This window comes from Oryza glaberrima, chromosome 6 (genome assembly GCF_000147395.1).
Source record: "Oryza glaberrima chromosome 6, OglaRS2, whole genome shotgun sequence".
In the NCBI taxonomy this organism is placed as follows: Eukaryota; Viridiplantae; Streptophyta; class Magnoliopsida; order Poales; family Poaceae; genus Oryza; species Oryza glaberrima.
This window is the reverse complement of record NC_068331.1, coordinates 24,339,112-24,461,007: the sequence shown is the minus strand read 5'-3', so window position 1 is coordinate 24,461,007 and position 121,896 is coordinate 24,339,112. Positions and strand designations below refer to the sequence as shown.

General features: G+C 42.8%; 14 protein-coding genes across 22 annotated transcripts; 9 read left to right on the top strand and 5 right to left on the bottom strand.

Annotated features, from left to right (window-relative positions):
• Nucleotides 1–271: 271 nt before the first annotated feature.
• On the bottom strand, nt 272–4,961 carry LOC127777035 (flocculation protein FLO11-like). The gene is given in 3 exon segments (XM_052303545.1): nt 272–872; nt 1,975–2,670; nt 3,139–4,961. Coding segments are annotated over 3 exon segments (3,120 nt in total).
• Nucleotides 4,962–10,611: 5,650 nt separating this feature from the next.
• On the top strand, nt 10,612–12,738 carry LOC127777789 (glutathione S-transferase T3-like). Its single transcript, XM_052304403.1, has 3 exons — nt 10,612–10,807; nt 11,413–11,813; nt 11,892–12,738. Exons 1-3 carry the CDS (start codon nt 10,612–10,614, stop codon nt 12,486–12,488), a joined length of 1,194 nt encoding a protein of 397 aa, XP_052160363.1. The 3' UTR covers nt 12,489–12,738.
• A 6,499-nt stretch (nt 12,739–19,237) lies between these two features.
• LOC127776072 (triacylglycerol lipase 2-like) lies at nt 19,238–21,928 on the top strand. 2 transcript variants are annotated; one of them, XM_052302393.1, is made up of 9 exons: nt 19,238–19,666; nt 19,748–19,864; nt 19,940–20,080; nt 20,156–20,266; nt 20,362–20,505; nt 20,590–20,630; nt 20,954–21,033; nt 21,142–21,231; nt 21,330–21,928. In XM_052302393.1, exons 1-9 carry the CDS (start codon nt 19,478–19,480, stop codon nt 21,650–21,652), a joined length of 1,236 nt encoding a protein of 411 aa, XP_052158353.1. In that variant the 5' UTR covers nt 19,238–19,477; the 3' UTR covers nt 21,653–21,928. The 2 variants fall into 2 exon arrangements, with proteins under 2 accessions (XP_052158353.1, XP_052158351.1); XM_052302391.1 differs by having other exon boundaries at nt 19,239–19,666; nt 21,136–21,231.
• Nucleotides 21,929–26,749: 4,821 nt separating this feature from the next.
• On the top strand, nt 26,750–29,453 carry LOC127777921 (uncharacterized). The gene is made up of 3 exons (XM_052304544.1): nt 26,750–27,859; nt 28,198–28,501; nt 29,073–29,453. The coding sequence occupies exons 1-3, from the start codon at nt 26,942–26,944 to the stop codon at nt 29,207–29,209; spliced, it is 1,359 nt and encodes a 452-aa protein (XP_052160504.1). The 5' UTR covers nt 26,750–26,941; the 3' UTR covers nt 29,210–29,453.
• A 5,919-nt stretch (nt 29,454–35,372) lies between these two features.
• On the top strand, nt 35,373–39,456 carry LOC127778108 (plant UBX domain-containing protein 4-like). The gene is made up of 4 exons (XM_052304765.1): nt 35,373–35,991; nt 37,568–37,850; nt 38,633–38,728; nt 38,817–39,456. Exons 1-4 carry the CDS (start codon nt 35,405–35,407, stop codon nt 39,204–39,206), a joined length of 1,356 nt encoding a protein of 451 aa, XP_052160725.1. The 5' UTR covers nt 35,373–35,404; the 3' UTR covers nt 39,207–39,456.
• Nucleotides 39,457–43,597: 4,141 nt separating this feature from the next.
• Nucleotides 43,598–49,444, top strand: LOC127777221 (protein STRUBBELIG-RECEPTOR FAMILY 8-like). The gene is made up of 16 exons (XM_052303779.1): nt 43,598–44,062; nt 44,170–44,302; nt 45,080–45,151; nt 45,230–45,295; nt 45,372–45,443; nt 45,539–45,610; nt 45,709–45,780; nt 45,867–45,932; nt 46,026–46,091; nt 46,184–46,503; nt 47,151–47,410; nt 47,556–47,827; nt 47,924–48,059; nt 48,163–48,302; nt 48,411–48,567; nt 48,803–49,444. Exons 1-16 carry the CDS (start codon nt 43,984–43,986, stop codon nt 48,956–48,958), a joined length of 2,139 nt encoding a protein of 712 aa, XP_052159739.1. The 5' UTR covers nt 43,598–43,983; the 3' UTR covers nt 48,959–49,444.
• Nucleotides 49,445–54,371: 4,927 nt separating this feature from the next.
• On the top strand, nt 54,372–58,417 carry LOC127777924 (nudix hydrolase 2). The gene is made up of 9 exons (XM_052304547.1): nt 54,372–54,620; nt 55,314–55,540; nt 56,198–56,263; nt 56,576–56,713; nt 56,909–56,986; nt 57,084–57,134; nt 57,226–57,260; nt 57,743–57,851; nt 57,978–58,417. Exons 1-9 carry the CDS (start codon nt 54,425–54,427, stop codon nt 58,224–58,226), a joined length of 1,149 nt encoding a protein of 382 aa, XP_052160507.1. The 5' UTR covers nt 54,372–54,424; the 3' UTR covers nt 58,227–58,417.
• Nucleotides 58,418–61,650: 3,233 nt separating this feature from the next.
• On the top strand, nt 61,651–69,648 carry LOC127777210 (nuclear intron maturase 4, mitochondrial). 7 transcript variants are annotated; one of them, XM_052303761.1, is made up of 6 exons: nt 61,651–62,059; nt 62,162–65,522; nt 67,993–68,204; nt 68,307–68,395; nt 68,490–68,742; nt 68,889–69,648. In XM_052303761.1, the coding sequence occupies exons 1-2, from the start codon at nt 61,981–61,983 to the stop codon at nt 64,549–64,551; spliced, it is 2,469 nt and encodes an 822-aa protein (XP_052159721.1). In that variant the 5' UTR covers nt 61,651–61,980; the 3' UTR covers nt 64,552–65,522; nt 67,993–68,204; nt 68,307–68,395; nt 68,490–68,742; nt 68,889–69,648. The 7 variants fall into 7 exon arrangements, with proteins under 7 accessions (XP_052159721.1, XP_052159718.1, XP_052159724.1 ...); XM_052303758.1 differs by having other exon boundaries at nt 62,162–64,812; nt 65,420–65,522; nt 67,993–68,395; nt 68,889–69,542; XM_052303764.1 differs by having other exon boundaries at nt 62,168–65,522; nt 67,993–68,395.
• LOC127777211 (uncharacterized) lies at nt 65,834–68,001 on the bottom strand. Its single transcript, XM_052303765.1, has 5 exons — nt 67,609–68,001; nt 67,465–67,511; nt 67,229–67,358; nt 66,624–66,673; nt 65,834–66,153 (listed from the first exon to the last, which is right to left on the bottom strand). Exons 1-5 carry the CDS (start codon nt 67,733–67,735, stop codon nt 65,845–65,847), a joined length of 663 nt encoding a protein of 220 aa, XP_052159725.1. The 5' UTR covers nt 67,736–68,001; the 3' UTR covers nt 65,834–65,844.
• Nucleotides 69,649–73,866: 4,218 nt separating the features above from the next.
• LOC127777881 (uncharacterized) lies at nt 73,867–77,840 on the bottom strand. The gene is made up of 6 exons (XM_052304500.1): nt 77,325–77,840; nt 75,445–75,481; nt 75,080–75,316; nt 74,963–75,010; nt 74,179–74,612; nt 73,867–74,081 (listed from the first exon to the last, which is right to left on the bottom strand). The coding sequence occupies exons 1-6, from the start codon at nt 77,651–77,653 to the stop codon at nt 73,997–73,999; spliced, it is 1,170 nt and encodes a 389-aa protein (XP_052160460.1). The 5' UTR covers nt 77,654–77,840; the 3' UTR covers nt 73,867–73,996.
• Nucleotides 77,841–82,605: 4,765 nt separating this feature from the next.
• Nucleotides 82,606–86,047, bottom strand: LOC127776524 (amino acid transporter AVT6A-like). Of its 2 annotated transcripts, none has more exons than XM_052302930.1 (6): nt 85,806–86,047; nt 84,700–85,136; nt 84,090–84,212; nt 83,776–83,979; nt 83,226–83,691; nt 82,606–83,133 (listed from the first exon to the last, which is right to left on the bottom strand). In XM_052302930.1, the coding sequence occupies exons 2-6, from the start codon at nt 85,118–85,120 to the stop codon at nt 83,001–83,003; spliced, it is 1,347 nt and encodes a 448-aa protein (XP_052158890.1). In that variant the 5' UTR covers nt 85,121–85,136; nt 85,806–86,047; the 3' UTR covers nt 82,606–83,000. The 2 variants fall into 2 exon arrangements, with proteins under 2 accessions (XP_052158890.1, XP_052158889.1); XM_052302929.1 differs by having other exon boundaries at nt 84,090–84,242; nt 85,806–86,040.
• An 8,155-nt stretch (nt 86,048–94,202) lies between these two features.
• On the top strand, nt 94,203–95,529 carry LOC127775520 (uncharacterized). Its single transcript, XM_052301770.1, has one exon. It carries the CDS (start codon nt 94,274–94,276, stop codon nt 95,288–95,290), a length of 1,017 nt encoding a protein of 338 aa, XP_052157730.1. The 5' UTR covers nt 94,203–94,273; the 3' UTR covers nt 95,291–95,529.
• Nucleotides 95,530–104,548: 9,019 nt separating this feature from the next.
• Nucleotides 104,549–106,424, top strand: LOC127777823 (phytosulfokines 1). Its single transcript, XM_052304443.1, has 2 exons — nt 104,549–104,797; nt 105,947–106,424. Exons 1-2 carry the CDS (start codon nt 104,654–104,656, stop codon nt 106,070–106,072), a joined length of 270 nt encoding a protein of 89 aa, XP_052160403.1. The 5' UTR covers nt 104,549–104,653; the 3' UTR covers nt 106,073–106,424.
• Nucleotides 106,425–120,250: 13,826 nt separating this feature from the next.
• Nucleotides 120,251–120,946, bottom strand: LOC127777399 (protein GLUTAMINE DUMPER 6-like). Its single transcript, XM_052303983.1, has one exon. It carries the CDS (start codon nt 120,905–120,907, stop codon nt 120,515–120,517), a length of 393 nt encoding a protein of 130 aa, XP_052159943.1. The 5' UTR covers nt 120,908–120,946; the 3' UTR covers nt 120,251–120,514.
• Between the last annotated feature and the right edge of the window lie 950 nt (nt 120,947–121,896).

Below are 121,896 nucleotides of genomic sequence, written 5' to 3'. Positions count from 1 at the left end.
ATGATTGGGGAGTTCTAAACAAGACCAAAGTATGGGTAACACATTTTAAATTCATGGTAAACAATTAACACGGAAAAGTGTCTAATTGACCAGAATAGGTTTCAATAGTTTTTGTTCAATCATAAGAAACTAGATAAACATGTTTGCTAAATTACATAATAGCACAGGTAAATTAAACCAGCGTCATTACAAGATGAATACAAACAACTTAGTAAATTGACTTATACATAGCACGTCAACTGAAGCTGGTGCTTTCTCTGAATCATCGTCTTCATTCGTAATTGGATGATGGTTCGTTGAGGTCAAAGTCAAACACTATCGGCCTCTCATTCCCAGCAGCACCTTGGGTCAACGAGGATGCGACATCGGTGGCAGCCTGAGCCGACGAGGAGGGAACGTCGATGGCAGCCTGAGCCGATGAGGAGGGGACGTTGATGACAGCCTGAACCGACGAGGAACAGACGTCGACAGCGGCTTGAGCTGACAACGATGCGACGTCAACGGCTGCCTGAGCCGATGAGGATGCATCATCAGCAGCTACAGACGACGAGGTGTCAACGTCGAGAAGCGTTGACATCGAGCTCAGCAGCACGGGCTCGCCCTGCTCACCGTCGGGCACATCAGCGAAGAAGATGTTTGGATCAAAGTCCAGAGCCTCGTGGACGGCGTAGTTTGTCGGCACACCGCCAGGAGGGATCACCACCTGGAAGAAGGAATCGCTAGCCGGCGGCGGCGGCGGCGGCGCATGCGATGGCCCTGCAGTGTAGGAGAAGATACCGTTGGGGAAGAGAGTTGCAATGACAACTTCATGGGCTGTCAGAATCCGCTTTTCTGGTAAACGCGTAGCTGCTGCGGTTGCAAGTTCAGGCGTCATCGGAGCCGGTGGCCGTGCAACTACAGTAGAGGTGGTGAGTGTTGATGACACCGAGGAAATCACAGCATTTGGTTCCAGTGACTGTGAAGGTCATGATACTAGATAAAAAGGGCACCATTTTTATACAACTTTAAGCTCTCAGGTGATTATTCTTGATGATAAAAAAACTCACACACAACAATAAATAACACATTAGTTCATCTCAACAAAATTAATGTGTGAAACACACAACATGATTGGGGTGTTCTAAACAAGAAAAAAGTATGGGTAAAACACATTATAAGTTCATAGTAAACAATTAACATAGAAAAGTGTCTAATTGACCAGAATAGGTTTAATATTTTTTGTTCGATCATAAGAAACTAGATAAACATGTTTGCTAAATTACATGATAACACAGGTAAATTAAACCAACGTCATTACAAGATGGATACAAATGACTTAGTAAATTGATGGATACATAGAAGATCAAACAAAGCTGGTGCTTTCTCTGAATCATCGTCTTCATTCGTAAGTGGATGCTGGTTCGTTGAGGTCGAAGTCAAACACTATCGGCCTCTCATTCCCAGCAGCGCCTTGGGTCGACGAGGATGCGACATCGGCGGCAGCCTGAGCCGACGAGGAGGGAACATCGATGGCAGCCTGAGCCGATAAGGAGGGGACGTCGATGACAGCCTGAACCGACGAGGAAGGGACGTCGACAGCAGCCTGAGCTGACGATGGTGCAATGTCAACGGCTGCCTAAGCCGACGAGGGTGCATCATCGGCAGCTAGAGACGACGAGGTGTGAACGTCGAGGAGCGTCGACGTCGAGCTCAGTAGCACGGGCTCGTCCTGCTCACCGTCGGGCACATCGGCAAAGAAGATGTTCGGATCAAAGTCCGGAGCCTCGTGGACGGCATAGTTTGTCGGCACACCGCTAGGAGGGATCACCACCTGGAAGAAGGAATCGCTAGCCGCCGGCGGTGGCGGTGGCGCATGCGATGGCGATGTAGGAGAAGACACCGTTGGGGAAGAGAGTTGCCATGACAACTTCATGGGCTGTCAGAACCAGCTTTTCCAGTAAAGTCGTAGCTGCTGCGGTTGCGAGCTCAAGTGTCGCCGGAACCGGTGGCGGTGCAGCTGCGCCAGAGGCAGCGAGTGTAGAAGGCACCGGCGAAATCACAACATTTGGCTGCATTAACGGTGTAGTTGCTGGTGCTGATGCAGATGCAGGCACCGATGCCGGATCTGCAGCAGGTGTGGGTGCCGACGGCGATGGAGTACCCACGGTCACCGCAGTCGGAATGCGTCCGCGTCCACTCCCGCGCCCATTCTAAACTCCACGGCCACGACTAGCAAAGGTTGCCTCAGCAACACGCCCGCGTCCGCGTTCCGGTCCACCGCTTCCGGAGAGGGTTGAGGCTGTTTGGAGCTTCCTCTACTTAGGTACAGGTGCAGCAGCTGCGGCTGCAGCTGCAGGCGGCGGCATCGGGACCAGGATCGCTTCAGGTGCCGCCGTCAGCGGTGCAACCGCCGGTGCAGCAGCAGAGGCGCCTGGCGAGAGTGTGGATGACCCCGGCAAAATAGTGGCATTCGGCTCCATTGTTGGTGCTGATGCAGGCACCGGCACTAGAGCTGCAGAAGGTGGCGGTGGAGCACCCGCGGTCACCACCGCCCGAGTAAGTCCGCATCCGCGCCCACGCCCACGGTTTCCACCCGCAACGGTGGTCGTGCAGCTACGGTAGAGGTGGTGAGTGTTGATGATACCAGGGAAATCACAGCATTTGGTTCCAGTGACTGTGAAGGTGATGATACTAGATAAAAAGGGAACCATTTTGTACAACTTTGAGCTCTCAGGTGATTATTCTTGATGATAAACAAACTCACACACAACAATAAATAATTTGGTCGTTAACAATAACACATTAGTTCATCTCAACATAATTAATGTGTGAAACACACAACATGATTGGGGTATTCTAAACAAGACCAAAAGTATGGGTATAACACATTATAAATTCATGCTAAACAATTAACACAGAAAAGTGTCTAATTGACCAGAATAGGTTTCAATAGTTTTTGTTTGATCATAAGAAACTAGATAAACATGTTTGCTAAATTACATGATAACACAGGTAAATTAAACCAACATCATTACAAGATGGATACAATTGACTTAGTAAATTATCGGATACATTGCAGATCACCCGAAGCTGGTGCTTTCTTTGAATCATCGTCTTCATTCGAAATTGGATGCTGGTTCGTTGAGGTCGAAGACGAACACTATTGGCCTCTCATTCCCAGCAGCACATTGGGTCGACAAGGATGCAACATCGGTGGCAGCCTGAGCCGACGAGGCGGGAACGTCAATGGCAGCCTGAGCCGATGAGGAGGGGACGTCGACGACAGCCAGAACCGATGAGGAAGGGACGTCGATGGCAGCCTGAGCTGACGATGATGCGACGTCAACGGCTGCTTGAGCCGACGAGGCTGCATCGTCGGCAACCAGAGTCAATGAGTTGTCAACGTCAAGGAGCGTCGATGTCGAGCTCAGCAACACGGGCTCGTCCTGCTCACCGTCGGGCACATCGGCGAAGAAGACGTTTGGGTCAAAGTCCGGAGCCTCATGTATGGCGTAGTTTGTCGGCACACCGCCGGGAGGGATCACCTCCTGGAAGAAGGAACCGCTAGCCACCGGCGGTGGCGGTGGTGGCGGTGGCGGCGCATGTGATGACCCGGCGGTGTAGGAGAAGACACCGTTGGGGAAGAGTGTTGCCATGACAACGTCATGGGCTGTCAGCACCGGCTTTTCCGGTAAAGGCGCCGCTGCTACGGTTGTGAGCTCAGGTATCGCCGGCACCGGTGGCCATGCAGCTATGCCAGAGGCAGCAAGTGTGGGCGGCACCGGTGAAATCACAACATTTGACTGTATTAACGGTGCAGTTGCTGATGCTGGTGCAGGTGTGGGCGCCGACGGCGATGGAGTACCCACGGTCACCTCAGTCGGAATGCGTCCGCGTCCGCGCCTGCGCCCACTCCAAACTCCACGGCCGCGACCGGCAAAGGTTGCCTCGGCAACACGCCTACGTCCTCGTCTCGGTCCACCGCTTCCGGAGAGGGTTGAGGCTGTCAGGAGCTTCCTCTTCTTGGGTACAGGTGCAGCAGCTGCGGCTGTGGCTGCAGGCGGCGGCACGGGCACCTGCACCGGCACCGGAGATGCATCAGATAACGTCGGCGCTGGCACCGGAGCTGCATCAGATGACGGCGGCACGGGCACCTGCACAATCACCGGAGATGCATCAGATAACAGCGTCGCTGGCACAGGAGCTGCATCAGATGACGACGGAGGCGCTGCCACCTGCACCGTCACCGGAGACACATCAGACGAAGGCGGCGGCGCAGGCAGCAACAGGAGAGGAGCAGGAGCAGGAGCCTCGCTCGCCTCCGCCTCTGCCGCCGCCGCCCCACGTTCCTCCACCACACGCTCGCGGCGAGCTCGAGCTCGGTCGAAGAACGCTAGCATGGACCGCATCTCCGCCGAAAGCGGCGACGGCGCCTGCGCGGGATCGCCGAAGTTGGTCGCCGCCGCCTCCCCGCGCAGCACCCGCGCCGCCGCGTCGTACGCCCACGCCCCCTGCTCCGCCGTGTCGAACGTCCCCAGCCACAGCCGCCCGGCCCCCGTCGGGTTGTGGATCTCGGCGACATACCTCGTCCCAAACCTCACCCTCACCCCACGATACTTCGTCTCCGGGTCAATCTCCTCCCACTCCTCCGCCGCTGCCTGACGACGCCAGCGCCGCCGCTCCACGGCGGGGACGACGCGAACCTCGCCCTCCACCAACGGCGAAACCAAAACCTCCGCCGACGCCGACGACGACACCACCTGATCCCCCTCCATGACGGGCACAATCACGAGCTCCAACCCGGAACCGGCCCTCAACCTCTCCCTCTCCCCGGGCGACAGCAGAAACCCGCCGCCGCCGCCCGCGGCGGCGGCGCGGCGGTACTCGTTCCCCCGTACCTGCACGGCGAGGCGCGCCGACTGCTGGGAGTACTCCACCAGCAAGCCTTTCATCGCCTCCGCTACTCTCTCCTCCGGATCCATTCCTGCGACCTACTCGATCGAGACTCGTGAGAGATTGTGTGGAGAGAGAGGAAGAAGAGATCGATGGCGATGGAGATCGATGGATGGCGAAATGGGGGTGGCGGCGTGTGGGATTTAAGGAGGAGGAGAAGGAGGAGGGGGGGGGGGGGGAGCGTGTCCGGGCGTCGTCGCGGCGTCTTCAAGCCGAGAGCTAGGTCACGCTGGGGTTGCCTTTGCTGCCGTCGTCGCGGCGTCTTCAAGCCGTTGTGACGCACGCGGGCGGATGCGGACAGCTAGCGTGGGCTGTGCTTGCATGGCTGCATGCGTCAACCAGTGGGCTCGATCCTCTGGTTTAGGGAAGGAACTTGAGGGGATGCGGTTGGTTCGATCTGGACCGTTGATCGTGAAAGGGACGATGAGCGGTGGTTAGCGGTGATGTTTTGGGTTGCCGTTTTAGCTTTTTTTTTTTCTTTTTCTTTTTCTTTTTCTTTTTCTTTTTTGTGCGGGGAATATGTGCTTAGCCGGAAGCGTGAGGGTTTGCGGGGAATATCTCCTATCTTAATCTTCCTATCTAGCCAGCAGAAGGTTGTCAGGGCAGGTAATTAATGTGGTGGGGTTGTTAATGTGTTGCTAAACATGGACGTGCTGCAGTAATTAGCTGCCTAGATCAGCAAGGTTTGAAGGTTTGGCTTTGATGGATCAGGGCAGTACCGTTGATCGGATTGAGAACATAGTTTTCTTGTTTCCTTTTCTTTATGACTTATCGATATGCTTCCTCCTTATAAAGGATAATCAATTTCTAGCTATGAACATGGACAAGCATTTGTCCAAAGTTCATATATAGCTGGGAATTGATTTTTTTTCAAATGGAGGGTGTAGGCTGATGACTTGTATGTTTCTTTTTTTTTTCTTTGTCCGAATTGCAATAGTGTTGAGAAAATTTGGGCAATGTGAACTAGGTGATGTATAAGTTGATTAATTCATGATCAAATAACGTCATAGTCGTGTTATAATGTTGTGTGTGTTCCATATAATCGATGTCGATTTATGCGTGTGGCACTATTAAATTATGTCCGTATACGACATCGATTCCTCATGCGTTTACTAGGTTTAAACACAATATTCTATGCCATCATCCTCTTCTCTTGCCACCTCCGGTGTTCCCCTTTCGTCCTACATTTATCCCCCTTTATAAATTTATTTCTAACCTATAAGAATCATCCTAGAAAAAGTTCATTTGGGGCCCCTTTGAAACGCAGGATAGGAAAAACATAGGAATAGGAAAAACGTAGGAATTGGAGTGGCATATTTTCCTAATCCTACAGGAATGGAAAACACAAGAAATATGAAGAGGGTCCCTTTGATAGCACCATAGGAAACAAACAAAGTAAAGTATAGTTTCCAAGAGGTTGAACCTCTTGCTTATTTTTCTATGAAATTGAGCTATAGGAATGCAATCCTAAGGAAAATTTCCTATACTTTCCTATGAATCAAAGGGTTTCATAGGAAAAAATCCTTAGGAAATTAAATCCTCCAAAATTCCTATGACAATCCTCCAATTTAAAGGGGCCCTTATATCTCATTACACCTACCGTCGGCTGCAAACCGAGGAATTTTGCTTTGATACCCCTTACCTATCTATACACCAACACTACTTTTATATTAATTATGGTATAGAGAGGGTTGAATTGGCTATTCTTTGGTTTTGATTTTGTGCCTATTCATAAATTAAAATCATTCAAAATCATCTTCCATATCGGGATATGTATTTTTGTCCATAAAAATTTTATTGCTGGATTCTATGAAATCAAACACCACATGCATATCTCTGTCTATGTTGTGTATAACAATAATAAATTTGTTATGAAAGCCAACAAAATAAGCGTATATATCTATTTGCCATGGTACTATTGTAGGTCTATCTGCATATCTCTTCTAGAATTAAATAAGCATATCTCCTGTCTTATCTTCTAGTGTGTGATTTGGTTTGAATTTATTCTATAATTTTCAATACAGTTCTATTGCTACATATCGCAGTTAAATGATGATTAGGATGACAACCAACCATGTCATAAATAAGAGCTAGTAGTGCTAAAACCAAACGACCAATAATACATAGCTTTTGTCACGAACGAGCATTGTCCTACCAATTTTACTTCTTGATTCTAAATAAACTAGCTCACATAACAAAACTTGAAATTATATACACCAAACTGAAGAGGTGCCAAGAACAATGTATATGTGTATCTGCTCTTTTTTTTTTATCAAGAGCAAGCTTTATATTGTTTGTTTGTATATATCCCCTCCTTATTGTTGTCTCACTCCTAACTTTTACTATAGTCTTTTTGTTAATGGAGCTAGCATTGCTGTATATATGTTGATTGCCGCTTTTTTCCTCCTCTTTTAGCGCATGTGTACTTCGCCGGAAGGGTGAGGCTTGCATGCGAGGAACATCCCGTCTAATAGTAGCCAGGAGATTGTGAGGGCAAGTAATTAATTAATGGAGATGCTCTGCAGTAACTACCTTCCTAGATCACCACCAAGGGTTGAACTATGGATGCTGCACAGCACGATGGGCAGATTTTGATCGATCGGAGAAACTGGTATATGTACGTTCTTATCAAGATGTTACTTAGCGCATATGGGTCTCTCTATGTTCTTATCCTTAAAAAAATCAATGATAGTTTCTAGATATGAACGTGGATAACCATACTTGTCTGATTTATAGTTAGGAATTGACTTTTTTTTAAGAATGTGTAGGTTGATACTTGATAACTTGTATCTTTCCTCTCTCTTTTTTACTTTGTGATAAACACTAGTTTTGTGTGCGAATTGCAATTAATAGTGTTGAGAAATATGGACAATGTGAACTGGGTCATGGATAAATTTGATTCAAGATCACAGGATTAATGTCATCATAGTGTTAGAATGTGGTGTGTGGTCCAGTACTTAAAAATGGGCGTAATTTCCCGCTATCGGCTTGGCTTATGGGTGTGGCACTATTAAATTATGTCGTTATACGGTGGCAATTAATCCCTATATAAGCGCCTATATACTAGGCTCTAAACGCATCATCCTACGCCCTCACCTCTTCCTCTTGCTGCCTCACCGGCATTCTCCTCTCCTGCAAGATCCCTCGTTCCTCTCCTTTCATCCTCCTCACTTTTTGTACATTGTTCATTCAAATCAATACCATATGAATCATCTTTTGTTGTTAAAAGGGTGCTACCGGTGGGTGGTTTATTTTATCCCAGTGTGCACTCATCGGGTGCTCAAATTAAATTTAACATGTGACAAGATGCAAAGAGGACATGCAAGCTTAGCTCCCCATCATCCATCAACAAATGCAAGTGCATGGTATGGATCTCAACATAACTGATGAAAACACAATTTATTCGATTTTGACTTGCTTGTTTTCACATAGAGGGATTTATAAAAATTTACTACCTCCATTCTAAAATAGGTTCACTCTTATTCTCTACCATTTATCCCCAAATAAGTAATTTATATCGCCTACGTACCCTCGACCATAAATCTAGGAGTTCTATCATTACCTCTTATCTATCTACCAACCAACAGTATTCTATTAATGAGGGTCACCTTGTTTTTTTTTCTCTTCATACTAATTTTGAATCATAATGATTAGAAATTAATTTATTTTGGATCAGGGGTGGTAGTATTGACTATTGTTTGGTTTCAATTTCGTTCCTACTCATGAAATAAACTTTCAAGATCATCTTCTATGTTTTTTTTACGGGACTTGTTCCTATATCTAATTGTCCATAAAAATTACATCTTCAATTTTATGAAATCAAACTCCATATGTACAATAACACGATCTATCTATTCTGCGTATAACCACAAATTTGTTCAACAACTATCAAAATAATAATATAGCAAAATGATAGTTGCAATGGTACTATTGTAGGTTTATCTGCATATCTCTTACATTAAATAAGTACATATCTTATCTTATCTTCTAAGTTGTGATTTGGTTTGAATTTATTCTACAGTTAATTTTCAATATACATCTATTGCTATGTATCGCAGTTAAATGATACTAGGATGACAACCAACCATGTCATAAATAAGAGTAACTGAAGTTGCTAATGTCTACTGGCTAGAATAAACGAATATATATATCTTTTTGAATTTAACCTTAATAGCAGTAGACACCTAAAAACAAACGATAAATTAATACAAACTTTTTGTCACATACATGCATTGTCCTACCAATTTTACTTTGATTCTAAAAACTTCGCGCAACATGACCAACTTAATTACACCAAACTGTAGAGGTGCGGGCCAAGAACAATGTATATGCAGTATTCTTTTTCTCAAGAATTAACAAAGCTTTATATTGTTTTGTTTTGTACCCCTCTTTATTGTCTCACTCCTAGCTTTTACTAGTCCCTTTTTTTTGTGGAGTTAGCATATTTCTTTCTTGCTTAAATTAAGTACAAACGACCAAACCACTTTGATGTTTTGTGGTGTGGGGGTTTTCTCGGCAAGACCCAGCGTAGCATGCTTGAATGAAGTCATATGGTGTTTGGTACAGTAGATGGTGATATGGTGTATTTTTCTGTTTAAGTGTATTAAAAATTATGTGTATAATATTTTGTTTTAAATTTGATAGTAGTATGTAATGTGCATGTTAATTGAGTTGAATTCTATGCAAACCTTCTGTTTTTTTTTATTCTGTGTTTCATTTGTTTATAGATCTTTAATAGTTTGGGCTGGCAAGTTGCATCCAGCAGAAACTTCTGTTCCTTCGGTGTTTCCTGCCATCACCTCTTCCATCTTCATTGCCACCCCATGTTATATATGTTTGCACCTTGGCCCCCCTTCCTTAGCGTCAATGTCCCTGCTTTGTTTTAGATCCTTGAGTATTGCCTGACAAAGGTTACCAACCTTCACTCTCTTATTTTTCGTGCGCACGCTTGCCAAACTACTAAACAATATATTTTTATTAAAAAATTTTAAAAAAAGTTACTGTAGAAAATTACACTAATCTATTTTTAAGTTTTTTAACTAATACTTAATTAATCATGTGTTAATCCATCCTTTCATTTTACATGCGGAAGGTGCTCTGTTAAAGAAGTGTTGCCAATGTACTTATCAGCTCCATTTCCTAGTACTCACTTAGTCATGGAGGCAGCTGTACTATGAAAGGGATGAAGTGAAAGTGGATGAAAGCTTGCCCTAGTGACAGGGGAGGGGGGAGCTAGCGGGTGCGGGTGTTGATGGGGAAGACGGAAAAGGGATGGCTGGAAGGCAAAAGATTTGAAGCACCATGCTGTCTTAGAGCAACTCCAACAATCTAGCTATCTGGTTTGGATCGGTAAAAAAAAACAAAACGAGTCAAAACCGGGGTCCAACACACTCGGTATCTCGCTCCGCTCGCGATCCTGTTCGGCATCCGTCGCCCCTCGTCCTGCATATTTGCAGTGGCCATCCCGCTCGCAATCGCCTCTCTCCCGCGCACGCGCTCGTTTCCCGCCCGCGTGCTCCCGCCCAATCGGTCCCGCTGCCTCGCCCTCCCGCCGTGCTACGCCGTCGCACCTGTCCCGCCGTCCCGCGCCCTCGCCGTCCCGCGCCGTCGTCGGTCCCGCCGTCTAGCGCCCCCGCCCTTCCGCCGTCGCGCCGCTCCGGCCCCGGCCTTCGTCTCGCCATGTGGAGGCCGCCGCGTCCTGCTTCAACGGCGGCTAGGGACTTGGATCAGGATGCTCATCGCCCGGAAGGGGACTTGGATCAGTCGGGTATTGGATCGATGCGCCATCGGGTGGTTCCTCCAATAGGCGTCGATGGTTGGAAGGCACAAGGTCTGTTCATCGGTGAGCAAGTCACCGATGAGGAGGTCTGCACAGGTGAGACTCACTATCTACGTCTGTCAAACCCTTTGCTGTTAGTTGGATGACTAGATCACAGGAAGTTTAGCTCGTTCTGTATTCTACCTGAGGATTTTGGGATTGCATTCATGTTGGTTGTAGGTTTCTGGAAATAAAATTGCTGTCTTTCTTCGCACCTGACCAGAGTAGCTACTTGTTAGTACAGTACATTTGAATGAAAGATTCATCCAGATCAAATTGCTTCTTCTTTGCAAGTAAATAAACAGGACCTACCCTGAGTCTCGTTTTGCTATAAATCTTCCATCCTGCATTCACATCACAATAATTTCCACAAAATAAGATAGTTTACTATTGCAAGAGAGTAGGTAAATTAAAAGGATAATACTCTGTTATTTACATTGCTGCAAATGTCCACATTGCATATAATTTTATTCAGCTCGATAGTAGTTACATTACTACAATTGTCTGGTTTGCATATCATGTTATTCAGCCAGAGTTCCCATGCAAATCTTGAGCTTCCCATGCCCTGAGATGCTGAATGGAACCAGTGGTGTAGTTGCTTTCCCTATTGCCGGCTTACAGTCCTACATGATGTTTATTCTCCATTTATTTTCCTGTGACAGATGGTACGCAATCAGGTTATTTCACTGACCTCCTAGTAAATGATGTTGATGAATCTCAATTTGCCGCACCTACTAGTGATCCAATCTCCAATGAAGCTCCAACAGCTGCCAAGAGTTCTCAGGGTAGGACCAAAAATTTCACTACTCAGGAGGACATCCTTCTTGTGTCAGCTTGGCTGAATGTGGGCATGGATCCTATTCAAGGAGTAGATCAATCACAAGGCACATATTGGGCAAGAATACATGAATATTTCCATGCCAACAAAGAGTTTGAGTCAACGCGTTCTGAATCCTCTTTATTGAATCGTTGGTCCGCAATACAACATGATGTGAATATTTTCTGTGGATGTATGTCCAGAATAGAGGCTAGGAACCAGAGTGGTTCCAGAGTTGATGACAAGGTAAACACATTATTTCTGTGGTATGATTATTTGTCGCAGTTTTTAGTTCTCATGTTTATTTTGGTTTCAAATGTGCAGATCGCAAATGCATGTGAATTGTTTAAGGAGGAAGACAAGAAGCATAGGAAGTTTAACTTGATGCATTGCTGGAATATCCTGAAGGACAAGCCCAAGTGGATGGACAATCGGAAGAAAGTTGGATGTGCCAAAAAACCAAGCAATAAGAAACAGAAGACAGTGGCAAATTCAAGTCCTACATCAGTTGAACCTGCTGATCTTGATGTCTATTGTTCTGATGCTCAACCATCTGTAAGACCAGATGGAAAGAAGGCGGCAAAACAGAAGCTACGACAGGGTAGAACCATAGAAGCAGTGGACTATCTGATGGAAAAGAAGAAAGAAGCTGATGTTGTGAGAGAGTTGAAGAAAGAAGAGATGTGCAAGAAAGCCTTTGCTCTGCAGGAAGAGAGGTGCAAGAGAGCCTTTGCTCTGCAGGAAGAACGGAACAAATTGGAGAGAGAAAAGTTTGAGTTCCAGAAGAAAGAAGCTGAGAAGGCTGAGAAGGTGGAAGAGGAGAGAATTCTCGGTTTGGATTTGAGCACAATGAACTACAATCAGCAGAAATATTATGAATGGCGTCAGAACAAGATTCTCGCTCGACGTTGCAATATCTAGAAGTTCAGCTCGTAGCGTAGTTCAGTTTCTGAATGTTCAGCGTCCAGTGTCTGTGTGTTCAGTTCTGTTCTAAATGTTCAGACTTCAGAGTCTGTGTTCAGTTCTGTTCTAAATGTTTAGACTTCAGAGTCTAGAGTCTGTGTCGAAGTTCAATGTCTATGTGTGTGGCAGTATGTGTGATATAGTATGGTCCTAATTTCAGACGGACAACATTATGTGTGCGGCAGTTTATGTTTGAACTTCAGTTTCAGGGTCATGCTATTATCCCTGCTTCATTATCCTGCACCCTTTCATTTCCTTGGTCTGCCATCGATAAATACAGGTTATAAAAAATAACATTGTACAAGCCAATATGTCCAAAGCTGCCAAAAAATTTTCATAGAATTGCACAGCCTTTATGCATATGATACGTCCTCTTTTTCTAAATGTCCAAACTGGGACTTACAAAATGCAAAGCATATTTCAAATAAAAAGTTTTCAGATGTTTTATGTTCTGCGTCTAGAGAATGATAAGAATCAATAGGGATAAATCTCTTTTGGACAACAATCTCATAAATGGGACGCATTAATCTATATGATATAAATCTCCATGGTTTTGCCACAAGCGCTCGATGAGGTCTGCCTGAAGCTGAGTGTGGGTTTCCTTGTTCTTGATTTTTTTTGTCATTCTGAATGAAAGCTTCTAGTTCAGGTGTGTCACGCCCCGAACTAGCCCCGAACGGAACCAGCCTGTGACGCTCCAAATTAACCTGTTAACCGATACCAGTCCTAGGAAATTGTCACGCCCCGAACTAGCCCCGAACGGAACTAGCCCGTGACGCTCCAAATTAACCTGTTAATCGATACCAGTCCCAGGAAACAGTGCTGGTATGACAGGAAGACAGAATATTACAGCAACAGAGGTCTCTTTATTATAGAGTAGGAGTACAGTTATGTTGGGCTGCGGACAGATCCCGAGCTCACAACTGCATTACAAAAGGGAAACGGAAGCCGTGACTTGGACCAAACATCACAGGCGCGACTTGGGAACTAGGCCGAAACCCTAAAACACATCGTAGCCGACTTGCTCCTGGAAGATCTCCTCGTCAGCGGGGTCCATCTCATCTTCTTCAACCACTGGGGGGAGGATTATTTATATAGAGCAAGGGTGAGTAAAGGAGTACTCAGCAAGTCATGGGAATTATGTGTTTAATGAAGGCTTCAAAGGAAAGGCTGTTGTTTTTACAATTGATTTTTAGTAAACTCCTTTTTAAAACAACTAAGTGAGTGTTTCTCAAACGACACGGATAAGACAGTGCATCTCGTCCGGTCGGAGCATGTGCAATGTATCAGTCTTTGATTGATTCAAGATTGGCACCCGGCCACAACTTTCAAACGGCCAGCCGGGCCTAGCTGATCCCGTCGGCTACAAATGTTCCAAACATCGAACCCAAATTCCCAACAGCAATTTCACCAAGCAGTAGTCGAACAAAACTACGCTAAGGAATCACCTTACATCCGCCCATGACCGTGGGCACGGCTGTACGAACAGTTTAATAACCTCTGTAGAGGGGGCACACTTTACCCACGCGACATTACTAACCCGGATCACCCAGCCCATGGAGAACAGCCACGTCTGGTGACCTTAAGGCTTTCATGACAAGGCATTTCGAGAGCCGACACAGGTTTACCATATGCCGATGAGAGGGGTCCCAGACCAACAACAGGTTAGGTCCCAGACCATACTGTGCCAGGAAGCCCAGGGGTCCTCCCCGACACCACCCTGGCGAATCCACTTGTCTCCCGGCATCAAGGCTCCCCTGATTAGCTAATTACTCAGCCAGGGGTGTCCCATTCCATCCATGTGGTCGCACTAGCCTTATGTTCGGATGAAATTCCAAAGGAATCGGTCCTTAAGTGCAAGAGCGGGAAACCGTGCTCCCGGCACGTCCCCCGGTCTGTGATTTTTGGAAATTCATTTAGTTCGCAAGCACCGACCCAGGCATCGGGTTTTTCCAAGTCTTTTGTAAAACCCAAGTTTTACCCATCGTTGGATATTTTAAATTTGAGGGGAGGACTCCAACGTGCGTGCCCGAAGGCCCATCGAAGTACAACAGTCGACAAAGGAGGTTTAAGTGTTCAATAATTCAAGGAGGGTAATTGCAACAATTAGGATTGGGACCGGTAGGCTATCTCGCAAGCCGCGGCCAAATTTCTTGTGTTAATCCTATCCATGCATTATTTGCGGAAAAGAAATACTTAGATTTAAATTTTAGGTGCAAGATGATCAAAGGTGACTTGCCTTGCTCGAGATCTTGAGCTTGATCTTCGAAATCTGCGCACTCCGGGTCTTCGGGCTCCGAAGCTACACGCGAACGAGACGACTCAACAAACGGCGAAATTAAAGCCCTATTATTGACCTCTAAGCGTGCCATTGGGTAGATCTCGAGATTTGAGGATTTTTGGAAGTTGAACGGAGTCAGACGGATGTACGGTTGAGAAGACATTGAATTTCTAAGATTATTGGATTTTTGGTCTAAAGGAAAAAGGATTTAATTAAACCCTTTGAAAAAGAAAAGAAAGAGGGAGGAGGAACAGACTTCCCTCGGGCGGCTAGGGTGTGGCCCGAGAGAAGGGGCGCGGCTCAGCCGAGCTAATGGGCCGGCCGGCCCAGAAGGCAGCCCAAAGGCACGCGCGGGGAGAGAGGGAGGGGAACCGGTGGGCCGGGTCCACCTCGCGTGGTCCCGAGTAGGACCCGCTTGTCGGTGGCTCGGCTCACCGTGAGCGAGGTGCATGCGGCGCGGCGCTAGGGTTGGGGTGGGTGCGGTGCACGTGTGTGGCTTGCGGTGGACGCGGCGCGCAAGTGGCCCACGCGCAGCCTCTCGGCTCTCCGTGGGCCGCGCGCACGCGAGCGGGGACGGAGGGAGCAGCTGACCGGGGTCAGCTTGACCCGGTCCGGCCGAGCTAGCGCCGACGTGGCGCCTTTGTGGCTGCCACGCGAGCCGGCGGGAGGAAGACGAAGGCGCCGGCTGCGAATGGACGGCGGGCGGCGGCGGTTTCTCCGAGACGCCGTGCGACGACGAGGGTGACGGGGTGTACACCGGAATGACAAGGGAAAAAGAGAGGGAGCGAGCCAACGGCTCGGATTCGCCGGAGGGGGCTCGACGGCGGCGGATTGCTGCGGCGGCAACCGGCGGCGAGAAAGGGGGAAATCGGCAACGGCGTGACGGGAGATCGATTCGGGCGAGCTAGAGCATCTACGCGACTTCGGGAATCCGTTTCTAGCGTCGGATTGGACGGAACATCGCCGAGGAAGGCCGGCGACGGGCGGCTACTACCGAGCGCGGCGGTGACGGCGGCGAGCCTACTGCGAGCGGCGGCAGTGGTCGGGGCGGCGCAGGCTAGCTACAGGGAGGCTACACAAGCTACTGCTCGAGTCTAAGGGGAGGAGGAAGAGCGAGGAGGGAGAACGGGGGGGGGGGTTGTTCTACCGAGACAAGACGGGGCGCTGTGACGAGAGGCCGACGGCACGGGAGTGATCTCTCCGGCCTCGGGCCGGGGAAGAGGAAGAAGACAAGCGCCCGGAGTCCCCTTCCGATCCTAGCGCACACCGACTCCTCCGGCGCACGCGACGGCGAAGGGCGACGGCGAACAGGGCACGGGGCGAGGCGACAATGGCGGAAGGTGAAAGCGAGGGAGATGGGTTTGGGGGAGGGGATCGGGTTTATAGGGCGGCTATGTCGGTTCGGAAACCGACCTTGGGCGGTCAAGCCAGCGAGCTGGCGCCCCAGCTAGCGGCCAAAATGGCGACAGGGAGGATGACGCCGGCGGTGGAAGAGAAAAGGGAAAAAGGAAGAAAGAAAGGGGGCTTGCCCCTTGCTTCTTTGGGAAAAGAAGGAGGGAGAGAGGGCGACGAGGCAGGAGGAGGAGGAGCTCTGCCTCCATCCCTTGGAAGCTAGCGCGCGGAGTGGCGGGGCCGGGTCGATGACGACGGTGATGACGGTGGGACGGTTTGGAAGGGCGCGGCTACAGGGCGGCAGACGCGGGCTCAGGCGCGGTAGGCGCTGACGGCGGCGGCGGCGACTTGCCGGTCGGCCACCTCAGCGCGCGCGCACGGGAAGCAATGGGTGGCGCGGCGATTTGAGCAGCGTCAGCGGGAAGCGGCAACGAGAGCAGAGAGGGAGGGAGAAGTGAAAGAGAGAGAGCTCTCTCTCTCTCTCTCTCTCTCTCTCTCTCTCTCTCTCTCTCGCTCAGCGCCCGAGCGGCGCACGTGCCTCACACGTGCGGGCAAGGATGGAGGGGAGAGGAGAGTTGGGCTGAGGAGGAAATGGGCCGGGGAGAAGAGATCGGCCCACGAACTCGAGGAAGGCAAAATAGACTTTTCGAGAGGATTTGATTTGGGATGGATTTGAGATTAGGGTTTGGATTTCGACGATGGATTGGGGAATTGAGATCTGGAATGGCACAGACACTGGACAACAAACAAGGAGACAATTTTCGCATTTAGGATTTTTTAGAGATAGTTTTCCCACTAGGCGCCACGACGGAACGGGCGCTACAAGGTGCATCATCATGGGACACTGACACCCTTTCTCCCATGTCGTCGTAGTTGCAAACATATTGGCCTTTATTGTTGAAGTTGTATTCGTAGTCATCTCGCTCATCTTCAACAATCATGTTATGCATAATGATGCAAGCCATCATTATATCATGGAGCGTGTCTTCATCCCACATACGAGCCGCCCCACGAACAATTGCAAAGCAAGATTGTAGAACCCCAAATGCCCTTTCAACATCCTTTCAACAAGCTTCTCGTGCCTTTGCAAAGTATTTTTTCTTATTACCTTGTGGCTCCGGAATGGTCTTCACAAAAGTTGCCCACGATGGATATATCCCATCTGCAAGATAATAACCCATCGAATATTCATGACCATTGATGTCAAAATTAACTTGTGGACCTTCTCCCTCAGCGAGCCTTGCAAATATATCTGATCGTTGAAGCACATTAATGTCATTGTGTGAACCTGGCATGCCAAAGAATGCATGCCATATCCATAGATCTTTAGATGCAACTGCTTCCAGTATAATTGTAGGCTCCTTTTTATAGCCCCTATACATCCCATGCCATGCAGTAGGACAATTCTTCCAGCTCCAATGCATACAATCTATGGAACCTAGCATACCAGGAAATCCTCTGCTCGCTCCAATTGTAAGTAACCTAGCAGTATCCTGTTCATTAGGCTTCCTCATGTACTCTAGCCCAAAAACCTCAACAACTGTTGCAACAAACTTTCTCAAAGCTTCTAGAGCGGTGCTCTCACCAATACGAATGTACTCGTCCAAAGCATCAGCTGGTACTCCATAAGCCAACATACGGAAAGCCGCTACTACCTTCTGCAGACAAGATAATCCGAGCACACCGGCTGCATTCCTCTTCTGCTTAAAATAATCGTCATATTCCTCAACAGCTTTCATTATGCGAAGAAATACATGTAGCCTCATCCAAAACCTATATCATGATGCAATTAAATTAAATTAGCAATACTATAAAACACGGCACATAAAAATTATATAAACATTATAGAGAACATGCGAACCTGCGTCTAAAGATGTTTGGTCCAAACGTTGGATTATCTGAGAAATAGTCTTTGTAAAGAAGATTGTGCCACAATAGTCTATCCCGATGCACTACCTCATGTCCCTGAACAGATCCAATTCGACCCAGATTATTTACTGATTCCTCAATGATCATTTACGCAGCACCAAAAAATAGATCATGCTCCTCATCCGACGAAGAGGGATCAATCAATTCGTTCATTACGAACTCATTAAATTCATCATCGGACTCCATACCCTGCACGCAAGAGTGATCAATTTCTACTGATGTTAATTGAATTCACGCAAGATTGCAGTACCAATCTTACTCTACATGGCGATAGTGCACGCACCTGTTGGATGAGTGGCCGGCGGCGGCGTGATGACGCAACAAGGAGGCACGCGGCGTGCATAAACGATCTGCCGCCGGCGACGCGGTGCAACGAGAGGCAGCGACGTGCAGAAGGAAGCTGCCGGCTGTGAACGACGTCCAAGCGATGGCCGGAAACCAGCGGCGGCGGCGGAGAAACAAGAAGTCGCGGAGTCAACCGGTCCGGAAGAACGGGAGCCGTGACGTGGACCCTTTTGAATATGGAGAGTCAATATTTAGCTAGGCTGTTGGTTTTACCCCTCTGTTTGGGATCTTTTTTCCTTTTTACAGACCTCTTTACTCTCTAAACTTAGCTAATCATATACATAATCTCTTGGAGTTGCAAATAGGTTGTAAGAAGAATGCCCCCACGATGACCTTGGTCCACACAGAGTTATTTTTCCCTTTGACAGAAGCTGAATATCATGGCATAGCATCCTACTATTTCCAGGATGAACTGACAAATGCCGGTGTATTCGAAGGGCGTACTTGCGCAACTGATGCAGGCCAGTAGTTTGGCAGCTTCTAAAATTTTGTTCATTCTGCTAGTGCATCAAAGGAGGTTGCGTTTTCTTCTCAAACATTGTTAGTGATCTGCAACAGACTTTGGGTTCACACGATAGGGCTGAAGTGTTCGTACAGGGGTGTCATTTCTGATCATCAATATGGCATGAGTCATTTTACACATGTTCTTTCTTCTGTTTTATTCGATAGCTTACACTCATACAATTTAGTTTTGGAAAGAATTAATATATAACCTGTTGCATGCTCATGATTCTCTCATAAAAAATATGTGCCCATAAGTAGCGAAAGAACTCCTCTACACATTATCTTCCTAACTTGTTCACATGTAAATGCCATCCTACAAGTTGGCCAAAATGGACAATGTCGGTCATGGGCCTCACCTTTTTAAGTACTTCATGACAAGAAACAAGATACCCAATATAGCACCGTGCACTTTGTTTCTGTGCTCCTCAGATAGCTATTCGATTCTTGGAAATCCTTAGGCTACCCACCACAGTAACATAAAATCCTACATAATTTCATGGCTAGGATTCTTTATCTAATCAATTTGGTGGTTCTTTTCCTTGGCTTTAATCTGCACAGAGCTCTCTCATGGAGGAACCAAAGTTACATGAATGATATCGCTGATCGATGTGCCCCTTCACCCCATCCTTTAAGTATGTGCCAGTCACGAGCAGCAGCTTTTGGCTATCCATGTGAAGAATACAAGGTACGACTACATCTTAGTCCTGTATGGTTCGCTTCTGTAAGAAAAAACTCATTTTTATAAAGTATATGGCATGACTTGCAGGTCACAACAGAAGATGGCTACATTCTTAGTTTAAAGAGGATTCCCCATGGTCCTCATGACTCTAACACCTCGACTGAGATGAGGCCACCGGTACTGCTTTTCCATGGACTTATGGTGGTAAGGACATTGTTGTACCAATCTTGTGCCATCTGTGCTCTCATCATACCTGAATCAAGTGTGTTGTTTGGACAGGATGGTGCTACTTGGGTAATGAGTACTCCAAAACAATCACTTGGATTTATTTTGGCAGACAATGGATTTGATGTTTGGATTGCCAATAGTCGTGGAACAAATTCCAGCCGGAACCATACCTCACTCTCCACAAAAGATCCGGTTCTCATCTCAAGCTTTATCAAGATTTAATTTGCCATAGAATTATACTAAAAGCATGTTGGGTACTCTTTTCAGGCTTACTGGGAATGGTCGTGGGACGAACTTGCTTCCTACGATCTTCCTGCAGTGCTGCAGTTTGCCTATGATCACACAGGCGAGAAAATCCACTATATCGGTCACTCCCTGGTGAGCTCATATGTGCCACTTGAAAATGTCAATTACTAGACACTTCTGCCTTTTCAGTGATGCTGTAAAAAAAATTGCTACTTGCATTTTTCTAGGGAACCTTGATGATTCTTGCAGCCTTCTCTGAGCACAAGTTACTAGATGTAGTGCGATCAGCTGTTTTGCTCTGCCCAATAGCTTATCTGAGCAGGACGAAATCCAAACTCCTTAAGCTTGCTGCTCACATCTTCCTTGCAGAAGTAAAATGCTGTAAACTTTCTTGTTCTTATTGTTACTGGCAGATCATGGTTGATGCTATTTATCTCTTTGTTTGTCTTGTGCAGACAGTTCACTGGCTAGGCTTTCACGAGTTCAATCCTGTTGGGTAGGCACTTCCACAAAACTTCTAATGTACTTGAAAAAAAAAATCAGTAAATGTACTTCAATGCCAAGTTCTTGCTTGTAGTTTTTGCATATCACAGCAACTCTATTAATTACCAGTAGAGATGCCCATACTTGTAAGTCATAACGTGACTATCGTATGACTATCGTATCATGGAACGATGTGTCACTGTCACCAAATTTGCTATTGCTATATAGGGATAGTCTACAGTTTATACTGGTATTTTGGATAACTAGGCCCAAATGTGATTGTGCTTACTTAAAGCCGTAAGCATTGACTACTATGGGTGTCCTGCTGCATGACAGGCCAGTTGCACATGAAGTTCTAAGCCAAATATGCGGCGATCCTGAAATTAATTGCTATGATCTATTTTCGGCTGTAGCAGGTATTTTTTTTCTTTCCTCCAATTTACCACGCCCTAAACAATATGTGATATTAAGCTCATCCTAGTAACACCAATTGCATGGATTTGATTTTGTGACTGAAGGACCAGATTGCTGCCTCAATACTTCAACCTTTTGTGCCTTTCTAGAGCATGCTCCACAGTCTACCTCCGTCAGAAACCTCGTTCACTTGTCGCAGCGTAAGAACCTCTTATCAGAAATATTTTTAAGGATGTTATTCTTCAAACCTCTGTCACATCACTCACTCTTCTATTTCCTGATCTACCTTCCAAAACAGTGGTAAGAAATGGAGGTGTCAGCAGGTTCGACTACGGCAACGCCAAGAATAACATGAAGCATTACAACCAGCCACGCCCACCGCCGTACAACCTCTCCTCCATTCCGAATCATGTCCCCATCTTCCTCACCCATGGTGGCGAGGACTACCTCGGCGATGTCCCCGACACAAGGCACCTCCTGAGGACGCTGGTCAAGAAGCACAACAGCGACAGCATCGAGGTGATCTACGTGCCAGACTACGCGCATGCCGACTTTATCATGGCCTACAATGCTCCAGAACTCATATACGGACCGATGGTCGACTTCTTTAAGCGCCACTGAAACCAGATCCACCAGATTTCACCATTGGCTGTATGCATTGCCAAAGTAGCAGCCGTATGACAAGTTTCAGCATTGAAGATTTCAGTCTCACTGAGCTTGCATCCATCAGTACATCTTTGTCATGTCAAAGTATATATGTCAGTTCCACCATGCTAGATAACACGAAAATAAAGGATTTGATAAATTGTTACTCGATCTCGTTGTAATCACAATGTTCTTGATTCACTGGTCTCTTGCAAAAAATGAATATGGCCAACCTAATTTGTTTTTGTACCATTAATTCTTATTTTCTATTGTCTATCAGATCTATTGCTTCTAGCAACAAATCCAATCAGATGTGTTGTGATGTTGATAGTTGAGATGCTGCCATCAAAAAGAGACGGAGAGTATCTGAATTGGGCGCTACAGCCGCCAGAATTGCTAGGAGGTCCCAGGTGTCCCAACTCCCAATTGTCCGGATTTTCCTTTTCCCTTCCAACTATTTTGGTAGAAAATCACATGAATGATGAATCGTCATTGGTTTTTTTCCCCCTTGATTTCTAGCGGCAACCGTCACTGCCGCTGAGCTGAATGGTGGTAATTTGCTTGACTTAGCTTTGATGGGATGTGATGAGATATTTGACAGCTTTGAGGTCATGGAGATGCACGCGATTCAACTTGGCTACCTGCCATTTCATACCTTTGTGAGGTTTATAATAGGTTACTGGCATACTCGCTCCGTCCCAAAATAATTCGACCTAGAATGGGTCACAGGTTAATTTATTTTAGGATGGAGGAAGATATTGTTGAGCTGAAATGTAGAATTACTTATATAGATAGATGATTTTTATTTCTTGCATATCCAGTGCCACCAAAGAAAAGAAGAGGTTGGTAGCTTTATGTGGAAACAAGACAACAAAGTAAAATTGTATACTAGTATGTTTTTCCTCTTTAGATGTATGACAGAGAGCCAGAGCTTTCTTGCAAATAAAAAAGAAAAGGAAAAAGGAGTTTTTACCCCAAAAAAAAAGGTCAGAGGGAGACCCAAATTAACTGAACTTATTTTATTTCCAGATTTTTTCCTTTTTATTCATGTCCTCCTTTGTGCTGCCAAGGGTTGCCAAGAACTTGGCAGCAAACTGAGCCAGATGTTCATGTGGCACTCCCTATTTGCCTCCAGGGAATTATGTGTGATATCTGGCTGCAAATAAGGGACAGGAAAAAGGCTTTGACAAGTGCTTGGCGTTGACATTGTTATCTTTTTCGGCAGTAATGCTCTAGTCAAATAATTCTAGACAGGTTAATTTGTATATAAAATATCAAATTATTGAGAAGAGTCCAAGTCTCTTGCTCCTGTTGAGTTTCTCTTTAGTCTCTTCCCTTCAATGAAAAGAGCCTGACGTTTTCTCCTCAATTAGTACAGTACTTTGATAACACAGAGTAGCTGTGATAAAAAGGCCAATGTATTAATTGACAGGTTCTTATCAGATAAGCAAACACATGAGTACATGACCTATAGGAGAACCAAGAGTCCAAACAAAAAAAGGCCAAGTGATCAAGGTGACTTGGCTTCCATGTTTCATCAATCAAACAGCACAAAAGGGAATGAAAAGAACTTGCCAATTCTTTACTTTTAGACCATGTGTGACTCAGCATCTGTTCTTGTCCCTTCAGGAGCCAAAGAACTACAGTACTACTACCATCACTTGGAAGCGTAGCGACAGCTTTCCGAGTTCAATTAGGATTAACTAATCACTTGATTAAGGAATCTTTTTTTAAGTAAACCTGATTAATTAAAGAATCTGGAGTCACACTACCACCTGGAGATATCAACCGCGGTTTCTGACGACACGTCGTGCCGGATCCAGAACCTTGTACCTGCAATGATGAATGCAGTCATCAGATGCAGCAAAAGACCAACCGTTTCGCTCATAGCTGATTATAAATCATACTATTTATTAGCATCAGATAATAATAATTTATATAATTAGAATTTTCATGCGTTCTTAGCGATTGAAAAGCTAATATTAAAAAAGAAACTATGATATAAAAATGTGAAAATCAACTTGAAAATTAAGTTTTGAAATTTATATTATGGATAAGTTTTTTCTGAATTGTCATCCGGTCGCTTTCTGATCATCTGGTTAGATTAGATCACAGGCAGGAGGATATGGCTTGCTGATGGCCAGCTAGCCCAGCAGATGAGCAGGGTGCGTGGTTATGTGTGAGGAATCAGGCTGGATCACATGGATGATTGGTCGTGATCCCGGTGGTTTACTGCTAATCATCTCACTTGGCTAGTCGGCCCGCGTTCTTCGCCGCACCGTCTGCTGCTCCTTGATTTTCCTTGCAAATCATTGCATCTGGCGATTATAAATTTGTAATAATTCGTTAGCTCGTGAAGCTTCTTGTCAGAACTTGTTGGAAGAATACTGTACTGTACTGGCCTAACACAACTGTAACAACTGGTTTCTGAGATATCTTCCCTTCTCTTGATCTGGAAGATATATCTTCTCTGAATCACGATATGTGCCTGGTGGTGGATGATTACCGCGCATACATGCAGCTTGGAAATAATCTGCAATCACGCGCGTTTCTGATTCAGTTAGTGGCATATGAATCCCCCTCGGATCTTGACAGATTCCTGAACAATACCGAAAACGAAAGGAACTGCATAATTGCTCCAAGTTATCACCCCCCCCCCCCCCCCCCCCTCCTGTGAAATCGTGATCACGACATGCATATATACAACCTATAGCTATCGTATTTTGTGACATAAATTATGAAACAAACCGAAGAGAAAAATGCAGAGAAAACGAAGAACACAAGAAAATGTAAACGTCATATGTGTTGGCTGTTCTGCAGAGTTGCAGGCATATGCTGCTGTTGTTGGCGAGACGCCGACGAGAACTTAACGCGGCCGCTGTCGCGGTAGGTCCGGCGATCGATCAGCTGGATTTTCTTTTTTTTTCTTTGTTGCAGTTGCCCTCCGCCCTCTCCGGGATGCCGTTGATCAGGTGACGCTTGTCGATTACCGCTTGTGTTGGGCACAATAATTTCTCTGGGTGAGAGCGAGTTCTCGTGCTTGATTTGGCCATAAGTTTCCCCCTCTTTCTGAGATTGTTGTTTTTCCCCCTCTTTTGTGATGCATTGTAAATTTTACCTTTTTCAGATTTTTATTACTTTCTTTTTTTCACTTACATGCCTATTTTTTCTCGATTACACGAAAAACACGCATGTAAACAGTATATGCGTGCACTCCATTTCTAGCACGCATACGCTTTTCATGAACATATTTCTAACTGTTAGGTAATGAAATAAACATTTTGGCCTTTGCTTAATGAGCTGTAGCCAATTATTATAAAATCTACACATAGAAACACTCAACACGTACTGACATAACATAAAGTAAACACAAACTAAAAAACACCAACACAAGATAAAAAAAAACCCATAATTACTTAATTCTATTTGTAAATCTCCATCCGAAGTTAGAAAAAGATGCATAATCATTGATTTTAAGTTTATGATATGCATCATTTGTTAGCTTATTGTCGTCATTATGCCTTTGTAAGAACATATTTCTAATGAGGCCACGGAGTAATCTCTGGCCTCGTCTATTAAACATATGTTATAATATTTTATAGTAAAATAATGTTAAAAACATGCACTGCCCCAGCACCAAAACGCACGCGTGATAATGCTATATTAGGGGATCCTCCTAAGCTACGTTCCAAACTACGGCTTAACTAGGTACTAGTATTGGTAGTATAAAAACCTTCACCCTCTGGTCACGTAAGCTTCCATTCATCGGCGGAAACAGGGTAATGGAAAAACCAATTGCGGCTCTACAAGGTAACGTACGTCAAATAAAATCAAAGCCTGTCATTTTCGCGCCATCCTAAAATTTACTGATAAGAAATTGCAATTTGTGTCCTCTCCCTGCTGGTGAAGTAGTAAGCATCCGAATCTTGATTTTTTTTTATTTTTTTATTTTTTGTACTTTTAAAATTTTAAATTCTAAAAGTTCCGAAACTTATTTTCCATTTGAACTTTTTAGGAATGTTAGTCATACTAGAGTGACGAAACAACACTATCACGTTGATCTACATGACGTGACAACGTTATTTTGTCATGCTGGTCTAACTAGCGTGATGGTGTATTTGGCCACACCATCCTAATTGGCGTGACTAAGGCCCTATTTGTTTTAGCTTAGAATTAGTATAATCTGGATTATTAGCAATAATTTGGAACAAATAGGTAGATTATTATAATTTATAAACTAGGTTAGTATAATCTGGTAATCTCCTCTAAACGTACTTTTTTTTCATATTATTGGCTGGTTAAAGACCCACTACCTTTAAAAACATTATAGAAATTATCCATTGCCATTGAACCTAACAGACTGAGCACATCTGCTTCCTCTCTCCTCCAGCCGCGCGCCGCATCCGCTTCCTCTCTCCCCAGTCGCGCGTAAATCCTTCCCCAAACCCTTAACCCTACGTGCGAATCATTCCCCAAGCCCCCACCCTACGCCCCAGCTCATTTCCCAAGCCGTGTCGCCGCCGCCTTCTCATCCTCCTCCCCCAAGCCCCCACCCTACGCCCTAGCTCCTCTCCCAAGCCTTGTCGCCATCGCCTTCTCATCCTGCTCCCACTCGTCGTCTCATCCTTCTCCCACTTTGCAATAGCTGAGGGCATCCAAAATAACTTGGGACATTATAGGCATTAGCCTTTCAAACCTAATAATTCATGCCTCCAATAATGTTATTCTACTGTAGCTTATTACGGAGTATAATCTAGCTTATTGTAATATGCCTTTGCCTCAATAATCCAGATTAATCAATCTTAAGTTAAAACAAGCAGGACCAAAAAGATCAAGGTTTTTAAAAAATAAGTTTTACAAAGGTTTATTTTTAAAATATAAAATTTAAAAAGTTCAAAAAAATTATAAAAGTTCCCGAATCTTTCGCTCGCCTCCCTTGCCGGCTCGCCTCGCCGCCCTGCGCCTCCCCCACCACACACCTGCACGCCACGCCACCAGGCCCACCACCACCAGATACCCAGATCCCAGGCAGACGCAATCCCATTCCCATCTCTCCACCCCCGATTCCCATTCCCATTCCCACCTCTTTACATAACCAAAAGCCCAAGCGGCCAATCCCCTCGTCTTTCTCTCTCCTCCACCTGGACGCCATTGGACTCCACCACCACCCAAGGGAGGCAGAGCGCGCGCGCGGCGCGACGCGGCGCGGCGCGGCGAGGGCGAGAGCGAGATCAAGCTAGTTCAGTGGTTCGGCCGACCGATTCGATGGGGAGGCGGTCGAGCGCGTCGTCTGCGGCGGCGGGGGAGCCGCTGCTGCCGGCGGCGGCGTCGGCGAAGGGGGGTGGGGGAGGGGGAGGTCGGGCGTCGATGCTGCAGCGGTGCGTGTCGCGGGCGGACGACGAGCTGCAGTGGTTCCGGTCGTGCCTCCGGTGGGTGTGCATGGACCACTCGGGCCCCTGGGGCGCCGCGCTGTCGTGGCTGCTCTTCCTCCTCCTCGCCGTCGCCGTCCCCGCCGCGGCGCACTTCCTCCTCGCGTTCCGGGCGTCCCGCAGGCCGTTCTCCGCCGTCGTGCAGGTCTCGCTATCGGCGGCGTCCGCGGCGGGGTTCCTCTGCCTCTCCTCCTCCTTCCGCCGCATCGGCCTCCGCCGCCTCCTCTACCTCGACAAGCTCCGCACCAAGAGCGACCGCGTCAGGCTCAACTACACCGCGCGCCTCTCCTTCTCCTTCCGCCTCCTCGCCTCCCTCGTCGCGCCGTGCTTCGCCGCGGAGGCCGCCTACAAGGTGTGGTGGTACGCCACCTCCGGCGACCGCGTCCCCTTCTTCGGCAACGACGTGCTCAGCAACGCGGTCGCCTGCTCCGTCGAGATGGCGGCGTGGATGTACCGCAGCGCCATCTACCTCCTCACCTGCGTCCTCTTCCGCCTCATCTGCCACCTTCAGGGGCTCCGCCTCGAGGAATTCGCCGGGACGCTGCTCGTCGAGGTGGAGGAAGGGAGGGCCGGCGTCGAGCGCGTGCTCCGGGAGCACCTCGACATCCGCAAGCAGCTCAAGGTCATCAGCCACCGCTTCCGCAAGTTCATCGTCGCCTCCCTCCTCATCGCCACCGCCAGCCAGTTCGCCTCCCTCCTCCTCACCACCCGCCACGACTCCGTCGACGATCTCCTCAACACCAGCGAGCTCGCGGTGAGTCCCCGATCACGGCCAAATTCTTTGATCAGCAACACTCGATTTGGTTCCCAAAGTTCGATTTCATCCCATGTATAGCAATCAATCATCCCCAATCATGGACGAAACGAAACTTCCAGACAATCTTGTCTTAATTTACACGGAACCAACATTTCTTGATGCTTAAATTAAGCACAAATTGACCTGTAAAGTTACAACTATTAAACAATTTGGGTGGACACCTTGCTAATTCAGTGCTACTACTTGTACTACGAAATGGAAAATCTCCCTGCATTCTGCGAATTAAATCCTTGCTCCTAACAAGTAACAACGTTTTCTGGTTCGATTTTGTGCAGCTGTGTTCAGTGGTGCTCATGTCAGGGCTGATCATAATCCTGAGCAGCGCGGCGAAGATCACGCACCAGGCGCAGGCGCTGACCGGGCAGACGACGAAATGGCACGCCTGCTGCACCATCGAGCCGGTGCCGGACGAGGAGGCGGAGCCCGGGTCGAACCACAGCTCGATGCTCGAGGTGGAGCCCGTCAGCGACAGCGACGGCGAGTCCAGCGAGGAGACCGGCGACGAGGACCTGCTCGAGAACACCAAGATCATGCTGCCCCAAGCACACGTCATCTCCTTCCAGAAAAGACAGGCTCTAGGTAAATACCGTTACAGCAGTAACAATTTCATGATCCATCCAGTTACTTCGATAATAATCGTTGATATGATAGTTAAGGTGGTGTTCGAACATGAGAAATGCATATAAAACGAGGAAACCATTAACACATAATTAATTAAATTTTCATTATTATGAACATAAAAATAAATTTATTTGTTGTATTTTGGAGTAACTCCTATAGAGAAAGTTTTCATATGAAACATATTGTTTAGCAGTTTGAAAAACATAATAATGGAAACCAAGGTAAAATTTACATTTTAATTAGAAAAGAATTGGACCTAAGTGAATTGGGAAACTATTTTCATCCCTCGAGGGGATATCTCATCGTTGTTTGCATGTCACTCAAATAGTTATGAAAAAATTTAAAAAAAAATTGAGGAGACGTGTTAACATGTGATATATCACTCCACAAACATGTAAGTTCAAATTCAACTTCCAACGTAAAAAGTGAATTGTACATTGTTGCATCAGCCTAAACTTTTTTGGATGAATTGATCGGTGTATGCAACTTGACAATAATGAAATAAAATGTTCATTCATGTTTGGTGCAGTGACCTATCTGGAGAACAACAGAGCGGGGATCACGGTGTTCGGGTTCACGCTGGACAGGTCCTACCTGCACACGATATTCATGCTCGAGTGGACGCTCTTCCTGTGGCTGCTGGGCAAGACGATCGGTTTCTCGTGAAAGCGAGGTAAAAAAAAAAAAGTTTTCCTGCATACAACAAGTTCAGGTTGTTCTGGAACACATGTATGTTTGGTTGGTTGGTGGGTTGCAATTTTGCGGATGCGTGGCTGTGCAGTTGGATCCTCGTGAGTGGAGTCATTTTTGGGTGCGCACGATAGTAGCGTGCGCATGTATGTGTATACGCATGTATGTGTATACGTACGTATGTATTGATGTTTGTATAAAAACTGGTGTTAGCGGTGTACAGATTTTGAGTCCATTGCTTCGTTCGCGCTAACACCACCTTAGTAAATGAGCGATATATGTAGAGCGTTAGGACTTGTATGTACTTTTGCTGCTTTAGTTTGCGGTTGTGCACGCGTGCGGCTTCCTGTTGCTAACGTGCAGGCTTTATCATCCGGTTTTGTAATTTGTATAGCCGATGAAAGTTGCAGAGCAAATTTTATTTACAGTTCAGTTTCAAATTTCCCATGTTTTGGAGAAGAATTTATCGTTCTGTATTTCTTTTTCTTTTTGTTGAATTGAGATGCGTCATACATGAATGTAGCAGATTTTTTTTTATGAAAGGAAATGTACCTTTTTATTTTATTGTGATGTGAGTGAACTCAGATTAAACCCACTTAAGGCCTTGTTTGGACGGACCAGTTTAAGGAAAAAGTACACCGAAGGTCCCTGAACTTGTCATCGAGTTACAAAAACGTCCTCAAACTGTATCCGACGTCCTTTAACTAATCAAAATCGGTTACAATAGATCCCTAGGCGGTTTTGATCTAGGTTTTATCCTACGTGGCAGCTGAATCAGCGTGGGACCCACGTAGACCCCACATGTCAGCATGCCACGTCAGCCTCTTCTCTATTTCCTCTCTTCTCTCACTTCCTCCTCTCTCTCTCTCACTCCTCTGTCTCTCACTCCTCTGTGGGGCTCTGGACGGCCGGCGGTGGGGAGGAGGTCGCCGGGGCATGGAGGTCCGACGGCCGGCCGGCGATGAGGGGGCGGCGACCCAGAAGGGAAGGGCGGCGGGCGGCGGGAGCACGGAGGAGCAACACCAGCGTCTTGTGCCGCGTCCACAACGGCGTGCCAGCGCCGGCGGCCGGCAAGCAACACCAGCGTCTTGTGCCGCGTCCACGGCGGCAGCCGCGACCGCGGCGTGCCAGCGCCGGCGGCCGGCGAGGTCGCGTTGGCGGTGCCGGACATTGCTGCTGCTGCTGCTGCCTCCCGGAACTCGATCGAGACACATCAAGGGATCCACCAGCTGGGATTTATCTACAGCCATCGCAGCCATTAAATCGGGAATCAAAGCTTGCAAATTTGGCATCCAGCAGAAACAGGCAAGAAATTAATTTCGTGCTACAAATGCCATCTCGTCATACTCATCTCTTCTTATCTCATCCAACTAAGAGGCCATAGAAAATCAGTGTCATTCTACTGGCAAATCACAATTAGGCAAAAAAAATGCAAGAAGTTAATCTAGTACAGCTACCGCAGCTCGCAGAAGGGCACCGGCGAGGAGCTCGCCGGAGCGCCACTGCCGCCGCTTTGCCTCAGGGCCCTTATCAAGGGCTTGGTCGCCGACCACGGCGAGGCCGCGCCGGCCGTGTACGCACACGCGGCCAAGCTCGGCCTCGACCACCGCCTCGCCGTCCGCGATGGGCTCGTCGAGCTCTACCTCGCGCGCGTCGAGCTCGCCTCCGCGTGGGCGCTCTTCGACGGATTCCCCGCTGGCTGGCCGGGACGTCGTTTCTTGTACGGCCATGGCGGATGATAGCGGCGTGTGCATCGACACCGTCGCCGCCGCCGCGGCGTTCTCGGCGTGCGCGCAAATCGGGGACCTTGCGCTGGGTCGGGAGCTTTAGGAGGATGCCCGTGAAGAAGAACGTCCTCGTCCCGGCCGCCGCCGCCACGTCGCGGCCGGCCGTCGGACCTCCTCGCCCCGGCAACGACCTCCCCACCGCCGGCCGGCCTGCCCAATCCAGAGAGAAGAGTGGGAGAGAGAGAAGGGAGGAAAGGAGAGGAAGGGAGAGGCTGGTCGCTGACGTGGCATCTGACGTATGGGGCCCACGTGGGTCCTACGCTGACTCAGCCGTCACGTCAGACAAACCGGGGTCAAATCTGCTGAGGGACCTAGTTTACACTGGTTTTATAAGTTAGGGGATACGTTGTATCTGGTTTTACGGTTGGGGGATGATTTTGTAACTCGAGGACAAGTTGAGGGACCTTCGGTGTACTTTTTCCCCAGTTTAAACACATCAAAGTAGATGGACCGGAAAATTTGACCTAAAACTAAAAGGCTTAAAACCACATCCAAGCCATATGTTAAAAGGGGGACTGTTACTGAAGAGCAATTCTACGGTTCTTGATGAGGTACCATGAGATAACAAAAATTTAGTGTAAAATTTGATACTTAATGGTATCTCATAATACCTAGGTACCAAGAGGTATCAAATTTACAATATGAAAAATGGTACCTTATGTATTTTCTCAAAGACTGTAAAATAGCTCGTTAATGAATGGTGTCCCGTTCGAATAGTACAATACCATATGGATATCACATCTTATGTCACACTGGCACAGACTAATACCCAACGGTACTAGATTTGGTATCTCATCGATACCCGATGATACCCTACGGAATCAGACATGATACCTAAGCACCAACCTAGCTAATACTTGTATATGCCGATAGTCCATCAGACATCGGTACTAGAGAGAAAACGAGGCCAGAAGTGAAAGTTGAAAAATAATGATGTGCTCTAAGTCTAAAGAGCATAGAAGAACACATAAGAAGCTCATTTTAAATTTTTTAAAAAACTATCATAGACGAACGTGTTGGTTAATTACAAAACTATCGTGAAGATGGGGCTCATCCGTCCAACCGTATCCAGTGTTACGGACAAGAATGCGGCGCATCGTCTGCGAGTGGATCCAAGTGAGCGAGGGGAGGAGTGACTGAGGGATGAGGATGTTTCATGTTAGGCCTCTAAAATAGAAAAAGTTTTACTGTTTTAGAGCACTTTTTGTTAAAATAAATCTAAACACTAGTAGTAAAAGTTGGCAATTTGACATTTGTTATTTGGGAGTCTTATAGAGTAGCAAATTTTGCAAAAAAGTGCGTTGGAACTTGAAAGCCATGCTTTCTCTGTCTTTACTAGTAAAATGGTAAAGCTTTACCATGCATCTAAATACCATCTAGCAAAACTTTAATGCCAAATCTTTTACCACCAAAACTTTTAAAAAAAATTACCACAGCAAATTGATCTAAACGGCTCTTAGTGATGATATGAGCTCGTCGGCTCCAATTAGGATCAGGTCCACCTCCATAGAGCACGACCTCGTCGACTGCAAAATGAACAAGATAGATGGAGTTGTGTTTAGACTGCTCCACAACTTCACTCAAATCCCAACTCTTGAAACTAAATTTAGAAGGAATAAGTTTATTTTAGATCCCTTAACTTGACAACGAGTTCAATTTTTATCCTGAACCGAAATACCAGAAACAGTGGATCATTCAATCATCTAAACCAGTGCAAATAAGGTCCCAAGGTGGTTTGGATGGTAGTTCCGACTGACGTAACGCCTACGTGCTGGTTTGACTTGGTCCTTATTCTACGTGGTGGTGACGTGGCATTGGAAACAAAATAAAAAATAAAACTAAAATAAAAATATGGGACCCATGTGTCAGTCAGACAAAATATAAAAAAGAAATAGTGGGCTATCTCCAAGGACGTCGCTGTGTCAGTGGCTCAGCGCCGCCTTCTCCCCTCTCTCTCCCAGCCATCCTCCTCCCTCCGCAAGTTTCCTCGCCGATCGGCTACCGCCGCTGCCACCTTCCTGCAGCCGCCGCAATCGACAACCATGGAGACCAACAGAAGAGAGGACTTTTAGAGCTCTACTAAACGGGTCCTATATGGGCTAAATCACCAGCTATTACCAAGACATGGGCTGAAATGTGGCCCATGTAAAATGCGGCTCATAGAGTGCGGACCCACAAACCTCTGGGCTTCTGCAGAGTAAAGACCGAAATTTCTCAAGGCAGGCCTAACCGTTTCGGCACAAACCTTCTTCTCCATGAATCCCTCCCAGTCCACCAGGAGCCCAAAATAAAATCCCCAATAAATAGGAATAAGTTCATCTAAGGTCCCTTAACTTGTCAACGAATCCGATTTTCGTCCTTCAACCGCAAAACCAGATACAACGGGTCCCTTAACTATCAAAACAGGTGCAGACTAGGTCCCTTGGCGGTTTCGATGGCAGTTTTGGCTCACGTGGCGCATACGTGGCTAATTTGACTTAGTCTCGATCTGACGTGGCGCTTACGTGGCAATTTGATCCGAAAAATAATAAAATTCGGGGACTCACATGTCAGTTTCACAGAAAAAAATAAAAAAATGGTGGGACCCACGTGGGCCCCACATGTCAATCTCACCCCTCCCTTCTTCCTCCTCTCTCTCCTCGTCTCCTTCTCTTCATCTCTATCCCCTTTCCTCTCTCTTCTCTGTCCAGCAACACCACCACCAACTCCGCCGCCGCTCCCGCCACCGCCACATCCCTCGCGACCGCTTCGCCTCCTAGCTCCCCTCTTGCCTCTCAGCGGTCGTCTCCGCCGTGGGAGGCCGTGGCGGGTGGCAGCGGGAGCGGGAGGCCGTCTCCGCCGTAGCCACCTCGACACCGAGGATCTCCGGGTGGCACGCCGGGGCTGCACGGCCTGCCTATGGAGATGACGACGGGGGAGATGGAGGCCGCCATCGTCGCCCTCCCTGCGAAGAAGGAGGCGCTGCGGGAGGCCCCTTCCTCTTCCCCTCGCCGGTTGCCGCTGCAGGCGCGTGCCGCTGTTGAGCCGACTCGATTAATTATACTTCCATTCCAATATTCTATGGAAGCAAGCTTAATTTGCAAAAGTGAAGTGAAGCTGAGCATAGCAGAGCAGAGCATCCAGCTCGCTCAAATGGCCTTGAGGAGGTCGGCGGCGGCGGCGATGTCCTGGCCGTCAGCGAGGGTGACGATGTTGGGGGACTCTATGGCCACGACATCCTCCGTGGTAAACCCGTCCTCGTCGCAGAGGAGCTCTTCGCTGCCGGCGGCGACCATCCCCGGCAGGATCACCGTCCTGTGCAGCCCCGGGAGGAGGCGCTCCCTGTCGGTATCGCCTTTCTCGCCGACGAGCACCGCCACCTTGGATAGGTCGATGCCCCACTGTATCGACAGGTACCTGAAAGATTAATGCGTCGAACGGTTAGAGACGACGAGATGGTGATGAGGTGGTGGTGGTGGTGGACTGGTGGTGATGGTGGCGTCGTTGGCGGCGGCGTCTCACCTGATCGCGCACGGCCAGGAGAGAGGGATGATGTTGAGGCACATGCACGCGCGCGTGTAGACGAGGTTTCATTGGAAGCCGCGCATCCGCAGCACCTGCTTGATCCAATCGATTTCTTCAAGAAGTGTTGTCATCAAATGGTGTTCGTGGCAACGGTGGTGCTCTGCTTAACTTGGATGCGTCCTTGGCGACGTAGGCGTGGCAGTGCACGGAGCAGGCGGCGGCGTCGACGGCGAGGTCCGCCTCCTGTGCGCCATCGGCCTTCCCGAGCCTCGGCACGGCGGACCTCATGTGGTCCTCTCCCACCGGAGAGACAGAGAGAGGATAGAGATGAGAGGGGAGAAAGAGGATGACATATGGGGCCCACGTGGGTCCCACCATTTTTATTATTATTTTGTGTGTGAAACTGACATGTGGGTCCCACTGGTTTTATTATTTTTCTGGATCAAATTGCCACGTAAGCGCCACGTCAGTGCCACGTCAGATCGAGACCGAGTCAACTTAGCCACATAGGCGCCACGTCAGCCAAAACCGCCATAAAAACCGCCGAGAGACGTAATCTGCACCGGTTTTGATAGTTGAGGGACCCGTTGTATCTGGATTTGCGGTTGAAGGACGGAAATTGGATTCGTTGACAAGTTAAGGGACCATAGATGAACTTATTCCCAATAAATATCAACGCGCCTTTCGGCCCAAATCTTCTTCTCCAAGACACAGCGCGAGCCATTATCTTACGTCACGGCCCAAACGCCGAGGCGGTGGTGGTCAAGTCGCAAGGGGGCCGAAGGGGAGAGGAGGATCCAAACCCCAAACCCCCCCCCCCCCCCCCCCCCCCCCCCCCGCCCCCCCGATCCCCACGACGCGCCGCCGCCCCGCAGCCGAGATGGCCGCCGGGGACGCCGCCAGGGCGCCGCCGGCCGCGGAGGCGCAGTCGCTGGTGGAGTCCTTCTGCGGCGTCACCTCCGCGACGCCCCAGGAGGCCGCCTTCTTCCTCGAGAGCCACAACTGGGCCCTCGAGTCCGCCGTCCGCTCCTTCTACGACTCCGCCGACGGCGACGCCTCCGCCGCCGCCGCCGACGCGGCCGATCCGCCCCCCCGCCAGCCCCCGCCTCCCCCGCCCGCCAGCGATGGCGCCGACTCCGACGACGAGGACTACGTCGTCGGCGGCGGCGACGAGGATCAGGACGACGAGGACTACGTCGGGGATGGGGATGGGGACGGGGAGGGGGACGATGATGACGACGAGGACGCCGCCCTCGCCGCGGAGGAGGCTGCGGCGTCGGACGAGCGGAGGAGGCCGCTGAAGAGGCTGAAGAGGGGCCAAAACGCGCGTGGCGGGAGCGGCAGCGGGAAGGGGAATGCGCGGACGCTCTCCGATCTCGGCGGTGGCAAGGACAGCGCGGGGTCCGAGGACTCGGAGGACGACGAGTATAAGCCGCCGCAGGAATTATACACCGGAGGCGAAAAGAGGTGAGCTCTACTCGCCTTGTATCTTAGGGTTCTTCGATTTCATTTCTAGCTAGATTGTTTTTTGGATGAACGCATTTGTAGGGTTTTAGGTTGTTTTGCTTAGGGTTTGGCTAGAATTTGTAAGATACTTGTTGGTTTGCATTGAACGAGGTCAGGGGTGCTGGATTGGATGCAACAATTGTCAAATGTGTTCAAAATGATGGGAGCTATCATGCTTCCTGAGTATGAACCGTGCTAAGTCTGCATTATATGCCTAGATGTTGGCCCTTTAGAGTACCTGATTTTTCCCTATTAATAATAATAGCCACAGATTGTTGATCCATGTAATCCTTGTGATAATAATAGTCTTTGTGTAGACTAGGATTTATGATGTTGTGTTGCAACTTATGCTTGGCAGCTCTGCACTTTTAGAGACACATGAGTTGGTTGTGAGTTTAGCCACGTGTAAGGTTCTGTGATGTTCATTTCATTTCTAGCTAGATTATTTTGGGTGAACAAATTTGTAGGGTTTTAGGTTGCTTTACTTAGGCCTTTGCTAAATTTTGTAAGATTGGCTTGCCCGCTGAAGGAGGACAGGGGTGCTGGATTGGATGCAACAATTATCAAATGTGTTTTAAATGATTGAACCTTTCAATATGGAGAGTGCTAAGTCTGCATTATATGCCCAGATGTTGGCCCTTGTAGTCCCTGATTTTCCCCTTTGCATTATTAGCCACAAATTGTTGATCTATGTTGCAGTCCTTGTGATAATGATATGGTGTCCTTGTGTAGACCAGGATTTATATGTTATGTTACAATTTATGCTTTGCAAGTTGGCATTTCTGGAGCACATGAGTTGATTGTGAACTGTGAGAGAAGTGGTTCATTAATGACCTGTATCTTGAGTTTGTAGTTTGTACTCACATGTGTTGAAAATTTTGAGACTATAGCTCATTCAATGCAGCATCAAAATGCAGTGCTTCACCTTAGCTACTAGTATAGGATATTCACATGGCAAAGGATTAGTTAAATCTGATGGCATCCAACTTAAATGTGACAATTGCAGTTTTCTGGTTTCTAGTTGTAGTTCCAAATCAAATCACGCCTTCTCTTGTTACTCTGTCCATTTAAAATGTTTGTCTGTTTTATTGAGTATATTGTTTTAAAAAAATTGTATATCGAGGAAGACAATTGTAGTAATTGTAATGCTTTCACATGTACTCAGTAACTTCTTAGGCTTGGTTCCTCATCTTGGTCTATGTGCATGTCTTAGGCTAACATATACCACAAAATAGATGGAGAATTGTAGAAAACCAATGCCATAGAATTTTCATGTGAAACACAGATACAAGGAACTATGTTTATAGTAAGGAAAGTATATTCTGGAGAGTTTGAAATCCTTGCGTTGTTAATGCCATGATCATAATCAGATCTCTTGACATTGTTAGGGTGGCTAATACCTGCTAATTACTGTTGTTATAAAGCAAAACACATGATCCCCTGTTTGTTAAATTCGTGATAAGCTAGCTGTTTGTTTGAGTTATGAGTGAATTAACATTTCCAACCTACATTTATAACTTGTTATTACCTCGTGCAGTGGAATGGTCGTTAGAGATCGATCTAAGCGTAAAAACCGTGCGGATGAGATCTTTAAGGAAGCTAAGAGGAAGGGAGCAAAGAAAGGTTCATTTGAGGCTCGCCGGAAATCAAAGAGCTTTGCTGGGACAGGCAGACTTCTAACAGGTGAATCTGCAGAGCCTGTTGCGCCTCAGTCACCAGAAAGTATTGTCCACAACATCTATTTTTGGACCAATGGGTTCACAGTAAATGATGGTCCACTTAGAAGTTTTGATGATCCAGCAAATGCTTCCTTTTTAAAGGTAAATACTTTGACCTGTGCAAAATGTGTACCTGTTTTATCTGCTTATTATGTTTGTCTCATGTGCCATTATGTACTTATACCATTTATTTGTTTTGGAATATCTTAATTCACCTTGTTTCCGACCTAGAGTGGTAGCTGTTGCAATATTTTGTCATCATGATGCACCCTGTTGTGCTTAACGTAATGGCTAGTTAAAATAAATTCCTCATGATGAAAACAGATCACTGGAATGGTCTTCTTTCATTGAGTGTATCCATTGATGTTCTTCAGCTGGCTTCCATCATAGTGTCTCACAACCTTTATCTCATTTTTGGGCTGGTCCTCATCAATTGATGTAGGGCAAGATGTGTTTTGGTAGGAAGGGTACTGGCCAATCCCCCCTCCCCCCCCCCCCCCCCCCCCCAATTTTGCCATTGCAAAACAGAAATCTTTCTGAAAATTTCTGGACCAAGTAAAAATAGTTGGATTTCACATTTCACAGGCAGCTTGTTCAGTAAAACTACCCAAACTAATCTCAACATTAAAAAAATGCACTGAGGCTTTTTTTTGTTGGTAAAATTCGGTTTAGTGTTACCATTTTTCTTTTATGGTTATTCTGTTGCTTGATCTATTGTTTATTTTGATCTTATTCTTAGCACTTTATGTTCAGGTCCTCTGTAACTTGCTATGCATGCCATTTCTTTTGTTTTGTTACATGTTTATGAATTTGGGTTATGTCTTCTCTTGCTAAATGGAATGTGAATTAATCAATCTATTATTTTTCCTTTTTCAATTGCACAGAGCATCAAGAATTCTGAATGCCCATCTGAGCTTGAGCCAGCTGATAAGAAGTCTCAGGTGAATGTGAATCTTATTCGGAAAGAGGAAAAGTGTCCTGTAAGTTTTGTCAGCCTTTGCTTTACTGTTTCAATTGTTCTAGACGACGATCCTGGCCTTGACAATGTCCATTGCTCGAATGATGTAGGAACCTGTCAAGCGCGCAGCTCCATTCCATGGAGCGGCAAAAACTCTGGGGACGCCTTCTGATAATAACTCCACACCTCCGGAGGCTACTTCTGCAGCAGCCGCTGCTTCCAGCACAGAGACCGCCTCCAAGACCGTGACGATCACAGTGGATGATTCTTTGCCATCGACCTCTCTGCAGATCAGGTTCGTGGACGGCAGCCGCATGGTCGTGCGTTTCAACACGAGCCACACGATCGCGGATGTGCGGGCGTTCATCGACACAACAAGGCCAGGAGAAGCCGGTGATTACACGCTCCAGGCCGGGTTCCCCCCAAAGCCGCTCGATGACATGAGCAAGACTATCGAGGAAGCTGGCGTCGCCAACTCGGTAATCATTCAGACAGCGTAGCTTCGACAGAAAACAGTTTGTTGACCCCCCCCCCCCCCCCCCCTCTCTTCAACAAAGCACACTCTATCCCATCTGAAGCGTGCAAATTTCCTCCCCTATCTTTTCATGCCAAGTTTTCTTTTTCTCTTGAATCTACCCTTTTCTGCCTTCCATGGCTTCGACCAATAGCTGCTCCAGGTATGAAGAGTGTAAAACAGTGAGATCTGGGTATCTCGTCCTTATTCATCTATAGTGCTATACTTTTGCTCTACATGTCTGTTTCTTGCCCAGTCCACATCACGTTTGGTGCGTTTAACTGTGCTCCTTTGTTCTTAATCTAACGCCCTCTTTGGTACTAGAATGTTGGTAGTGCTTATGGACAAAGTTAGTTGCAACGGGTGCTCCTTAATTCCTGTTTTTCCAATGTTCTTACGCTAATTAGAATCTGAGCCCAACCGACGTGAATTGAATTGTTTATTACTAGAACAGTTCTTGTTTAGCCAAAGCCTCACTTTTTTCTAGTACAATCTTTTCCAGCTTTTCGTCGGATTTCCAGTGTTAAAAAGCCTAAAGTTATGCTAGCAGATCAGCCACATACGTCAAGAATGTCTTTAGTTGGTAGAAGAAAACAAAAACTTTATGTACCGGAATTGGATTTCTTCTGTCCTTGGGTTGATGTCCCACTGTCACAGGTTCGTGGCCGGAGAGATGTACTGTATGCAGTGACAGATCCTAACCTGGTGTCAGAAAAATGACAGAGAGTACGAGGACACCTTTCCAGTTATACGTGTTGCTTTCCAAGATGAATGGAGAGTACATCGTCTGGTTGGAAATGTTTCGTCCTCTTCATCATCACCACGGCCTCATTCCTCGCTTCCTTGTCTCTGTCTCACCTCTCTCTCTTTTTTCAGAGATTAGCTGTTGCGACATGGTTTTCTTTGCTGTGGCCTAAACAAATGGATCTCGTCTCCTCTTCCTCATTTAATTGTTCTACTACGAGCTCATCAGCTACTTGTGTTTTTTTTCTTAACAGATGTGAATAAAAGGGAGCAAGTGATTGCAAGACGATAGAGTACAATGTAAAATCACCTGTCGGTTTGGCTAATTGGATTGGTCGATCCAGCCAACAACTGACGACAAGTAGGTGAGCCCTGATCAGAAAAACCCCCAATGATTTCGTCCTTTTCTCCTTCCTCCTCCTCACCACCTGTGTGCTCTGGGACCGTGGTGGGCTCACTCACCATCGGGGGTCCATCGCGGCGACATGACGGGAACGAGACGCCGACAAAATACCGGACGCGCGGTTTCGAGCTGTAAAAGTGCGTGAGAACTGAAGAAACGCCAACAATTCCCCGGCTCTATCCGGTGGCGCGACGCCGACGCGGATGCGGTGAGCGATTGCTGTCCTCCCGCCGCTGTAGGGAAGCACGTGGGTCAACCCGCGAACTCACTTATAAATCAAATAAATAAGTAGTTCTAGAGTTCTCGTGTCGTAATCCGACTTACCGTATCTCTGGCAAGGTTTAAAATTGCAGAAAGAAATTTTCGAAATTTTGGTCCTATCGGCCGAATTTTTTTTTGAATTTGGTAGTATTTTGTTCAAATTTGATCAAATTTTATTTAAAATTTTGGACCGAAATTTCTGAAATTTCAAAAATTTTGGTATATCGGCACTCTCCGATACAAACGCCAAAAACGAAATACCGAAATATGATCTAGGGATACAAGTGGGACGACCCGTGAACCCATTTATAGATTAAATTAGTAGGTAATCTGTGGGTTACTAATTTTGTTTATAAATGGATTCGCGGGTTGATTCACTTACTTTCCTACCCGCTGGTGCATCGGTGATCTGATGATCATGGGGGTTGTGGCCTGTGTGGCCTACTGGCCACGAGCGCTGCCTCTCACAGGTTACGATTTGTCACGGGTGTTGCCTATTGGGTGAGATGCTGTGATCTGATGGGGTTGATTAATACGGGGAGAAACCGGATTGGTGGCGAGCATGAGACTGGGAGCTTCCAACTTGGTTAAACTAAGAAAGCTTGGGGAGTGTCCAAGATTGATTCGAATTCAACCTTTATTCCGCAATTCAGCTTCTACTATTGGCTTAATCACGTGCTCGTTGGAAACTTATTGAGGTACTGACGTACTGATTGGAGAGGGGGAGGGGGAGTTTTTTTTTGGCCGTCGCAGCTGCTCCAAAAATCTACAGCTATTCTTTAGTAGCTGCGAAATTAAAGGTTTGTTTGGAGGAACTTAAGGCAATCACAATAAAAATATAACCTTAAGACAACAATTACACTTATAAAATAAGTCATATACATTGTGGTTATCCTTGAGATCTACCACAACACAAGCAAATAGAAAGTAATTTTTTTCACTCTCATTCACTTCATGAACGAGAGCTGAAACATTTTTTTTTTCATTTGATGCAAGCTCATTTTGTGGCTAATTCTAATGATGGTATTGTGGGAATTACTTTAACGATGATCTACTATTTATGTGTCTCACCTTAAAGTTACATTACACCATAAACATTGAGGTTGCCGTAAGATTCTGAGAAGCAATTGGTTGGTATACAACTTTTGTGAATTTCTTAGCTTCTAGCTTTTAGTTTATTTTTTCTAAATTCTATAACTATAACTTTTCAGAATCTAGATAAAAAATAGACAGTTTGAAGGAGTTTCTGATTTTTGAAGAAACTACGGCGGCTAGAAGCCTAAGATACTCTTAAAAAATCCCCGCAATAAAAAAAAGATACTCTTAAAAATTTACTACATTCATCCTAAAATGTAGCAATTTTTAGGTTGTCCAGATTCATAGCTAAAAATAATTATATTATAGGATAGAGGGAGTACTTTTGTATTATTGAACGCAGAAAGCTCTCCCAAACAGGTCCCATAAGCTCTCTCAAACGGTTCAAGTTACTTGCATCATTTATTTCACATGAAAAGTCTAATTTGGTTAAGAATAAAAGGTAATTCACATGTACTTCGACAAATAAGGTTAGACTAACTATTGGTAATTCACATGTACTTCACATAATGGATTATTTACGTCGAAGGTTAGAATGGGACCTCGTATGTCTATTGGTTTCGACCTAAGGAGAAGCATTATGTCTCTTGGTTTCGACTTAATTGTGTGATGTTTATTCCGTTGCCATAAGTATCTGTACTAGTTCTAAGAAGAACCTTTGGCTCTGGCCTAATTCAATAAATGTTGTAGGACAATGAAATACAATATGTACTGATTTCTTTCCCTTTATATTTCCAAATGGTTGGATTAGCTTCTCCTGCCAACATTCTGATTAGCAAGGCTCTCAGCCTGTCAAACACATGTAGCCATCCACCAAACAGTTTCCTGTCCTCTCAGCTGTTTAATTAGCTAACAACACTGTACTCAGTTTGGTCGAACGTCGCACAGATTTCGGGTGGTGGTAATCTGGTATGTTTGACGAATGGTTCCCTAATGACTAATGCTCCTAACTAATCAATTCACTACCGACATTTTGCAGTAAATCTATTAAATCAACAACTAACATGATGTGAAAACTACAATATATTCTTTGCTTACAAACCTTCGGTTCACACTACCGAATTTTGATTTCTCCTCTTTTTTTTTATTAGACCCTCGTTTGTCAATAGCAAAACATCATGCCAACTAATGAGTGATAATAAGTGTAGACAATTTGTACATACTGGCCACCTTAAACAATGTTTAGTAGGGACGAAAACATGGAGTGTGTGTAACTCAATTGGTTAGTCCACTTGCGGTGGAAACAGTCTATCCATATGAGTTATAGACTTAACATGGGTGTTCGTATTTACGATTAATTATTCTTTTAGTGGTAGGTGATGCCCCTGTCGACAACAATGTGTTTATAGTGACTTCTTCAATCTCAAGATATACCAGCTTAGTTTTATGAAGGTGTCATAGGGGAAGGGTGTAAGTATGCGCATTTATAACGGTGAGTGTGCACGCATTGTGAGCTCTTGGATTTATACCGTGTTCTCAAAGAAAAAGATAGGGATAAAAAGGGTGATAGTAATTTCCGACCAACTGAGCATAGTTTTTTTGTAAAAACTGATACCAACCGTTTTTATTCTAACCCCATATATTTGTTTTTTTGTTTCTTTTATCATCACATTGTAATCATCACTGGTTTTCGTGAAGATGCTACCGTTTTCGAACATTTTTCATACCTACTTGTAACCGTTAAAAAGGTCCCTCTTCATCTGTAGCAAAGGTGCATTCCTGTTACAACTTACAACTTGACACTGCCAGTGATTAATTAAAGCTCACAGTGAAGTGTTGGGTAGTGCAGAGAGTGAGTGAGAGAGTAGAAGCACGTCAATAATCGGGTGGAAGAGGGTCACAATCGGTGTTGATCAATGAAGCCATCAGCGTCTTCTTCCAACAGTTGCTCCGCTCCCACATTTATCATCTCAACCCCAAAAGCTCACTCACTCACTGCAGCTGTACTGCCACACCCCCACCTCACTGCGGACCAGCAGCAGCAGCAAGAGAGAGAGAGAGTGGGAGAGTGGGGAGAAGCTAAGAAGAAATCAAGAATTTCAATCTTTGCCGACACCACACTGGATCTCCTTCCTCAAGCAACCATGGCAGCAGCAGCAGCAGCATCAGCATCCATCGAGAGCATATATTAGCTGTCCGTGGTGATCATGTGATGCCAAGATTGCTACTATAAGCAAGGAGACAGCGAGGGAGATATTCTTCTCTTTCTTTTTCAGGTGGGGGAGAAGGTGAAGGTAGGAAGGAGGGAGAGAGGCCAAGAATGGCGGCCGCCGCTTTGGCCGGCGTTCTCCTCCTCGCCCTCGCGGCGGTGGCGGGAGCCGACACCGACGGCGGCGACGGTAATATCAATTGCCGCATTCACCCCAAGTTCTTGGTTTCTTGGAATGCGTGCGTACTGTTTGATGATATGTCTGCACGGATGACCAGTTGCTTTTGGTTCTTGCAGCCGCGGCGCTGGGGAATCTGTACTCCTCCTGGAATAGCCCGGCTCAGCTCACCGGCTGGTCGGCCGGCGGCGGCGACCCTTGCGGCGCCGCGTGGATGGGCGTCTCCTGCGTTGGCTCCGCCGTCACCTCGATGTAAATAAAAGATCCTCTGATTAAACTCCCCCCAAAATGTTTTTGAGTGATGAAAAGATTTCGCGTTTGATGCCTTTCATGTTCGTGGAAAGCAGGAGTCATTTTGCTGGTTTTCTTTTCACTGCATTTCGTAAAAAAAGATTGCCGTGGCTTTGTCTTGACGTGTGGGCATTGAAAGCCGCTGATGAAATCCTGAAGTGTGTTGGTTTTTCACATTCTCTATCTTTCAGTAAATTTCTGATAGATAATTGGAAATTCTCATCCTTTGCAGTAGTTGATTGATTCTACTATCATGAGATAAAACGTTGTCCAAAAAATTTTCATTGGATGCCTATGATATTAAGAGATAGAAAGTTTTTTTTTCCTCCCTGCATGATGTCAAGTGGTGTTAATATAATTCTACTCTACTCTCTGCATCGATTAATTTGCCAGCTCAGAGTTTGGGAGACTGGATCCAGCCATCCAGGCAAATAATGGTGCTCTGCTGGTTTTCAGTGTCTTTTTCAGTTGTAGGAAAAAGGGCTTTTTCGTATGCATAAAAAAATATTTGATATTTTTTCTCGTTCAAAATCTGATGTCTGGGTAACATGCAACAAGCAGAATATATCTATTCTGGCTAAAATATAGATTATACAAAAGAGGCTGGAGAGTGTATCTTATCTTTAAGACCATACCTTAATTTTGCTATTTTCCTCTCTTTTTTTTTTTTGTATATGAAATCGCCTCAAATGGAGATGCTCGATGCTGAACCATTCTGTTTGTTCCCTTGTTCTGCAGCAAGCTTTCTGGTATGGGGCTGAATGGCACTCTTGGCTACCAACTATCCAATCTGCTAGCATTGAAGACAATGTATGAGCTACTACTTGAGCACAAGTATTTATTGTCTTGTTTTCCCCTAATTTATGTCCTTCATTTCTTAACTTACAGGGACTTGAGTAGCAACAACTTGCATGATTCAATTCCTTATCAGCTGCCACCAAATCTCGCCTATCTGTAATGCTTCCTGGCTTGCACAAGTTTATTCAAGTAGTTTTTGATGCCTGCATCTTCAATAACAGTTGCGATGCAGGAATTTGGCAGGAAATAACTTTTCCGGTAACCTTCCATACTCGATATCCAACATGGTTTCACTCAACTATCTGTAAGTGCTGGCCATTGCAAATGTGCAATTCATTAGGTGGAGATTGTTATTTTGGTTGACATAGTCTAACTGTAAAAAAACACATCTACATGCAGCAATCTCAGCCACAACTTACTATTTCAGGAAATTGGTGAAATGTTTGGAAACCTCACTGCACTTTCTGAACTGTAAGTCCTACAGGACCTTTCTTTGCAAGGCTTGTTATCTCGATTGTTGAAACTCTTGGTTTCATGACATGATCTTGTACAATTTGAAATCTTTACAGAGATGTATCTTTCAATAACCTGAATGGCAACTTGCCTATTTCTTTACGCTCTCTGTCAAATATTTCTGGCATGTAAGTTCTTACTAATCCTCAGTTCAAACTTCCAAATTTCGTATTTCATTTCATGGTTCTGATAGTTCTTTTGACCCATTGTGTAGTTATCTGCAAAATAACCAACTATCGGGCACAGTCAATGTACTCAGCAACCTAAGCCTTACTACACTGTGAGTGATTTTGTACAGGCTGACACGATTTCTATCCTAATCTTCCTCTCATGCTTTTCGCCTAATTATGTGAGCTATTGTGCCTTTGAACAGAAACATAGCAAATAACAATTTCAGCGGTTCAATACCACAAGAATTCAGTTCAATTTCACATTTGATGTACGCACCAACAACCAACATGTTTTAATGTTCTTTTCTATGAAAACCATCAAATTTTGCATGCTGATGGGATAATGCATTTTCAAAAATAGACTTGGAGGAAACTCATTTCTCAATGTACCTTCATCTCCGCCATCTACTATCACTTCACCACCTCAGGGTCAACCAGACTTTCCTCAAGGACCAACAACCGCTCCAAATATCCCTGAGATTCCTATTGATCAAGGTAGTGACAAGAAGCAACGTCTGCGAACTGGTCTGGTTATAGGGATAGTTATTGGCTCAATGGCTGCTGCTTGTGGTGTACTTTTCGCGTTGGTACTGTGCCTTCACAATGTCCGGAAAAGTAAAGATGGTGGGATCAGTGAATCAAAAGACGTCGCAAGCACTTTTGCAGTAAACATAGATAGAGGTATGCTCCTATATATTTGTGCACAATATTTTCATTTTATCATACTATTAATATTTGTTATTTGTGGCTCAGATTTTTTTTCCCCATATAAGAATAGTAATAGTTCTTGTGGCTGGTGATAATCGTGAAATTTAGGCCACTGTCTGACATCTGACTAAGACCAGATGGCATGAGCAGGCATTACGAAAAAATATGTGAGTGAGATACTAATATCATTTTTTCTCCAAATCTGATAAAATATAAATAGAAAAGAAACAAAGACTTGTTTGAGATAAACATTTTATTCTGCCAGATATCTCAAACATGGTGTTTGCTTTGTTGATGACTAGCTTTTTGGCATTCTTCTTCCTTTATTGATGTGCTCTTTGCACCTGCATTATAGCTATTAGGTGCTTGGTATGCTTGGGAGATGGGAATAATAAACTTTGTACCTTACTTTGTGGCTGTTTCTGCTTATTTTATTGGCAGTGCTCCTGCCATTTTGAGAAAAAGGCAAAGTGTAACATTACTTTGTGGTTTGCTGTTACCAATATATAATAAAAAATGAAACTTAAAGAACTGCAGAAGGCCCTGATGTTCAATTGTTCATTCCCCAAAGTTGAAAATAAATCAATATTACCTACATCTTTGGTGCTTTTCTTTTGCAGCTTCTAACAGGGAAATATGGGATCACACCCAGCAAGACGCACCTGTTTCAAGTTCCGTGCTCCCGCCTATGGGAAAAATGACTCCTGAAAGGGTATATAGTACAAACAGCTCTATGTCAAAGAAGATGAAGGTCTCTGTCACAGTGAATCCATATACAGTTGCTTCTCTCCAAGTTGCTACAAACAGCTTCTGCCAAGATTCGCTCCTAGGTGAGGGTTCACTTGGTCGTGTTTACAAGGCCGACTTCCCCAATGGAAAGGTAAAACATCACTTGCAGTAATCTATTGTTGGTCAATACAGAAATATTACTTTGAACTTAGCATGGTATTGCCTTATATATGTTCAACAAGTGTTTATTTGCATAGCTATGACGCAGTGGAACTGAATTCTGTGCTTGATCGCAGGTACTTGCAGTGAAGAAGATAGACAGTGCGTCACTTTCCTTGTATGAAGAAGATAACTTTCTTGAGGTTGTGTCGAGCATTTCACGACTTAGGCACCCAAACATTGTGCCGCTTGCAGGCTATTGTGTTGAACATGGACAAAGGCTTCTTGTGTATGAGCACATTGGAAATGGGACACTGCATGATATATTGCATTTTTTCGATGATACAAGCAAGATCCTTACATGGAACCACCGCATGAGGATAGCACTAGGCACCGCGCGAGCTTTAGAGTATGTTATTATTTGAGCACTCTAGTGTTTTTCACTCTATGAAAAGGTTATGTTAATCAAGTATAATGCTACAATGCAATGCCAACCTTTCTTCAGATACCTGCATGAGGTGTGCTTGCCCCCTGTTGTACATAGAAACTTAAAGTCAGCGAATATCCTGCTTGATAAAGAATACAGTCCCCATCTGTCTGACTGTGGGCTTGCTGCCCTGACACCAAATCCTGAGAGAGAGGTAAGTAATGTAGTACCACATCTCTATCAATGTAGTTATTTCCAACATTTCATCTTTAGGTCCTACAGTAGTTCTTTGGGCTAAACCATGTGTTATGATGCAGGTTTCAACTGAAGTGTTTGGATCTTTTGGATATAGCGCCCCAGAGTTTGCCATGTCAGGAATATATACTGTAAAAAGTGACGTGTACAGTTTTGGAGTAGTGATGTTAGAACTATTGACAGCACGTAAACCGTTAGACAGGTACATTACCTTATTATTTCAGAGCTAGTAAGTAGTAAGAAAATGAGTAATGTATTTCTTTATTAGTAACTTCAAGGCCGTCATTCATTCTTGTGTTGCAATGTGCAGCTCTAGAGAGAGGTCCGAACAGTCTCTTGTCACATGGGCTACTCCACAGCTTCATGACATCGATGCGCTTGCCAAGATGGTTGATCCAGCAATGGATGGGATGTACCCTGCAAAATCACTCTCCCGTTTCGCTGACATAATTGCATTGTGTGTCCAGGTAATATTCGTTATCTTTCGCACATTTCTTTGTCCTGCATATGACTACCCATTTCTTGTTCGCCCAAAATTGTTCTTACAGCTTCTAATATGAACAACTCACTGAGCAGACGGTTCAGTTCTATCAATCTTAAAGTTGGTTTTGGATAACATATGAACTAGAAATACTCTTCAGAAGCACGCTAAGATCGATCATCATTTTCAGTTTGTACCATAATGCTGTCAATGCTTTGTAGCCCGAACCGGAGTTCCGTCCACCGATGTCCGAGGTTGTCCAGCAACTGGTGCGCCTGGTGCAGAGGGCAAGCATGGTGAGGCGTCAATCAGGAGAGGATGTGGGGCTTTCATACAGGGGCCCTGACCGCGAGGGAGGCACAGCCGACGCCATCTGAGACCAAAATCTTCTCAGTCTCTCAGCTATGCAGGGTTACAAAAGTTTCAGAGAAAGCAAGCTGGGACTGTGGCAACATCCCAGTATCTCCAAAGCTATGGATCAGATCACTTGTTCCTGCACAAAATGAAAAGAGAAGAGAAGAAAAGAAAGAATGATCTGATCACCTGTTGAGTTTGGCATGAGCTGTTCAGTGTTCAGTTTTTTCACTCTGTTCTCTCTGTGGTATCTGTCCAGATTGTATACTACAGTATGTGGATTTTGGGCCGCTACTGGGACTTTGTGAATGGCATGTATAGTGTTCAGGTGGCTGGTATTTTGGTAGTTGTTAATTAATTTATAGTAGATAAGAAAAGAAGGTAGATAAATGTACATTTATGGACTTGTGCACTGCTACTGTCAACAGCTGAACATTCCACCTTCTACGGCGAGCTGTACACTATAGTTTTAAGAGATCTCTAGTTTTAACGGTATTTACATTCTTCGAGCACTTCCTCTTTTTTTTTTTTGAAATATAAGTATTTATACGTTGTTTAGCAGAGATTATCTTTGGGAAGAAAAGACTTTGGTGTCCCATATTAAGTGATAGATGGTTGGGAGGTAAGATGTGAATAAATTTCAGTAGGAGGTGACTGATGGGATAATAAGTGGAGTAATACTCTGAACAATGCTAGAAGTGTTTATATTTTGCTACAAATTTCAAATGTTAGAAATGCTTTTATATTTTAGAATAGAGGGAGTAGTTTGTTGTTCTTCTAATTTAATGGTATTGTACTCTTGTCCTGCCATAAGATACCACCGTACTCTACGACTATGTGCATCCATGATCATCATGTTCATCCTCTGTCTTAAAAGATAAAACTGCTGAAAATTTCTCAGGATAGTGACATGTGCCTGGTTGGTAAGTCAAGCCTGAGTACTACAGCATGTCGATGACAGCAAATTGCGATGCAATCATGCAAAGTCTGCAAACACATGGCAATTAAATTCAGTAACAGGAGGCTGACAACTCCATCATTTAGTATTAGGTACAACTAAAATTTAAATTTTAAAATCATTTTAATATATATTTTTTCATCTAACTTATTTTTTAATCTTACCAGTTGAATCGTTAAAAAACACAAATATAAGATTTTATTCACAAATAATTTTAAAGCATTACAATTTATAATCAGTCGTATACGAAAACGAAGAGAGAGTAGGAGGCTCTACTCCAGACCTCCAGTGGTGTCCTCTTGCGTGCTAATGTCAAACCGTGAGATGGCGATGCGGTTTGACGTTGAAGGCATCTTGATCTCTTCCCTGATTCTGGCTCTGTTATAGGAGTATGTTTGAGTGATCAGCTGGTGTGCATTGAATTTGAGCCGGAAATTGCTATGGTCGAGTTTAGTTTCAAATTTTTTCTTCAAACTTTCAACTTTTTCATCATATTAAAACCTTTCTACACACATAAACTTTCAACTTTTTTAATTTTAACCAAATTTTTAATTTTAACGTCATGTTCGAAAAGTTGGTGCTTCTACTAATTAAAATGGAATATAATTTCTTCTTCTAAAGTTAAATCAGTTGTGCCACGTGAACCATTTGGTTTGGGGATAAGCAGAGAACCTTCAGATGGTCACGTCGACGGGACAGGTTTAGTTGCCCGTCTAATCACCATGCGATCACACGCCATTACGAGACTAGGGAATATCCATTTGTAGAGCATTTGTAGAGCAGCAGCATTAATGCAGCTGGAGAAATGCAGGATTTAGGAATAGATTTTTCTTTTAAACATCATTAAACCAGCATGTAGGGATCATATGCTCAAGTAAGGAACAGATGATAAATGGCATACTACTTCTTAATTTTTATGTACATAGCTTATGTTCATAAGCTTGTATAGAACTTTATTTATTTTAAGATGGAGAGGGTAACATTACTGTCAAATTATTATAAAAAAGATAGCACTAGCAATATGGTGGCATATTTTACCCATATAAGAATCGTTCCGGTGACTATTTATATTACCCATATGGCCACATGTAAATGCACTTTCAGTGAGGCTAGTAATTTCTCACTAGTCTCCATCTTTCTGTGTGTTAACGAACGTATTTGTATGTGGGTACGTGTCTCCTCTGTATAATTGAGAAAAAAAAACTATGAAATTTGACGTTCTTTCTAGCTGCGTCATCTTCACCTAAACGAAAGAAAGAAATGCCTCCATGATATATCGACAAGGAAAATAACCACATCTTCTTTTGAAAAAAGAAAAAAACATGAATAAGAAAGGAAGACAATCACTATCTACTCTAATTTAATAATTTTCGTTCAGAAAAAAACTTTAATTTAATAATGTGAAATCTCTCTATACAACAATACGGTGCAAGAATTTTCTCTATATGAAATGATTCGCCCATATGTTACCGCCACCAATTGACGACGACGGAACAAATTAATCCTCTGACTTTTGGAACCAAAAAGCCAGATACAGAACAGTTATTCAAGTACTGGTGCCATAATGATGTGTGCAGTATGAACCGTGCAGGTACTGTACCAAACGGGCTGTAAGACACTGTTACCGGAAATTAATCCATCCATGTTAAAATAAGAGAACTTTTACGGTACAATATACTACCAATATATATTGGCAGTATATAAAAGGGTATATTAGGAATTTGATAGAAAATAAAACAACACTTTAGTAACTTTTTGTTTAAATTAAATTTAATTGAGAGTACCTGGTCCTGGATCTTATCGTGCACTAAGAAAGGAGCATCCTGAGCGCCATTTGATGACAAAGCACGTGACGATAGCACGATTTGATGATAGAATAACGAAGAAAAGACAAAATTACCCTTTCAAACTTTATAATGCAATTTAATTAAATAAAAAATTAAATCAATCTACACCGTTAGATCATATATACTTGCAGTATATACAAGCAGTATATTGTACCGTAAAAATCCTCTAATAAACCAGTTCGAAAAGCTTAAAGTTTATCCCAATACAAATCAATTCTTACCTTCATGTATATCTTCGGTCCACAAATCGAGAAGTTATATCTATTGAATACCTTTGTCTATATGTAATTTCTTATTAACTTTCTTATTGACGAAGAGTAGTTTAATGTTTTATCATCACTACTAAATACTTTGTACTAAATGTATCTTTGTAATGCAAGAGACTGATTTATTTAGGAAAGAAGAAGTATACAACTGAGCAATTGTATTGTTTACGTGAGCAAGTTTAATAGTAGATTATAAACTAACTATAAACTTATGTAGATTTTAGAGAACTAGAAAAATAAATAGTATTGGCTCTTATAAAAGAGCTAACTCTTCATATACTATTTTAAGATGAATGGATTAAATTCATAGGTAAGAGAAAAATGGAGAGAAAAATAGAGATAACGTTATAGCTCATCCACTATAAAATGTTAAACTCTAATATAAACATAATAGTTAGCTCTACTATTAAACTTGATATGATACTATAGCAAGTTGACCTCATCCATCAGCTACCTAAATCAAATGACTCCAAATTCCAAACCCATGAAGTTATATCGATGTTCCCCTTGACTTTAACCCACTCAAATTCAGAGGACCATTTCCACGACAACGGCCACTCTAGAAGATCACAGAAAGGCTGAGTGCCCTGGTTGAGCGGCTGAGCCCGAGAGCAAGTCAACAAGTACTATAGACATTCAAGCTCTTGCTTAAGGTGACATGATGAGATGAATGAGAGAAGAGAAGAGAGATGATGAGTCACTGCTTATGCAATGGGTAATATCTACACACTCCTAGATAGATGAAAGAAAGAGACCAATAGATTAAGTGGAAATAAATAAAGTAATATATTGGGACAAGTGCTTTAGAGGCCATGTATTGTATAGATTACCTCGTAATTAGTGAGTAAATGATTTCAACAAAATTAAATATGACCATCACCTCTACTATAGAACTGTATTCGTTAGTTCAGGTTGAGAACTTGTCCCACCAAAAAAAAGAACATGATTAGTATTAGTAAAAAAAAATTGAAAAATAGATTTATATGATTTTTTTTCAAGCGACTTCCCTATAAAAAATTTTCTAAAAAAACACACCATTTAATAGTTCGAAAAATATGTGCGTATAAAATAAGGAAGTAGAAGTTGGGAAAGAGAAGAAATGAAAACAGCCTAAAATTTGCTATGAGCAAACACCGTGTAAACTATACTCCCTCGGTAAAAAAAAAGATACAGTAACGTTTAGGGATGAATCTTCACTGTTCTAACAAAAAGATAATTTTTAGGGGGTTTTAAGAAAAATATGAAGTGAAACCCTGAAAATTACCGTTGGATCGAAAAATAAACGTTTGAGATTCGTCCATCTCACCGTAAGTAAATATTTTACTTGGGAATCTCAAAAGTCTGTTTCTAATCAAAAATAGTTTCCACTACATATTTTTCCCTTTTTCTTAAGGGACACAGGGGTTTTTCCTCCCCCTCCCTCTACTCTGTTTAGATAGCTACGGATCCGTCAACCCCCTCCACCCATCTCCATGCGGCGAAAAACGCACAAAAACCCTTTTTGGGAGCTTCCAACTCCTCCAAACAGTCAGAATTCTTATCCAAATTCTGCAAAAATGTAGCTATAGAATCCTGAAAATAACCTAGAAGTTTTCAAAGACTAACTACCAACCAATTACTCAACCAAAATCCCCAAACAGAGCTGAAATCCCCCGTGCCACGGCTTCCCCAGCGGATCCAACAGTATCCACCCGTTACTTGGTTCCCCATGCGGTGAGAGCCGGTGAGGTGAGACACTGACTGGATTTTTCACATTTTTGTCCTTTTAAAAAACTTATTCTACAAATAAACTCCTAAAAAATTTATTATAGAAATGATCCTTTTTGCGGCGCCAAATCATTGGTGCCATGGTCTAATATGACGGTGCCAATGACGTTGGCGTTGTCCCATTCACCCCCGGTGAAAGCTAAGTTAGTAATGTGAAAGGGGACGGTGTCAGCGTCATTGCACCAAGGACCTATTTGTAAATATTTTTATTTACACGTGGGTTCATTTTAATTACAAATAGATTCTTTCCAAAAAAAAATACAAATTGGTACTCGGCGCCAATCACGTTGGCACCGGCCTCCTTCGCATTTATAACTTAGCTTCCACTGGGAGGCTAGAGGGACGGCACCAATATCATTAGCGCTGTTACGGTGTACTATGTGCCAATAATATTGGCGCAGTAAAAAGGACTATTTTTAAAATAAGATTTTTTTTCGACATTATTTATCGAATAAGTTTTGGATGAAAAAGTGAAAAATCCGGGAGACACCGAGATCCGGAGGCCGAAGAATGTTGCCGCCCACGCGCAAACGCTCACCACACCTCCTGCCTGCGTAAAATAATATATACTACATTGGCGTGGCGGCGCGCCGCGCGTTGCGCTGGTGGTGGTGGAGTAAATAAAACGCGGGCGGTGATGCGCTGAGCCAGATGGCCGCCTCCGCCTCCGCCTCCGCCTCCGCCGCCGCAACGCTCCCCACCACTCTCCTGCTCCGCCGCCTCCTCCTCCTCTCCCCGCGCCGCCACCCTACCACCCCCGCCCCCCGCCGATTCCGCTCCTGCTGCTGCTCCTCCTCCTCCTCCTCCCCCGCCGCCGCGCCGGCTCACCCCCACCCGCCCGCCGGAGGTGCGTGCTCCGCTCGACTCCATTCCATCCAGCTAGCTTTAGCTTAGCTACCAACCATCCACGATCCCATCTCGCGTCAGTTGCCGACTGCTTCAGAAACCGAGAGAGACCCTGCTCGAACTCGTTCGTGTGCTTCCACCCGCCGCGATTTTTTTTTTTTTGAGGAGGATGATCTCGGTCGCGCCCACCGACGTTCTCCCCCTGGATTTACAATGCTTTCTTTCTTCATTCTGCTTCTGCTTCTGCGCTGCCATGTAAACGCGAACTGAAATCGCTCGGACTATCCGTACAACTCCGCCAGAAAAAAAAAAGAAAAAAAGTTTGAGGTGGGGAATGGATAAACGTGGAGAGGCTGGGTTCCCAGATGCTGGGGCTACAGGATGTAGACCGGGAAAAAGAAACAAAGATGGATGCAAGGATGAAAAAGATGGTCACCATGGTAAAGAAAAGAAAAGAGAGGAGATAATCACGATGGAGACAATTCAGCGGTGGCCACTGGGCCGCCTTCGCCATATGCCGTTCCCATTTGCATCTTGACTATCTCTTATCTGTCCATGGGAATCGAAAAAATTTTCAATACTGTGTTTCAATCATTTTTAGTGCACGTTTGCTTATGCTGAAGTTCTATATATAACAAACATGTGCTTCAGGTAATGGCAGTCCATGTGTGTTTGATTTGCTCAAGTGTGGTAGGTGCAGGGAGAAGACTGAGAGGCGAGCTGCGCAGCAGAGCCATGTCAAGTTCCACGAATTCGACGGTTTTGGCGGAATCGGTAGCGACTGGGAGCTCAGGGGATGTTGAGCTTCTACCCTTTGTGAATGACAAACATGGTGGTGTGATCGTTGAGATGACGGCCCCGATGGATCCCCAATTGTTTTCAGCTTCCTTGAAAGCATCATTGTCAAAATGGAGGGAACAGGTAATTTCCGGAACCGTGGGGTATACACTTATAGGCATATGATTTTCTTTGGGTGTTAGCATATGTTCTGGATGATTGGTTAGTAATGTAAATATCCTTTAATATTCATATTTATATATGCAACTTATTAAATTACAAACAGTTCAAGTTTGAATAGTGTCCAGTTTTTCAAGATTCATAATGGCACCTATGCACTATACGTATTTAAGTTAATATTCAATACACTTAAGATTTACACAGAAGTCAATGGTGTGCAAAAAAAAGACCTGAATATTGATTGATATTTGGTATGTATCATTTAAATGCATCCCATGCAATGTTCTATGTACACATGTGGCTGCAATGACCACTAGAAGGTTTCAGTGCTATGCGGAATGGCACCCTGAGAGATTTAAATATTTCAGCAAGGAGAATGGAGTCTAATTTAAATAATGTTTATGAGGGTTGGGGATCCATCATGATACCCAATGAATGCCATAGATCAGCAAAACCTATTAATGTTCATACCTAAGTGCACTTTTCATGGCGACCTGAAGGAGATAATGTTATAACGCATAGCCTTCATACAGTTTGTTAATTAAATATAATTTCCTGTATGATATTCCCGTTGGTATCTCTGTAATTGTTTATCATTTTCTTTGCCTGCCCTTGTTGCAGGGAATAAGAGGTGTCTGGATAAAATTGTCCATCAGCCTTGCCAACCTTATTCAATATGCAGTGGAGGTAGCTAAACTCACATATTTACATCTCTTTAGTAGCAAAACTAGTTTCATCCTCCCATTCTCAATTTAATTTGCCACGGTACTATTATTTTCCAAATTGAGATACTTTAGTAGAATTATGCATTTTTAAGTTGGAAATAGCAATTATTCTAGTTTTTTATAGTAGTTAATATGCACATTACCATATAAATCTGTTTGGACATTTTTATGGACGAGACAGTAAGAGATTATCGTACTGTATGAATGAAATGCGACATTGTACAGGAAGCTGTTTGATTGATCTCCGAATCACTTTTACTTCATCTTCATGTAGGAAGGGTTCTGGTACCACCATGCAGAGGAAACTTACTTAATGCTTGCATACTGGCTTCCAGCTACAACACATACATTACCTGTAAATGCTACTCACCGTGTGGGTGTTGGAGCATTTGTAATGAATGACAAAAGAGAGGTACTGAATTTGAATACAAAAGCACTATTTCAGGGATTCAGAATTTCAGATAGTCATGGTTCTGTTATATCTTCCCAGCATCCTTAAAATCAATGTTAAAAGCTTATATAGTGATATTACAATTAGGTACCCTGTTACATAGCATCTTTCTAAGTATACTGCTTGCTTTTTATTACTTAACTCCTAATTATGCAGGTATTGGCTGTCCAAGAAAAGAGTGGTGTACTTCGAGGCCTAGGTGTATGGAAATTTCCAACTGGAGTTGTTGAACCAGTAAGCATTTCTGCTCTGGACATGTAGAGATGTTATCCATGAATTTTTTTCCTCACCACCTCAGCACTTAATGACTACAAGATCTTGATTCTTTCAGGGAGAAGATATAAACTTAGGAGCTGTAAGAGAAGTAAAAGAAGAGACTGGGGTAACTATTAGCATATTGAGAAGAATTCCTTTCAAAATACTGCTTTAGTTACTTATACTCTTTTTTATTTTTCTTCCTGGTCATGTTTCAGATTGATACAGAATTTGTTGAAGTTCTTGCCTTCAGGTAACCGCTGGACCACCTTTCTTATTTTTATTTAATTTTATCCATGTCCAAAGATCTAAAGAAACTAGTAAAAGTTATAGTTATGCCAACTTACCTATTAGTATGTTTTTATGTGGCACCTAGCTGGCTAGCTTTGTTGTCTCATTTGCCCATACCAGCTACTTTCCAGATAACAGGAAGACCTGTTAATTAACTCCATAACGTACTGTTAGAGAGATTACTTAAGGAAACAACTGGATATGTTATGAATTAGTAATATCCATCGACACCCATCTTGCCTGTTTTGGTCTCCTCACCTTTGATGGTGTTTCACTTAGTATGGTTTCAACTTCCAACTGCCAGTCCATTATTTTGCATTTCCATTAACTATGCAGTTTTACACCATTCCTTCATTCTTCTAATTTATTGTAATTATTTCAATTGTTTTTACCTGTACAGTTTGAGTTAAATCTCTCTCATATGGATCAATTACCAATGTGCAGGCAGAGCCACAAAGCTTTTTTTGATAAATCGGATCTGTTTTTTGTTTGCATATTACGGCCACTTTCCTTTGATATTACCAAGCAAGATTCAGAAATCGAGGCAGCTCAGGTATTTGGAACCTCTATTCTAGCACCAAACTGACCTATCAGAGAAGGGTCATTTGTTGCCAGTTTCTTATTCAACCTTTGAACTACTTTCATGTAAATGCCCTGTTAACATACTTCTCAAATGTAGTGGATGCCTGTGGAGGAATTTGCTGCTCAACCATTTGTCCAGAAACATGAGCTAGTGAGGTACATTCTTGAAGTGGGTTTGGCGAAGGTTGACAAGGACTATGCAGGATTTTCGCCAATCCTCATAAAATCCGCATTCACGGACAAAAAATCGTTCTTTTACATGAACAGGAGGGACCTGGACAAGGCCTCAGAATCCAGTAGTACACAGAAAAAGACTGAAAAACCTTTGTTCATGGAAAAACTGTAGCTTTCATACTGGATCTTTTTTTCCATCACTGGTAGCTTCTACACCTGATTTTGACCGAATGTTGCCGCTCCACCAGTCCTGTAATTCAGAAAAAGGAGCAGCAGTTCAGAAATACAGCTGAATTTGTTGTACCTATGAATTTGTATTGAATATTTATAGGCTTACAAATAATGAAAAACATTTGTTGGACACTTGGACTTCACTAGAATTTTCTCTTTTTTGTACTACTTTTGTCTTTTGTTTTGAGCGTGTTTCATCGGAGGAAATCTGAAATACATAGAGCGTAACCTTTGCCCCCTCCTCTATCCCCATTCTTCTCTTATGTTTCATGAAACTCTTACCCCCAACTATCAATACTGAACATCTAGAGCTTGTTTGGTTGCTGCCCTGACAGCAAGTTGCCTGGCTGACATGCCTGAGATTAATTTGTGAGTGTTTGGTTGCTACCCTGAGGCTCCTTCCACCTCGCCTGGCCTGATGTAACTCAGGCGCGGAATTAGCCTGAGCCAGGCGACCGATAGGCTCCAGGCGCAGCAGCGCGCTACACATTAGCACCATAATCCCCTCATCCCCGCCGTGATAACTCCACACGAAGCCGTCGAGGCCGCCGCCGTTGCCGTCGCGCGAAGCCATCGCAGCCACATGAAGACCCCTCCGGAGTGCTGCGTCATGCTTCACATGCAGATGCTCTTCTATGATGGATGCATGGATTTTGCAATTCTATTCTGATGGACGCGACATGGATCTGGGGATCTCTTTGCTCCTATTCTTCTCTCTTTTTTCTCTTCTTGATGATTTCCTTGTTGATCCTGGTGTCTACGCAAAGCAGCGCCGCCGCCGTGCGGAGGCATCGTGTCGCCAGGCAAGGATTTCTTCCGCCCGTGGTTGAGTAAGCAGATCGACTTTGCAATCTAGGTGCAATCTTTGCTTTCTTTTTTTCCTTTTTCCCTTTCTTTGTTCCCCTTGGTTTTAGATTATTTTTTCCTTTCTTTGCTTTATGATTGATTTGTGTAGGGATATGTTGCGCTAGATGAATTTGGTTGTAGGTCAGATGCAATTAAATGCAAAAATTTGCGCCGGATATTAATATTTGACTTAGCGGCATAATAATCAAACATCTAATTGAATTTTTTTCTCAGGCACAAGTGACAACCAAACAAGCACAGGCTCACGCTGCTTGACCAGGCAACCTACATTACAAACTTGAATGCTACTCAGGCTTACAAATTTCTCAGGCACGGAGGTGAGGGCACCAACCAAACAGGCTCCTAATCCCCTTGGGCTATTTTTACCGTGGTTTTTGCACACGTGGATGACATGTCGGATGCCACATCAGCCCTTCGCCTGAGCTTGATGAAATTCAAGTTCATTTGCTAGAACCTGTCTGAGTGTTGCTTAAATCAATTTAATACAAATTTTAGACAGATTTCATAGAAAATTTACACATATCAAATTCCTGAACCTGTCTCAATGTTGCTTAGACCAGCAAAATACACATATCAATTGAGTACACAACGAAAGATTATTGCCATCACATACATAACATAGATATAGATTGCACCCATAAGGATCTACCATTGTATCTAAAAAGTTGAAGGAAACCATAAGCAGACTTGTCCACTAAGGGTGTGTTTGGTTCCTGGTCAAGATTGGATGGGATACGGCGGTCCATATTTTGCTGGATATGGCGGTCCAGTTTTTTATTTGGTTGTGTGAATATGACGGTCCAATTTTTTGTTTGGTTGTAGGGACAAAGGTGGATTTGGTGATCCAAATTTTTGTTTGGTTGGAGGAAGTATGGTGGATTTGTAGGTGTGGTCACCTCTCACTTGAGATGGTGAATATACCCCATCAAATTAATACATAATACACATTCCATTATAAATACACACTCCATTATAAATACACATTCCATTATAAATACACATAGAAAAAAGAAAAAAGAAAAAGAAAAAAGAAAAAAAAAGCAACGCCAGATCTGGGCTCGCCGACGCCGTTGGCAGCCTCCTCCCGCCGCCGGCCGCCTCCTCCCACCGCCGCGGCTCGCCCCCTCCCGCCGCCGCCTTCCTCTCTCGTCACCCGCGCCGGCCGACGAGCTCGTCGCCTCTCTCGCCGGCCGCCGAGCTCGTCACCCCTCTCGCCGACCGCCGCGCTCGTCGCCTTGCTCGCGTCGTGGTGGTGAGGGGTGATGCGAGTCACGCAACTCGCTTGCCCGGCTCGCCCGAGCCTCGGGCGGTTGCATCCGACCAAATCAGCCGGATCCCTCTATCCAGCATCTGGAGGGAATATTCCCCTTTGGGCCGCCCTATCCCACTCTCGCCCAGCATCCAAACACCCTCCAAAAAGCGGCGGCCATGTCCTATCTGGGTATATCCCACCAACCAAACACACCCTAAGCCACAATGCAACTATCAACAATACTAATCCAGCAATAATTGACAACAGAAATTCCCTTCCCTCTTCTAATTCAATACATTAAGTTTACAAGCTGAATCATCTTTCTCCTTGAGTTTTCTTGTCCAATCAGCCACATCTCTATTGCACACCATTGTGTACAACCTTTAGCTCATCTCTTGCACTGACAAGACATGCTCTCATCTCTGAGTTCTCCTTCAAACCATGAACAACATTGTGCAAATCATTTAACACCTACCTTAAATAAGGTGTAGTTTCTGGCTCATACCATCTCCAGAATGCACAGCAACCATTCCGCTCAAATAGAAGAAAAATCGTACAATATTACATCCATTTAAACAACAAATGCATTATATTAATATTTTACCAACTCACGCGAGCTCTCGCACATGTCAGATACCTCCTAGATGGATTATTCCCACTCAAGAAATCCATCTTACTGTCATTGTACCCACACTTGCATAGAATAGCCGGAGAATAATCAAATTGCCCCTCCCTTTGTCGAATTGGAGGTGGATTGCTCCCGCCTTGACTGGATTTGCTGTCATTTCCAGAACTAGTCATGTCCTTCGATCTGCTTGTTCCACCGGCTGCAGATTCCACCTGCTCATCGTCGCTTCTTCCTTGATCAGCCATCTCTATAGCGTGTGTGGCTTCCATCGGCAACCGTCACCGCTCGTGAGAAGGTTAGGCCAAAACAACCCAGCAAATCCTACGCGCTGACGTAGTGAAGGGCTGATGTGGCATTTGACATGTCATCCATGTGTGCAAAAACCACGGTAAAAAACAGCTCGCAGGGTTAAGTGCCCGGTATCGACAGTTGGAGGATGAATTATACCCGGTTCCGTAGTTCGTGGTTGCATTTAGATAACCATAAAAGTTCGAAGGTGTAAAATGGACTTCTCCCCTGTAAGCCTAACCCATACAGAAAGCTTAATTCAAGCTTCAAATTAAAGGGGTTAAAGAATACAAAACCAAAAGGAGTTTTTCTGGCTTTTTTGCAACCTGATCCAGCGTAACACCCGAAAAATTGCCTACTCGTCGACGGACTCTCACGACCCGCGCGCGCCACGCAAGAATCAAAGATCCCCTCCAGCTTCAAACACGCTAGCCGACGCCGCCGCCGCCGCGGCGACGGCGCGAGCGACGCCTCGTCGCCCTTGGAGAGGCCTCGACAGCGCGCGGCGCGGGCGCGCCACAAGCTCCGCTCGGCTTAGCCGTCGCCGCCGCGAAGCGAAGGCCGGGAGCCCTCGCCGCGCTCTCCTCGGCATTCCGCGCACGCCACCTGTTCGACCCAATGCGCAGCTAGACCGGCTAGAGATTAAGGTTGCGCGATCCCATGTCCTTCCTGGCGCCCGGACGCGGCCGCCTCCTCCGGGTGCTCCCCACAAGGTGGCACCGTCTTCCGCCTCCCCAAGGTACGCCACCTTCTCTCACCAACGCGTCGGTTCCCCGTCACGGCCTCACGGGGTAAGAATGCCACTAACGATGGTGTTCTGTTGTTGTTTCTGTTCCTGGAGGGTCAGGAGGCTACGGGGCGTGCTTCCGGCGGTGCAAGGCGCACTTCTTGCTCGATGGAGTCGAGGATGCGGTGGAGGGAGCCGCCGAGCCGCAGCAGCCACCGGTGTCACTTGCGAAGAGCCTGGCCTCTCTCACCGAGGAGTCGGCCGTGGCCGCTCAGAGGCAGAGGAAGCCCCTGCCGCGGATGGAGCGGAAGAGGCTGGCTGAGCTCAGGATCAAGAAGAGGGTCAAGGCGCAGTATTTGAACGGCAAGTTTCATGATCTCATGGCTAACGTGGTGGCTAGCACTGATACTTTGGAGGATGCTTATGACATTGTTCGGCTCAATTCAAATATTGACATGTCATCGGCGAGGGATGATGTTTGCTTTGCTACATTGGCGGAGCTGCTCAGGACTGGTGAGTTCGATGTCAGAGCGAATGTTTATGCGGTGGTTGCAAAGAGGCGAGAAGGAGGGAGGCTTGTTCTCCCACGGTTGAACTTGAGAATTATTCAGGAAGCAGTAAGGGTGGTGCTTGAGGTTGTTTACAGACCCCATTTCTCAAAGATATCACATGGCTGTCGGAGCGGCCGAGGGCATCAGTCGGCTCTGAGGTTCATTTCCAATGAAATTGGGATTCCAGATTGGTGCTTTACTATCCCCATGCATAAAGAAGTAGATAGAAATGTTCTCTCTAAGATTATCTGTCTAATACAGGAAAAGATCGATGACAATCAGTTAGTTACATTCATGCAACACATGTTTGATGCAGAGGTGATCAATTTGGTATTTGGAGGATTTCCTAAAGGCCATGGACTTCCTCAAGAAGGAGTACTTGCGCCAATCCTAATGAACATATACCTCGACAGTTTTGACCACGAGGTGTTCAGGATTTGCATGAGGCATGAAGGCCTTGGTTCAGAGGCAGCAGATGTTTCAGACAACCAGGAGTCAAATTTGCGCCACTGGTTTCGAAGTCAAATTTCAGGCTTGAAGGATAGGGAGGAAAACAGTGACAATCAAACAGACTATCCACTAAAAACAAAACTATATGCTTGTAGATACATGGACGAGATCTTTGTTGCAGTTGTTGGATCCAGAGATATTGCAGAAGATATAAAATCGGAAATGATTACTTACTTAAGAAAAACACTATTCTTGGAAGTTGATGACAGGTTGTATCTTATGCCGGTCAGAAGTAATTCCCGGGGCTTACAGTTTGCTGGCTCTATGGTAAGAGTTACAACAAAGGAAAGTGCTGCACTGAAAGCTGTGCATAAGCTGAAGGAAAAGGTTCATTTATTTGCTTCTCAGAAGCAAGAGATATGGGATGCTATGAATCTTAGGTTAGGAAAGAAGTGGTTGGCATATGGTTTGAGAAGAGTAAAGGAGTCTGAGATCAAGTCACTTGGTCTTAGCACGCCTTTGTTGGATCACATTGCACAGTTTAGGAAAGACGGTATGAAGACAGATCATTGGTTCAAAACTTTACTCAAGGTATGGATGCAGGATATCAATGCTAAACGCGAAGCTGATGAGAGCATACTCCTGTCAAAATACATTGCTGAACCATCACTTCCGCAGGACCTCAAAGATGCGTTCAACAACTTTCAGAAGCAAGCCAAAGATTACATCTCATCAGAAACTGCTGCCACAGAAGCATTATTGTCCAGCTTAAAGAATAAAGAATCAGCTATTACCTGCACTGATGGTGCTGTCATTAAGATCCATGCTCCTATTAGCTATATCCATAAGTGCCTTAATCGTTATGGTCTAATTAATCTTGAAGGTTTCCCTAAGCATGTTTCAGCCCTTGTTTTGCAAGACGATGAGCTAATCATAAGTTGGTTTGCAGGAATAATTCAACGTTGGATGAGATGGTTCTCAGAGGTTGACAATTTTAAAGAACTTAAGCTTATGTTGGTTGAATGTGTCAGGAAATCCTGCATCAGGACATTATCGGCAAAGTACCGAATGTATGAGAAAATAACAGAAAAGCGATTTGAACTTGATGATTATGGTATTCCAATGGCCGAGGACTTTGAGGCAATAATGGCACCTTTAGAATCTAGTTCGTCGGTTTGCACTGATGAAGCTCTGATGTATGGCATTTCTAGTAGTGGATTGTTTGTGCTCACCCTCTCAAGAGTTAGAGTTCCTTCTCGGCAATTTGACTGTTTTGTCATGGGATGCCAATCTGCATCGCTGAGTATGTATGTTCTTCATGTCAAAGAGAGACAGCGGTTTCCAGGATTTAGGACAGGTTTCTCATCATCAATTCATGGCAGTTTGGATGGTAGACGGGTTGGGTTGTGCACTCAACATGTTAAGGATTTATATCTAGGACACATCTCCCTTCAGTCAGTTGATTTTGGTGTGCTGATAGATGACTCTAATAAAATACCTTAAGTTCTTGTAGCTCGAGTATGAAGGACTTTATACAGATTTGCAAAATAGTGTATTCAATGTTTACAGGCGCCAGTATTTTTTTTGAAAGAACGCTAGTATTATGATTTAATCATAATGGTTCTAAGATTTGTGCAGATTTGTTTAAAAAGCACAGGTGTGCATCGCTACAAATAAGTGATATTACTGTTCATACATGTATTGCCTTCTAAAGCTGAGAACTTGGTGGCAATAACACTCCTCTCTTGATCTCATAGGACAAAGGTATATGCTTACATTTACCATGGTACATTGTTTATTCGTGTTGCATATGTATAAAACTGACATGTTTGAGGATTCAGTCATTAATGTGATCTCTACGTTAACCATGGTCTGTTGTTCCTGTTATCTGAGCTTACAACATCTTGATAGGTCTGCATTATTCTCGTTCCCCAGTACTTACCATGTGACACTACACTCTAATCAATGTTTTTTTTTGATGTAAATGTGATGGCACCAGCAATGCACGAATTCCATTTTATATCATCTAGTTGTGCAATACCAGGTATGCGTAAATGGAAATTATCTCAGCTTCACAATATTTCACTTTAAAGAAACAAAATCCCATGAGCATAAACAGTAAGTGATAAAATAATAAAGCCCATGTCATTATGTTTTTGTATCTACTACTTTTCCCTGCATTTATATAGGATCGATCATAGCTAATGAAATCCATCTGCTTTAGATGGGCCGCTATAATGCAATTATGCAAAGTGGTGCTACATCAACTCATTGGTTATATGTTAATTTCACTACTCATATACGTGGGAGGGAAAAATTGAATTCCTAACTGGAAATAGACACAGTTTTGATTATGTATGTCAACATGTAGGTGGAGAGCTGGTCTTATCCACCAAGAGAATTTCATACAAGGACAGAACAGCGTTCTCATGTTCACATGAGGCAATAGCAGGCAACTCATGGACTTTGGCAAGGTTTGGTTTTCTACGGTAAACCATTGTTTTCAGCTTGCATATTCTCTATTTGGTTGTCACGTAAACCAGCGATGGCCTTCTGTTTAAACTCATGTCACATTTGATCTCTTGATGGGGCTGACTGTTCCACTTCCTCTCTGATGCCTATGATTCAAAATTTGAACTGCTTTAAATAATCTGTGAGGCATCAAGTTAAGTGGCCCAATTGTTTTATTCCTTATGATACATTACAAAGCAAAACATCATACAGTTATAGTGAGACACCACCAGACATTAGTTTGGGCCATAATACATGACTCAGGCTTGAGTGCCTTGCCCTTTCTTAGTTATGAACTGGTGGCCTCCTATGGGGGTTGGCATGGTAATCCTTGTTAAGCAATCTGAGAACTTCATCTCTGGACTCCAGCATTTTCTCCTTCCAGTCTTCATTAGTTCTATATGAGTTGCAGCAAATACTCGAACCTTTTTGTTCTTTTTTGGAGCCCAAACTCAGATGCCTGTAATAAGGCTTGAATGGCAGTATTATGATATGTTGGGGATTTGGTATGTTCAGTGTCTGCTCAGATGTGCTTCCTTCTAGTTTTATGTTGTCCACGGATGGTCTTGCCTTCATCGTCGAGCTGCTACTATCCTGAGAGATTTTGCTAGGAAATCAGTAGCGGCATATATTCCTATAGTCCATTAGTTACTCAATAAGGGTAAGAAACATAGGGAATCCGCAATATGGTTGGGCATGACTTTCTTAGGCATGTTTTCTATTGGAAAGCATTAAACATAGAGTCATAGAGTGGGTTTGCACGTGTGTGACTGTTTTCTTGAATTTATAAGGTTGACAGTAGGCTTTAGCACCAAGTACATTTTGCACTGTGTTGTTTGACAATATTGCATAAAGTTTTGACCTACCTAACACCTAGACATTTTTTTTATCTTACATGTGCATGTCCATATATTGCTGGCAAATAACATTCTCATACCAGCAAATGTAGATGTAGGAATTTTCAGTTCTGTCTCTAGTCTATGTCACTATGATAAAATGTAAAATATGCCAACCTTTGACAAAGATAAAACATGGAGTGTGTCCATGAAGGAAGAAAAGATCACCTTTAAGCTTGAAGGTACACGTGAGTTGGATGAGTAGTTGCTAATCTCTCCTGCATCAAGACCAAGAATATATTCAATTCGAACATAATTTGTTAGTGTACTAAACAGTAAGTTTCCTTTAGGACTTCCTTTTCTTTATGGATATTTCTTTCCCTTTTGGTGAACTCAAGCTTGTAAGAACTAAAGAAGTATGATTGAATTAGTATATACTGAATGCACTTGGAGCATAAGAAATAGTCTTTTTGAAGGAGCATTAACAGTACTATTATGACACAGTGAAAACAGAACAGATTACTATTATATCATGATTATTAAACACCTATATCTAACAAGAGGGAAGGCCATAAATTGACAAATACAATGGCCAATCAAAACAGAAAACAGAAAGGGTAAGCGAAACATGCTAGTTCTAGATACTTGGATGTACCCTATATACTTCTAGTTGTTCTTGGGCGGGTGGTGCCGGGGTGTACGGTAATCAGCTGTGAAGGGTATGTGGCCATCAAAGTTAACCCCTGGAGGAAATTTTCTACTTCTAAAATAACAGTTCATACTCAAATCCTTTCTTCCTCCATGCCCACATTTTCCAACAGAATGTTTTGCACCTGAGCTTGGTTTGCTTCTAGCATCCTTTGGGTGGTTCTCCATGACTGCAACTCCAAAAGCCATCTTCCGTCCTGCAAATATTTTGCTTTTGATCTCCTCATATGTTCTGGTTTCATCTACACCATGATCCTACAATCAGAGTATCTGTAGTTAGAAATGAGTTTGGATATTAAATTTCATTGAGTAAAAAAAGTAGAATTTACATAAGCAATGCTTTGAGTAATTCTAGTCCTACCAGCTTGTTTTCTGGGCCTTTCTCACTGTAAGTTGCCATCATCAGTTCTGAAAACCGGTAATATGTAACGTCAGTTCTCACACATGCTATTTACACGGAGGAGGAAATAAACTTGAAAAGAAAAGGAAATGAATCAGCTTGTACCTCTATGTGCAATGGTGACAAAGGGTCCAAATGTTACCGATAGGATGGCCAGCCCAAGCAGGAAGATTACACAGTTTAACGGCTGCATAACTAACTGTCTGACCCTGCTTTTAGGTATGTCTGTCATGCAGCCTAACAGAAAGGGAAGGAGAAAGCAGGAGAAAGAAAGAAGGGGTAGATTTATAGGACTATATGAGCACTGGTGCTCTACCAATCCATTGGTCAAAGTTAGAGTTGCAATATAAATTTCCTGTTCATAGAATGCTGCACCTGTACTTTTAATTCATACAATAATCTGAAGCCTCATCACTTTTTTTTATTAGCTTTAGTATATTCATGTACTTGGAAGTACTAAAAGTTTGTCCCTTGTCATTTGCCAAGCAGTTCTTTCCAAAGATCCTACATATTGTAAAAGTGCTCCAAGGATCTACCATTGCTTGGGATAGAAGATTTTGAGTATCTTGGGCATTCAGCATTCTGCCCTACGTCGCCCTGTCGATGCATGGAACGATGAAGAGGCAAAGTCTAGTGGCCAACTAGAAAGGTTTCCGGTGACCAATGCCAGAACCTTGGGTTTCACCTCCCTTTGATCTAAAGTATGCCATTGGTAACCCCCACATGTACCTTAAACCATATTGATGCATCAGACTCCCAGGTGATAATAAACTAAAAATTACATGTGGTGTGGGGTGAATCAGACGCCCTCGGTACACAAGAGCGTACCCGTGTAACCATGTTCTACCCCTGTTGTCGGTAACACCGAGGGAGGCTTCGGCTTTGATGCACGGTGATGCGTTTTCCAGTGAATTGGTTGAAATTTGATCTATTTTCAGAGAACACATTATTCAAGCATAGACTAACTTGAGGGTTCCTCTTTTCAGGTGTGATCACGGTAGGTGACTCGTAAAGCATGGGCAGGATGCCAGCTTGAGCTTTGGTGCTGCTGCTGGAGGGCATTGGCCCTAGAACCCCTGCTCCTGGTGTGCGGATTCTTGCTGTACCTGGAATGTACTAATCTCAGACAGTCAGCTCAGTCTTCCGGATTCAAGCTGTACCAGCTGCGTGCTCGCTCTTGCCTTCACAACTCACGTTGCGCGAAAAGGTTTGGAGAGCTGAACTGTTTCTCTTGCGTCTGTAAGTCTGTTCACCTGAAGTCTATTAGTTCATATGCACTAGTCAAATTGGTAGCTGTTTTTAAACATCAAGGTCATGAGGTCGTTTGAAAACATAAGCAGATTTGAACTTCCCACTAATAGAATTTTTGTATCGTTATGATGCAGTTGTGTGTGTTGGATTTCGATGCTGAAGATAGCAAGTTGGCAATTTCATCGTCAACTTGATGTTGTTTCACATGTTTTGGTGCAAACAGTTGCGGGCTGTTTCGCACACCACATTCATGCGACACAGTACAAGCACAGGGTATGCGCCCAAATGCCCAATACAATCTGGGAATTTTGTCGGTGGATTATAACTTTCTAGTGGCGAGGACAATCGTACAAACATCTGTTGTCTATAATTTTTCACAATTTATTTACATAATGTTGTACACTTGTGTAGTACTAGCTTAGCTACTCATCGCTTTCTGTTAACACGCTTTTCAAACGGTTAAATGATGCATTTTACATGAAAACTTTATATATATAAGTTGTTTAAAAAAGTCTAATAAATGTATTCATCAAATTTTTATATATTAATACTTAATCCTATGTTAATTAATCATGTTTCTCGTTTTACGTATGGCTAATTAGCTGTTTCAATCATCTAAAAAGAACGCAGCCTAAACGCCCATGCGTTGCAACCGGAATTAAAAAAAGAACCTTACTGTACACTTTAAAGCCTCAAAAATTAAAGTAAAACTATTTTCATTGTAATATATATATATATCATCATTTTTATCTCACTTTAAAATAGGTTTTTCTTATTTGATGACTTGACACTGGGAAGAGACAAAAGTTCACCTACCTCATTGTTTGGAGGACCAACATGATAGTGGTGGTGGCAGATTCACCCCCTCACCACTACCAATTAAGGTTGTCAGGATCGGAATTCTACTATCGTTTTGCTCAAAGTAATATCGTATCATAGGATCATATCGTAGTATCGGGATACTATGAGATTTTCTTTTTTTAAGTTTAATTAATATTTATATTAATTATATATAGCTATTCTATATAAAAAAAACATAGTAAAGATATATGTCATGCAAATAGAGACATTTATCAAGAGAAACCACGTTGGTTTTGATATATTTAACTGATTTTTATATAAATTTGAGCATATTTATTTACATTATTTTCAAACCATATTATTTTATATAATATTTATAGTATCGTAGGGATCGTAGAATCGGGATACACCTAAGATTTTGTAGGATCGTGTAGTAATGAATAGTAGGATCGAGATACTATGAAAATTAGGATACTAGGTGGGATCAATATCGTTTTGGCTTGTTAGGATCGTAATATCGTAAGATACTAAGATACGAATCGGGATACTGATAACCTTGCTACCAATAGGGTCTTTTAAAGAAGCATAGGTGTTGGGGAAATTTTGGTTCGTAACACAGTTGGGACTTTGAATTTGTAAAATACCATAAAAACTTCTCCACTTTGCTGGATACGATAAGACATGGTAATTTCTCTAGAAAAATATGTACCACTATCGTCTCAACTCTTAGTCTTTCGGCCTACTGAAAAAACGGTAATTTGTTGGTATAATGGTATTATTCTGTGACTTTTAGTCATATTTAAATTTGTAGTAATATGATGAGTTACATCTCATATTAGGTTTATTTATTTTGAAATATTTTTTCATATGCCTATAAAGCTTTTAGCCTTCTAGTTCAATATATAATCCCTTTCCAGTCTTTCTATCTCAAACATCACAAAGATAAAAACCGAGAAATACCAAGACGATAATAACAATCTTCAAGGCTGTGTAGTCTACACGCTGTGCTGAAAAATCAGGTAGGAGAGCGTCTTGTACGTGCGTGCGGCCGCGCGAGTGTGCGTGTGACACGCGCGCGTCGCGCTTTTGGACTTCGATGAGGACCACGCGACGCGACGGGTCCGTGGCGGTGGCGAGGCCGTCGCGCTGCGGTTCCCGATTTCGGGGGGGGGACCCAGCGAGCTCTCGCTCTCTCTCGCGCATGGGACGGGGCGCTGGGCGAACGTGCGCAGCGGCCTCGGGCTCCGGCGACCGCATCATTTGGTAGGCCGGGGAGCACGAGGGCCGCCCCCGCGCCCCGGCGTGCCATCCAACCCCGCGAGCGCGACACATTTTCTGCCTTGAATCACCTTCCAAAGCACTACTACTCCTAGTAACGACCCTCTCGCATATCGCACTACCAGTACCACATGTGTTCCCTACACACGCCAAAGATGCAAGTGACATTGGGCCCTTGGAACATACAAGTTCACGACTATTCTACTGGGAACAAGACTATTTTGTATTTCGAATCGCATCCCTAGCTCAACTGCAAAACCGGGTATAACGCCTCTCCTAACTTCAAAAATTGGTGCAAATATACTACAAAGGCAGGATTGGGCCCGGTTATGGCTCACAAGACATCCGACGTGGCGTATTGATTGGGTCTTCATCCCATGTCAGCGAAAAGAATAAAAAACGGTAGGCCCCACATGTCAGGGACTATCTCCTTCCTCTGGCCTCTCCCCTCTCCTTGTTATCTCAAGGCGGCAACCAGCAAGGAGATGGGCGACGGCGTCTCCTCTCTATGAGCAGTGCAGGCGGGGGTGCCTCGTCGGGAGGCAACGACCCGATCTGGAGTAGTTCCTGACTGCTCCTACCCCCGTTCCCCCGTGAGCTCGATGAGGCCCACACCGTCTGCTGCGCCTGCAACCTCAAGCTCGAGATCCATAGTCGTCGTCGCATCTTCGAGCTCAATGACACCGTCGATGCTTGCGCCGCTCGAGAGGGAGGACACGGCACACCACCCACGCCACTCCCCTCCATCTTTGTTGCGGGAGCCCAAGCTCCATCTACACCACCGCAAAGCTCGAAGGCCACGAGGTTGTTGCAGTCACCGCTCGGGTAAGAGGACACCACGGCCAGCGTGACCCCAAGCTCTCCTATCCTCTTGCTCTAGCTCCCCTTCATCTCTGTTGCAGGAACCTGAGCTCGTCGGCCACTGGGCTGCTACGGCCACCGCTCGGAAGAGAGAAGACCACGGCCGACGGGACCCCGAGCTCTCTCGTCGCGAAAGAGGGCCAAGCCTAGCGGCGACAGTCCTCTTGCTCCAGTTCCTCGTCATCTTTGTCGTGGGAGCCTGAGCATTGTCTGTGCCACGACAAGCTCATCAGCCACTGGGCTGTTATGGCCACCGCTCGGGAGAGAGAAGACCATGACCGACAGGACCCCAAGCTCTCCCGTCACGAAGGAGGGCCAAGCCTAGCGGCAGTAGTCCTCTTGCTCTAGCTCCTTGCCATCTCCATCGTAGGAGCCCAAGCTCTGTCTGCGTCACCGCGAGCTCGCCGACCATTAGGCTACTGCGTCCACTACACCAACCCTCGACGTCGCCTCAACGACCTGTCGTCTCTCTGTCTCAGCTTTTCTTCTAGATCTAATGCCGTCGTTGCCTAGGGTTTGTTCGGCTGACCAACCGGATTCACCTCCTAGCCTCGCCTCCGACCTTCGACTCCTTCCACATCATCGTTGACTTCTGCATCCCATCGTTGGCCACCGGGTCCCCGCCACTCCTGATAGCGGCCCAGACTCGTGCCAATTCACCACAACTGGTCATGTCCTATGGCCTCTTGCCTCCACGGTTGCATATGAGGAGAGAGGAAGAGGTGGAGGAAGGATAAAAGAAATGTAACTCGCATATGGGCCCACTATATATATTTTGCCATATTTCACTGACACTTAAGGTCATGCGCTAACTCAGCGAGTCTAACCGCAGTCAACCTACCAAGTCAGCAGGAACTGCTTTCCAAACCATCGAAGGAGCATATTTGCACCGGTTTTTGAAATTGGGAGAGGTGTTAATATAGGGTTTTGTGGTTGAGGGATGCGATTCGATCAAGGGTTAGAGATGCAAAATAGACTTATTCCATTCTACTGAATGCATACAGCCGGCCATGGCGAGAGGCCTTGGTTTGAACCTGGGCTATCACTATAAATCACATTCAGGCCTCAATCCTCAGCTTTGCCCTTTTCCCTTCCTAGTTTCCTAGTCTAGGCCTCAATCATACGGAACCCGGTCTAGCAGTCCTGGACCCTGGTCAGATTTGGGCCGAAAAACAGTTATAACAGCACCACGAGTGTATGAAAATGTATTAACCGATTACCATCCATTACCCATAACTCACGAGTGCTAATGGTTACTCACAAATAAGTACTAATATTTGCATATCCTTTCTTACTATAAAATTATAGCCCACTAATTCTAAAACTCAACATACAAACATGCCACCTCATCATCCACTAACAATAATTACATGCAAAACTAATACAAGCATGCAACATCATCTATAATTCATTGAATTTACATATCAACATCTAATCATCCTCCTTCACATTATTTTTCACAGTATTTTTAACATGTATATATCCAACATTTTTATAATCCTTAACATATATTCATGCATATAATCAAAGTGCGGGATATCATGCATATTTCATCTACAATCTCATACAGAGTCTATTAAATGTATTTATCTCAGAACATAGTCTGTCAAACTAATTTTATTTGTTGTTAATAACTAATATAATTTTTATTTTTATCTCGATTATTAAAAATTTTTAAAAGTTACTTAGGAATTTCCGCAGCAAAGCGTGGGGAATCACATAGTTCACCAGATTGTAAGTACTTAACACGGCTACGCAGAAACTGAATAGTATTAAAAGGGCTTCACTGAAGAAAGGTGATGCATAAACTCACACAATAGAGCCATTTCAAGGCTTCAAGCTCAGTCCCCAGAATTATGACGAAGTACTGTAACTAGCTTATTTTCTTCAGAATTAGTACATGATCAGACAATAAAACTCGCGAGAGGGACAAAAAAATTCCCAGTTTTGTTAGATCACATCTTTGAAATGTTCCCGTGTGAAAGAAAAACTGGACAGTATAATGATACAACAATATGTACATGACATCTATGTAAGAACGGTGCTCCTTAGTGCTCCACGGCAGTGTCGTTCTTGAACTCAACAAAAGAATGTACTCCAAAAACTCAAAAGGGTTGGGAAAGAATGGCTATTTCTTTTCAAGAAACAACTCAAGGAGAAGACAAGGCCTTACCCAAATCAATATACCTTCCACAGCGTATTTCCGAAAAAAAAATACACATTCCACAGCCAGCCACAAACGAACAAAGAATGCAAACGGGGTAAATACAGATGACTCACAAACACTAACCTTTCAGTATTCTCAGCTCCCAGAAGCATAGGTTACTTTGAAACAGTCAATATTGCACAACTTGACGGATGTCACCGACCTCATCATCCCTCCAAAACTGTCACAGCAATGGGTTGCAACAGTCAAATCTCATCTGGTAACAGGAATCCACAAAGAACCGTGAAAACAAAACGAGAGCATATAAGAATACACACCGATCGATGCTTCTCCGTGGTCTATCAGGTTGATCCACACTAGCCCTTGGCTTATCAGGATGATCTATACTCTTTCTGCTTTTATCTCTCCTATCTATGCTTCCTCTTGGTTTTTCCCGCCTATCAACGCTATGCCTGTGATCAATGCTTGACCTAGATTTATCCTTTACATCCGTGCTTTTTCTTGAGCTCTGCATACTTTCTGATCCTATTTCACAAGGATCTGAAGGACCTGAGCTCCCTGAGGATTCATCTTTTGTAGGTGGTAATTTCTCAATGGCCATGACAAACTTTTTTAGGTGCTTGATGTATTCTGGATATAGTTCCAGATTACAATGATTTCCACCTTTGACCCACAGAGGCTCATACTTTATTTTAGAGAGTTCCCACAGTGCCCTCCCATGAGAACAGTCGACAACTTCATCAGCTGTACCCTGCAGATGACATAATTTTTTGTTCTTTTAGAAAAATATTTGTGTACACTATACACGTAGCTACTCAATAGTCATTCTTCATCCAAAACATCATAATCAGAATATCAAAATAGAAACAGCCATCAGGCAACAATTACAAGTGTGACAATGGATGAAAGATTATAACTGATCAGTAAATACTTTTGTTGTTAACATACAAAGTTGAACAAGAAAAGGGTAAAAGAAGGTCAGGAAAAGACAAAAAAAAAAAGAGGTTCATTTCGAAGTGCATATTGAAGTACTCCAGGAAAATGATATAGTTGTCAGATTTAAAGGCTTCATGCTAAAAATGATATGAGAAGAATACTCACATGGATTACTAAAACAGGACATTTGACCAATGGAACTTTATCAATATTCTGCAAATAAAAAAGTGTATATTAGATCTAGCAAAGTTAAGATTGACATAAACAAAGAAATGTTATCACCTTGTATATGTCAAACCAGTATGTATGCTTTACAGGATACATCACTCTTAAGCCAGATAAAATAGGGCTGTGTAAAACAACAGCCCTCAGATGAGGCAAACGGGATGCCAAATCTAAAGTAGGACCGCTGCCAACTGATTGACCATACAGAATGATGTTTTCCTCTGTGGCTCCATAAGTTTCTACTAGACACCTATATGCAGCCTCTATATCAGAATAAGTGTTCTGCTCACTTGGCTGCAACACCAAAGAGAAATAAATCCATCAGTTATGCAAACTTAGGAGGGAAAGAATTCACTAAAAGGAAAACGAAATGGGTAAAAAAGGAAGGAAAAACACTTTCCTAAGAAAGGATGATTTTATACCTTCCCTGATGATTGCCCATAACCGGAATAATCGTAACTGTAAAAATATAAATATGAAGTTACTTTATGTTAAGATATCAGTGAGGCTTATCACATTGAAACAATCATGACTAGGGAAATATCAAATGAAGCTTATATCATAATCATGATTCAGTGATTTAAGCAAGCTATGCGGATACTGAATGATCATCAAAATCAACAAACTGTAATTGCCATCATGTCAAAGTAAAAGCATAATAGACCACAACCAGGTCCCTACCAGGATAACAAAAAAACTTGGTGATAAACTTTTCATATTACTAAAAACAAATGACCAATATGAGTAGTTGAATGGGAATGCAGAACACAGCAATCGATCAACATGATAAGATCAGAAATTGGCTATAACGTATCTGTGTTAGATCCAGGTAACCACCCAATGACTATCCAACAAACAGATCATCTGCCAGCCTATCCATTGAACGTAGTCATGGGATCAATGCCTACTTCCTTCACTAAAAACCTAGTACTGTATTAAAATGTAAGTATGGAAGGGAGCTATAGACAATATTTCCAGTATTTATTATTCACTACTACACCTAAACCAGAAATAAAAACCCAGACTTTAATTGAGAAGAGCCAAAGGGCAACAGATTTAATGGAAGCAGGCCAACAGAACGTTCATCAAAGAACCCTCTCATAGAACATGTATTTCTATCGAAAAACTGGTAAATAGAAGAGTTAAGAATCAAACTATGTTCTACCCTCCCTCTAAATGGGTGCAGATAGTCTTAAAATGTCCTGATTTATGACCAACGTTGGCACACAACTTGCAATACGATAAGATCCATAATTTAAACTTAATTTATTTAGGCGATCAACTTCTGTATAAAAAAAACAGAATGGTATACAGTATCGGTGTCCAATAAAAATCATATACAAATATGCACATCACCAAATACACCACAAGGCACATACATCAATAAACAATTCTCAAAAAATATCAGAATATAAAAACAACTCGTCATCTTACCAATCCTTTGATATAAGCCAATGAGGTGTTATTTTTATCAAATGTGGCAACTACATTGGGTTCCACTATATCTAAATATCTAATCTACCAGTTCCATAACACCCATTGCCATTTAACACCAGATCACAGGGTACTAACAGCCTAGTACTAGTGATATGACGCAAACATCCCCACCTATTGCTAGGACAGCACAGTAACCTCCAAACTTTCCAGTCAGCTCTAAAGCTTAGTACATAAACTAATCATCAACTTCAATCAAATCTATCAATTATTCACCACAATAGCCTCACTTTTCTTGAGCCACACAGCCGGATAACAACTGCCGTGTCAGACATTCCCACTGATGCAACAACACATGAATCTTCCACCACACTTCATAACCCAATACACTTCGAGACAACTATGAATAGCAACAGTAGCAATCGCCACCTTCTGCGAATACAAAACCAATCGCAATCACGGCCTTGAACATTATGAAATCTTCCATGATTCCATCAAATTCGCCAGGCACTCAAATCAAATTAGTAAAAAGTAAAGAGCACCACATAACACATTTTTCCCTCGAACTAAAATAAGGCCAATGGCACTATACCTGAAATATAACTCCTAAACTGAAATGCAAAACTGAGAACAGTAGTGGAGACCAAAACATTGCTACCCATCCATCACAAGATCCTAAACACGCACATCAAATGATCATGAACTTCCTACAAACTATACTTCAGAGATCCACACTTTCGCCTGAATTAAGCAACTAGTATGCATCATAACGCAAATGATAAAGAAGAGGGTCACGTTCCAAAGCAATCCAATCCGAGAGATAGAGACTGAGAGAGAGAGAGAGAGAGAGAGTGACGTGGCGTAATACCCCATGAGGTTGACGTTGAGGTGGGAGCTGAGCTCGACGAAGAGCTCGTACATCTGGCCGAGGTCGGCGGCGTTGCCGTGGGAGTAGAGCAGCGTGAGGCGCGCCCCGGGCTGGCGCACGTACATGGCCACCACCTCCGTGCCCCGCCCCGTCGGCAGCCGCCGCGCCTCCACCCCGGCCCGCCGCGGCACCCCGCTGAGCTCCACCACCGCCCCGTCCTCCGCCGCGGCCGCCGGCGACGGTGACGGCGGCGGCTCCACGCCGTACGACGGCGGGGCCGGCGGGAAGAAGGCGAAGCGCGCCGCCACCGTCGACGCCACCGCCCCCATCCCTCCCTCCCCCCCTCCCTCCTCGCCGCCGGGCACGGGCAGTGCAGGGAGGAAGAGCGCGCTGCTGCTGCTGCTCGCTGGAGATGGTGCTGCGTTCGCCGGGGCGAGGAGAGCTCGGGTTTTTTTTTTAATGGCGGATTCTTCGCGGAAGCTGCGGCGATCGGAGAAGAAAAGGGAGACGGCGAGAACGGCAGCAGAGGGGTGGCATAGTATAATTAGTCATTAAAAGGTTAATGATGTTGATTAAAAGAGGGATTAAGCTTCAAAAGAAAAAATTACTGTAACTCTTTCCTATCATAAATAAGTGGCATTCTCAGATAAGTGTAGTTAGGATTAGAATATAAAGGTTACAGTTTATAGTTGTGCCACTGACATATGGATCATATCGAAGTGGAATATATATATATATATAGGATATAACCATAAGTTGCACGACGTTAGAGGATTCACTTTCATGTATTGTAGTTAATATGCTTCTAACTTTGACCATTAGAAATTCTCTCTGAATATTTTGATTCAACTTTTCAAAATAATATGGTTAGATTTATCAGCTTCAACATATTGTGACATTGATATATTCTTCATACTAGGTTTTACTACTTAGTAATTATTAAATAAATTATTGGTGATAATGTTGGTTTCCAAAATATCACTTATTTATGACTGGTGGGAGAATGAGCAAACATGAGGATTAGCGAAGGCCTACAAAGCGTGTTACAAAAAATGTATAGAATTCTCATGTAAAATTAATACGAACCACTCCCTCAAACGTTCACAAAAATCCTTTAAAATTCACACGTTCAGAGCAAAACCTCAGGCTATTTGTTTGCTATAGAAAGTTGGTCATTCTAGTTGGATGATTCTCTATTGTGCAATCAACATACACCTTTTGAACTTTGAAGGAAAAAAATGCCCATACATAAGACTTGGGAATTATTTCCAACACCGACAAAAAAAGGAAAACAAATTTGAACTTTGAAGGCGAGTTGTAAAACAAGAGCAAGTTGGGGGCGCCAATCTTGGCGACAGCCATGATAAAGATGCGGAAAGCCAGCATGTGAAGCAACTAAGCTTAGCTTAGCTTAAGCCTAATCTTAGGCTTAGGCTGCGGCCGGTGGGGGCGTTACGCCATTGCTTTCTGAAAAGGACACTGTCCCCTTTGGCTAACTGCAAGCTACTACTACAGCTTAACATCTCTCACTATCAGGTGGGGCCCACCTTTGACAGATGGCTCTGCTGTTCAGTATAGTAGGGTCCCAATTTGGAAGGGTTAAAGAGCTTTTGTTGTTTTTTTTAATTATTGAAGCAGATTATTTGCTTCACATTTAAAGAAAAATTCAAGAAAACTTTATTTGGTTGTATTGTACGGTTATACCCTTTATGTTTTGAGCTACTTGTATTTGTTAAGATTATTTTTAAAATATTAAATTTATCCATATAATTAAGTAAAAAATTTGTAACAACAACCCACTTAATTATCTATTTTAAACTCAGCCTTAAAGCTAAACCAAGTAATTGTTCTTCCCTTGTAAACTCTCAGAACAGGGTGTCATTTTCAGCTAAGATATATAAAGAATTCAGTTAAGAAACAGTCAGGTTTTAAGGAGACTTGTTTACGCTTTAACTGGCAACGAGATCCGGTAACGAGATTCGCATGTTACGTAGGCATCTCATCCTGGAACTGAAAGCGTCGATCTGGAAGCTAATGCAGTAATTAAGCTTTAGGTTTAGGTATAAACAAATGTGTAATGTGAAGCATAAGCCACGGGGATGCATGTTACTGCCACGCGTCTCTCGTTGGAGATATATTCAGGAGCATTTTTAATGGCAAACAACTTCACATCTCAACAACCAGCTCATCACCCAAAGCATCATCCTGCTAGATGAAAGGGTTTACAGGTCTATTAGTTCTTAATGTGATCTTAAAGACAGTGTACACTAACACTACAATATACTCCTACTAAACTTCAATCGGAAGCCTTGATTAGAGCAGTGAAACCTGGCCTAATGTGTGAAGCTAAAGAAACCGGTAAATAACTAAGCATAAAACAAATATCCCGTTTCAACCATCCAGTAAATAATCTAAAAAGAATTTAGGGGCTGTTTGGTTGGTTGCCACACTTTGCCACGCCACACTTTAGTCATGCCACAGTTTTTTTAGGCATGTGTTTGGTTCGCTGCCGCAATTGTGTTATGCCACACTTTCTTAACTTTGGGACCCACATGTCATGCTCTCAAATTTAGAGCTAAGCATGCCACACTTGTGACCAACTATTTCTAAGTCACATTTGTACCACCATGCCATAACTAACCTAAACTTAGTTATGGCAAGGTTAAGCATCAACCAAACATCCCCTTAGACTTCAACTTCTGTTCCTCGGAATGAGGCTTCAAATTCACATGTTAGTGACAGCGCAAACGAGGGATGATTGCACTTGAAAATGTGTACTCCCTTTCAACCCCATCGTTTGGTTGTTTGGTGGAATAAGCCAAACAACATATTTACAAATAAAAAATAATTTGTAAATAAAATATTTATAAACATATTCTAAATGTTCTAAAAACAAAGGCTGAAAAATAAATTACAATGAAAAACCCCTAAAATCAGTTGAAAATTTAAATTTTGGTTGATAAGCCATAAGAAAAAGATAAGGTTCTTTGTTTTATAAAAAATACAATCCTGTTCTAGGTTTATTTTTTTTAAGTACGAAGTGAGTAGTACAGTCCAATTCCAGTTGATCTATTGATGTAAATTTATGGAAGTACAATGATGGTTCTCGTCAACACATAAATGTATAGAGTAATTAGGATCAGTTTACATCTGGTACTACTAGACAGAAATTCCCTATCAGTCAAGGTAACAGTAGTACAGACAAGTTGGAGATGTCACTTGTTTCTCCAAAGTGAATGTAAGGGGTTGTTTAGTTCGCGAAAAGAAAAATTTTTTGAATGTCATATCAGATGTTTGACCGAATGTCGGAAGGGTTTTTTGGACACGAATAAAAAAACTAATTTCATAACTCACCTGGAAACCGCGAGACGAATCTTTTGAGCCTAATTAACCCGTCATCAGCACATGTGGGTTACTGTAGCACATATGGCTAATCATGGACTAATTAGACTCAAAAGATTCGTCTCGTGATTTCCTTCCTAACTGTGCAATTAGTTTTTTCATTTATCTATATTTAATTCTTCATGCATATATCCAAAGATTCGATATAATGTTTTTAGGAAAAAATTTTGGGAACTAAACAGGGCCTAAGTTACTTCTTTAACTTAAGTAGGAGTACACCTCAACTGGCAGCAACACTGCTAAGCAGTGACCCACTTTCTCAAGAGGCAATAATTGTGTCTTAATCCATGAAACGAAAGGATACATGGGCAAAAATCTTGTCCCGGTAAACAAGCCTTGTTTGTTTAGATAAAAAAAATTAGCCAAAAACATCACATCAAATGTTTGGACACATTTATGGAGTATTAAATGTGAGGAAAAAAAACCAATTGCACAGTTTGCATGTAAATTGCGAGACGAATCTTTTGAGCCTAATTACGTCATGATTTGACAATGTGATGCTACAGTAAACATTTGCTAATGACGGATTAATTAGGCTTAATGAATTCGTCAAGCAGTTTACAGGCGGAATCTGTAATTTGTTTTGTTATTAGTCTATGTTTAATACTTCAAATGTTCGTCCATATACTTCAAAAACTTTACACCCAAAGAACTAAACACACTTATAATTGATTACTGTCTTGCTGAATGCAGATGAGTGTATCATTCGGTTGAATCATCTGCATCTGCATGTCCAATTAAGCAGAAACTGCCTATTACCACATTCAGTGCACTGATACTAGTCTGTTCAGTGAGGTCCCATTTCTAATCTGTCAACTGTTCTGTACAGTACTTCTTTTTTACTAAGTTTGCTTCTTATGAAGGACACAGCTCATACTAACTACAGAATGATTTAGGTCCAAGCTTTTGCCAAACTATATAGAAGTTACATCTGCTTCACCCGGTTGTTAATCTGCATTCAGATGTTAGTTGTGAGTTATGGTAGAATCAACTTACTAAATGCCTTACACAGTCACATTCTAATTGCTCAAACACCCTAAAGTTTTTCTTTTACTTTCTGACAAGACCTTCAACATTGACAAGGTGGGCAACTGGGAGCATAATTGTTTTTCCAAGTGACGTAATGAAAACAAGATGATTGTTTTGGCCAACTAAGTGTTTTCCAATTCTCAGCTAGCTTGCAAATCAGAGTAAATTATTGTTCAACAAAATATCATTTGGGGCCCTCTATGAATTGATCTCTGAATGATTCCTGACCAACATCTAAACTTGTGGCTCTAAACCCTCCATCTGCAATCTGTCTATCATAATCATACATAAATTAATTGCCTTCATGTCAAGAATTTCCTCTGATTCAAACTCATCAATCATATATTATAGTGTCAACATAAGAATGCAATTTTGCTAGTGCCAGAAGTACTTTGCCAGTGACTGAAAAGATAAGCCTATCACAACTAGGAGGATTCTGTCATTGTGCCCAATTGGCTGGATGTGATACCAAGTATCCTAACAAGAGAATATTAGCGAAAAATACGTCAGACAAACTTCAATATTCCTTTCAAGGGTCCCTCATATTTGGTAGTGCTCTTATGCATAATTTGCTCTGTTGATTGCTTGGAGCCTTGACCTTTCAAGATGCAAAGAGTATCAGCTGAGCTTGGTACCTCCTGTTCACCAGAAGGCAAATAAGTAGTGTTATGGATCTTTCTTTCTGAACTCTATGTGCAATTCTAAGATTGGCCCAGGGTAGACACTCTGATGCAGTGTGATGAAAATTTAGCATTGTACTTTTCAACATCATTGGAAACCAGAGTTTTTCAAAAGTAAATTAAATTCTCATATTGCCTTAATTCAAACATGCAGAGACTTGACACACAAGTGAAAGTCCGAAAGATGGCAACAACAGCCATTCCAATTTTAAATCGACACTGAGTCCAGGTTCACATAGACATTTAACTCATCTGAAGTATTTTTGAAACTGTACATTATTGTAAACCAGGCATTTTAAAGCCATACATTGCTTGTGGATACAAGAACACTAACAATACAGATATCGCGAGCAGCTCAATTCGAATTTGAGCCGGTTCGCACAGAAGCCACACAGATTCAACCATCCAATTCATTCGAGTGACTGGAACCTCGACCGCTGACCAAGAAATCTTCGTTCGCTGGATTCCAGGAAATAATTTCCCTTCACAGCATCTGTGTCTCATAACATGAAGCCACGCTTCCTTCATCACTGATATTTGATGACATTCCTTTGGAGTCTGACATTCATGCCTCCTCTTCCTTACGGAAGATATTCATTGCATCGCTGTATAAAGCAACAGAATTGGAGAGGACAGCAAGCACGATCATGGTTACAGCCAAGATCTTGTCACGCTTGGATGCGATTCCATAAGGATCCCTAGAAAAAAGAAAGCCAAAATGTTATATGTCAATATGAAAATGCATGAACACAGAGGGAATATATAACACATCGAGACATAATTTAGTTACCTAAGTATAACCATGGCAGGGAAGATGAAACCAATCAGGACAGCAGCAGTTGCACCAGTAAACTGGAATGCATCCCAAATGCTCGGTATGAAAATGGCAGCAAGATAAATTACTGTGAGGAGTGAGATAGTGATTATGGCAAATCTCTTGTTGTCACGAGAAATGTGCCTTGATGTGGGGAAGAGCAGTCCATCCAAGTTGAGCCTAAGGGCAAAGAAGACTATGGGAAAGACAAGCATAACGTGAGCAGCATAGCTCACTCGCACTATATCATCAAAGACGTAACTAAATGGAATCCCAAGATTTGCATCGAAGTTAGCGAGAACATCATCTAGGGTACCCTCGCCGAAGAGGAGATATGCAAAGAAACTTGTAGCAATGTAAACACTGGAGCAGAGGAACAGGGATGTTCGCACAATAGGTTTAATTTGTGTTCTGTCTTCAAGCTCATTGTCAATGCTGTGAACTGTGAATCATGAGAGCGTGCATTTAGACATCAGATTATTGAACACTTGAAAAAAAAAAAGGTCTGAGCACTGAGAATGCATACCATTGTAATGGCAGATGTAGGCAGTGACAAGAACAGGGACAGCTGTGAAGAGCTTCCAGATGGAACTAAGACCATCTAGTTCTGGAAAAAGTTTGGGCATCGCTACAGTTCCATTGAAGAGTTTGATGATAGCAATTCCAGCAGTAATGACGACAAAAACCACAGCAAGAGCAACCGATAGGGCAGAGGTGTATCTCAATGAATCTACAAGGCATGACAATTGACAAAATCTATAAGTAACATCATGCTGCCAATAACATCAAATACAATGAAGGATATTTTTTCTTTACCAATATGAAAGCACTAAGACGTACCCAGACGCTTAAAGCTCACCAATGGAGCAAACACGAAAAGAGTCGTCGCAAGAAGAACAATGGCACGTGAATTCCAGAGATGAGCTCCAAACCAGCCCTCAAGTATACCACGATGGTGAACACCTGTTGATGATGTTCCAGATAATACATCACCTATTTTACAAATTTAAGAATTAATATCGACTTCAGTTCGGGAAAAACAAAGTTATCTGTCAAGACAGGTGTTGATTAGGAGGAATTATCCTATGACTCCACATAGCTTAGAATGGATAGGTCATTGTTTCTTTTCAGAGAAGCAAAGATTCCAGTTGGTAGTAAAAAACTGATCAAACTAGCTGACAGTGATGACAAATTGTATTGTTTTTGCTTGAGAATGAAGTGCTAAGAAATCCAAGCCTAACAGCTAGCTCTAAACCTCTAAATAAAAAATCACCAAAATAATGGGGTTTTTTTCACAACAAAATGTTTGGCCCTAAGTTAACTACACTAGAATAAAAGATGTTCTACCCAATCTCTAGATTATTTGCACAAAGTCCAGCTCAGCAATTTTTGGTTGCACATCTAAAAAAGTCAAATGTTCAAATGTAACAGCAGAGCATAGAAGGGATACCAATGATAATCATGTAAACAATCATCACGCCAATGTTGTTTATGACGACAGAGGCCTGCAGTGCAATTCTTCCCCACTGTCCGTAAGCCTCACCCATTAGCCAACCATAAGATGTAATCTTGCCCTGGTGGCTGCACCTGACAAGCATGTCAATTGATGCCTCTGTGAGCAACGCCACAACGATGATCATCAGAATCCCTGGGATGATGCCCAACATCTTGATACTGGCTGGCAAGGCCATAATTCCAGCCCCAACAATAGTGGTCGATAAATTGAAAACCGCCCCGGAAAATGAAGCTCCATTGAACTCATGAAACCCCTCCTCCTCCACCTTGACCGGCAGAAGTGGTGTTGTCTCATCTCGTGTTTCCTTTTGTACAATCTGCTGGCTCCCATTCGGCGATTCGCTGCTGATCCCCATTATGTCTTTCACTCTCCTGGATAGCAAGGATTCAGTCAGATTTTTATCTGGAAAACCAAGTATGCTTATTATCATGCATCTAACTTTCTTTGAATCAGACAGTTTTAACTTGGTTTCCATTTCTTATGCTGTTCAGCTTTAATATTCCCCAAAATGAATGTATCACATTTTTAATTAATGCAAGTATGGACTTATGGAGAGAAGAAATTTCTGATACTAGGTACTCCCTTGAAGCAAGAAGTTCATTCTCTCTTCTACCAAAAGACTTCAAGAATTTAGAAACGCAACTCTCTAAGTCAAAACATAAAGTAAATAAAATTATATCCAGAATATGAGACAAAACGCACAAAGAAACGAGCTGCAAGATCATGTTAGACCAACTAAAGCTCAGCCCAAAAAATCCAACCTTTCCACCACAATTCACAACCACGGGCATAAGCCTACGAGGCTACGACACGGTTGTACGAATGATACTTCAAGTCCATCCTAATCAGCATACATATCCAAAATTTATCCCCAAAATCACTGCGACCCACGAACCAGCTACTCAGAACCAGTCTTCTCCTAGAATTGATCAGGAATCCCACCACCGACACAAAGCCCCCCAAGAAAAGCAACGATCTTCCCAATCCAAGCAAGAATCCTCACCAAGAACTCAAAACTGAAGCAAAAGAAAAGGGGATACCTGATAACTTCGGAGGCTCAGTCCCCTCCCGGATCTGAAACCAGCAAGAGCAGGCAGAACCAGACAAATCGCCAAGAAATCTGTGGAGGGCGGCCTCGCCGCAGCCCGGCTGCGGCCCCGCTCGTTTTATAGCCAGGGGAGACGAAGAGCAATCAATCAACCAGCTTGGATCCAAAACCACTCGCTTTCACAAGCTACAGTACTTCTCCTTGCCCCTACCTCCACACTGTGATTTCCGTCGACATCAACGGCAAGAGAGGGAACAAAAAAAAATATTTCCGAATCGAGAACGCGCGATCCCTCCCCTCCCGTCGCTGTCTTTGCTGTCGTCGGAATCTTGTGGGGGACGCAGGGCAGCGAGAGGTGGTGTCCGATGATTGATTGATGGGGTCTTGCTTGCTCTGGTCCTGTTGCTGCTTTCTTGCCGTCTTGATGTTCCTCTCTCTTGGCTGTTTTTCCTCGCTTGCTGCTTCGATCGATGGCGGCGCCTAACCGCGCCCGCCGTGACAAATGTAAAAACGGGGGAGCATTTAACTATTTGCAAACGTGACAATCAAAAATTTACCACGGTCTATAACAACACGTGACCCTTACATGTGTATATATGGTTTCATTTATAGATCCTTAATTATCGCTTATAAGATTGACAAATAGTTAAATATCTCGTAGAATGGTAAGGTCTAAAAGCTCACGCTCACATAAAAATAGCGAGGTCTAACAGTTGCATCATCCGTTCCAAAAACAATCGAACTTCTGAAGATAAATTTGGATATATAGATTCATCCTAGAGATTGGTTCTTTTTAAGAACTAACCCCTCATAAAAAAAAAGCCCAATCTTGGTGAGAATGGGACATCACTACAACAATGAATCTAGACAACCCACTGTCCAAATTCGTTGTCATAGATAGTGTGATATCTCATCCTCATTAAGGTTGGGATTTTTAAAACGGAGAGAGTAAGCTAATATAAGCCGTAGTTGAATATACAAATGAAGCCTTAGATACTTATTTTAGCACACAAGCACAAGTAGAAAAAATTTTTCACCATGTACTTCCTTCATTTTATATTATAAGACTTTCTAGTATTTTCCACATTCATATAGATGTTAATGAATCTAGACATATATGTGTATAGATTTATTAACATTTAGATGAATGTGGACAAGAAAGTATTATAATATGAAGCGGATGGAGTACGTCCCATTTGTTGTCAAGCTAACTTAAAAAAAATGGGGATGTTATTTTTTTTTCTTCCAAAATTACCACTACAAAAATTGGCAAGGTAATAAAATAAAATATTACCAAATTTTGTCTTCACTGTGTTTGGTAACAAACCAAATACAACCTACATTTCTTAACCATACCAAATATTAATACCAAAATTTGACAGGTAGCAGGATGGTCGTAAAATGAGTTGGTCAACCAAACAACCAGCAGCAGCAGTAGCAGGATGGTCGTAAAAAGTAACACATCTCACCGAAGTCTTTACCCACGGTGAACCACTATTTGGGGCTTATTGACTTTGCTACCATTTTCAAACTTACCAAGTTTTAGTATTGCCAAATTTTGGTAAGGTTGCCAAAATTTGGCAAGATTTCATACGTACTCACTAAAATTTGGCAACAAAATAAACGTAGCCAAAATTTTGGTAACTTTACCAAAAAATGGTATGGTTGAAAATGTAATCAAAGTGAACAGACCCTTGGATGCGTATGATATTAAAATGGCGGACAATTGTCATCTATCGAAAAAGTTAAACTATTTCATAACCAATTTTCTTTGATTAAAAATCAACAATCGACCAAAAACATAAAACAATAATGATTTTTAAAAAAGGGGGCAATTGCTTATTTGACCCTGTTTTGAACTGTAAGTGCCAATTTGGCCCTAGTTTTTGAACTTTGCTTATTTGACCCTCCTTTTTGAGTACGAAGGTCCGGTCTGACCCTATTCCGTTTGGATGAGGTGACGGTGTTAATTTTGTGGTAAATAATGCATTTTGCCCTTGCTTATTTGACCCTATTTTATCTTGTTTGCTTGCTTGTTTGACCCTATTCTTGTTATACCGTGTATATATTCAAGAATGTTGAAATATTTGTAATAATTTTTGCTCAAGAACAGATTTGGCATTAATTTGACAAATTTGAATCATTTTGTTAAATTTGACAGAATTTTGTGAAAATAAATTAAATAAAATGTGTCACAATTATGACAGATTTGCCATAAATTTGAAAATTTTGATTCATTTTGACAGATTTGACTAAAAAGTTGTCAAAATTTTGACAAAATGAATTAAACAAAATTTTGGCAGCATAACTTCTCATTTTGTGGATTCCAAAGTGCATTCAATATAGCATAAACATATAGCCAAATCCAACAAGTTCATATCCAAGCATGTGACAACATACATCAGTTCAACATGCACATTACTAGGTCCAATATAAGGCCAACAAAAGCACAGCACCAAGGCCCACAAAAGTGCACCATTAGGTCCAAAACAACATCACACAAAATGCAGTAAATAGTAGGCACATATTACATGATCCAATCAACAGCCTAACAAAGCAGCTAGCCTACCTCTAACTCTTCCCCTACCTCTGCCACCTCCAGTAGCACCATCACCACCACCACCTCTAGCTCTTCCCCTACCCCTGCCACCTCCACCCCCACCTCCACCTCCACCTCCAGCACCACCTCCACCACCACCACCACCACCACCACCGCCACCACTTGAACTTGCCCTCCCTCTGGCTCTTCCCCTTCCCCTTTCCCTTCCCCTGCCACTTGCACGTCCACCTCGTGCGTTCATGGTACCTTCCCCATCCCCTTCTCCTTCACATCCACCTGCGCTTGCACTGCATATGGGAGCATAAGAAAGTTAGTTTGAGCAAAAGTTATAGATGAACTGAAGTGAGGAAAAATTCACTTACTTAGATGCATGTGCATCACTGCTACTCTCTTGAGTGGCTTTTTTCCTCTTTTGACTAGCTGTAAGGCCTCCTTGGCAATACTTAGCTGTATGGCCCAATTCATGACACTCTGAGCATTTTCTTTTTTTCCTTGGGGCAACCTCATCAGAAGCCTTCATCCTAGAGACCCTTGGTCTCCCTGGTTTCCTCCTCAATTTGGGCTTCTTGATTTTGTAGCCTACATCAACCAATGGCCACAGATGCTTGGATGTCATAGGGTTGAATAACCCTGCATATGCTTTCCTGAACCTCTAAACGGAGAAGCATTCATCCACAAAATCACCCATATGTACTTGTTTGCTAAGTTTTGCAATGAAAGCTAAAGTATGGCTACATGGCTTTCCACTTATTTGCCAAGCCCTACAACTACAAGTTCTCTCATTCAAGTTTACTGCATGTGTAATGGTGGATACAGTTACCTCAACGGTGCCATCTCCACATCTAAGAACTTCATGGTCCTTGATAGCCTTGCTCTGAGCATTAAGATCTTTGGTAATGGCTGGGATTATCTTGCCCTCCATATTTCTAGCAATCTTGGCTCTCAAGTCAAACTTTGCAACAATCATATGTCTTATTTTCTCATGCATATCCACAATTTGCAAGTCCTTAGTTTTTGACACCCAACTGTTGAATGATTCAGAAAGATTATTATTGATGTAGTCTACCTTACAGAGATCAGAAAATTTGCTCCTACTCCAAACATATGGATGATTCTCATCCAACCATTGTATTGCATCAGGACACTTCTCCTTTATCTTGTCCATGTGGTATTCATACCTCTGAAGTGTGCAGCTCTTGGCAGCTCCCCATATGTTCTGAGAAAACAATGTGCCATGATACTTCTTCTTCATGTTCTTCCACAAGTGCCTCATGCATTCTCGGTGTTCCACTCCTGGATAGACACCATCTACAGCTCCCTCTATCCCTTTGCTTGTTACAACAAAATGACAAGGCATGAGATACAAGTGTACATCGCAGTCATGAACAAAAGAATGCAAAACGGAAATCACTTGTTAATATACCTGCATCGGTGCTGATGACCAATCCTGTAGGAGTACCTATGGCTTGCTTCAAGTTCTGAATAAACCATGTCCAACTCTTCTTAGACTCGGTTTCAATCACCCCATAGGCCACTGGAAATAGCCAATTGTGGCCATCGACTGCAACAGCAGCTGCCAACTGACCTCTTGACCTTCCTATTAAGTGAGTTGAATCCATTGCAATGTAAGGATGACATCCTTGCAGGAAACCATCAATGCATGGTTTAAGAGCTACAAAGAATCTCCTGAAACAAACATCCCCATTATGCTCTTCAGTGTCCAACTCAACAACACTACCAGGGATTGCCTTCAGAAGTGCCTCTTTGTAAGTAGGCAATAGATCATAGCTCTCATCCCACTTCCCATATATCATGTCCATAACCTTCTCCTTGGCCCTAAAAACCCTGAAATATGGGACATCCATCTTATACTTCTTATTGACCTTCTCTTGCAACTCCTTTGGTCCCAATGTGGGTTTCTCCTTTAACCAGTCCACCACCCTATCAGCTATCCATCCCTTAGAAGCCATTGTATCACCACACTTATTGACTGAAAAACAAATGTGGTCTGGCCCATTAAGCTTAACCTGCATCAAACAATCAATGGACTTGTTAAAATTCACATGAAGGCACACATGTTAAAATTCATGATTGAAAGCATGGAAAAAAATCAGTTCACTACATACCTTGCATCCATCATATTTGGACTTGCTGGTGGATGCAAAAAAAACGTCCACTTGCAACCCTCCTTTGCTCGCCTACACTTTGCCTTAAACCTATCCTTGTTTTTTTTAACAGTTTGGAAAGCATAATCATTCAAGATTGCATGGTGGGTTACTGCTGATTTGCATTCATCAACATCACGAAATAGCACATCTACATCAATGCATGGATCATCAACATCATATGAAAAATCATGAATATCATCACAATCATCATCATCATCAACAATTTCATCATCATGTTCGTAGCTGTTATCGGAGTCAGAGAATTCAGAATCATAGCAATCAGAATCAGATGATGCAGCCAAGTCAGTGTCATATCTACTATCACTTAGTGCCACCAATGATTCAGTCTCGGAATATGAGCCCTCCTCATCAACTCCGACTGTCTCATCACTGACCCTTTTCCTTGTGGCTCTTTTGGTATGCTTAGACTTTGAAATAGGTGGCTCTACCACTTTAGCTGTGGGTGGGGTTAGATCAGCAGGAGGACACAAAGAAATATGTGGAGCACTTTCAATTTGCAGCTGCACACTATTTCTGAAATTTGGATGGACCCTTCTTTTTGTGGGAGAGCATTGCAATGGGCCTTTAAATTCATCAACATCGGCTTCAATATTGGCTACTTCATGAGCTATGTTCAGCGATAACCACTCATGCAATTGCTCATCACTACTAATCTCAACCCATGCATCATCACAAACACGCCAGAAAGTAATGTATTGTTTAGAACCCCACACAATTTTAGAGCCGATGAAATCAACTAACTGCAGCAATTTGAAGCTAGCTATGTCCACATCTGTTGTAAAATGCCTACTTGTGAAATAGGTCTTTGGCCCCCCATCTGGCAAACTGAAATGTGACCTTACTCTAACATCAAGAATCAAATTACATGGAACAGGCCTACAAATAGGAGCAACACAAGATAAAGAACAACTTTCAGTAAAATTTTTAGGTGCTTGTAGGAATGGAGACAACATACAACATATAAACCTAGGTTAGATTAGCAATGGAGACACCAAGTTCAATTAGAGTAAGACACAACATCTAAACCCTAAATTAGCACTGGACACAACATCTATACCCTAAATTTGCATGGTATTGCATCTGTTCCAATAACCTAGCAGGGTCACAACCACAAGCATGCACAGGGTCACAGGATCACAACCACAGGGTCACTGGAAGAGAATAGAGAGAAAATACCTTTGTATGGTAGGAATCCCTTGCATGGTTGAGGGAGCGTCGATGTCGGCTACCTCCGAGCTGGTAGGAATCTCTTCCATGGTTGAGGGAGCGTCGATGTCGGCTACCTCCGAGTGCTGGCCCTCCCACCGTCACCGCGTGTAGCACTCGCCGCCGCCCCGCGTCCCACAGCTCGCTGTCGCCGCCCCCACAGCAAGCCGTCGCCGCCCCACCACAGCAAGCCGTCGCCGCGCCCCACAGCTTGCCGTAGATCGGCGCCGGCCCGCTCCACATCAAACCGCCGCCGCCGCCGCCCCACAGCTCGCCGCCGCCACCCCCACAGCTCGCCGCCGCCGCCCCCACAACGCGCCGCCCCCGCCCCCTCAGATCGGCGCCGCCCCGCACCCCATCAAACCGCAGCCGCCGCCGCCCTCCACCTCCACGAGCGGGCGCCGGCGGGGCTGTACATCATGCCGCCGCCGCCTCCTCAGCTCGCCGCCGCCTCCCTGCACAGATCGGCGCCGCCGCGCCCCTCAGATCGGCGCCGACCCGGACCGGACGCGCCGCCGCCGCCGCCCTCCACCACAACGAGCGGGCGCTGACTCGGACCGGACGCGCCGCCGCCCCCTCAGCTCGCCGCCGCCGCCACCCCCTCAGCCACCGTCGCCGCATGCGTACTCGCCGCCGCCACCGCACACACGAGTGAGAGAGAGGTGAGACCGTGAGGAATGCACGAGTGAGAGAGAGAGAGAGAGTAGAATAGGGTTTGGGATTTGGAGGGTATTTTCGCCATTAGGAACTCTGGAAAGATTTTCTTTTTTTTTTTAAATTGAACCCTAACGGAGTCAGTGAAAGAGGGTTAGACGGAAGTTTCGTACTCAAAAAGAAGGGTCAAATAAGCAAAGTTCAAAATGTAGGGCCAAATCGGCAATTACAATTTAAAATGGGGTCAAATAAACAATTGCCCAAAAAAAACGCCATACTACAACAAACATGTGTTCACATATTCAAAACAATGGAATCATCTCCACTGTTGTTTTCAACTGGTTTTACCGTTTCCAATTGTGAGTTGGACAGTTCGTTATGGATCTGCATAGTCAGAAAATCTCGTTAGTGAAATGGCAACGCGCAATCAATAACTACCCTGCTTAGGTATGAGCTTCCAAGTCCCGAATCCTTTTGTCTCAAGTCTGCCTTGGTAATGTGACCAAGATCCAAATTCGAATTGGTTCCTGGTCTTGTTTGGACATAGAATCGAGTCCTTGTGAATGGGCAATTGGATTTGGATAGAATGGCACATTCTTTTATTTTAGATAGAAGAAAAGTTTCTTTTATCTAAAATAAAAGAATTTTGCTGCTTCATTAGTTACATATCCTGTTCATGAAAGAACTCCAGAAGGTGAAGATCCAGCAGTAGGTGGTAGCCATTCTTATTGAGAAAGATAAAGAAAGCCACCCTTTAAAGAGTGCGTAATAGCTCACTGATCGAGCGCCCTTGCGCTGAAGATGAACGGGTTCGATTCCACCTCAGAACGAAAGAAAATGCAAGTGAAAGAGAATTGTAGGACAAGAGCTGATGGATGATAGAACAAAAGAGCCATTCAAGTTGTTTGGATGCACATACTTTTTTCAATCCTCTCTGATTGACTTCATCAGAAGATTCCTATGGTCTGGTTTACCTTAATTACAATTCCCAGTCAATTCAGTTGATACAAATCAGGATCTAGCGCGGGCCAGTTTGGAATTTCTACCACCATTTCCACCCGTTGAACGTTCAAAAAAAAAAGAGGTAACTACAGCCTACAAGTATATTGCAAAATCCTTCTACTTTTGCACTTGACGAAAATTTGATCAACTCCTTGTGAAAATTAGACTTTATTTCAAGTAGGTATGGTAATGGCCAGATCGGGCATGGATGGAGAGCAGGAACACACCTGAAAACACTAGTGAATAGAAACCAATACCTATACCCATATTCAATTCATACCAGGCGGGCATGGGTAACCTAGTAGGTTGAGCAACATATGAATAATAATCAACGGTCTTCAACATAGCAAAGGAAATTTTACAACAGTGGGAGAGGTGGAGACTATGATCGGGGAATTGACTGTCTTTCTCTCTATAGGGTTTCAGCTGACTATAAATATCCACCTAACATATATATCAGGAGTATTTTACAAAACCCAGGGCCAGGTAGGACATAGGTTACCCATGAACGAAATACAAAACCTGGCTAAGCCCGCTAGGGTCTCGGCCTCTCGGGTCGGACATACCCATGAACAAAAGATTTAATCCACAGTACCGGGCATGGCGCCCACCCACAGGGCCACAGGGCCGGGCCAGAAAGCAGAATCGTCCCACCAACAAGAGACTACGTAAGCGGTGCACCGAAGGCGTATTTCCGGGCGACGTCGAAGGCGGAAAGACGTCAGCGCGGGCGGCGTGAAGAGGGTAGACCAAGTGGGCGCAGGCCGCAAGTCGACTGACCCCGCCGGGCCCAACCTAACCAAACTCGAGACGGGGACGCCACGCCTCCCTCCCACGCGGTCGCGACCCATGGAGGAGGAGATCGCCGCCGACGACCTCTTCCTCGACGCCGCCGCCGACCACCACCCCGCCGGCTTCTCCTCCTCGTCCTCCTCCTACTTCGCCTCCTTCTCCGAGGTGGTCGAGGAGGAGGACGAGGAGCGCCACCCCCACCACCACCACCGCCTCCTCGACGACGACGCGGCGGGGTTCGACCACGACGAAACCCTAGCCGCCCCCGCGCCCGCCCCGGGCTCCCCGTTCTCCTTCGCCTCCGACCCCGACCCCGACCCCGACATCGACCTCGAGCTCCGCCTCTCCTCCCGCTCCCCTCCCTTCTGGGACTGCCTCGAGGACGACCTCGCCGACGAGGAGATGGTCGGGGGCGGATTCGAGTGGGAGGAGATCGCCGACGCCGCTGTCCCTGCCCCCGGAGCCGTCGCTGCTGGTGGTGGTGGTGGTGGTGGTGCAGGAGGAGATGGGGGCCTTGTTGGGGACGGCGACGTGTTCGGGTTCCTCGACGAGAGGGAGATCCTCGGCGCGATGGAGGGGCTCGACAGCGGCGACGACGAATCGGGGTTCTCCGACGAGCCGTTCGACTTCGGCGACGAGGGGGACGACATAGGGGACATCTTCCGGAGCGTGGGGTGGGAGGTGCTCCCGGTGCCGCTGGACGAGGACGACTTCGAGGTGCTGCCGGGGCACGTCGCGGACGCCGCGGCGGGAGGGGCGCCCCCCGCGGCGCGCGCGGCGGTGGAGCGGCTCCAGGTGGTGGCGGTCGGCGGCGGCGGGGAGGAGGCGGCGGCGGCGTCGCGGGGTTGCGCCGTGTGCAAGGACGGGATTGCACAGGGGGAGCTCGCCACGCAGCTGCCGTGCGCGCACTTGTACCACGGGGCGTGCATCGAGCCGTGGCTCGCCATCCGGAACTCGTGCCCGGTGTGCCGTTACGAGCTGCCCACCGATGACCCCGAGTACGAGAAGCGGCGGGTGAAGCGGCGTTCTTCTGGTGACTCCGTGGCGCAATTGGGTACTCCTATGCAAATTTGAGCTAGGATTGCTTGGTGATATGTGTTGGTTGCAATTCCGTGGAATTGAGAAACTTCACTCTCTAACTGCTCATTGGGATGCTTCGAGAGTGTCATACCTCTTTGATCTCAAAACTTTTTAGTGCGTAGCTGTCATGATTGGTAATTGAACGGTAAGAACAATTGCTAGAATTTAGAACTGCTGTAAATACGTTGTGCTGCTCCAATAATACAGAAAATTGTTTCAATGTTTCCCCAGAATTGTTAGCTTTTTTTTTAACTTACTGCATGAGTAACAGCCATCATAATTTGATAAACCAAACTGGAAAGTAGTCTTCCTTCTGTACCAGAATACTCAACCAAGTGTTGCTTATTTGCGTTAATTAAAAAAAACAATTCGGAAGTGATTTTAGGTTCTTAAGTTTCCTCTTCATTAGGCTTAGGCTGCTATAGTGCTATTTATGATAAATACCATTTATAAGAAGTTACCCTCTCTGTCCATTTTAAGCTAAGAATCTGGATAACTATCTGTCCAGATTCGTAGCCAAAAGTTGCTATATTTTGGGACAAAAGTAGTATCTACTTGTTATTGTGAATACCGTGGTTTTGAGATTATCACACAACAGTGTAGCATTTTAGGTTCCTCAAAGCATGCCATTGCTAGTAAGCAGTAGCTAATAGATGACCGTGTTGCATGGTCCTCCAAAAATGGTAAACTTCATTGTTTTGTTTTATCTTATATATGGTCAGTACTAACTACTCACAAATAAGCCATACGGTCCATAAACACATGGGAAGCAAAGTACAGCTCATATCCATTTGCAGGGAACATGCTGGCAAAACAGGTGTTTATTAGCTAGCATGCAGGATGAAGAATACTATAATTTGCTTATTGGAAACGTGGAAAAATGGTATAAATGCCATAGTTTCGGTTGTCTCGCTATTAATGTTCATTGAGTTAAAGATTATTCCATATTGTATTTGCTTATATATTAGTGTCCCCTTCAGTAGACTGCATAGTATGTCTTACAAACATTCATAACCATTTATTTGCCGATACTTCTGCGTATTCACGCAGGGCAGGTCTAGGAAAACAAGACACTGGAGTCACTATTTACTAATGTCACTTATGGTGCGTTTGGTTTGAGGGCGAGGTTGGATAGGACGGGATGATACATGGTTCTGTTGCTGGGGTGATCTGCGTTGAGTGTTTAGTTGGGTGGATGGGAAAACACAGAAAAATGTTACTCACTCCATGCTTGTTTTATTTGCATTGTTTCAATGTTTGGCACAGAATTGTTAGCCTTTTCTTGTTTTCGCTTACTGCATGAGTAAAAGCCATCGTAATTTAAGAAACTACACTGAATTATTGTCTTCTTCTGTACTAGAATACTCAACCCAGTGGTGCTTATTTGTGTTAATTAAAAAACAATTAGGAAGTGATTATAGATGCTAAAGTTTTCTGTAGGTTGCTATTTATGACCAACACCATTTATAAGCAGTTATTTACTTGTGACTATAAATACTGTGGTTTTGAGATTATCACACAACAGTATAGCTTTTTATTTTTCTTCATACATTCAGTGTTCATTAGCATGTGTTTCTTCATACATTCAAAAATGTTAATAATTTGGAACCATGCCATTATAATTTTGCAAAGTTTGAGATATGCCGTCGGTATCTCAATGACATGTAGGACCCACAGGAGTCAATGACATGTGGGTCAGGATGGCATATCTCAAATTTTGCAAAATTATAATGGCATGTTTCCAATTTTCCCCAATGAATATGTGTTCATTAGTATGCGGGATGAAGTTCACTGTAGCTTGCTTATTGAAAACTTGGAACATTAGCATAGATGCCATAGTTTCCATTTCTAGTCACAGTTAATGTTCATTAAGCAAAATATTCTCCCATCTTTTATTTGCTAATATGTTACCCCTTCGGCAGACTGCATAGTATTGCTTAGAAACTTTCATAACCGTTTATGTGCCATAATTCGACATATTCACATACAACAGATCTAGGAGAACAAGCCACTGTAGTCACCATTTAGTAACAACACTTAACTCATACATATAGTTGTGGACATGGATTTGGGCCGAAGGTAGTTGGAGTCACAGGGACCCCCTTGGAACTGTGGAATGTGGATCTAACCTGCATATGTTATAGCACACTTGAGCTAGTGTATCATGGTGCGGTCCGTGGGTATATAATTAAAGAAAACAGATTTGTCAGGCCATGGAGAACTTATCTGCAAAATCTGGTTATTGATGATTGTTTCTAAAATTCTGTACGTGCTCACATCCTTTCCTTGGCCTTGTTTTGAAATTCTGTTTGAGCTAGATCTGAAGCTGTATCCTATTTTGCTGGTGATATTGCACAAGATGAGTGAAGTTTCTGGCACAAGCTCATTTTGCATCGCTGTTTCAGAAATACTCCTTTTTTTTTTTTTGCATACCTTTGATCAGATTCGCATATATTGAAACTTTGTCCTGCTATTTTTCAGTGTATGTCAAGATTTCAACCATTTACTGTTACTCACTCCATATAATTTCTCTCACTGTAGTAGCAATACGTCAGGGGTGTGAGCAACAGCAGTAGGCAGTGGTTCATGTCTGACAGACTGGCAGTAGCCAGTGATTTTTTTACTCAATGATCAGCTTAAATCTCTTGTTTTTAATGTCTCACAGAATGGTTTCCTTCCTTGAGTGCTCCAGTCAGCAAGGATTATATTTGGGATACTCTTGTAGAAATTTGCTAGCGTGTATCTTGCATTCTTGCTGTTTAGAACTAGGAGAACAGATGAATCCTGATGGCTGAACAGGAGAAGATGATACAACACCTGTTTGACACAGGTTTTACTGTGCCTGTTGACTTGACTCTAGATGAGGCTGCTCCTACCTACCTGTTCTGTTGTTCCAGGCCTCTCATTTTTGCCTTTTACACAGACATGAAGATGATCTCTGTGGTCAGAATTGCAGAGAAAGAGAGCTTAACAGAAGGTGGTGATCTTATTTTCCTGGTTGAGAAGAACAGGAATGTGGTATGCTGCTATCATCTTCATAGACTAATATGATAGTAGAAAAGAAGGTGGTGATTTTATTTTTGAGAAAGACAAAAAAAAAAAGAAAAATAAAAGAAGAGGTGGCCATAACTGATAAAGAAGCATCTATATACATTTATCCTTGTTGGGCCTTCAGTTCAATTGCAGCTCATGGGCTCGTGGTTGTCTTGCAAAAGCCCAAACTCCAAAGGCCCTGTGATAATTTGCTGGTCGCCGGTGTTGGTGGTGCTCGGGGACTCGCCGCCGGTGACACTGGATCACTCACTGATGCAGCTGCTGCTGCCTTCATTTCTGGCAATCCAATACAAGTAGTTAGCTCAAGTCTTTCACAAGTAACAACCCTGAATCATCAACCACTGTTCGACCAATTTGCTGGATATTTGAGGTATTTGGAACATTTTCTGTTAAATTTCTATCATTGTTTTTTTTTGGAATTTCAATTATGATCCGATGATTTTTTTTCCTAGCTTCATAGAAATTAGTGGACGACCAAATAACAATCCTAATTAATCTCGATTAAGGCACAGTAGCTATGCACAATAAATCAATCACTTCCTCCTAATTTAATCATCTAATGCTAAACACAGATACTGGTTTTAATCTTAATCCATTGGCGCCAAAATTGCCTCCGCGCCGCAGCCTCCTCCCGCTTCCTCCTCCGCCTCGCCGTCGCCGCCGCCGCCGCCGCGGAGGGGCAGCCTCTCCCGGAGCGCGCGTGCCTCCTCGGCGAGCCGCGCGTTCTCCCGCGCCATCTGCGCGTGCCTCGCCGCCGCGCGGTTCAGCTCCACGGCGAGCCGGTGGTTGGCGGCGCGGAGCTCGGCGACGTGCGACGACAGCTCGTCCAGCTGCCGCCGCCGCCGCACCCGCGACCGCCGCGCCGACTCGCGGTTCGACGCCAGCCGCCTCTCCTTCCTCTCGTCGCGCCTCGTCCCCTTCCCGCTCGCCGCCCCTCCATCGCCGCCGCCGTCGTAGCTGCTCCCGCCGTCGCCGCCGTCGCCGCCGCCGCCGCCCAAGAACCGATCGCCATGGACACCGACCAATCCAGGCTGCGGTGAGGAGGAGGAGGAGGAGAAGAAGAAGCTCGCCGCCAAGTCCACCGCGCCGAACGATTGGTATGCCATGGCTGCGATGTCTTGTTGCATGATTTGATTGGATGCCACACCGCTGCTACAATTTTTTTTTTTTGGCAATGTGGAGGAGATGATTAGCAAGAACTAGCTAAGCTCTTTATATAAAACTGGAGGGAAAAAGATTGAGACGAGTTTAATTAGCTCCTTTAAACAGCAGAAAAAGGAGGAGCCCTAAAAGCTGAAGCCACTGGCCCGGTTATGCTGTAAGCAAACTTGCCTTTTGCAGCTCATTGCGTCTGCATCCTATCGAGATTATCCTGTTGATTCTGGGGATTTGCCACTGTCCTCTTGGTTTTAGTTTTGTATATATATGCACATGTCATCATCACCAGGGAGAACTTATATATGTCGCCTGTTTCATTTTCAGAAATGTTCTTGTCTTGTGGAGAATTCTTCTGTCAGGAAGTAACAACACTTTCTTGTTTTGTTCAGGGGAATTTCAAATCTGTAAGCATGGGTTGGACCGTGTAGAAACCATGGAAGCAAAGTCTGAAAATGCATTTGCTTGTGGAAGTTGATTTGAAACTTTGTCAAGATCTCACCTCATCTTGCTGGATTTTTACAGGTATCAGCATAGCAGACTGAGCACAGAGAATTGTGTATTAGGTCATTTGGCTAAACCTTTTCGGTTCGTTTCAAAAAAAAAAAAAAACCTTTTCGGTTGTTGTGGCAATTGGCAAAGTAATGGCAGTGCTTTTTAGGCCTTTTTGTGTCAAGATATGACAGCTATATGCATAGATTGTATAGTGGCGCCACAAAGGATTATAAGCACAAGGGCAAATGCCACTAGTAGCCCAACTGTTTGGTCCACTTTGAGGTTTTCAGGTACTGTTTGGTCAATCCCTATATAAGAGGTCTTTGTTTGATTTGATGTCTTTTGTTCAGATTCACAAAGAACTAGTTCTTCCTACAAACTCAATGCAATTATGCAAATGCCGTGAGTGGTGATATTTCTGAATACCCTGACATCACCATGCATCTTCAGATGGATACATGATAGATGCAATACTGCATTAGTCTGAACATTGGTTTCTTTCAATATTGTGTGCCATTCTCTGGATTATGGCAAAAAAATTATCTTCGATTTCAGACATGAGAAACAGTTCAATGGCCATCAGGATTCAAATCCTATCGACTGACTCAGGTGCGCACCTCCTTCTTCAGTGAATGCATAATAAGATATTAGCTTCTGTCCAATTTGTTTTATATATAAATAGAACTCTGGACATGACATGACCTCTTATGCATAATAAGATATTATATCTAGGTCTTTAGGTCTACTACATAGGATTAATTTTGATACTATATAACAAGTTTTTATTTGCTTACCTACCAATGCCATTAGCAGCAATAATTGTTCCAATTTGGTTTATGCTAGTACTTCTAGGAGACACTCAAGGCAGTTGTAGTGTCCAAAGCAGAAAGTAATTGAGTGATGAAGAAGTTTAGGACAGTTTAGACATGTTTAAAGCGGAACATACCAATCAGATGGCAATAATTGCTTATGGTGACTCTTGTTGACCATCAACTTTTTGGAAACATGCAACATGCATGCATATTTCTTAGGCAAACTTTGCTTAATTTGCTGCCGTATGAAACAAATGGCTCTTGCTTTTGTGCTTTCTGGTAGAAATGCTTCTTAGCACCAGATGTTCATGAGATGTGCTAAATTGCTCTACGCATCAATCACAATGAAAGCAACACTTACCCAAGTAAAACTTAATTTCTTGTGATCCTGAATTCCTGGTTTAGTTTTCTATTAGTTGGGCACAAGATCATAACTGCAGTATTGTATTTAAGATTCAACACAGGTTCAATTTGTCACACCCTGTAATTTGGCATCTACAATCTGAAAATGAATGGCTAATCAAAAGGCTCTGAGGACACAAATGGCTAATTTCTTCCATCTAGTTGAGAAACCTTTCAATTATACAAATGGAAAAGATATGGATGTGATTTGTGGGCTGAAAACCCTTTATCATCAACAATTGTTAGTGCCTTCAACTTTCAATGCACCCATGTTTTCTTGTTACGTTTGCAAGATCAAAACAATGTTGGAAACGTCATCTCGCCAGGTAAAGCAATGAATGACGACAATTAAGAAGATTTTTGCTCCTGAAGACTACTAATGATGGATATTAAGGGTATAATAACCTATCCAGGATTGTGATGTGCAATCCCCTTGTAGCATACCTGATAAGTGTGGTGAGTTAAAGCAGTCCATTTACAAAAAGAAAAAGGAAGGCCATATCTAGCAAAAAAAATAGACTGCATACGTATAGTGGTTTGTGAAAAAGTTCAAGATGCATACAAGCCGCAGTTTTCTTCAGATAGTGTGGCATCTTCTTACTTCAAGGAAAAAAACATTATGCTAGTTTGGAAATAACTTCAAATTTGTCCCTGTGATGGAAATTAAACCATTGGTAAGTAGTCTAGCAATATCAAACTTAAGGTGTGTATTGCATATGAATTAGGAAAAACCATGTCAAACCAACTGAAACCAAGGAAAATCCACCATACTAACATACTTAAATACCTTGAGGTGAGAAACATATAAAGCATACAGAGAACATGATTAGTAAGAATGACGAAGATAAAATACACTAAGGTAATTAGGGAAAACAGCAAAGTTCATTTGGACATTTGATATCATGGAAAGCTATAGAAAAATGTGTACCTTACAGACCGAAATGGAAAGAGTCGACGATAAAAAGTCATTTTTGCACCATTTTCCATTGTAATACTTATCGAGACAAATTTATGCGCGCACCTTTTTTCCCCCATCCATCCAAATAAATTTTTATTGGTAAAACTTGTTGCTTTATGACGGCAGGAAGTATCTTTTACAATCTAATGTACCCATCAGTACAATATTCTAGTAGTATATCTACAACAAAAATAAAGATCAAGGGCATGCTTGGCACATAGAATTTTGTATGGAATTAGTTCAAGTCATTTGTTAAGCACATAAATTTGGCAAAACTCTCATCTTCCAAATTAACCTTGCAAAATTTAACCAAGAAAAACTATATACTATCATCCGTTCCATGTCCTTCCTAGAGAAACTTTTTATGCAACCATTTTTTTTTCTCGACAGGGATTATTCGTGGTTACTGTGTGCATTAATAGCATTAATAACAGCTAGCATGTGAGCCTGTTATTAGGGGTAGGCAGAAAGATCTGAACCGAAAAGACCGACACCGAGAAATTCGGTCATCAATTCGGTCCTATATAGTGAAAGACCGAACTTTGTTCGGTCAATTCGGTTAGTCTCCTCGGTTAACTGAATAGACCGAAAGACCAAATTAACAAAAAAAAAAAATCTAAATGCAACCTACAATCCACCAAGTTCAATATAATTAAACTCTAATTTTCACAGCCCTACTTCTTCTAGGCATGCAACGTAATAAGAGTCTTTAGTCATACGTGCTCATGGATTTGTTTTGTGATTTTTGTGTTAAAAATTTCCATTATTTCTTTGCATATATGAAAATGTTGCTGAATTTCGGTCAGACCGAGACCGAGACCGAATTTGTCGGTCATGATATTTTTTGCGTTGAAATTTGGTCTTACTTTTCGAAGATCGAGACCGAAAATTTCGGTCAGACCGAATGCCCACCCCTACTTGTTCTCTCTATACCCATATGTCAATGATAATTATTATTATACTCCCTCCGTTCTAAATTATGAGGCACTTCCTTTTTAATGAAAAATCGAACTTGATAACTTTTAATTAAAAATAATACTAATATAAATATTATGCATGTTATATCACTATATTTATATTTTAAAGTACTTTCATATAATGCTAATTTCATATTCGTTAAAATATAGATATTATAATTCAAGATGGAGGAGTACAACCAAACAGTAGAGGATCCACTTCCTCTTTATTTATGCCAAGTTATTTTAGAACCATGCCCCCACACAAGACACGCACACATGCATTGACATGTGCTAATTTTGTTTCGTGTGGAAAGGCATGGAGGCCGGTTCCCCACAATGTCCAATCGCTGCCAACTCTGCGAGAGAGAAGGGGGAGGAATGGAAGCTTGTGTATGGCCTAAACACACACTTTGACACTTGACTTTGTGTTGGAATCCATTGATTAGCCGCTCAATGCAGCATCCCCAATGCAGAGGTCTCCCCTCTACTCCTAGCTCTTTGCAAAACCCAATGTCCACCATTTACTTCAATTTCTCAGTCTTCCTTGCTCATGTCTCCCTTGCCCTTCTCTCAACTTGGGTCAACTTCATTAAATTTCTCCCTTGGTATGTGCAAAGGCTTTGAAGGTGTAGGCCTGGTGCAAACATTGCAAAGTCAAAATGTACGGTACGATGCATCGAGTTACTGACATGGTAAATCTTCCCGATTCCCGTGCAAATAAACTACTATTTCATTCGTTTCATTTATAAGATGTTTCAATTTTGTTATGGGTCAAACTTGCTTAACTTTGACATAGTTTATTAAAAAAAATAGGTTAGAAAACTTAAATTCAGGAAAAAAAAGGTGAGATATCCTAGTATAACCATCTTGGTTTGGTTAAGACATGCCTTAGAATAGACGAGTCGGTCGAAACTGTCAGAATCGGTAGCATCTCTTTAGAAACGACGCTCAATCGACCTGTAATTGACCGTATTTATCATTTAAATTATTCATTGTCAACATTAATACAATGCAAAAAGAAATTAGAAATTTTTTTTATAAATAGTCAAAAATGGTACGCCAGTCTATCGGGAATTTATGTGACCGTTTTCACCCCTATTCGAGTGCATGGGCACTTGAGTTGTAAAATTGACTTGATCGAGATACCAACGTATATACAATTTACACATCGAATTGCCGGGAAATTGGACTTTGAGATCATTTTAGCTCCCCAAGGCGATCCACACGTACTCTACCACAAAACTTTGGTTGTTTTTGCTATCATCTCAAGGCCACTGCAGCATGCGCATTGCGCACGTACGAGATGCTACTCTTTCCAAGGAACCGATGTCTCTCTCTCTCTCTCTCTCTCTCCAGCCTCCATTGCTTATAAATATGTTCCTCCTTCCTATACTGGTAATGGCAGCAAAGCAAAGAAACAAAGAAGAAGAAGAAAGAAGAAGCAGCAGCAAAAAAGTTGATCAGTTAATTAGCAAGTGTGTTCTTCTTTCTTTTGGTGAGAGAGAGAGAGAGAGATCTCAGAATGGTGAATCCAGGAAGAACAGCTAGGGCACTCTGCCTCCTATGCCTTGCTCTCCTCCTGCTAGGTCAAGATACCCATTCCAGGAAGCTCCTGTTGCAGGAGAAGCACAGCCATGGCGTCGGCAACGGCACAACCACCACCCAGGTCAGCAGATTAGTTCAGTATCGTTTCTTCAGCTTATTAACCGTGGCCAAATTTGAATTCTATAACTTAATTTTAAAGTTGATGTGGATGTGTTATTAATCATAGATTATTTCTCAACATTGGGTTTTATGCCGCTAATAACACATATGTAAAACCTTTACAAACAAATTATTTTTCGGTCGCTAATAAGCGTTACGGCTTATAATTTTCCTAGTGAACAGTGCATGCATTTTGCAAACTTCTTGTTGGCTCTGGTTGCAACTTGCAAGCACGCATATGCATTGAGAGAAGAGTTCATACACACACTGTATTATATATATGTATATTTGGGGTATAAGATACTAAAATGAAACAGGAGCATCGTGTTCTGAAATGGCGTGGCGTTCTTGTTTATTTTCAGCTTGTGTAATTGCTGGAGGGCAATAGCATGGGAAAACACTCTAATCTGAATCTGTGACACCTGGAACAGTAGCACCATTCTTGATGGCATAATACATGTAATTAACCACATGTTTATCGTTGGAATCCTGGTACAATGCTCCGAGCTGCATCGATCCATCCATGCATGTTACCTCCATGTGTTCGAAGATGCTATATATTTGCATAGGACAGGCACAGCTTCATGAATGTTACTTCGCACTGTCTTAACAAACTCCTTCCGTTTTATATTAGAAGTCATTTGATTCTTTTTCCTAGTCAAGTATGACCAAGCTTATAGAAAAAATTAGCAACATCTAAAATACCAAACTAGTTTCAGAAAATCTAACATTGAATATATTTTGATAATATGTTTGTTTTGGGTTGAAAATACTAATATATTTTTCAATAAACTTGGTCCAACTTAACTAGGAAAAAAATCAAACGACTTATAATATGAAACGGAGGGAGAACTTTCGTTTTGATTTTCCAAAGAACTACATTGTCTTAATTTTAAAACATCGTTATTGTTTTTAAAATAATAATAGGATCACTAGTTTCTATTACAATATATTTGTAAAACACAATAATATGACAATATTATAGAGGTAGTACTACTTTTTGAGATTTCCATACATCCAATCTATAAATTGATCAAAGTTTCTGCTTCCACTCTGTTTCGTTCGTTCTTGAAAGTTTTCTTCTAACAGTATGATGATCTTGATCAATCAGGAACCAAGCAGAGAGATTGGAGGAAGTACAGGTTCCAATAACAATGGGCAGCTGCCGTTTGATTCAGCCAAATGGGAAGAATTCCACACGGATTATATCTACACCCAAGATGTCAAAAACCCATAATGGCTGTTCATTTAGGATTTGAACTAGTACTAGTAGCTTATACCTTCTGCGCGTCTTTTGTTCGTTTGGAGAGGGGATTTTCTTGGGATTTAGCATATGAACTAATTAAATTAAATCCCAGGCAAATCCCACTCAGCCCATTTTGTGCAGAAGTTGTCGGTGTTGCACTGTATAATTATTTAGTCATACACAACTACTCCTGGTAACTACTCCTATCTTCGATGAATTTTCTGGTTTTGCCAGACGTGACAATAGTCCAGTAGCATGCAGTACCCTCTCAGAATCCCTGTAATTTAGAAAAAAAAAAGGAAGAAAAGAAAAGAAACTTCCCTACTATTTTCTCCGTTTCACAATGTAAGTCATTCTAGTATTTTCCACATTCATATTGATGTTAATGAATCTAGATAGATATATACTCCCTCCGTCCCAAAAAAAAGGCAAACTGTGGGTTCCCGTGCCAACGTTTGACTGTCCGTCTTATATGAATTTTTTTTATAATTAGTATTTTCATTGTTGTTAAATGATAAAACATGATTAATACTTTATGCGTGACTTATCTTTTTAATTTTTTTCATAATTTTTTCAAATAAGACGGACGGTCAAACGTTGGGCACGGAAAACAGGGTTTGTCTTTTTTTGGGACGGAGGGAGTATGTCTAGATTCATTAACAACAACTAGGGAGGAAGCCCGCGCAGATGCGCGGGCAATTTAGTTATTATTTATTAAAAGAATGCTAAAACATGTTATGTTACCATATTTTATTTAAAATCCATAGATTATCTTATCTCTACCCTAAAATTGACCATAGACTTTGATGATACACTAAATTTAATTATAAGAATGTCTCTCATATTAAAAAAAACCTAGCTGGTTATATATAAAGTCCCCTATCACAACTACTTATTTTTGTTCTCTTGAAAGAGCTGGGTGCCTTTTTAATAAGATAGAATTGATTATTAAAAAAAAACAAACTTAATATATCATTAATACAATAAAAAAATCATCTCCATTTCATACCGAAGTGCACATGTCTCACTTGTGTCTAAATGTATAAATATTTTTAAATACCACTTCTATCAATTAATAAGAGAAAACCATTAAAATTAGATATAAATACCTATCTAACGTGCTAAGTTGGCCATAGCTGCTAAGGATTTATTCTATAATGCCTTTAAATATGGGTGCCGCATCGATGTAGCCATACCCTTCAAGACTATCGTCGATCACAAATTTTAATACCTAGCTCACGGTCTACACACTTATAAAAAAGTGTATTAGTAAGTAGGCTAGTGAGTTTTACTACCAAGAGTGAAAGGAGTCATACAGGACTCGATGGACTGATCGTATGTAGGTAGGTACAAAAATAATAAAGTTTTTGTTTTAAATTTGAGGATTAGAAGGGAAAGATTAATATTTTTAATCGTACATGCGTAGGTATGTTTTTCTAGGTTTTTTTTCGATGAATAGTACATATTTTTCTATGGTATGGACACGGGAGATTAATATGGAGAGATTACTTTGATACATCTAAACTAATGTTTAAAAATAATAGGTCACATGACGGCTTAGGAGCATTTGTATGATGTTCAATGGTATTTTAGTATATAATAATATTCTTGCCTCAATGATTGGTGGATAGTAGTACATACATAGAATTGATACAAGGGTTTAAGTATAATATAGAATTGACATGTAAGGCAAGACATGTATGAGTCAAGTACACTGCACCTTATATACTATATACTCAGATTAACTTAAGCTTATACTCCAAAGACTAAAGAGGAAAAGATCAACATATACACCTCCTATTAGTCTTAATTAAGACATATCGGTCTAGTTCATTTAATTATTTTTTATAGTCGTTGAAATACTAAAGATATAATTATATCAAAATATTTATCTGGATATATCTAGATTTACATTAATGTGATAATTCATATTTTAAAACGGAAATAACATTTTTTAGTGCTAATCACAATTAGAGTATTCTAGTTTGGGATATTGTATATTCCTTTAAATATTAAATTTATGATAACGTCAATTTTCTGAAATATTTAACTAACATTACTTTGTTTTGTGAAAAATAATATTATTTTAACATATCAATATTTTAGAACAGTGGATTTTTTTAGTGCTAATCAGAACTAATTATTATATTTTATTTTTTGATATTATAGAGCTAATCTAATTATGCATGATTGTGAAGTGATATATGATGATATGATCTACATTATCTATGTTCTACACAATATTTTTTTATTGTTGGATGGTATGTGAAAGGTTCGGATATGATTTGAAATAATGGAGGAACTTTTTTTTAATGTTACTCATGCTTTAAGTGTTTTTATTTTTTGTCATATCTATTATATTATCTATTATATTTAATTTATTTATGAATGTTTTATAAAGTGATACATTGTTTTTTTTCTTCTTTTTTTTGACAGCTTCAATAGCATCCTAAAGTTAGGATATAATAAAAAATAAATATTTCTTATGAGTTAAAGAATGTAGTACATTTTATTGGTATTTGTTTGGTTAATTAAGCACCATGAATACGATAATGAAGAATGATAAAATAGACTTATGTGCAAGGTTATGATTATTCCTCTATACGGAAATGATTTAAAAATATTATTTTTAATTGTAACAAATTTAAAAGAAAGAAAGAGATGAGAAGATTGGATAGGAGGGGGAGAGATACGTACGTACGTACATACCATAGGGAGGAGGGTGAGTTGGTGGGGTAAAGGGGAGAAAGGTGGATTATGGTTTTTTTTCTAAAATAAATCTCGTAAATAAAAATAGTGGGCATTCTAAAAATAAATCTAATAGATGAAAATAGTGGGCCTACCGATTTATTAGAGAGCCACGTAGTAGCTTAGAAGCGTTTGTAGGAATCCCACGTGGCGGCTTGAGAGCTTTTGAATGAAGTTTAATGGACTTTTAGTATATAATAGATGTGAATGTGAGAAATGTTAGAATGACTTACATTATGAAACGGAGGAAGTACAATATGCACAATGCATGATGGTGAATCTGAATTTTTCTTCGCAGCTTGCAGCTTCTGTTGTATCCCAATCGGAAACTCTGTAAGAAATGCAGTAACGCAGTGTTATGCGCAGGGTTTCAGTGTGAATTTGGGATAAAACACCGCCAGATCGAAAGATAGTTTAGTTGGGATGAGAAGAGATTATAGATTGAGAAGAACTTGAAGGGAAACTAATTTTGATTATTCATTGCTTAATCTCAATGCCCATAACACGCAGAGAGATTGATCCTATTCTCGAGATCATAAATTGGGCCCTCACCATCTCAGCCCACCATGGAAAAGAAAAAAAAACAAGAAGAATAATAGCATAACAGAGTGAGTTTTCAGAGAGAGAGAACTTGGAAGTATACCTGGGCTGGGCTCGCACCAATTTGGGCACGAACCGTTTCAGCCCACAAACCCACCATTTCGGTTACTTGCACATTATTTCTGCAGGATTCTTTGAGAAATAAATTTATTCAGCACTTGGCTGAGCATTTTTCTCCCCCATGATAATAGGCCACAACCGATTGGGTAGCTTAACTTTGCTGTCTACAAAAATATCATACATGTGGCTTTATTTTCTCTCGAACATTCCTCCTACATGTGGCTCATATAGTCCAAACCAAAAGGAAAAAGAAAAGAAAAAGAAATAACGGATCTGCCAAGGATGGCCTCAATTCCCAGTAATACTTTTGTAGCGTTTTAAAAATATCTCGGCCCCTAGATATTTCAATTAAGAAGAAGCATACAAAACCGGGGTAAAAAAATATCACGAAAGTCTATCCTCCCTACATTAGGAATATCGTTCTCTACGGATCGGGTCTTAACTCGTGCTTTGATGCCCTAGCTATCCATACATACATATATGTCGACTTTTAGCCCATGTTTTTGGTTTTTTTTTTTTGTGAAACAAAGACCGAAATTTTTTTGTGGGATGAGGATTTAAACCCTTTCTTTGCGGGATGAGGATTTAAACCCTGGTCGATAGCTTCCCACCGGAAGACATCCACCACCATTCCACAAGCACGTTTGCAATTTCCAGCATTCTTCCTAGCTAGCTTTGATTCCATCGTCCATACATATGTATGGTCCTTTCACCTTTTGTAGTCCTGTTCCTAGCTCCATTTTTTGACCTGGCAACAGCTCGCACACGTACGTCCACTCGCCCTTCCACTACTCGATCCATCCATACCTATATCTGCTTGCGATTGGTCGATCGATCGACGACGAAACACTGAAAAAAGTCGATCTGAACCGGCCATATTCAGAAATCACAGCAACGATGCAGAATTATTGCAGATCAACGTACACAAGATGCTGGTGCAGTGTGCGTGATAGTGTCGACATCATGAGCCAGCATCACCACACCTCTATCCATCATTTCGTCTGGTCTCGATCTCAAAAACCTTTACACTTCATGCAATATTATCACTGATTATTAGTTACATATATATGTGTTCATCGCTTTTCAGAGAACTGATACAGATACAGTCAGGGGCGGATCCAGGAACAAAAAATTGGAGAGGCTCAGTTACATAGTTTCTTCAATCCCCAACCATTTAGGGACCTTTGTTTACCATTTATTGTGAAAAAAAAAAATCAAAGGAGGTGTTCCAGAGGTATCCATGGGTCTTGTGGGTATAGGGGGACTTGAGTCCCCCCTACACCCACATTGGATCCGCCCCTGGATGCAGTGAAGGATGATCGATGCACGTAAAAAAATGCAGAAAAGATGTGACGATCAAATTCGATGGATATACATATATACATCTATATCTTCTTTCTCCCCAGCTAAACCACCAAGCTGAAAGAAAAAGGTGTGACAGACAAGGAAAGAGATAGAGCTGACGATGGCGAAGAAACGATCGAACGATCGATCAATCTCTCTCCTTTTTTCCCCAATGAAAACCTACGGCGAAGTAGAAAACTTTGTCTTCGCTTTAACTGCTTGCTGATTCTCTCGCCCATAGTTCTCCCATCACTGGTGGAGAAACTATCTTTCATCGGTCGACCGAATTCCACAATAGTCCCGGATGTAATAAAAACCGGGGCTAAAGATGATCTTTAGTCCCGGTTAAAAAGGGTAACGGGCATATATGATCTTTAGTCCCGGTTGGTGTTACTAACCGGGACTAAAGATCATCTTTAGTCCCGGTTCAAATGTTGTCAGGGCCTGTCAAGCCCCCCCGGGATCTTTAGTCCCGGTTGGTATACCAACCGGGACTAAAGATTCCATTGGGTGCATTCCTGTACGAACATGATAAGTGTTTCATATGTAATGCATCTAACGCACATTGCAGATTCCACTGGGTGCTTTTACTCTTCGACCTGGAGGCCTGCACCGTCAACGTACATGACTCAATGGATAAAAAAGAGTCTACGTTTGACAAGGTTTTCGAACTTATAGACAGGTACTGTCATAAGTTCCTATGTTAATTAAGAATCTTGTTATAGTTAATTGCTACTACGAATTATAGCTTTAAACTCCATGTAGGGCTTGGTATCGGTTCCGTCATTTGGTCCGCGCCAAATGGAGAGAAAGACTTAGGCGGAAGTTCAAATTTTCTGTGAGTACACATGCTCTACATTTATATTTCTCTGATTCAAATATATACAAGTGTATATTAATTAGATCTCTCGTCGTTTGTCATTTATTTATAGTGCGCAAAGCAAAAGCAGGGAACTAACTTGTACGGCTACGACGTGTACGAGTATTGCCACTACCTTACAGACCAAATCATCACCACAAGAGAGCTCGATGTACGTACAAATAAATTCAAAATTTCATTTTGTATCGATTTGTTGTTTAATTACTAATCAATTTCATATATTCATATAGTTTATTCGCATGAGGGATAACCTGATCACACACAAGGAATTTATCGCGGCGGTTCAAGAACAACTCATGGGATTTATCAATGAACAAATCGTTGATCCCAAGGGTGAATTCTATTACGACGGAAACACAATTCATAGGTTCTTAGCTTCTGAGATAGCGACTACTACTACGTCGAAATTGTAGCTAGCTAGGACATATAATGGATTGTAATTAATATATGACTATGTTTCTATATGCATGTGTACACATTTTCTATAATGTAAATATATATTTTGGTCATATATATATATACATATGCATTTGCATAACATATATATGTATAAATACATATATATTATGCATGTACATATGTATTAAAACATATATAAATATAATATAATACATATATGCATATATTATATATGCATATATATATATGTATTGAAACATATATATATGCATGTATATAAACCATGCAACAATAGGGCCATGCAAAAAAAAAATAGATCAGCTCGATCTTTAGTCCCGATTATTTCACCCGAGACTAAAGAGGGTTATGAACCGGGACTGCAAACGCTTTCTCCACGATCTCCACCAGTGCATTTTCCGTTAATTTAGCACTGTAGATAGCATACGTGGTGATCTGATCTGAATATATATCTGAATCTGACGCAGATCACGCTCAGCATGCGAGTATATAGGCTTGTAGTGGCATATCATGGGTTGCTGCTGCCATTGGCGGTAGCTCATCGAAAAGATCACCAACTAGCTATAAGCTGGAGTAGCTTGTAGCTTGCACTGTGGTATGCCTGCTTCTGCGGCTGCTGCTGCTGGTAGCTGCATGCAGATGTGTTTGCTAGAGAGAAAGCAAAGGCGTGGCGAGAATATTCGTGAGGATAATGCCTCTTCCGAGTCGTTCCAATCTCTGCAATTCTGCACGCTCCTCTTCTTTTATCTGCACGTACTGTTCTTGCAGTAGTTGGCATCCAAGAGGCAGACTTACTCCATCCGTCCTCGAAAAAGACTAACTTTTATCTACGAATCAAGATATAGATATAGACATAATCTATGTTTAGATTCGTATATTTTTTAGGTGAATGGTGTATTTACGATGTGCACTGACCAATATAATAAGGGTGTATTTAGTTCACGCCAAATTGGAAGTTTGGTTGAAATTGAAACGATGTGACGGAAAAGTTAAAAATTTGTATGCGTAGAAAAGTTTTGATGTGACGGAAAAGTTGAAAGTTAATTTGAAGAAAAATTTTGGAACTAAACTCGGCCTAAACTGTCAATGTAGGATGGAGCGCTTTTGATCATGTTATTTCATCTTTGGTTGTACCGCAGTTTGGATTGCAGGGAGAAATTTTGGATGGATCACGTGTGTTTATTCCTTGAAATTATTTTTTGATTTTGTATATGTTTTAACTAAGGATAACAGGGATGAACATGGTGGCAAAAATTTCCGACCGACCGAGTATGATTGCTCTAAACTGTTTTCAATTCTAAACATATAACAAATTTGATTAGAATATTTTTTGTAAGTATCGTATTGGTATCGTCGCTAAACTGTTAAACTAATAAATATGATAAATTCTCAAGTGAGTGCGAAAAACGTTTCTATAGACATGATATCATTTTTGACCATTTTCATTCAACAAGATGTATCATAGCCAAAACATTACGATGACAAATCGTTGTTAGTAAATAGGAAGGGCTTATTTGGAACACAAGAATTTAGTATGATTCTCGCGTTAAAAGAGATCGCATAGTTTTCATGTGCTATTTCTATATTGCAATGGTAACCATTTAAAGGAAAATTTTGCGACGGTAACCTACACTACACAGCTACATCTAGAGCAGCATCTCTGACTAGGAGAGATTTGATGATGAGCTAATTAGAGCCTGAGCTTTTTTTCTCAGTGATCAAGAAAGTGCATTCAACCTTTTTTTTCCTCTGTTATGCTATCGGCTTGTTTTTCAAGCTGGGTAATGAAAGTTACCTGTCGTCAAAAATAGTGCATTCATGACGATATTATGATCGATCGATGGCAAGTGAGAAAGGGGTCCAGATCCCTTGGGGCCAACTCCACCGGGTGGATTTGGCCTAATCTCAACCGTCCTTTTGACTTATACGGCTGAGATTTTCTCTAATCTTTGTAACCGTGTTTCTTTCTTTTCCTAATTAAATTACAAGTACCAAAGCAGCAGACCATCGTTTCCCCTCCAGAGCCACGACAGCTTCATCTTTGTCATCGAACTTTAGTTCAGCTATGGTGTTAATATTGGCATATTGTTCTTCATTGCCTCAAACAGTCAAACTGAAGATTCAAGGGTATCCACCTCCAACCATGGTGAAGAACATAATGCTAATGTTTATTTAGATGGTTTTGTGATGGACAACGTTGTTTTATTGATATTATTGGCCGGAGAATAATCATGGTTATGGTGGGAAGTACTAAAAAACTAAATATTCTCCTCTAAATCTATATGATTAAAATAGTTGATTAGAAGAAGAGTAGGGGCCATGATCCCAGCCATAGAAGTCAGAAGAACGGTTAAGATTGAGCCAAATCCACCGGTGGAGTTGGCCCCAACTCCAGGGGATCTGGACCCGTGAGAAAGAGTCATATGCTCCAGGATATTCGGCAGGCGAGGCAAGAGAAATTTTTAAAAGAGATTGAAATTCTGAGCCCTGGTGGTGGAGACAATGATGGCAGGGTACAAACTGTGTTGTTCACTAGCTACCTCTGTCTTTGATTATCTATGATGCAGCGGATTACAGTGAGAATTTTGGATGCATCATGTTTGTTTTCCAAAGAATTTCTATTTGATCATACATGCATTCTAATTATCATAAGTATACCCTTCGACAAACTTATTTTAAAACGTAGGAATTGTCCCAAGTACTTCCCACCTCTTCATATTTTATTTGTAGCTTAGCCCATAACACTAGTTCACATTATTAATATATTATTTAGTCCATGATTGGTGGTATTTATCTCTAATAGCACTTTTGGGTATTTCAATATGTATTTAAATATATTTGCTAGTTGCTACCGTATCTAAGTTATTCGTATGTTTTTGCATCCTGCTAAAAATTCATACTAAGGTATGTGGTGTTTGAATTTCCTGAAGATGAAAATGAAGATAAATATTAAGTGTTTTACGCAAAACGATATGGTAATAACGTGTGATTAATTTAGTTTTAATTATTACAAACTTGAAAAATGGATTAATATAATATTTTAGAACAACTTTCATATAGAAAGTTTTCACACGAAATATACCGTTTAGCAGTTTGAAAAACGTGCCACTTTTATTAAAAATTTATTCAACTATTGTTGGAGAAAAGAACAGGGTTCCTCCGATATAATCCATATCCCATCACACATTCACACCGACAAGTCGTCGGTCGTAAATACTAAGGGCTTATTCGGGCACAAAGAATTTCATATGATTCTTGTGTTGAAGATCAGCTAGTTTCCCAATGCCATTTCTAAATTGCAGCGGTAACCGTCCCTACACTACATAGCTAGCTCTACACGCCCAGAGAAGCAGCATCTCTGACTCCGAGAGAGATTTGGGCTAATCAGAGCCAGAGCTTTTCCTAATTCTCCATGGCAACAAAAACCCAACAAATTAACGAGCATATATATGAAAAATTAAGTGCATCCATGCATCCATGACGGCATACATATGATCGATGGCAACAAAGTTGCGACTTGGCGACATGAAAGAGAGTAATATGCTCCAGGATATTCGGCAATTGAAATTGAAAAAAAAGTTAAAGATGGAAATTGGTGAGACAATCATGGCAGAGGGGTACAAGCTGTGTGTGTTCCCTGCCTCTGCCTTTGGTTTTCTGACTAGGCCCCCACTCCCAAAAGCTCCTTTTCCCAAAAACTTCTCAAGAAATGAAGGCGTTGCACACGGACGATCCGCCGCTTCCACTAGCTAGCAAATAGTACTACTAGTACTAGGGTACTTTCGTTTATGTATCTCACCAAAATTAGAACAATATTAAAAAGAAATAAAAAAATTAGAACAACATTACTCAGTTCATGGATGCTTCTGCGAATGACAGATAGTGGAAACTACCAGTACCTGCATACAATGAATGGAGACCGAAATTTTGACAAAGGGACCCTTTTGCAAAACTTGTTTTTAAGAATGAACCGTGACTTCAGCGCCAATTAACCCTAATAGCGTGGAGATATGACTCTCGCTAGTTGCATTAGAGATTTTATTACTCCCTTCAACCACAAAACTTGTTATTTTGAAATGTTTTACTCCCTCCACTAGTATGTAACTTAAAACGTTTAACACTAATATCTCGTCAACTATGCAGATTAGATGTATGGAAATCAAATGTGTATATTTGCCTCATAAAGTAATTTAGTCCGGTTTCCTAGTTTTTCAAATACAAATTAATGATCAAAAATTTATTTTAGGTAATGTGTCAATGTCTAAAACATATTTTTCGCGGGAGTGGGTACTTCGATCTTTTTTCCCGAATGTAAAAGTTTCTCTAGTATTGTTCGGTCTTGTCCACAATATCTAGTGAGAGTGAGGACGAGAGCGAAGAGGAATCTAGGCGGCAGTAACCTCGACAACCACATCGGCAAACTAAGGATATTTGCTGAATTATGATTTTCAAAGTTTATGGATGGAGTAATATTTGATACAAGTTTAAGAAATTAAATAGCACCGACGAATTTTACTTTTAGATATATAGAGCCGTTTCATGCATTTTGCCACTCGAAAAAATGTCTTTAATTATTTTTCATCCTAGTCTATGTGCCATTTGAATTAGATGGTTATATGAAATGGCAGCATAATCAAAACGACAATATTTATTGTGTCAATTCATATTCCTCAAAATTTAAATACTGGTCTAGACTCGAAATAAGATGATTTAGGAGGACGGAAGAGCACAAAGCTTCCCCATTACCCTCTACACGCTCGAGGCGCCGCTTCCAGGCTAGCCGCAACAAAAACACAGAACGCCCTCCTTTTGGAAAGTAGCGTAGGGCCCCGAAGTGACATGACTTGGATATCATATTAGCATCGCTATTGGATTTGGACCCCTCTACTCTACACACACCTCTCTCTCTTTTCCCCTTTTATTTTCTCTTCCATTTTCTTTTCTATGAGAGCAAAAAAGAAGGAATTCTTGGATGATGATCACTTTGGAAGAAAAAGATTTTGGGGGTGAAATGAAACCTATGGGAAGGAATTGAGAACTGGAGGGAGGAATCGATCAGTCAGTCAGTCAGTCTGTCACTCACCCAAGTCACTTTAATTGCCAATCTAGTTAGTTATGCTAAGGAATATTACTTGCCATCAAACAAGTAATAATAATGATGATGATAAAGCACCTTTGGCAAAAGATGGAGGTATGTCAGCCATTGATAATGGATTAGATAAGCAAAAACGTATGGTTGATCTCAACTTAATGGCAAAAGAGGTATATATACAATGCATATATGAGATAGGATGGATCGATAGTTATTCGCGCATTGGCCCTGTTCCTGATACCAGCTTGTAGGTAAAAGGCTAACAATTAATGCCAATTAACTAAGAGGCTAACAATACCAATTAATTAAGAGATGTTTTATTGACAACTCTGCCACTGGTAAACTATTTTGTTTACTTCTTCCGTTTCACAATAAGTTAATTTAGTACTACAGGTGACACATTCTAATACTACAAATTTAGACATTAGACTGTCTAGATTCTTAGTATTAGGTTGTGTTATGTCCAGTACTAGATAAACTTATTCTGGACGGAGATAGCACTTTAGAAAGAAAAACGAGGAAAACCATTAGCTAGCATATGATTAATTAAGTATTAACTATTATTAAATCAGAGTAATAGATTAATTTGATTTTTAAAAGAATTTCTATATATATTTTTCATAAAACATATTGTTTAGCAATTTTAAAAATATATTCACTGTAAACGAGTGATTAACCCAACCCAAACTCACTTTCTAGAACGCTCCCTAACTGCAGTTTAAATGCAGTAAGTAGCCCTGCAAGCCAGTTTACAGATGTTTGTGATAAGGTGTCATTATAATTCATAACATCGATCATGAATTCGGTACGGTCGTTGACAAATTAAAGTGAACAAAGCACATCAATTTGGTGAGAATTTGCCCCTTTTGTTCAGTTTCTAATTGCTCAGGAATATATCCTAATTGTTCAATAATTAATAGCAGAGATATCTTTTTGTTGAAAAGAACAATGCCAATTTTTTTTGAGGCAAATGGACATACAAACAAATGGATCATGGATGCACCTGATCGTACAAAGTGGCAACAGAACATACGACCTTATTTCTCCTTTGATTAAAGTTATCTTATTTAATTTTTTTGGGGGAGAGAAGTCAATACTCAAATGTCTCAATAATAATATATATCAGATGTGGTCTTGTATGCAGGGCCCATAGTTTTGGTAAAGTTTATACATCTTGAATGATCGCCGCTGTTGTATAAATTCCACGCAACGTGTCGCGACACACTTTAATTGCACTTATTTTTAAGTACCTGAGTATTTTCATTTGCTAAGAAATTAAACTAACTAAAGTGGTTTGATCGATCTAAAAAAAAGCCGCTAGAAGGGATATCCAAACCGGTTTTATGATTTGAGATTTTATACTTCAGAGCTTAAATGGACTTTATTGATGTTTAAAATAAACTGTAAAATTAACTAATGTTAATTTATGATTAGTTTACTTCGCAGGAACGCATTGATGCATACCCATATATGGCTTGTATAGCATGTTTGGCATCACCATGAGGGGGTGGGTGGTAAGGTTATAGGATGCGAAGAGAGATTTTAACTCTAGCATCTCCATACCAAAGCATATGACAATTTTGTTGATGAACTTTACCTCTTTTTCTTTTTTTAAAAAAAGAAAATACATTAGGCAATCGTAATATATGGAAGGTCTCACTTTTTATTTACCTCTCGATGTGATGGGAGGTAACCTAAAAGTTATCTTATCCATGTACTTTCGGAAATAATTGGAGTGATAATCGAGGTCATTTACCTTAGGGTGTAAAGTTTTGGCGTGTCACATCGGGTATTACATAGGGTGTCACATGAGGTGTTTGGACACTAATAAAAAACTAATTATAGAATCCGTCAGTAAACCGCGAGACGAATTTATTAACCCTAATTAATCGGGTATTATATAGCGTGTCACATGAGGTGTTCGGACACTAATAAAAAACTAATTATAGAATCCGTCAGTAAACCGTGAGATGAATTTATTAAGCCTAATTAATCCGTCATTAGCAAATGTTTACTGTAGCACCACATTGTCAAATCATGAAGCAATTAGGCTTAAAAGATTTATCTCGTAAATTAGTCGTAATCTGTTCAATTAGTTATTTTTTAGCCTATATTTAATACTTCATGCAAGTGTTAAATGTTTGATTGCAAGTGTTAAACGTTCGATGTGACAGGGCGAAAAATTTTAAGGTGGGATGCCTTATTGAAGTTGATTTGTTGGGAACTGTGGATATCTACCTCAGTGAATTGATTTGTTCTGAGAAATCGCTCGATAAACCGGTCAAATTTAGAAGGAAAACAAACTAGATTTTTAGCTTTTGGCAGTTTTTGCTCTTAATTCGTTTTCAAGATGATCGACCCGGCTTTTCAGAAAGCCTAAAACATAACAAAGTCTTTTAGAGAACACAATTTTTTTAAAAAAAACACACACGAGCTTACCCAAATTTTACCCTTAAAATTTTCAGCCAAACATAACCAAATTTTGCCCATTTTCACGGTAACCACACTAAAATCAACAAAAGTGACCGGTCCCCCACTATGCAAGAGCCCCAAACACCACTGTGTATGTGTGCATCATCTGGCCATCTGCACTACTCGTCCTATCTGTTGTGCTCTGCAGCTTCTTCCTTCCTTGCGACCCCCTTGTACTGTAGCAGTTGAAGAAGCAAAAAAACACAAGTTCCAACCAATCGTGCATGCAGCCAAGCTACTACTGTACCAGTGCTAGCACAGTAGTACCGGTCAGGGTGCGCCTCTGCTCTGTCGCTCCACACGAATTTTGCATCCATCACCTCACCAAACACACGATTACTCTGCCCTGCCCCCCACAAAAAGGTTGTGGTGTGAGTTGTGACCAATCTGAATTCCGCGAATGAGTGCTTGGTGACTCATTGCCATGGAGGAGGTTGTCCATGAACTCATCTCACTGATCAATCAGAACAATGATGAACAGAAATCATCGGAAAAGGAAGAAAGGAAGAGATGAGATGAGATGAGTGGAAAAGGAAGAATTTTTTGGAGTTGGAAGGGGAAGAAAAGCCTTGATGCATTTATTGGAAGCACAAAGCTTTGCCTTTTGTCAGTTGCAACAACAAACCAAAAGACTTGAATTTACAGATTCCAAAGCCGAAGCTGGCCAAGAATTCGACCCAAATTTGACCTCTCGTCTCCTCTCCATGTGTGCTAGAGCTAGCAGCCGATGATTACAGGGGTGGAAAAAAATTAATTCCTAGTAGCAAATCTCACGAACAAAATTGGTCCCACGCGCAACTTGCAGCACGGGCGGTTTCCCCTACGGCTCGCCGGCGGCGGCCGGTGGCGGCGGCGGGGGGAGGACGAAGGAGGAGAGCGGCTTGGCGCTGGCGAGGAAGGACGGCGCGGTGTCGCCGGCCATGATGACGACCACCTTGGGCTCCCGGTCGAGCGGCACCAGCACCTTGACCGACGCCGCCGCCGACGCCGACGACGACGACCCCGCGTCGCCGTGGTTCTTGCGGCGCGTGCAGACCAGCACGAGCAGCGCCACCGCGATGAGGCCCATCATCACCGCGAACCCCAGGAAAAGGTACGGCGTCGGCGTCCTCCACATCCCCGGGTGCCCACCACCACCACCTGCCGCCGCCGACGACGACGTCGCCGCCACCCCGCCTCCGCCTCCGCCCACCAGCTTCACTCCTCCCCTCATTCTCGAGCTCTGCGTGTGTTTGTCTCTCTCGCTCGCTCTCTGCTGCGGCGGTGAGGAGGGAGAGGGGAGAGGAGGGGGTATTTATAGGTGGGCGAGGAGGGCGCGCGCGGTTGCGGCTAGCCGCTGCTGGGTTTTGTGGGCGCGACGCGACGCGACACGAGCGCGGGCGCGTCGCGCGCGCGCGCGCGCGGCGCTGCTGGGTTTGAGGCGGAGTCTGCCTGGTTTTTGCTTGGTTTGGGTGACAGGTGGCCGACACAGTGGCCAGTGGAGAGTGGAGATACTACTACTGTTGTTGTATCCAGTGTGAATGTGTGATATGGAGTGTAAGCACAAAGTTGCATGTATTGATTTAATTGATTTAATATGTGGTGTATTTTGGAGTGTCATTAAATGTGAATCTGGAAGTTTCTTGTGGAGACAATTGAAGGGAGTGCAAATTTAAGGGGTGATTAAATGAGTCTCTTCTGCTTTTAAGCATGAAGAGAGAAACATTAAAAGGTTTTTGGAAGATATGAATTAAATCCTGGAACTTCTTCAATTGGTCTAATTATATTATGCCTTATATCATAGGTTCTCTGTTACGTGGTAAAAGATATTTAAAGCAATAGTCTAGTTACTTTTCCTTCATTCCAGTATTAAGAATCTAGACATGAGAAAATATCTAATTTAATCCTAAGATGCTATATTTTACAATGGAGGGAGTGCCCTTTTTTTTCGCAAAACGGTATTATACTATGTTCGAATATGTAGTTACCAGCCTGATACTCATAGATACTAATCCTGGTTAGCAGGCATATATCAGACGTGGCACTCGTGCGGTAATAGGATGGGTACTTATAAGTACATCCTATAATGTGCTATTCTTGGAGTACTCTCTCACATGGCCGCGCCTCCTTTCCCATCAACACTAGTCGGAGTTGAAGGTGACGACCCTCGCTAGATTGTTGTGGTAGTAATTGTTGTACAAGAACTCCACCTCCCCTTAGCTT

Bases quoted from the DNA above. Each gene is read 5' to 3' on its own strand.
- LOC127777789 (XM_052304403.1), top strand. From the start codon at position 10,612: ATGTGGAGGCCGCCGCGTCCTGCTTCAACGGCGGCTAGGGACTTGGAT. The intron at 10,808-11,412 runs GTGAGACTCACT...TTCCTGTGACAG, and splicing joins CGATGAGGAGGTCTGCACAG to ATGGTACGCAATCAGGTTAT. The intron at 11,814-11,891 runs GTAAACACATTA...TCAAATGTGCAG, and splicing joins GTTCCAGAGTTGATGACAAG to ATCGCAAATGCATGTGAATT.
- LOC127776072 (XM_052302391.1), top strand. From the start codon at position 19,478: ATGGCTAGGATTCTTTATCTAATCAATTTGGTGGTTCTTTTCCTTGGC. The intron at 20,506-20,589 runs GTAAAATGCTGT...TGTCTTGTGCAG, and splicing joins CTCACATCTTCCTTGCAGAA to ACAGTTCACTGGCTAGGCTT. The intron at 21,232-21,329 runs GTAAGAACCTCT...CTTCCAAAACAG, and splicing joins CCTCGTTCACTTGTCGCAGC to TGGTAAGAAATGGAGGTGTC.
- LOC127777921 (XM_052304544.1), top strand. From the start codon at position 26,942: ATGGGGAGGCGGTCGAGCGCGTCGTCTGCGGCGGCGGGGGAGCCGCTG. The intron at 27,860-28,197 runs GTGAGTCCCCGA...GATTTTGTGCAG, and splicing joins TCAACACCAGCGAGCTCGCG to CTGTGTTCAGTGGTGCTCAT. The intron at 28,502-29,072 runs GTAAATACCGTT...TGTTTGGTGCAG, and splicing joins CCAGAAAAGACAGGCTCTAG to TGACCTATCTGGAGAACAAC.
- LOC127778108 (XM_052304765.1), top strand. From the start codon at position 35,405: ATGGCCGCCGGGGACGCCGCCAGGGCGCCGCCGGCCGCGGAGGCGCAG. The intron at 37,851-38,632 runs GTAAATACTTTG...TCAATTGCACAG, and splicing joins CAAATGCTTCCTTTTTAAAG to AGCATCAAGAATTCTGAATG. The intron at 38,729-38,816 runs GTAAGTTTTGTC...CGAATGATGTAG, and splicing joins GGAAAGAGGAAAAGTGTCCT to GAACCTGTCAAGCGCGCAGC.
- LOC127777221 (XM_052303779.1), top strand. From the start codon at position 43,984: ATGGCGGCCGCCGCTTTGGCCGGCGTTCTCCTCCTCGCCCTCGCGGCG. The intron at 46,092-46,183 runs GTACGCACCAAC...TTTCAAAAATAG, and splicing joins AGTTCAATTTCACATTTGAT to ACTTGGAGGAAACTCATTTC. The intron at 48,060-48,162 runs GTAAGTAATGTA...GTTATGATGCAG, and splicing joins CACCAAATCCTGAGAGAGAG to GTTTCAACTGAAGTGTTTGG.
- LOC127777924 (XM_052304547.1), top strand. From the start codon at position 54,425: ATGGCCGCCTCCGCCTCCGCCTCCGCCTCCGCCGCCGCAACGCTCCCC. The intron at 56,264-56,575 runs GTAGCTAAACTC...ATCTTCATGTAG, and splicing joins TTATTCAATATGCAGTGGAG to GAAGGGTTCTGGTACCACCA. The intron at 56,714-56,908 runs GTACTGAATTTG...CTAATTATGCAG, and splicing joins TAATGAATGACAAAAGAGAG to GTATTGGCTGTCCAAGAAAA.
- LOC127777210 (XM_052303761.1), top strand. From the start codon at position 61,981: ATGTCCTTCCTGGCGCCCGGACGCGGCCGCCTCCTCCGGGTGCTCCCC. The intron at 62,060-62,161 runs GTACGCCACCTT...CTGTTCCTGGAG, and splicing joins CCGTCTTCCGCCTCCCCAAG to GGTCAGGAGGCTACGGGGCG.
- LOC127777211 (XM_052303765.1), bottom strand. From the start codon at position 67,735: ATGACAGACATACCTAAAAGCAGGGTCAGACAGTTAGTTATGCAGCCG. The intron at 67,512-67,608 runs GTACAAGCTGAT...ACCGGTTTTCAG, and splicing joins TGTCACCATTGCACATAGAG to AACTGATGATGGCAACTTAC. The intron at 66,154-66,623 runs GTGATCTTTTCT...AAAATCTCTCAG, and splicing joins GTGTACCTTCAAGCTTAAAG to GATAGTAGCAGCTCGACGAT.
- LOC127777881 (XM_052304500.1), bottom strand. From the start codon at position 77,653: ATGGGGGCGGTGGCGTCGACGGTGGCGGCGCGCTTCGCCTTCTTCCCG. The intron at 75,482-77,324 runs GTATTACGCCAC...ATATTTTTACAG, and splicing joins CTCAACGTCAACCTCATGGG to TTACGATTATTCCGGTTATG. The intron at 75,011-75,079 runs GTGATAACATTT...TTTTATTTGCAG, and splicing joins ACTGGTTTGACATATACAAG to AATATTGATAAAGTTCCATT.
- LOC127776524 (XM_052302929.1), bottom strand. From the start codon at position 85,120: ATGGGGATCAGCAGCGAATCGCCGAATGGGAGCCAGCAGATTGTACAA. The intron at 84,243-84,699 runs GTATCCCTTCTA...TTTGTAAAATAG, and splicing joins TGTTTACATGATTATCATTG to GTGATGTATTATCTGGAACA. The intron at 83,980-84,089 runs GTACGTCTTAGT...CATGCCTTGTAG, and splicing joins GGTGAGCTTTAAGCGTCTGG to ATTCATTGAGATACACCTCT.
- LOC127775520 (XM_052301770.1), top strand. From the start codon at position 94,274: ATGGAGGAGGAGATCGCCGCCGACGACCTCTTCCTCGACGCCGCCGCC.
- LOC127777823 (XM_052304443.1), top strand. From the start codon at position 104,654: ATGGTGAATCCAGGAAGAACAGCTAGGGCACTCTGCCTCCTATGCCTT. The intron at 104,798-105,946 runs GTCAGCAGATTA...TTGATCAATCAG, and splicing joins ACGGCACAACCACCACCCAG to GAACCAAGCAGAGAGATTGG.
- LOC127777399 (XM_052303983.1), bottom strand. From the start codon at position 120,907: ATGAGGGGAGGAGTGAAGCTGGTGGGCGGAGGCGGAGGCGGGGTGGCG.